We start from the raw sequence: 113,937 nt of genomic DNA on the forward strand, positions 1-113,937 counted from the left end.
CCTTCGTACAATGCAACTTCCCCATCTGTACCAAACAAGTTGACATTCGCATTGATTGCTTCGGAAATCTCAGTTCCAATATAATTGTAAGATTCTTCATCTTTCTGGGAAGGAAGCAACATGGGACTGGGCATCAATACAGGTCTATTGTTTTGTTTTATTTCTGAAGTGGTCCTGACAATATGATGACATTGTTAGGCACATGAGTCACAAGTCAAAAATTGCATCGAACGTCAGGACTATGTTGTCATGGCAACAATTTTTTCTAATGTCTTTGATTTGCTGCTCTGTGTAAAGCACACACCTTGGCATCTTACCTTAGTTTCTCACTTTGGAGAATTCCCCACTTTTTTTTTAATTCCCCAATTAGGTTCATTTTCAGTTATTCATCAAAATCTGAAGTGCTTTCTTTTACTGTGGTATGTCTATATATCTGCCTTGCATCTCGAGGAATTGAAGAATATGATTGAGTGTCAAGGCCACCATGCTTCTCATAGATACCAGTCATGATTTTGTGAGCTAAGGATGATTTACTACCTTTGATGTCTTCTATCAGCTCTTTCTTGGCTCGTATGTAGGGATGGTCTGAATGCCATGTGGACTGAGCAGCAACTCCATTCTTTCTCCCTTCCACTCATATCGAATAAGACAAAAAGGGTGTAGAGCTTTGTCACTTCGTATTTCATGAATAGTTCTCTGATAGTTTGGAGTACCTCTGCATGTGCTTGTAATATTTATGAATAAGACTTGCCCTTTGCACCTTTTACCTCGGCTGAAATTTTGTTGTGATCCAAAGTGACTCTGCATTTTGATCTACTGCATTTGGCATATTTTCTATTTTCATCACAAGTGACATCTTCTGCAAAACGCATCTTAGAGGTATCTACCATTTACCAGCGTGGGGCCTCGCATGCACTGCCCAGACTATCGGAAAGACAAATAGGCCTAGGCCCAAGTTTTAAAAGATAAAATTACACAAAAAAATATGGGGTGTTTTCCCTTGTTTCCTTCCTCAATTACACACATAAATGCATGCTCTCACATACTGAGACTTTTTTTTAATACTGTTTTTATTCTGATTTCATGAACAAATAGTTACATAACATTTCAATTAACATTTCAAATCACATATAATACATTACATTTCATATTTTCACTTTTTTCACTAACTTAATATAATCATGAATCATATATATCTTAAAAGAAAACAAGGAAATCAGTAATTATAAAAATGCTTAAACACCAAACATACACACTCACCCACACCACACACCCTCACCCCATTAAGCCTACATATCCTCACAAACTTTATACACAGACACAGAAATAAAAATCTGGTACAGGAGACTATACTCAGCACAGCCGTTCGTGAAAAGCTCCCCCCCCACGGTTTTCCGAAAGCGAAATGGTGTGTTAATTTTACTCCCCTCCCTCAACCCACCCTTTTGAGAAAGCCCCCCCTCCCCCACCCTTTTTTTTTAAAGGTTGGGGCCATCGCTGCTCCATCCCATGCCACTCTGCGAACGCAGACGATCGTCATAAGCCAGATGACTGAGATTGGGCAAGCCTTGAATGAAGAATATTGGGCTTAGATTGCTGATTTGAAACTTGGTGCTGCTACCAGCTAAATCAGATGACTAATAATTCAACGAGCCTAAAAGAAAGGATATTTGGCTTACATGGATTGCATCAGCACACGATAAGCACCTTTGGCACCACCTTGAGGGGGCCTTCGCCTTGCAGTGGGCTAGCTGAGCATGGCTGATATGATGATGATGATGATGATGATAATATGATGATGATACATGTATGTATATTGAATGTGGTACTTAATTTTTCCAGAAATTTCTTCAATAGTTTTACAGTTATGTATATCTTTGAAATGTTTCCTGAAGCAAACAGTGATATTTAATAAGCTAGTTCGTTCTGAGCCAAGCAGATTTTAGCATTATAATTATTGTATTTAATGGTAAAAAAAAGTAGCTGCAGCAAACAATTATTCCATCAGAAAGTCATTAAAACCAAGGTCAGTTGTCATAATATTATCATAGAGATAGATCTAGTACATTGAAGTAAACTGATCTTTGTGAAATCATGAATCTTTAGCTGAAACCTATAATTCTGATGATCACTGTAACACAAAAATGCAAATGGTGGACAGTTTGTTAATATTGCTTGGAAAAACACCAGACAATTGATGGAATTCCGTGCTTATTTTGCTGATTTCTCAGCAATTACACATTTTCTTCCAGAGGCATCTGGCACAATTTTTTATGACTTACGTTCAAACACTCGGTGGTTATTTGATTCTGTTTAAACTCATTTTGAGATCATTACTTTAACTGGTATTATAATAAATAATACATGTATGTCCATTTATATAGCGCAGTTACTATGTGCATATACTCAACTGTGCTTTGATACTGGGTATCAAATTATTACCCCGGCTGTAGATGAGCCGCCATATTAATAGGCGCTAAAGCGTTCAAGGAATAATCCTACCGGGTACCCATTCACCTCACCTGTGTTAAGTGCAGCACAATGTTGATAAGTTTCTTGCCGAAGGAAATTACACCATGGCTGGGATTCGATCCCAGGACTCTCTGTTTCAATGTCTGGAGACTAATCCACTGGGCCACAACGCTCCACGTATTTATCTTTAATCTATTTATTTCAGGAAATTCTTCCCTGAACACTCGTCATGTGGATGGCTGGCATAAAAAAATTTGCACATTTTCCGCTTTCTGGGGAGTATTACAGCAGTGTACATGTACATGAAATATTGTATCCTACAGGGTGCCTGTTTAACACCTGTGTGGAGGGTAGCAACTCTAGACAAATGCCTTTATATGTGTACAAGTGAAATGTTTGTATCTCGTATCAGAATGAAATAGTTTTATTTTCCAATGTTTTCAGGTGAAATCATTAAATGATTTATATTTTCTTATCAAAATCAAATCTTATCAAAATCAAATCATATCTAGTGTATGATTTTCATAATTTGTAGTTTTCTGATTAATGTGACCAGGGGGTCGTTTCATAAAGTTGTTCGTAAGTTAAGAATGACTGGTGAACCTTTCTTACATGCTAAACCATCGCTAATGAATATACCATGTACCACACAAAAGGATCACCCATCGTTCTTTAAAGTCGCTCTAAACTTACGAACAGCTTTATGAAACACCCACCAGGGCCTCATCTTACAAAGAGTTGCGATTGATCCGATCAATCACAAGTATGGACGGCCAGCAACGTCAACATCTATTTTTCATGTTTGTTCAAAATGTTTTTCAACTATGATGTATATTCATGCATTAATTGTTTTCATGAAAATTCACTGTGCTTCTCTTTGTTTACAAAGGACATTGTGCAAATTTCCTGTAGAAAAAAATCATGACACTGATGGATTTCCATAGAGTTACGATTGATTTGATCAATTGTAACTCTTTGTAGGACAGGGCCCAGGGATCCCTTGCAAGTATTGCAATCACACACAACCCAAAATATCAAACATAACTCAATTTTGAACCAGTATCAGAAGCAATATATTTATATATTTTTTTTTATTATGAAGTATTTTTGCAACAGGCCCCAGAAGGGTGTTTCAAAGGGGGTCAGTAAAAACTTATGAAGTCATTGCACTTTGTGTAGTATAGGATGCACCACGTTGAACACGTCATTGGTCAAAATTAATGCATGCAGTGTACGTCAGGCCCCATCTTACAAAGAGATCTACGATTGATCAATCAACGTCATTTATATGGAAATCCATCAATATCACATTTTTTTCCCCAGAAAATTTGCAGTGTGTCCATTAAACAAAGAGAAGCACACTGAATTGTCAAGAAAACATTGAATGTATGAAAATACATCATTTCTAGAAAATCTTTTGAACAAGACATTGATGTTGCTGGCTTTCCATAGTTGTGATCAATCACAACTCTTTGTAAGATAGGCTCCAGGGCACCGTCTTACAAACAGAGTTACAATTGATCAAATCAATCATAATTCTTTGGAAATCCATCAGTGTCATTATTTTTTCTTCAGGAAATTTGCAAAATGTCCTTTGTAAACAAAGGAGAACACACCAAATTCTCAAGAAATCAATGAATTTATGGATATACATTCATATCTAGAAAAAATGTTGAACAAACATGCATTTTATATGTTGACTTTGCTGGCTTTCCATAGTTGTGATCGATCAGATCAATCGCAACTCTTTGTAAGATAGGCCCCAAAACTAAAGGGTCTGCTGAACCATTTTGAAAGTGGGGGGGCTGACCATGTGAAAAAAAAATCAGATGGTCATTGTACCTGGTTTTTGTAAACGATTATTGAAAAAAAGTGAGGGGCTGAAGCACCCTAGTATTTCCACTCTTTTCGACGCCCCTTAACAGAGAAGAAATATCTATTTAATAATGCAAAATAGAATATACCTCTGATAATACCAATTCAATCAATTGAATTAATTTATTTAACTATCAAAATGTAAACAGAACAAGATAAATGATTAACAAAATAACAGACAACAAAACCAATAGATGGCTCGGAGAAGCGATGCTTCTAAAAAGGGGTCACCACGATACATTATTACATTACAAATAACAAGTGTTAAGAAAATAGAAATCACGTTATTTATAATGATAATTTACAAAATACAATATAATTTGGTTTGATCATGTACCTACTAGCAGTCCATGGTTCGATCAAATAATTATGAAATTAAATAAGAATGAAAATCTTAAATTAGAATTAAAGGATGAATGGAATCCGTCTAAATTCATAGACAACCTCGTAGTGCGTGTGACTCTTCGCGATGTCCGGTCCACCCATGAAAATATTGAAGATATCAATAAAGAGAAAAATCAAACAAGCATAACGCTGAGTATTTCATTCAAATCAGATGTAGAATCAGAAAAATTTGACATTTAGAATTTCGCTTATTTCTCACAAAAAAATGCACAACTCAGTGACATGCAAAGGAGACGGTCAATGATGTCCCCGACTCACTGGTTCTTTTGCTTCCTATTGTTTGAATTATACAATATTTCAATTTTTAAAGAATTGACAATAAGTACCGACTTGATCGAACCACAAAATGTTTAAAACGGTGGTAATTCCAAATGTTAATGAGAAATAAAACTTAAACAATGAGGAGAAAATATTTTTCATAATACGTTATATTATATTTTGATACAATACAAAAGAAAAGAGAGTTATCAGCCCTTCATTTACATACTGTCTGTTTAGCGAAATTAAGCGAAACTGTGAAATGTCATTAGCCTACTTTCCTATTTCATATCCTATTTAATTTTCAATTTTATATACTTGTTTTATTTTTTATTTCTATTAAAATAAACTTTTTGTTGGGCTGGACTTGCCCTTTAATAAGTCATTTGTGTAGATTAAGGTATATTGATGTATGCTGGATCTCTACGTTGACCCCATGTACTTTTCTTCCCGTTATTGCTACGTCGTTTGCAAAATAATTGCTCGTAGAATTATTATCTGCTCTTCTCACGAATTGGGTCAGTGAATACTAGACAGACCGTATAGTAAATGACACTAATGGTAAACTTCCCTTAGATAGTCTGTCAAATATGGTGATCCGCGGGCCCGAATCTAGGGCTTCCAATTTTAAGGGGCATTAAGACCTCCTTGTAATGAATAATGATAGGTGCCCTAGCCTCCAATCCCCCCCCCCCCCGCATCCCGAACTAACGATTAAATTGTTAAAAATTCAATTTAAAAGTTTATGAATTAATCCTGGCATTCAAGGGTTGCCATTAAAACAGAACAATAATTCAACATAAAGATTAATGATTTGGGAGGGAGTGTCTGTTTTCTGTTGTCAATTATGTCCTTTTTTGTGAAAGTGACACCGCCCCCACACCCACCCCCTCTAGCATTGACCCACCCCTGGAGATGCAGTTGACTAAAGATGTCATTCAAGTTTTTAAAGAACTACAAGTCATAACGAAATTTAAAGAAACCACAAACACTGAAACCAAAGGTTGAATGCCGCAGACGCTCTGAATATACAAAACAGATATTTAAATATTGCTCAAGATTCTGAGAGAGAGGGGGGAGCAGAGCAGAGGCGAATCAAGCCTTCGCCAATAGGGGGGCCCGGAATTTTTTTTCAGGAATATTTTCCCCGATCGGTCGCTCGATCGAAGATGATTTTTGGTTTCTTTGAAGGGGTAGTCCTAATAGTCACTTCTTAGCTTTGTTATGATGAATTAACATACATAATCCTTATTTATATAATGCGAGCGCGAAGCGCAAGCTAAAATATTTTTGGAAATATGTTTTTTTTTCTAAAATCTTAAACATTCTGGGCAATGTTTGTTATCCTGAAAAAAGATGTGTATGCAAATGAAAATATACTACGAACGTGAAGCTCGAGCAGAAACGAACTGATGGAAAAAGTACTGATAAAGACTGCTTGCAGTTAGCCATGAAGACGCTACATATTTTAAAAATCAAATAAATGCGAAGCGCGAGCTGAAATTTTTTGCCAATTTTACCTAAGGCATGGGAATTCAAAACACTTTTTGTTACTTAACAGAATAGGTGCATAATTAAACAATAATGATGCGAGCGCCAAGCGCGATCGGAAAAATTCGAGATTTAAACTTACTGAACGAGATATAGGTTTTGTAAATCATGAAAACGATGAGTAAGTGGGGATCTTCCTTACATTAATAATGCGAGCGCAGAGCGCGAGCAGAAAATTTTTATATACGTTTTGAACTGATGAAAAATGTACCTGTTAAGGATTGCTTGCACTTAGCCATGAAGACGTTACATATTTCAACAATCAAATAATGCGAGCGCGAAGCGCGAGCTGAAAAGTTTTGACTTTTCTGCATAAAGAATGTAAACTTTTAACCATTTTTCAAAACCGTGAATAGGATAGGTATGTAACTAAACAATTCATGCGAGCGCGAGACTTAGACCTAAAAATGGGACACTAGACCTAAAAACGGGACACTATTCATGTTTTGTAAATCATGAAAAGAATGAGTAATAGGGGGTCTACCTACATAAATAATGCGAGCACAAAGCGTGAGCGGAAAATTGTTGATATTATTGTGATCTGAAACTGCATGGATATTGATATAAATAGAGAACAAGTTGACTATCTGAATAAACATGCACGCGTGTCTATGATTTACACCTATAGAATCTAGGCATTCTTAATACATCTTTTATTATGAAAATCATAGCGAGTGAGAAGCACGAGTTTAAACTATTTGATATTCCGATCTTATTCATTGATGCCTGAGGGCGTGAAATCTGATGATATTATGGCCTGAAACTGGAGATTTCAAGCACTTTTGTAATTATGAATAGGATGCATTAAGTTAATATATTTAAACCATTAATGCGAGCGCAAATAGCGAGCCAAAACCTTTGATGAACTGTCATGAAAAGGAGAATTTAAGTAGTTTGTTGTATAATCAATATTGAGACATACATAACTCGCCAATCAAAAAGCTAGCATGCAGCGCTAGCTGATACGTTTTGACTTTCAGACCTGAAAAGGATATTTTGAAAATCTAATGGAATGCACAAAAATAATAGATACCTGATAAATCAAAGTTTGCGAGCGCGCAGCATGAGCAGAAAATGTTAATGTATTCAGATCATAAAACTGACATTTTACAAAGCACTTTAATAATTTGTTAATAATTTTCAGGCTGAGGATGAGGTGCGACACCTCGAAACATGTTCCGTTTATTAAAATGTTATGTTCTATTCTTTATTTTTGTCTTCAATTTAGTATCGTGTCGTTCTTTTGAAAGCACTTTAAAAAAAACAATTTGTAAATCACAGAAAATAATGAAAGTTCGATTTCCGGGGTGAAATATGTTTTGTATATTGACTTCAAAATTTGGTATTTAAACTCAATATTGAACAAGATACCAAAATCACCTAACAGGCAATGCGAGCGCGAAGCGCGAGCGATAATTTTATACAGTGACATGAAAGATTCTTTTCATTTTCCAAGTCTTCTCCTCATCTTATTTTATTCACTCATCTTCCTCCTCTTCTTTTTTTCTCTCTTTTCCCTCACTTTCCCCTTTTTTCTTTCTTTCCTCTTTTTCTTTTATTTTCGCTCCGCCAATAGGAGGAGCAGTGTGGGTATGTGCTGTCCTTACTCTATTCACGCCTTGTCAGCTTATTGATTTTTCACCCTTTTTCATTGACCAACCCATTCTCCCCCGTTCCTAAGCCCCGGTTTCAGCTAGGCATCATTCTCGGAGAGCACAATATCAGGTTAAATTCCAGTTCAAAAGCACCGTCATGACTTTCAGAGGGCTATCTATTTCTCAAGCCCCTCGTTTCATAGCAAACTCAGTTGCTAGGGTATGGTTTCAGATTTTGGGGCCACACACCCTTAAACTTTCGAGTGTTCCCCTCCCCTTCCCGGGATCCTAAGGTCAACCATACGTTCTGATTGTCAAAGGGAACATCTTTTTATGTTTCTCAGGTGTAAGAAATACAAGAAATTCTTCCTGTAATGAACATTGGCGCATGCATACAAGATGGGATTGACTGCAGAGTTTCCCCAGAGTATAAACGTCAATATCTGAGTGACCCCGTCGTTGGATTCACCGCCATTAATGAGGACATAGCAGTCGTAGATGTAGTAGGGCAACCAGCTGATGGTGAAGACGATGAGTAAGGCTGTTAAGAGCTTGGCAGCTTTTTGGTGAGGACATCCGCTCGATGATGATGAGATTCGATGGATGCGCACCATGGCGCAGGAAGATTTCCTCAAGGATTTTGCTTCCTGGACACCATCAGCACTCGCAGTTCCAGGTCTAAAGGCTCCGTCGTCGCTGTCTTCGGATGCGTCAACGACCTCGCCATCGGAGCCCGAAAGCATCCCGTCTGTCTTCGAATGTACCTCGGGACTTCTATAAAGAGTTGCCCTCTCATGTCTGGAGACAGCATCAGAGGCCACACCCTTTTTGCGTCTGCTGCGCATTCTCAACTTTACATTGCTTCCTCGCCTCTTAAGTTTGGCAAAGACTTTCCAGTTAAGCACAAACAAACACGTCACCGGCAACACGAACTCGATCAAGAACATCAAAACAACCAGCGTCTTGTCCCGCCTGTATTCTAAATTGCAAGTTTGGTTCTGGAGGTACTTGTAGTTGGTTCTTGCGGAATAGCAGAAGGCAAGACTGGTATGGACGAGGCTGCAGAGGAACCAGAGACAACAGAAGATCAGGACGATGCGTTTCCTAGACTGCCGAAGGTGATGTTGCATCGCATTCTTGACCATGAGGTACCGGTCGACGCTGATGGCGACGATGGTGATGACGGACATGTCCGTTGAGAGGTAGTCAATGGCCCAGACGATGATACAGAACTCCCTCCCGAAGAACCACTTCTCCGTGACATACATGGGAGCGTTGATGAGCATGACGACGCCGACGAGCAGGTCGGCGATGGCGAGGTTGAGGATGAAGGTGTTTGTCGTTTTGCATCGTATCCGTTTATCTCGTCTGTATGCGCCAAAGACCAAGAGATTTCCAAGAATAGTGATTCCCGCCAAAGGAAGGTATAAGAAACATACCAAGGAGATGCGTAGAGCAGACAACCGTCTATCGTTTTCATTTGATGGTAAAAGTCCAGTGGAGTTTGACGTTTCCATGGCGACTAGTTTAATGTCAAGCATCCAAGAAGCATATGGAAGAAGAGCAGACGATATTGTGCATGGCGCGAGAGACCATCGTATTCAGAATAAAAATAGGTGAGCAGAGGAATGGAGCAAGGTGATGCCGACATTCACTAGATGACACATACACTTCTCTATAAAAACGACCTGCTGATTTATATACAAAGAGGAAAGTGTGCTCTGAACTCAAGCAGTCAATCAAATCAAATTAATCCGCCTAAAATAAATTATGCAAATCATCCATGGTCCGTAGGGTTTGATAGTTTCATAGTTTACTTAATTCATTGTGCATATCCAATCGCTTTTACAGCCGCTCCATTGTCAAACTTCTATCATTAGCAAGTGATTAATTGATTTCCGCATTCTAATGAAAAATCTCCTTTTCTTTGCAAATAGGTTTTGTCTTGATTGCTCTTGAATAAATTAGTATACGGCAATATATATTAATTGATTTGCTCCTGACATTTTGGTAGTAGGATCCTCTTAACAGTTTTCGCACAGTAAGGTTGTAGTTGACTCTACATGCCTCTCCCCAAGACTCCCCCTTATTATATTATATACCCCAGTTATATACAAGATGATTTGTCGTCGTCGACGGGGGAAAACAAAAAAAAAAATCCAATAAATGTCATTTTTCGTCACTCAGTTTGCTTGATTAATGCAATCTTGACCATAGAGATTCTGCATGGGTGATCTCTCTCCCCTTGACCCACATGGGGTCCGTTACACAACACGTTGCAATCAAACGCAAGTTGATTTTTAACCATAAGGAACGCTTTCAGAACCTTTCTTTTGTCGGACTTCACACGCTTCTGCACCCCCCCCCCCCCCCCGCCCCGTCGATCGATCCCTGTCCATGCCTCGACTGGCCTTTTTTTAACATGTGATGGAATGTCTCAAGTAAAAAAAATCTTTGTTCTTCTTGCACACATCCACTTCAAGTTATCACTGATTTTCTTGCCCATGGTATACGTGGTCATTTTTTTCCATTTTTTGTGGGGTGGTTGGTTATATTTTTGTCAGTTATGCTATTTAGTAAATAATGGCTGTCTATAAAAGAGGGGTGGGTCTACTTTAGCATTTTCCAACAGGCATGATGTGGGAAAGGGCGGAAATATTTTAATATTTTCCAAATCATGCAGGAACTCAAAAGAGCTGAATGCAGTGTTGATTGTTTTGTTTTGGTTTGGTTCTTGTTTGCTGTGGGAGGAGGGAGTACATGGTCGGCGCCATGGTGGGGTGGGGACGACCAAATCGAATTATAGGGTTATTAGCCTCTTCCTTCTTTCTTTCTATCCATTCTCCCCCCCCCCCTCTTTCAGCCATTTTTACTACTTGATACATCGATCACCCCTGTCGCCCCACCCCCTTTGGAGCAGCCCCTGGAAGTGGTCCTAAAGAATAAATTAAAAGTAGGCTGCTGTCTCAGGAGCCTAATTTTTGCAATTAAGATTATGCATTAAAATTCCTAAGTATGCGAGCGCGAAATCATTATTTTAAATACTGGCCTAAAACCGGAACATGGCATGTATCCAATGAATTACTGTTTAGACTTATAATAGTGATATCCGAAGCCTTTTTTTAGTGTAATTGTGAATTTACTATTGTGTGCATACATTGTGTGCGTACAAAAGTAGGAAACAATTTAATATTTGCAATGATTACTACAATATTCAAGATAAAAAGGGAAATATTAATTACTGAGGAAAAAGGTATGTCTTAAGGAAGATGTGATGCCAAGAACACTGGAAGCATTTCTTATTGAAAGAGGGATAGCTTTCCAAGTCTTGGCAGCTGCTACAGCAAACCGTTTTTCGGCAGAGAAGAGTTTTGACAAGGGAATGCAAAGTCTAACGAAGATTACGAGAGGGTGTGTATAATTGATTTAGAGGTTTGAATACATATAAACAGACTTTAAACTGAATGCGTTGGAATAGAGGTAACCAGTGGAGTTCCTTAAGTAGGGGTGTGCACGTGGTATGAGTTCGGGATCCAAAGCCAAAAATTACAATACACTACCAAAGCCACACAAAAATACATGTAGTGTGCTAACGATTTCCGGAACATGGCCTCGGGAAGCGGGGGTGCTAGCTGCGTGTATCTTTATTTTCCATAGGCGTCACCCCTTGGAAATGTGGTAGGTATGGCAGAAATGTAAAAAACAAAATCACCTTTTTTGTATCTTGTCAAATTTAAACCAGCACCCCTTGTACAAAAGTCGTTCCCAGCTAGCTCCTGAGTAAGAATAAAATGAGCTGGTATAACCTCTTGTTATAACCTCTTGATCTTATAAAATTAACTCGACTCATAGGCCTAATTCGCTTTGCTAGTTATCCCTAGTTCGCTCTGCTCGGGATCATAATTGACAAAGAGCATTCGCCAGGGCCTCGACAAGAGTCTACTATGGTAAATTTTTTTTTCATTTAACTGATGGGTAATTGCCCCTCTCACTGCATCGTTACCATGGCGCAAAATCCTACCCTATAATTCAGGCGGAGTCTGTTTCTGGTTTTTTTTTATTCTTTACGATTTTGATGCTGTCAAAACGTCTGATGGGGGAAGACCACAACCAATGTACGTTCTCTCTCCCTCGCTATCCTTCTACTAGTAGACTTGTTAAGAGGTTGAACGCTGCATTTTTGAGTACAAATGTCCAACTTGGCACAAATGTTCCTTGAGTCAAAAGAAAAAGATTCATCCAAAGAGACACGCTGTATCTATGCAAATAAGCAACTAATTTGCATAAATTTGCATATTATGTCGATATAGGAAAAACAAGTAATTCAGAATAAATATTTCACCAGAACTGCCCTAAAATTGGAAATAAAGACTTAGGGTAAGACAGGGAAGAAAACTGTCATAAAATAATTGGGCTATCCTTGTTTATTATTACCTAATTTACATAAATTATGCAAATTATAATTTTAAAAAGAGTATTTTTTCAAGAATCCTGAACTGTTTTATAAATAACGGCAATTAATACGAAATGTCAACATTCTACATGAAAGAGAATATATTAGCGAAAACATCGATATGCTTCATGACAGTATTAGTGTCTTAATTTGCTTAGAAAGAGGGCAAATATGTCAAATGTATGACTTGATATTGCGCTAAAACGAGACCAAAACAACCTCTATGTCACAGTCACACTCACGAATCGGACAATAAAGCGATCAATGGTATGTCATTCGAGATAACACAATCTCAACACAATAGCTTCCATCGGCTTCTCGTATCGCTTTTGTTGGTGTGTCTGCTACACCGTAATCTGTGATACATACGGGCAAAATGCATTTCGGTATCGGTAAAACACTATTAATTTTGTTTTATTTGTTTCTCTTGGAAAATTTACAGGAGACATTGCTTTGCAGGTTACTGCTTAAATGAAGCTCTGGCACATGAATCATGACGAATGTACCCTACCTCAATCCTTATTTTAACTTTGTTAAAATATATATCTTTTGGAGACCCCAAAGTGGCAAAACTGCATCTCCCCGGCATTCCCGCTACTTTACAAAACCAGTTTGACTTGTATTATCTACTTGGAAAACACAGATGTATGAGACATCAGACAACATGATTCCTGAAAAAAAAAATATTTTTGTTTATTTAAGCCATCGGGAGCCTTTCGAATTTACCCCATCCCCTCTCCGTATTTCGACTTTGAATACAAAAAATATCTTGTTTTAAAGCCATCGGCAAGGCAAATTGCGTTTTTTTTTTGTTCTAATAAAGCAACTTTTATATCTATATCTTTATACTTACATTCATCATTATTGATATTATTATAATTATTATTAGTATTGTTATTATAATTATTATTAATATTATTATTGTTATTATTACTATCATTGTTCGGCCGTTTGTAATAGTTCTCTAGCACAGTAAAGGCTATTGTTCGGCCGTTTGTAATAGTGCTCTAGTACAGTAAAGGCTATAACCCAACAGGAGCATGCCTAGGATACCCTTTCCCTTTTTGGTTTTATGTATTAAAAATAGTTTATTGTCTTTAGAACTCTTAAAAGATTACTTTTGTTTGTATTGATACCTTGGAATAGATTGAGGAGAAAATACTCTTCAACTGACATGTAGAGGAGCTGTGGTAAATTGAAGAACAGCCACACTGCCCTTTATTGATTCCACTCTTTGTTGAATTTAAATATTCTGAGAGCCCAATCGGAAGAAAGATACATTTCTACTCAGTGGCGTACCGTGGGCCACGGCATTGGGGGGGGGGGCACCAGCAAAAAAATCGAGTCACTTAGGGAGCGCGCGAAGCGCGCTAAGTTTTTAGGTATACTGACCTAATAGAAACATTTTAAGGACATGCAGTGCTATAAAAAGGATATGTATCTCACTGATTGAATAATGCGAGCACGAAGCGCGAGCTGAAAATTTTTGATATTCAGACCTAAAAAGGGACATTATAAGCATTTTTTTTGTAATCATGATATGTACCTGCCTTGCTATACAATGCGAAGCGTGAGCTGAAATTTTTGTATATATTGACCCAAAATGGGGAATATATTTTAGGAATCCATTAAGATTATACATATCTCAGCAAAGTCATCTAATGCTAGTACCAACCTTTGCTGATTCTGTTAGAATTACATATAAACACATTAAGCATTTTTTGGAGACATGGTAATCATGATTATCATACGCATCTCACTAATCAAATACTGCGAGCGCGAAGCGCGAGCTGAAAATTTCGGAAATTCAGACCTAAAGGAGGCATTCTAAGTCTTAATTGTTTGCAGGAATTCACTAAGACTGTACGTATTTCATTAACCAAATGATGCGAGCGCGAAGCGCGAGCTGAAAATTTTTGATATTGAGAACAGAAAACTAGACATTTTAAGGACTGATTTTAGAAATTCATTGAAGAGTAGACATCTCACCAAACAACTAATGCGAACGTTAGCACGGACAGGAAATGTTTTATATTAGACCTTAAATAGGGCAATCAATTTAAGTAGTCATAAAAAAGAGAAAATGTCACTACATGAAAAAATTATGACTCGAATTGCGAGGTAATGTATTTGGTGTACAGTATTGATTTGAAAACAGAAGGTTTTAGTACATCAGGATTATTATCTCTTTAAATGGTCTATGCGAGCACCAGGAACAATAAAGTCATAGGCCCTGTGAGCAAATAATGTTTCAAAAGTTTGAAAAAATGCTTTTTCATGTAATATAACATAATTATAATATAACATTTATAATGAACATAATTTCTTCTTTCCCCACTACGTTTCTCTTCCTTTCTCCCGCTTTTTCGCCCTTTCCCCCTTTTTTTTTGGGGGGCAGCCGATTGGGGGGCACGTGCCCCCATGCCCCCCCCCCGTAGTTACGCCACTGTTTCTACTACACACAGTAAAGCCTCTTTGCGTTCTCCTCTTGAAAAAAAAAAAAAACATAGAAGGCATTGTTTTATTTCTCATAATAAAAGTTCGTGTACGTGACGGTGGCCTGTCGAAGTTGCCAAAAACCGTTTATTTTGTTTTGACAATATATATTTAGAATATCGTCTAAATGAAGCCCTCATCTGGAAAAGGGCACTTATTAAAGGCAGCATCTACATTATATATAGAGGAGGCCTTGGCACTTGGAAGAGGGGGCTGAAGCTTGTTTGATTTCTTGGGACCAAAATTTTACATTGAACCTTTTTCGTTTTTCAAATTAACATCAATAAATTTTACAGGAAATAAACAAAAAGGATTGCACTACAAAATGAATTTTTTTGGGTAACGTTTCTTTTTTTTTTTCGTTTTGTCACATCTGCCGGAATTCCAGGGGGGTGCTATCTATCGAGAATAACACACGCAGCACCCCCCTCGTCCGGAAAATCTTGCGTTGTGCTTCAGCCCCCGCTTCCAAGTACCAGGGCCTCCTCTATGTAATGTAGATGCTGCTTTTAATAAGTGCCCTTTTCCTGATGAGGGCTTCATTTAGACGATATTCTAAATATATATTGTCAAAACAAAATAAAGGGTTGGGCAACTTTGACAGGCCACCGTCATGTACACGAACTTATTTTATGAGATATAAAACAGTGCCTTCTATGTTTGTTTTTTCAAGAGGAGAAAGTAAAGAGGCTTTACTGTGTCTAGTAGAAACGTATCTTTCTCCCGAATGGGCTCTGAAAATATTTAAATTTAACATAGAGTGGAAGCAATAAAGGGGTTTGAGTATTTTAGAGCTTACGTGTGGCTTTTTTTCAATGTACTACAGCTCTTCTACATGTCAATTGTAGAGTATTTTCTCCTCAATCTATTCCAAGATATCAATACAAACCATGGGCGGAAATCCCAGGGGGGACAGGGGGGCGTGTCCCCCCTACTCAAAATAGTAGGGGGACACAATATCAAATGTCCCCCTACTTTTTTGGGTCTTTGGTGATGCTAAGAAATATATCACTCAAAATGGGAATAAAACGTACGTTTTGGGGCGAGATGACCTTTTTTTTATTAATTTTTTTTTGCTTGTCAAATTTATTTTCGTCAAAATGACCTTTAAAGGGGAATCCAGCCTTGGCCATAAAATGTTATGTTGGGAAGGAGAAAAATAAATTAAACAGAATGGTGAAAGTTTGAAAGAAATCGGACAAGCAATGAGAAAGTAATAGCTGCTTTAAAATTGAGATCACTAATACTATGTAGATTTCAAATTGGCAACTGTGTAAGTAAATTATGACAAGGGGCAAGGACAACTTTCCCATAGGCCATGGGTACTCCTAAGTACCCATTCCCCTGGGGCAGTAATCTAAATATAATCCAGGTAGTATATTGTAGTATGTCCTCATGAAAGAAAAATATAATTTGAAATAAAACATTTGGGAAAAATTACATTTTAGCCATAATATGTATTGGAGTACATGGAAGAGTAGTCCTTGCCTTACATCACTATGACATCCCATATGCGGCCAATTTGAAGTCTCCATGGGTATAGTGATTACCAATATTTACAACTTTTAAAAATTCATAACTTTCTTGTTGTTTGTCCAATATTGTTCAAACTTTCACCTATCAACTTGTCTGATTTTTCTTTTCCTTATAAAAACAAGTTTTTATTTGGGTTGGATTCCCCTTTAATTTTAGGTAATAGCGTTTTATTTTTTTTTGCTTGTAAAATTTTCCAGACCCTTGTCCCCCTACCTTTTGGGAGAAATTTCCGCCCCTGATACAAACAAAAGTAATCTTTTAAGGGTTCTAAAGACAATAAACTATTTTTGAATACATAAAACCAAAAGGGAAAAGGGTGTCCTAGGTATGCTCCTGTTGGGTTATAGCCTTTACTGTGCTAGAACATTATTACAAACTGCAGAACAATAATAATAATAATAACATTAATAATATTATTAATATAGATAAATATGAAATATAGATATAAAAGTTGCTTTATTATACCAAAAACGCAACTTGCCTTGCCGGTGGTTTTTAAACACGATGTTTTTTGTTATTTAGTGTCGAAATACAGAGAGAGGATGGAGTAAATTTGGAGGGCCTCCGTGGACGTATAGTCTTAAATAATAATAAAAAAAACTATCTTCAGGAAACATATTCACTGATGTCTCATACATCTGTCTTTTCCAAGTCGATAATACAAGTCGAACTGGTTTTGTAAAGTAGCGAGAATGCCGCGAGCCGGGGAATGCAGTTTTGCCACTTCGGGGTCTCCAAAAGACATATATTTTAACAAAGTTAAAATATGGATTGATGTGGGGTACATTCGTCATGATTCATGTGCCAGAGCTTCATTTAAGCAGTAACCCGCAAAGCAATGTCTCCTGTAAATTTTCCAAGAGAAACCAATTAGAAACAAATAAAACAAAATTAATAGTGTTTTACCGATACCGAAATGCATTTTGCCTGTATATATCACAGATTACGGTGTGGCAGACACACCAACAAAAGCGATACGAGAAGCCGATGGAATCTATTGTGTTGAGATTGTGTTATCTCGAATGACATACCATTGATCGCTTTATTGTCCGATTCGTGAGTGTGACTTGACATAGAGGTTGTTTTGGTCTCGTTTTAGCGCAATATCACGTCATACATTTTGACATATTTGCCCTCTTTCTAAGCAAATTAAGATACTAATACTGTCATGAAGCATATCGATGTTTTCGCTAATATATTCTCTTTCATGTAGAATGTTGACATTTTGTATTAATTACTGTTATTGATAAAAAACAGTTCAGGATTCTTGAAAGAATACTATGTTTTAAATTATAATTTGCATAATTTATGTAAATTAGGTAATAATAAACAAGGATATCCCAATTAGTTTATGACAGTTTTCTTCCCTGTCTTACCCTAAGTCTTTATTTCAAATTTTAGGGCAGTTCTGTTGAAATATTTATTCTGAATTACTTGTTTTTACTATATCGACATAATATGCAATTTTATGCAAATTAGTTGCTTATTTGCATAGATACAGCGTGTCTCTTTGGATGAATCTTTTTCTTTTGACTCAATGAACATTTGTGCCAAGTGGGACATTTGTACTAAAAAATGCAGCGGTAAGCCCCTTTTTTGCAGTTAACAAGTCTACTATACCGTCTCTTTTCAGGAGTCTCTCTCCATTCCATGTTCTCTTCCTCCCCCCCCCCCCTCTCTCTCTTTTTCAAACTACTCCTTTATCGTCTCCTCTCTCTTCCAGCCTCCTCATACCTCCCTTCCTTCTCTTCATGCTTCCTCTTTCCTGTGCCTCTTCTTTCCCTCTCTCAATTCTCTCGTTCTCACTTTGTGTTCAGAAAGGCTCCCGGATAGTCCGCAGACTAGCTCGGGTGCTGCATTGTTTCTTTACATTTTCTTAATTCCCATCCATATAGGTCGGGTATTCTGGAGTCGGGACCCCCCCCCAAAAAAAAAATCCCAAAAATTATAGTCAAACTTTTGTTTTGACTTGTTTTGAGGGAAAATATCTGAGTCATCATATAAAAACAGATAAAGATTTAGTGCTTGACATTTGCAATACTCTCACATATAATGTAGCTGTGAGGTGAATTTAAACGAGACTTTTTTTCATATCTTGGATGAAATTTTCATTGTTAAGCTTGATTTCTTTATGTTAGGATTCATATTAACCATGGCTGTCGACACAACCTGACCTTAGCAAGTTAGATGGGTACATTGCTACTTGGTTTACCCCTGCCCCTTTTATCTACTTTCCATTCATTTTGGTTCCATCCCACACGGTCTAATCCTAGTTCATCCACAACCAATTCATCTATTAACCTTTTGGTCTAATTGCCAGTAAGCCCACTTACAATTTCGTCCAATTCCCTGTTACACTTTATCCATTTGGTCTTATACCCCCGGGGGGCCACTTCCATTCACAAGTGGATAATATGCGCGACCATGGGGTCTCGAAAAGCACCCTACACACGTAATTTTCATATTCTGAAAATGCACCCCTTAACAGGTATTGGCGTGTGAAACCCTACCCTTAACAAGTATTGGAAACAAAACGATACTCTTGGCAAATATTCCCTGAAATGAACCCCTAAACAAGGAATTTTTTATTGTTGTATCACGGGTCCTTCGGTCGTAGGCTTTACCTTATTTGGAGTACGACCCCACCTTCTACATCTCGCGCAAATCGGACTCTAGAAGTGTTGGGGCAAAAAGGACATCCTTTATAAAACATTTGAATTTTGTTTTATCATCCCCGCAAATTCGACCCTAAACACGTAATTTTCCTAGCGAAATAGATACCCTTTTTTCATTATTTTTGTGTTTTTGAAACCCTTATCACGTTACGTATGTAACGTGCCCTATTGTGAAAAAGACATCCTTTTTACGTGTTTTTTTGGTCGCGCATGGTATCCACTCGTCAATGTAAGTGGCCCCTCCGGGCTTATACCATGAAGTCTGTATGATTATATGAACTATTTACACTGTAAAAAAAAAAACGCTGTTTAAATGTTATTTGTTTAAGCCTGTCACTCTAACAACTATTGTTTAAACTTAAAAAAACTGTTTAAACATTTTAAACCTTTGAAACAAATTGTTTAAAATGTTTAAACAATTTAGAAAAAGTTTGAACAACTTGTTAGAGTGACAGGCTTAAACAATGTGCTATTTTTTTTACTGTGTATAAATCAAATTTTCATTTGACAAAGTGCCAGATAATTGACAAAGTAGAAATTAAACCATCTCCAATTTATGATTAGACTATTTAAATAATAATTAGACCAAGTATATGGTGAGACCAAATGGGGATTGGACCAAATTGATATTTGAACAAATGGGTTTAGCCCATGTGGTGTTAGACTATATGGCCCGTATTCTGAAGTCGGGTTTAACTTAGACCATGGTCTAACTCTGTGCTAAAATTATGGGAAGCCAAAAGTGTCGTAATTTTTATGTTGTATGTTTCTATGTTTACTGTGCTCTTTCCTGATTCATCGATGGTGAAGACAATCATCTATTTATACTTCCTAGACAATTATGAATGATTTGAGAGCAAAATGAGCTGAAATATTATATCTCTACTGTAAGTGATTTATGTAACAATTGGATATCCAAACTTACATCACACACACAAAAAAGTTAAACCCAACTTCAGAATACAGGCATATGAGTGGACCAGCTGCTTGTTCACCAAATGAACATAAACCAGTTATTTGGGCAAGAATATGCAGTTTGAGATTTGCGACAAAATTGTGACAAAGTATAAAGGCAAGAAAACATTAGTAAGGACATGCAAAGGGAGAAGCTGTACTGTCCGGCGCAAGGGCATAAGAATATCATTTTGCAACATAATTGTCACACAAATTTTGACGCAAATGTAAACCAGCACATTTGCTCACAGGTGACTGCACGTAACAATATCAAGAACATCCATCAATCAAAAACGAGAGACTGCATGAGTATGGAGGAAAGAAAATTAGCTCAACATCTTAATTTATTTCTTTTTGTCTATATACAAGTTTACATAATCATCTGTACACATCAGTGGCTTAAGCTAAAGAATGTACGATTATAATCATTTGCACACTTTCTTGCTATAGAAAAAAAGAAGTAAAAGAAAATTTAAAAAGAAAACTGGTGAGACATGTACTGTCTAAAATATGGAGTTCGACACATAACATAGCTAAAGTGCTTGTAACTTTTTCTCTTTATTTTTTTATCATCAATTTTGCAGGCAATAATTCCTTTTTTTGCCATGACATGATGTTAAAGATACCATAACTCTTGGCGGAGACATATTTGGAGGGAAGTTCTACACGCATATAGTACAGTTTTGAAATGATAGAACAGCGTTAAAAAAAGAAAACAAGAACTGGGATTTAAAGAAAAACACATCAATATACACGAATATCATATCGAAAAATAGTCTTAAATGTCATAAATAAAGAATACACCATTGCTTTGCACTGGTTTTCAAAATTATTTCAAATGAGATTGACAATTTGTTTTTTCTCTGGTTACAATGTAATCATCAACACTTCAAACACTTAACTTCCCTAATACTTGGTAAACAAACGACACAGCCGGTTTGTTGTATATAGTCTATTCTCCTTTGTACATTATATACACGGTTAAATTTACACCCGATGGGCTTCAATACCCAAGCATATGTCAAAAAATACATTTTTTCCATCTTTTCTACACCAGTTGATATCAAAACACAAAAGTCATAAATACGGACCTACATATATATATCTCAAAAAACATTCCCCAAATCTATTGTTTGGTAATCAAGCCATTCAGATCCTATGTACAATAATGCCTCACCTACGCCAAATTTCAACATGAGAAGAACTAAAAAGCCATACATACAACCAAACAAATTCAATTTATACAATTCAATAGATATATATATTTATTTATATATATATTTTTTCTTATGCCACACAATAAATGGGCAAAAAAAAATAAATTTCTCACACCATTCTCATTTCATGGATGCACATTGTACGTCTTGCACATCAAACCATTTTTTTTAAATTAAATTAAGAACAAAATTGACAATTATGAAATCTGAATATTCAGTTCATTAACTAGTCTTTATATGATACAAACTTGAATTTTAGAATTAATACCCATTCTTGTACATGTACCTATAACTCCATATCTATTTTTTTTAAAAGAAACCTTATTTTTTAAACCAAATTTCTAATTTAGAGTATACTAATATTGATAGCAAGAGTTGTTTTAAGAACAAGAGTTTGCAAGAGCAATGCAATGTGATGATGAATTTAAAAAATGAAAGAACATTGAAATATAAAAGCTGTGATCAATAACTATTATTCGTCTGAAAGTAGCAAGTACTCATACAATATAAATCAACAGTTGGAGCACTCCTGAAATATGAACCGACTTCTCACAATCTGTCATTACTCAATCATTGTCAAATATGTAATACTGCATCGTTTTGGAATCAAACTTAAAGAGTGGGCATCAGCTTACAAGCGAACACTTTTCTAAACATATATTCTGTGTGTTTTAGGAAGTCGTCATGCATCAAAAAGGCAATCTACATTCCAAAAATGCCATTTCCAGCACAATTCAGATTTGATGGTTTTGGGAGTGGCACCGGTATATTTTGGTGATTGTTGCTGTTCTACAAAACCATTCAGTTTGTTTTTACTGATAACGAATCTGCCTAAATCGATTCTTTTCGGACTACAGAAAGTGACTTGGGAAAAACTTGACTAATGTGACGTCAATTACACGTTTTCCAACTCTGGTCTGTAAAAAAAATATATACCAAGACTTAAATGAATGACATATGTATGGTTTATGCAAGCAGTCTACTAACTATTCAAAGTTCATTGCTCAATACACAATAACACTGCTATATTTATTAAGAAAACCATTGGATTTTTAAGATAAGATACATGTTTGATGTATTCATAGAAAAAATACTCAATCAGTTTCAGTAGGGGGAAACCCCGGTGTAGTGGTTCACCTGCACTCTCCCCCCCCCCCAATCAATTATATCGGGAGGAGAGACCTGCAGGTCATAGTGATTCAGTTCGCTCTTCGCCTCCCAGGCACAGGAGACACCAAACAAATAATATCAATACCAAAATGATGCAGTATAATTTATATGATCATGATTGAGTGCCGGTGATAGTGAGAAAACTATTCACATTGCAGGTACACTCACGCCTCAGTCACAATCCACGAAACCACTCCAAACGGACCAACGGTATGCCATTGGTAATAATGTTATAGCTTTGATTGGTAAGCAGAAGGCTTCATTGGTGTGACAGTGGCATTACCCACAGAATGATTGTGCTTGGCAAGGCTATAAAAACAAAAGAATCAAATTAGAATAAATAAAATCACAATTATAAATAAAAACAACATTTAAATGCTTCAAAACAACTTCGAAATATCTAAAATATCCATTACTCTTGGGCTTTACTCTATCATTCCAGAATAAAAAAAGGAGGAAAAATAAGACAGACAAAATTATGAAAATGTGAAATAAATTGTGTCAATTATAGGGAAACTATGAATTTTTGAAATGTACATTCACTACATCCAAGTGAATTTCATATTTTGGTCCATGTTATTTGATGTACATCTATTAAAGCAACAAACTTCGCTGTCCAATCTTCTAAAGTGGTATATTTATGTTCCACCCTATTATAGACTAATAATATCATATCAAATGCAAGTCCAAACTGCTCAATTTTAATTGGTTGAAAACAAAATGTAGTTGTTATTGGGAATTGTAGTCGATTGCGACTCATTCTGATACAAGCCCAAGAAAAACATGACCATGTTGTATAGCCCTTTGAATGAAAAAAGCAGTACTGCATTTATATCTCACAACATGGAAAATGTAAAAAGTAGTATTTTGTAATTAACGAGAGATATTTCAAAAAGTAATGTGCATATTTGATTTTCTCAGTCACAGTGAAAAACTAGTCATTCAACGCCCCCTCCATTCTATACAAACAAATTATCGTTGAATTTCATGACATGGGTATTAATAGTCCAAAAGCAGCCAGATACCATATCTTGGCGCATTATAAATATCTGGATAATCATTGGGTGTTTTCAAGTTCAGTGTTGACCTTCTGGTGTTGGTGTTAGGTCAATTTTTACACGATTGTAACACCAAACATAAAATGAAGATGGTCCCGAAAAGTCACTCACTAGCTAATGAGATGTCAATAATGTGATCTGGATCAGTTTTACAAACTCTAGAGCTAGGGGGAAGCAATCAAAATTTCAACACCAGCACCAAGGCCAACACCAGACTTGAAATCACCCATTTTCTTCATTATCATTATCTGCAATCTCATGAAAGTGTTCTCCACCCAATGTTTCATACATTTATGCATCAGTATTTATACATTATTTGCAATGAATTGAAAATACAGTCAAAATTGAAATTGAAATAGAAATTAGGATTTAATTTGCTGGACCCCAGTTTTACAAAATGCGTTCTCTAAAAGAAATGCTAGAAGTACATGACAAATGTGTTATTACCTGATCAAATTAAAGGATTACAGTATCTTATAAATTTTAGGAGCATTAGAACTCTAAGCGAACAAGAAAACAAGAGACAAAACATTTCAGGAAAGTCCATACATGTATATAAAGGTCCGAATTCACAAAGGTGGTTTTGAAAACCCACGGTTGAGTCCATAGTTTATGCAGATTTCCTGTGTAGATTATGCTTATTTCACCGTGTATATTAAAAAATGCCCAATGCTGATGCGCGCTTTTGTCACAGTGCGCTAAATTGACACCTGTTGCCATGGTTATCCGCACTTTTAAATTAATGAGGCCACTCTTCAAACAGTGGACTCGTGAATAAAATAGCGCATCTAATCATGGTAACAGGCGTCAATTTGGCGCACTGTGACAAAAGCGCGCATCAGCATTGGACATTTTTTCACACGCGTGCCTGATCCATGCTAAATTAAGCATGATTTATACACAAAATCTGCATAAACCATGGATTCAACAGTGGGTTTTCATAACCACCTTTGTGAATTCGGGCCAAAGGGTCCGATGTACACACTAAGTCATTACACAGCGGCAACCGAGATCCAAAAATTGGAAACTTCATTTGCAATACGATTGATGGCCTTTTACCAATACAACAGTGTTGAAACTACACAAATACAAGAGACTACGCTGAACAGAAATCTTAATAGTGAATAAAATACAGATTCATGAACACTGATGATGATTGATATTAAACGTACGGAAATCACAGACAAATACACTTATCTTATGGATACCTGAGAAAAGCTATAATAGAATAACCAAACTTTGATACACTACTGAAAACAAAAGAAGTTGATTACTGGACTGTATATAAACATGTACAATGTGAGGGAGAACATTAAGTCCATTCAGTCTGTCAATGAAGTTTGTTGGGAAATTGTTATTATGCAGTTGAAAGGAGAGATTATTCTGGCGATGCCATACACATTCATGGTGACATTATGGATTCTTTCAAACATATCCCTTCAAAGGAAATATGAGAATTCCATAGAAAAAACATGGCACGCAGGTAGAATTTAAGTAATATTACAAAATGATCTTTTCCATTCTGCTCGCCCAAAAGTACGAGAAAAACTGCATGTATTAAAAATTTATCCTCACAAGCAGCGTAACAAGCAAGACTCTTCTGATTGCAAAAATGTAAGAAAAATAAAACACAGACTTCAATATCAATATGTCTCCACAGACAGTACGTCCCAGAAAAAAGGAAACCCGGATTACCTTGGCTTTCTTCTTCAAAGGCAAATTAATTTTTATATTTCATTTACATCATCATAATATTTAGTTATTTCTCCATGTTTTGACACCTAATATGAGATGGGCACTTGACAAAGAGTTTGTAATTTTAATGTCTCAACCAGGTTGCACAGAAAAATTGGACAAGAATGGCTCCTGATACGATGACCGTGCATATTAAACAATTCCTGATACAATGACTGTGCGTATTTAACAATTTATTTTCTTTTTTGAGTTTCTCTCACTGATCTTTCAAATCACAGTGGATTCAGAATTTCAGAGTCACATGAGTTTCAGCAGAAACCGTTTTGATATGCCTAAAAGTTTGTAATCTGCCATGCGTGAACGATTGGCTAAGCTGTTGGTCTCAAATTGAGATGAGATTCTACTCTTACCATAAGTGTCAAATCTATAGTAAAAGCATAATTATTACTTGTAAAATCTTTCCAGGAAATTGGTTTTCTTTTTTTGTGGGATGCACTGTACATGGAATTTCCTAGTAATTGAAGAGCATGTGTGACAGGGATTGAGTGAGATGAGCACAGAGAATTTCTTAATTGTGGTTTTAATTTCTGAAGAAAGTTAGAATGAAACATTGGTTAGTATCATCTTCTCATGACGGATTGGCTTCCCATGGACGGTTTCATGAAGCGAGGGTAGTTGGGATACATTCCGGACTGGTTGTGCTGCTGGCGAGCCATGTGAGCCATCTCCATTTGCATATGCATGCTTGGTTGTTCCATAAATCCCGGGGTGCCACTCGGATGGTAGCTGTTGGACATCATCCGTGCCTGCATGTAGCCATTCATCGGTCCAGAAGGGTGTCGGGGAGACGATGGGTACTGGCCAAAGTAATTGTAAGGACGCGTAGAATTGCAGTGCTGCTGGACGGCTGGCATCATATTTGGATGTGGGCTGGCCGGGTTGTGAGTCGGGTGGCCTTGGAAATGGCTGTAAGCTTTGTAATTGCTAGGATGCATGCTATGCATCGCTGCAGCAGCAGCCACAGCTGCAGAGGGTGGCTGGGCACTGCCAATCTGTTGCTGGAGATGATGAGGAAGGTGTTGACCGTAATGCTGTTGCTGCTGTTGTTGCTGCTGCTGTTGCTGCTGCTGATGGTGGAGAGAAATAGCTGGATTCATCTGATTAGGATGTGTCTGCTGTTGGGGCATCTGTGGTTGATGGAGCTGTTCCGCTGCGGCAGCTGCTGCAGCAGCTGCAGCCGCACGTTGTTGCTGTTGCATTGCACGTCTTTCATGCCTCAAGGATGATGATCCACTCTGGCCGTGCTGAACTATTGCTTCATGTCTTGACACAGATGTAGATTCTTGCCTACGAGGGGTCATGGTGTCTTGACGTTGCTGACCAAAGGTACCCTGACGATGAGGAGTTCTTGTGTCTTGCCTTGGTTGCGTTACAGTCTCTTGAAGATGTGGTGTCATTGAAGCCTGCCTTGTCATTGCATCATGTCTTTGTGACGCCATGTTGTCTATAATGTGAGGCGTCATGGCATCTTCCCGATGAGGAGTGGCGGTGTCTAATCTCTGGCCAGCCATCGGGTCTTGCAGATGTGGTGTCATTGCTTCCTGCATGTTATGAGCCATGGTATCTTGCCGATGGGGTGTGGCTGTATCTCTTCTCATTTCCTGAACTTGCATGTGCTGGGCCATAGCATCTGTTCCGTGTGGTGTGGAAGTGTCTCTCCGACTGTCAGCTATGTGAGGTCCTACACTCTCAGGTCTGCGAGTCGTCATCATGGGGTTATGCATGTGAGGGTTCATCATCTCTGGCCTCATGTTACTGGCCATGTTGTCCTGATGATGCTGTAACATAGGCTGTTCCTGCTGCATATGACTTGGCATGTTGGTGTCCTGCAAGTGAGAAGTCATGGAGTCATGCCTATGTCTGTGAGGAGTTGCTACATCTTGCCTCTGCTGAGAGTGTACACTTTGCCTCTGCTGTTGCATTATTTCTTGTCTGTGCTGCTGTTGTTGCTGCTGCTGTTGTTGTTGCTGCTGTTGTTGATGCTGCTGCTGTTGCTGATGATGTTGTTGCTGTTGATGATGTTGATGTTGCTGTTGTTGCTGCTGCTGATGCTGCTGTTGTTGCTGCTGCTGCTGATGTTGCTGCTGCTGTTGTTGTTGAACCACTTGATGCTGCATACCAGTTGAACCATGCATGGTGTCCATGCCATGCTGTTTCTGCATATCGGCTCTATGTTGATTCATAATTTCAGGTCCATGACGGGTAATGTGATCTGCTCCCTGCTGCGATAGTCTGCGATCAACTCCAGGCTGTGGGACACCTCCAGGCTTCATACCAGAGTGTTGTTGTTGTTGTTGTGACTGCTGCTGGTGCTGCTGTACATGATCCACAGCAGCCATAGAAACTCTACGTTGAGGAGTCTGTCTGTGTGATTGAGAAACTGGCGGAGTGACATTCCTTGGCATATGCACTTGAGCATTCTGAACTGGGGGTGTTGGCACTGGTGGTGGTGTTGGATTCTGTGGAGGTGTAAGATTAGCTGTAGGCTTGGGTGATCGTGGGACTGTTAGTGGCTTGTTTGGCAAAATTTCATTTGTCAGCTGCTGGAGTGCAGCAAGGCTGCTTGTAGAACCTCTCTTGTTCTGTGACTGCTGGCCTCCTGGTCCAAACATAACATTATTATTTGAATTGTTACCATTGTGTCCAGTGGGTGATCCAAGTGGGGGCTTCATAACACATCCTGCTCCAGGCTGTCCCATTGGAGAACACACCTGTGGACTGCGCATTTGAGGGCTGCACACAGGTGCGTTATGCATCTGCGGACTGCATGAAGTTGCGGAGGTAATCACTGGACTCTTGACCGGTGGATAAGTCATGGCAGGGCTACAGGCTGGACCGGTGCTACGAGCGGGACTGCATGACTGGGTGTAAACTGGGCTGCACACCTGATTATTATTGTTCAGTGCAGGGCTACATGCAGAAACATTCATAACTGGGCTGCATACCTGCGTGTTGTTTAAACTGGGACTGCAGAGTGGATTATTGTTGGTCATCGCTGGACTGCACATAGGTGCACCCATCGCTGGGCTGCAGACCTGCGGACTCTGCAGATTATTGATCTGGTGTGGACTATTCATTTTTCCAAGCTGAGGACTATTGAGGGAATTCATTTGTGGACTGATGCTTGGCACTGGCTGACCCATACCAGGTCTTCCTGGTGGACTAGATTGCTTGGGGCTGTAACCTTGTTGTGGCTGTTGCTGTTGTTGCTGCTGTGGAGGTGGTGCTTGCTGAGGACCAATGTTAGTACTGCAAATGTCTCCATGTGGACTATTGAGATTATGGTGCATCTGAGGGCTCCCTAGATTCCCCATTCCTCTTACCCCTGTCATACCAGGGTTGGGCATCATCTCTGCCTGGTCTAGACCATGATGATCAGCTATTTCCATACAGTTCCCGTACCTCCTCACAGGGTTGCTGCAAGACTGGTAACCCATCTGCATGCCATGTTGAGTCATCTCACCAGAACGTCCATATTCTGGCATGCCCATTGACTGCATATTCTCATGGGTGTTGCCACCCATAGAAGTCTGTAAATTATTTTGACAAGAAGAAATTCCGGAATGGTGCATTTGCTGCGGCATCTGTCCCTGAGGGCCCAACATCTGCGATTGCTGCTGGTCGGCCGGAGGTGCTTGTGGTGCATCTAGGTGCTGCTGTGTTTCAAGGTGAACATTTGTATCCATACACGGTTGGTGTACTACATGAGAGTCTATTTGGGGAGGGGTAGAATTGATAACAGATTGTGGTTGTTGCTCTACAGTGGGCGGTTGCACTGGCATCATCTGAGGCGCAGAGTCCATGATCCCAGGTACAGTGTCCATCATCTGTTGAGTACTTTCCATGCTTTGAGTGGTGTCTAAAGGTGGAATGGTATCTAATACAGGCACAGGTTCCATTGACTGTGGTGTAGGCATGGTGCTGGGGATATCCATCATGGGTCGCTCTACAACTTCCTGGTTCTCCACATTGTTGGATCCTTCTACAGAGGACAAACCAGTGTTCATGCACATTGGTGATGTGTCAAGTGATTGAGGGGTGTCCATCACAGAAGCCACATCAATAGCAGGCGCCTCTGCTGATGCTGGTGGCACCATTGGATGGTCATTCATCCCAAGCATATCCATGTCACTGCAGCTATTCCTGGACCTGATTTCCTGGGTATCACTGCCACTGAAATTCGGGAAATCCGATTCGGAATTGGGCTGGTATGTTTGCTCATGATCATCACTATCAGCCATGCACTCCGGAGACCTCCTTTCTTGAGGATCGATTTCCATGATGGATTCAATGGCCTCAGCAGTCTCCATATCCTCTGCCTCAGTTGGCTCAAGAATTTTTGGCTCTTGAAACTCTTCCATCTCTCTACCATCCTCCACAGGATGTCCTGTACTGTCAAACTGATCTTCTTCTGGCCTGTTCTCTTCAGAACCTTCAGTGCTATGATCACTGTGGCTACTGAAACTATGTTCTTTCAGTTCCTCTACGTTCTCCCTGCTTTGATCTGGAGTGTGTGGCGACAGAATATCATGTAACTGCTCTTCTTCATCATCATCCTCAAGAGTTTCTTTCCTGTCAGTGGACATCAAGTTCTCACCCTTGTCTTCTGTCAATAAACTGTCCTCATGTCTAGATGGACTGTCCTGTATTTTTTCATCATAGGGCTGTAAGAATGGACTTGAATGTACTTGAGGAATAATTACAGGAGATTCAACCTCTGCAAGGGTAGGAGGAGCATCACCTTCAGGCTCACTCTCCTGGTGATCGTGATCCTCTGCAGATAAACGCTCTCTCAGCTCCTCAACTCTCTCATTTCCTTCCTCCTTCTCATCTTCAGACGATGACGAAGATGAGGATGATGATGACGATGTGAATGAGAGTCTAGATCTGGTACAGCTGCTTTCTTCTGGTATTTTAGAAATGGGCCTGATGGTGCTTTCCACCTCTGGTTCCAATCTAATATCAGTACTGTGATTATCAAGAATTTCATCATTTTCAGTTTTTTCATCACTGTCATCGCTTGCAAGTTCACTAAGGGCATCCCCTGAGGGTCTTACATGTTCTATCTCCTTAGAAAGAGTCTGAGTATTGGTTTGATCAACAGATTTCATGCTAAGGTCTGTAGGAACGTCCTGTTGTATGGTGTTTTCAGCATTATCCTCACTATCCTCGTCATCACTATTTACGCATCGCTCATCATCACTGCTCAATTCTGTGTCTGCCTCCCTTCCTTTCTCAATTTCTTCCTCGTCCACTTCCATGTCGGCATCTGAATCTTCATCAATGTCTTTAGGCTTAACAGATTTCTCATCAATTTTGCTAACTGTAGTACCATTATTCCATTGTGTGTCACCAGTCTTTGTAGACTCCTCAGCAGTGGCTTTAGATATCACGTTGTCATCACTGTCACTACTGCTGTCAGAGCTACTACTGCTTGAGCAGTTAAGGCCATTTATACAAGCCTCACTACTTTGAGTTCTCTGTGGATTTGCTTCAGTAGCAGGAGCAACATCTTTGGCTGTCTTTGGACTAACACTTGCCACAGCTGGTTTTGCATTCTTTGCATTTGCGACAGAAAATTTCTTAGAGGCTATTCTCTCAAGGTCTTTGGTCCTGATTTCAAGATCGGTATCACTGTCACTGTCTGTGGTACTGGTGCTAAAATCTATTGCTACTGTCAATGGTTTAGTCTTGACCAGTTTAGGTGGCACTTTTTTCTTTGGTCTGACCACCGGCTTGGTGAGTCTAAGAAGCCTGGCAAAGTCTTCTTCATCCGACGATGAAGTGGTGTCGTCTGAATCGAGCACAGGCCCAAGGGGTAATGGTTTGGCACTCGGGGTGCTTGAAGGTGTTGCACTTTTTGGCACAGCTGCTTGGAGTGATAGTGGCGGTGGGCTCAGAGGCTTTGGCTTCGGTTTTGGCTTTGTCTTCTTTTTCCTCTCCCAAAGCGGAACACGTTTTCTCCTCCTCCTGCGCTTCTTCACTATTGGTGGCCCGTCTTCTTGTTGTTTCGCCCGCTGAAGCCCCCTAGGCCACCCTCGCCTTTGCTCTATGGGGGTAGCGGGCTCTCCGTTTTTTGGACGCCCTCTGGTAGTAGATGTGCCAGGAGTAGACCCGGTACTCTTGGCTGAAGCCTTGGTGGATGAGGTGACCGGTGGTTGGATGGGAGCTTTTACTTTAGGTGGCCGGCCAATCCTGGGTGGGGGCTTGGGTGGCTCAAAGTCACTGTCCGAGCTGCTGAAGTCACCATTTATAACAGGACCAAGCTTTGATTTCAGTGCAAGCTTGCCCTTTCCGCCCTTTCCTGTAAAGAAAAATACAGAAACAACAATTAGCTGTAATTTAAATCTATACTCCATAAAACTTGCACTTGCAACAATGATCTATGATTAATTCTTGAAAAACAGTGTCCAATTATTGAAAAGCTGACCATTGAGGAATCGATCATGAGCCTTTGGGATACAGGGCCCAAGTTCATGAAATCTGTTTTCAACACTCTTTCTGCCCCAGGTCTATCAACAAATCACTGCTGCTCTATTACCTAAACTATTATGAAGTACGACACTTGAGACACCATAGTCTCCTTGGTTTGAAGCTTGAACAATCTTAACATGCTTTAATAAATGTTTGTGGCACCATGTCAGCAGGCCTACCAACCTGTAAACATCAAAATAGGAGTGATTCATTTAAAAAAAATAGGAGTCACTGCATATTTCCCATAGATGACAACATCTGGACAAAAAAGGAAGTTTTCTTTATGCTTATAATGTATATAAAAAAATTCCCAAAAAGGAGTAACACCTTTTAAAATGGAGGAGTTGGCAGGCCTGTGCCTGGGGAGAATTACATGAATTAAATAGTGATTTTCACTCTTGTAATAAGCTACCAAGATCCTTGAATCTGATTGGCTCAGAAGAAAAATATGCTGACTGAACTGGTCAAATTACCTGATCCTTTCTTGGCTCCTTTGCCACTGACTGATGACAGTTTGCTCTTAGCTGCACCTTTGGACTTTAGACCCTTGCCCGTTAACTTCAGCTTGGATTTGGTCAGCTTCTTGTTACCATGTCCTGGACCTCGTTTGACCTGAAGGGCAAAACAAAATCAGTTATTGTTTCTTGTTTTGCATCACCTTTACCTGGGAGTCTAAAAGCGAACTGAATCACTGAGACCCTTTTGGAATAGCATAAGTGAATATAGAACTTCATTCTGCTCTGTGGAATGGATGACACCTGCGATGAGGTAACATTGTAATGGGATTAAATCATCCATAAAAACTGAAGAGAGTCTTGTCATACTACAGTCTTTTGTCTGGCCAAAAGTAACTTTACAAACAACTCTAAGTGGGTGTCTCATAAAGGTCTTCGTTATTTACGAGCGAGTTTATAAACGACTGGTGACCCTTTCTTAGAAACTAAATCAACATCAATGAAAATCTGGTGAGAACACAAGAAAGGGTGACCAGTCATTCGTAATGTTACTCGTAACTTACGAACAGCTTTACAAAACACCAACAGGAAACAGCCCCCGATCATTTCAATCATTCCTACCTTTGAATTCTTCTTGTTCTTCAAAGGTGACTTGAGTTTCTTCTTGGGTCCTGTCCTGACTGGCGTGGTCTTCACGTGACTGGGTTCCTCTGCGATGAAGAGCTTGGGTTGTCCACCGTCGGAATCAGAATCCGAGGCAGCAGGCGGTTTCTTCTTCTTCACCAGTGGTTCATCGGCCACCGACTGGAGGACCGGGATCTTCCGTCTCCGCTTCCGAACCTTCTTCTGTCTTGTGTGGACCTAGTGACATCACAAAAGAAAGGATATAGCCGTTAGCAAGGGGATACAGCTGTTAGCAAGGGTGTACAGATGTTGACCTTGTAAGATAAAGCTTAGGGATTGATAGTCTGATTTCTACGATTGATTGCAATGATTATTGTGAATGATCAATTGTAAAAATCAGCCCATGATCAAACGCTAACCTTTATGATACAGGCCCTAAGGCCCCGGTAGCACAAAAGTTAGCGATTAATTGCTAATCTAAAAGAGCGAATCAGATTGGTTCCATGTCAGTCTACTGAGCAAAATGCACATGCAACGATGATCATGACAGGCTGTTTCATTAACCGATTAATGACTAACCATTGTGTTACAGGCCCCTGGTCTGATTTTAAAAAGTACACTACTTCACTGGGTAAAACCCGTTGGTCACTTATCAACTTGATCAGATGACCTTGCTGCTCGACGATCATTTGTTCAACCAACATTTTTTATAATGATTAAATGGTCCAAGAGCAATTTTTTGTTTTTTGTATATTTTCTCTTTTCATCTCATTACCATTGTGGTCTAGCATCTGGGCTTCTCATACAAATGTTAGCAATCAATCAGAGGTTTTTTTTTACCAATTTCATCAGTTGGTACGAGCAATTGTTGGTACAAATCAACCGTTGATACTTTTTTGTTACAGTATGAAATATAATTTAATATGAAATATAAATTAAGAATGAGACAGAATGAAAATGTACCAAGTTGAACAAAGTTTTCTTTTTATAGATAGAATGATTTTTAAACAAAATATTGATTAAAACTATGAGGGGCAAAGAGGCATCAGACAAAGAAGTATTTGACCAAGTGGAAGTATCACATCAGGAAGGGTGGATGCTTCTGCTGGGCCCTGTCCTTTCAAGAATAGTGATTGATCCAATCAATCCTAACTTTATAGGAAGTGTAAGTGTACCCAATGTCCCGTTGGAAACAGAGGAGCACGCTACTCCAACACAAGGATCTACTAGGGACATACATTCTAGATGTTGCTAGGTGTTGCAGGCTATCTTAGCTGTGATTGATCAATCAATCACACCTCTTTGTGAGACCGCCCCGAGGAGTCTGTTTTCACTGCTTTTCTATTACTAAAACATCAACAAATATAACACTGTACAAAGCTGATGGAATAATTGCATTTGAATGGACGAGAAGATTCATCTTGGGGAAGCATTTCACAAAACAAGTTTCCCAAAGTTATTCACTGAAACTGTTATTATTGAAATCTTTACATCTCATTGGCTGGAATGAAATTTGCCCGAGGCAATCATGAAAAAGATGTTCCATGAAATGCAAATTGTATACTTTGTTCTTTTTTTTTGGAAGCAAGCTTGGATTTGCAAAATACTTCAGTTTCAAAAGTGGTATCAAATTATAATGATGAGCAAGCAAAAAGCGGAATTTGTCATGCTAATGAAGACCACCCTTAACACGGCTTTCGTACATTACAAGCCCACCAAAAAGCCCTCAGCAGCACACATGCATAAGGGCATTGTGTAAGGGCATTTCTGCAATGATGTGGTTCGCAAAAATATTTTGCTAAGGGCATTCTTGCACCAACAAAAAAGTTTTATTCATATACTATATATTTTTATCAATATTCAATACAGATTATTATAGTCATGTGAGCAAAAAATAAGATTCATTAAATTATAGTAGAAAAGTTAAAGCACATGTGCAGTGCCCCCCCCCCATTATTTTCTGAAGTGATAAAACTTTTTTTTAAGGAGAAAAGAAAAAGGTGTAAAAAATACTATGAAGAGAGGACAAGATGTAACCTTCAAGTCATATCTTGTCCCCACCTTATCCAAGAAAATTTGGTGCATTCAACATTTATCTTTATTAGGCTTGTGCAAATAAAAAGTCACCCCCCCCACACACACACGCTGTACAGCAGGTGTGGTTCCTTCTAAGGCAAGCTAATTGTTACAATGTTCACTGATGTAAATATAAGTTACTGAACACTAATAACACAAAAAGAGTGCATCTATTCAATAGGACTACATAAGCTACAGTGATATTGTAAAGTATAGATGATTTTTAAGCAAGCATAAGATGTTTGAGATTTGTCACATGGCAATCTACTACTGCATTAACTACTAGCAGAGAAAAGAAAAAGAGAGAGGAAATAGCAACTCAAATTTAGATTGCACAGGTTCTTTGAAGAGATCAACTACAGAAGCTTGGGTACATTACATGTTTTGACCAACCAACCATGGACTGATAAATAGCCTATTGCCTAAGGAAAATGGTGCTATGGCAGGATCAAATCTATAACCAATGCATCTACACATGTTCTCCCTGTATTGTCAACCTTGAAGTCAGTTTTAATCTTACTTACATGAGTGACTTCGTTAATGATTATGATGAAAACATTAAGAGGTGGGAGTTACTGCTACCCTGTTTGGCATTCAACGATTTAAGGGCTAGAGCAACGTCGATCTGGTGCTGCACAGTGGCTGCCAGGCCAACAATCACTTGGGCAAAATGAATTTTTGGAGTGTTTCTTATTTCAGATTATATTTCGAACAATGAAATATAGATTTTCATTTTTTTTCCAATGATTTATCGATTTCATATTGAAACAAGAAAAGAAGATGGAAACTCGGACATTTTCATAAAGCTGTTTGTTAGTGACGAATGATTATCATTTTACGTACAACTTTACTCTCATGACTGGAGACCCTTTCTTTTGCTAAGTGCTATATCCCCACGTAGCTGACCTAGCACCTAAGAACATGATCCAGTCGTGCGTAAAGTCATGCATAATTTTACGAAACACCATCCTGACAGGGTAATGGGTTTTTGCATAGGGCAATTGTTTTCTTTTCTTACAAAGCTAAAGATACAGGCCCGTGTTCTGAAGTCAGGGGGCCGTTTCATAAAGCTGTTCGTAAGTTAAGAGCGACTTTAAGAACGACTGGTGATCCTTTCTTACGCGCTAAACCATCGCCTATGGTGTATACCATTTACCAAAAGAAAGGTTCACCAGTCGTTCTTAAAGTCATTCTTATCTTACAAACAGCTTTATGAAACACCCACCAGGTTTAACTTTATAGACCATGTTCTAACTCTGTGCTAAAATTATGGAAAGCCAAAATTGTTAAAATTTTCCGTGCATTGTATGTTTCTTGCATTAACTGTGCTCTTTCCTAACTCGTGAATGGTGAAGAAAGCTATCTTATACATCCTTCAGAAAAAGTTAAGAATGATTTGAGAGATAAATGAGCTGAACAATTGAAATTTTACTGTTGGAGATTTATGCCACTGTTGGCTTTCCATAGTTAAACCACAACTTAAAACCAGAGTTAATATTAAACCCGACTTCAGAATACAGGCCATAGTGTTCAGGCAGCCAATACTGAATGATTTACAACACAAATCCATATCATACTCATTCAAATACCATACAATACTGACATCTCAAACTATTTACTATTGGATAGAAAATTACAAACAGCATGCATCTAAAACTAAAAAAAAACTACATACAAGTACAATTTGGGATATAATTGCTGGACCGCGTTCCTAAACTAAGCTCCTTTGTGTTATGGTGTAATAATTATTTCCTAAGCTGTGTATCAAATAATCAGGCTATGATCAAATCAAAGAGATTTGTAAACTAAGTCAAGGGAAACTGTACAGTAGTCTCTATAAGTGGATCTTTCATTAATACAATTGTCACCCAAAAGTCAAAGTATTTTACTTTTAAGACCAAGATATGGATAACTTGACATTGTTATTTATATCTTCTATGTCAAATTATGCCTAAGTGTAAGTTTTCCTCTGTGGGTCCCGAGAGATTCGAAATGCAGATTGTATTCTACAGATGCTTTTTACTGTGGAGGGGTGGTGGGGAGGTCTAATGCTACAAAATAAGTGAAAAGATTTAACTCATCTAATCTGCACTATGTATACAGTATTTCTGCTACCATAAAATGTATAGAAAAAGCCCTATGAAAGTTGTGTTTATTTTCTTTCTTTTACTAAATCCCTAGATTCATCAATGAATTTCTGTTTAACGAACTTCTTTCATGCCTTGGTTCTCATGTTTGGAATCCGCCATGTATGATAAGTCACAAAAGCATTTGGTCTCAAATCAAAATGAACATTTTACTCTCCACCAAAGGTATCAAACTTTTAATAAAATCCTTTCTATTACTTGTATATCCATCTCTGTATACAGATTCTTTTTTCTGGGATACACTGCATAATATATGAAATCAAGAAGAAAAAATTATACTAAGTTACAAAGATGAAGGAACAAGGGGAAAAAATCTAAAAATGATCTTTCTACTTGTATTGACTATCAAAGATGGCACAACAAACCTCAGTTACCAAGTTCAGCAACATTTTGTGTACAGTCAATGGGATGGATGGTCACTTTAATAATAAAGTGGATGCAACACTTGGCAGGGGATACATTTTTGTCTCACAGTCATAAACAGCTATGACCCAATTTAATTCTTATAAAGTAATCATTTCTTGAGAAGAAAATACTGCAATTCATTAGGTCATGTGATTTTCTTCCCAGCTTCAGTAAAAAACCATCTTTTTTCCCCAAGAGATGGCATATACATTGTATGTTGACTTCTTGATATAATTTGGGTGATTTGTTTCACCATACCTGAACAGTGAAATGTTCATTTCTAGCTAGCACCCAGTGAATAAAGATTGCATGTTTGATTACAAAAAACTAATTGAGAAGAATCTTGGAACCAGCAGGCTTTGAACCCGTCATCCACTGCTTGCCAGGTAGTGTTTAAAAAAAGTAAAAAGGTCAAAACGGTAGTTGAGTTTTGTTGCTGAACTCTGTTGCTGAACTCTGTTGATGAGCTTTGTCACACCAAGGTATAAAAGGTTCACTAAGTGTATTTACAAACAATAGTACTTAACATGCATGACATTCACACATCTACTAGGCTAATGAGAACAACCCTATACGACTACACAGACTTCAACATGGCAGTTATATGGTGTGTTTACACAATCCATGCACTCTCACCTCCTTCGTTAGGGCCGGAGGTAGACAATCAAACGAAGCCGCCTTGTCTCGTGAATGAACCTTGAACTGTGTAGCATATAAGAACATAAATTCTTTCATGTATACATGGATCCATTTGTCAAAGCAGAACCCCTTCAGACCAGAGGGGTACTTTATAAAACTGTAACATTACACATGACTCCGAGAGCAACAGCATATTTCTTCTCTCGTGTATGCATGGATTCACTTGTCATTGCATGACCCCTTTCAGACCTGAGGGATACTTAATAAAACTGTGTGTAACATTACACATGGCTTCTAAAATTGAGAAATTGTAATCAGATCTCAAAATGATTGATAATCACTTTGCTCATTCTTATATTCCTTAACCAGAGGAAGTTCCCAGACATGAACAATACACAATTTTTGCATTCCAACAGAGAAGAATGAACATTTTTCTCTTTTTATTCAAATCAATCAGCTTTCACACTGCAAGCATCTCATGATTGTGATTCCTGGTATAATTCAACAATTATATATTAACAGGCACTTCATTAAGAAAGAGGATGCAAATGCAAAGAAATTGTAGGTGAGCATCAATGGTTACAACTATGTGGAGATGGGTTATGTGAGTTTATTATAACTAACAAAGAGGCAGATTGTCTGGTTCATAGGCTAGAATGATCTTTATAAGATTTGATGACAGTAGTAGCAATTCGTCAAGATAAATGGACAACATTAAGGTAAAGAAAACACACACACTTAGAATGAAATAGAAAGAATTGAGATTTGTTTTCCCCCTTTTTTGTACATAAGGGGGTGTTTATTGTGACTGAAAATATGTTGAAAAAGGAGGAATCCCTCTTTGTTTGGAAAGTCGTGTCCTAGGAAAGGAAAATGGATTCCTCATAATCAGGATAAAACTTTGAAGAATGGCCATCATAATAAAGACAAGACAGTCAAAGAGTGATATGACAGGATTCCTTGTTATGTCAAGCTTTATTGTGAAATGATATGTTCAAAAGAAGGTTTCTATAGAGAATGGTACCAGAAGAAATATGAAATATGATTTGATAGCCTTGTCCACTACAGACTAAGAACTTGTGCTATAAAACAAATTTGAACTGATTCATAAACAAGATGCCGACTAACGAAGAGCTAAAGATAAAATGTCCTGGATTTATGAAGACTCTACAAATCCCCCTCCCATGAAGTATGGATCTTTCTTGAATCTTTACAAAAATGTCAAAATCTAAAAAAATATGTTTCAACCAACTTTTGGACACCCCCCCCCCTCAAACTTGTAAGAAGAACATGCAGAAACAAGCCCCAAACTGCATTGGTGCCAGTTAACTCATCATCTGTAAAATAAAAGCATATTTTACAATGGGGATATGGATCTCAATGTTATCAACATTATCAAACATATCACATATTAGTAGTAGGCATATCCAAAACAAACCATTGTTGGCTACCGAGCAAAGATGGATGCATGTCACAGCCCATTCATCCATCCATGTTATTGACATGAAAAAATGTCCACAGGGGTATTGCAACAAAATATTTGCAATCAACTACAAATTTCTATTGCTAATATCGTCGGCCTTATGCCAAAAGGGCCTTAACTGCTTTTGGCCATTCCGAGATAATGGCGTTTATAAAGGTTTTGGCCTCTCTAATAATCAAAAGTTTGTGGTCGTTTTTTTGCTTTTGAAGCCAATTTCGATAAACGTGTTAAGTTATTAAGTTTTACATGAAATGTGTTAAATTTATTATAAAATATTCAGAACCCCTAAAATCGGGTTAAGGCCCTTTTGGCATAAGGCCGACGATATTATGATTGATATATCAATAGTAACTTAGCAAAATTGATTTTTAATTCTTGTTACATGAAGCAAACCAGCAATCATGTGAAAGTTTGCAATTAATCGGCAGAGTCGTGATTGATTTTGGAACCCAAAAGTGACTTGCGATTAATTGCAAGTTCCTTGCAATGCCCCATTAGAAACCATTTAAGGTTGGGAAGCTACATTTCAAAAAATGGTTGAGACATTGAATGGATGGTGATTTATAGAATGATAATACCATGTCAACAACAAATATGATCCTCCTACTATTACTTTATAATTTGTAACCATATCATCATCTTCACAAACTGTCCCAAAGAGGGGGAGAGGGAATGAGATGTACTGTTTAGATTCACCTTTTACTTTGTGGCTACTTTTGATGCCTAAATGTATGCTATTTGTTGATACCACATCAGTACATTATCTAAGAATCAAGCATGACACTTTGAAAGAATATAGACATTCAGCAGTCTAGTTCAACACACACAAAAATGATATTGTGAATTTTCGTTGATTTGGGGGATAATTAATGGAAACAAAGATGCTAACAATACCTAGATTTGATTTTAGAAAACTAGGTGCTTGTGAAAGCTACTACACTGTTTGTGGTTAGAACTAATCTACCTTTTCTTGCATGGTGGATGGAACTCTTTTTTTTTAATAATTGATTAACGTGCGATGATCATACAGTATATAAAAAGCAGAGAGAAATATAAAGGAAAGACAGATGCATGCATGGGAACCTGGGAAAAATCATGCAAAAAAATAAAAGAGAATAATATCAGGTAGTTGTTTTTTTTTTACTGGACAATACTGGTTTATATTTACTTAAAGTATAAATAACTGCAATTATCTAGGGAGAGAAACAGGTCTTTGAAACTAGCAGTCTAGAACTTCAAATAAGTGATGAGAAAAATCAGGTGAAAAATATAAAAATTATAAATAAATGTGTGAATATGTAGTAGCATCTTATATGCATGGTATGAGAGTCGGATCATCAGAATTTAATTCAACGTCCAAAATACATCGGGGCATGGTTTCATGAAAGCTTTGTCAAGGACTATCACTGACCAGTTTGCTGTAAGCCAATCGTATGCAAGGATTTGCAGTAGCTTATAACAAGTCAATGGAAATCACCAACTATGTCTTAATTAAATGCTCCCCTGGGGGCCCCATGTCATAAAACTTGTTATGACAACAAATTTGCAATAGCAGTTTAAAGCTACTGAAATCATTTGATTGGCCGATAGTAAAGTTGTTATAGAAATTGTGCATTTGTTATTATAACAATTCTTCATGAAACGGGACCACTGGGGCCCGTAACACAAAGCTTAGCAATGATCATAAAACATTTTTCTACGACTGATTGCATTGACTACAATGTACAATCGATCGTGAAAGTCAAGCGTACAATCGCTAACCTTTGTGTTACGGGACCCTGGTTTTCAAAATTTCATTTTGATCAAAGATGCAGAAGTTTGATATCTATTAAAAGAGCATTTTCAGGTGGCAAGTCTAGAGAGTGTGAATTGGGGTGAAGGTAGACAGCAAGAAAGTATGGTTGCAAAGCTATAACTGAAGTTAGCCATTGAAAAAAAAGAGTGCAGAGACAGAAATTGCCAATTTGAGGAGTATCCTCTCACCTGGTTAGTAAGTCGAGGAGGACAATCGCATTCCTCCGAGTTGATAGGATTTGGATAAAGTAAGCAAGTAGTCTGTTGTTAGGGGGGAGGGGAGGATGGTTTAATGTGTAATGCAGGGAGGGATAAGGGGGGGTTAAAAATGAGAAATAAGCAGATGAGGAACAAATCGAGATAAAGAAAATACATCAAAAATAAAAATCAGCAAATTATATTCATGATCACAGACAAAATAAGCAAGGATAGGGGTAGGTTTGTGCATCTGGTTTAAGAACTTATTAACAACCATATTAAAGGATTTTGGGCTTACATCACAATAGTACAATATTAGGTCTATTCCAATGCAACCCTGATTCTATTAGCTATGACAAATTATTTGTGGTATTGGCGCAAAATGCCCCTACACCGCATTTTCTTGCATACCATAAAAACAGCTTCATGCATTAACCCTATCTAGGCCGGGGAGGGGGGTGGCCTCAGAGGCCCCCCCCCCCTTAACAAATCGTGCAATATTTTGGCTGCGCGAAATTTTTTGACCGCGCCGCTCTCTGACTTTTTACTTTCAAGTCTTGCGCAACTTATGAGACCAATTTTGCGTCACCCGGGTACGTGGTTCCGAAATTACGCATCATTATGTAAGTGCATGTCAGACCAAAAATTGCTCAAAAACGTGATTTTGTGTACAAAGTCAATGCAAATTGTGTTTTCAACCAAAATTCATAAATGCATGATTATTTTTAGTTTTGCTGGTCTAAATGTATTTATTTGATGCTTTTTATGATCACAGAAGAGTCCCCAACAAATTTCATTGAAAAAACAATAAAAAAAACAAAAGGTCAAAAAACAAAGATATACATAAGAAATTGCAAAAAACAATATAATACATAAGAAAATGATTTGATATCGCAATTCTTTCATGTACACTTGCTAAGAACACCACAAAGAAATTCTATACCAAGAATTAGTACATTTGGAGCTTTATTTAGGGAGTTAGAGGAAAAAGTATGATTTCGCATACTAATTAGGCATAAATTAGCATAATCACTTAATAGCAATTCACATGAAATAAATTACTATACAATCTTGTAGATTATGTCCCAGGCAACCCGCGTGCCAATTTTCGGCGCGATTGCGCATTCGACGGCTGAGATCTTGGGGGGGGGGCCTCGGAGGCCCCCCCTGGCCATATGATCTTCCAAAATACCCCGGCCTAGATAGGGTTAAGCGAATGCATTATCATTAATATTATTACTTTTTACTCATACTGTGCTTTTCTCATTAGGCTCATACAATATGCTTCAGGAGAATGAAATTGTGGAGCTATAGGAATTCTCAAACTGTCACAAAACATAATCCATATCATCCATGTCGTAAATAATGACCAGAATATATTTCTAAATCCAAATTACCAAGACTCATATTATCAATCTTTTTTTTTCACTTGAGCCATTATATCTTGCAAGCACGTCGCCTCTTCATATGGCAAACAAATCCAAGACATATTACGATACGCTGTTTTAAGAAGATCCTGATAATGCAAGGTTGAATGCACATATCAACAGAATTTCCCAAATTGTGATATGTGTCTTTTTCTGGCCAAAGATTAATTCTATGCTGTGAAACATCGTTAAACTTACACAAGATAATATGATTTTGAAGTAATACATGTACCCTTCGTGGTTGCGAAGATCTTAATAATAATAATGCCTCATGTGACTTATAAATCGCCAGATCCATTCTGTCAAGTGCTCAAGACTCATAATAAATTAGGAAGTGAATAGAAAGGTTTTAACATTTTTGAGGGATTCAACAGAGATACAATTTTGATGTCTTCGGAAAGTCTATTCCACTGTACGGGGAATGCATAAGCAAAGGGTCCCTCCACCCCTCCCCCAAAGTTTTTTTTTTCTTTCAATATTTTCCTTCAACATTTGTGAAAACCATTTCTTGTTTTTCCATTGATCAATGTAATTAATCATGAAGAAAAACCCCCTTATTTATACAATTCTACCGCACTGCACTTCTAACCTACCTTTTTCTTCTTCATCTTGGTTTTGACGGGGCTAGCATCGGCAGCATCCCGGGCAAAGACATCTCTGGTGACGGTGAGTTTGTTCGGGGATGAGATGCGCGGAGATAGGGACCCTTGCCGTCTCTCCCGCTCCAGGTCGCTCACCAGTGCACCCATCTTTTGGACCTTAACAGTTAATTGAATTTTGAATTTATTAATTTCCATTAGAATTTTACAAAATTAAGTAATAAATACAAACATAACAAAGCATGATTAAATATATCATTGTCAGAGTTAAAAAGGGTTCTGGTAAAAAGGAAAAAGCTGTATGCTTGCAATGTTCGGTCACCCTAGTTGGGTCACAGATGACACAACTCTATAATGTAAATGCATGAATGTTTGTAATGTACTTGGTGACATTCAGCAATGAACAAGTCATTAATCTACTTGAAAATTAGAGTTGTCACTATTAAAGGTGGTTGGTGCCTGTTTGAAATTTCAAAATTTCTCTTGAAATGTCTGTCTCTAGCATGTAAGCTTGTCTTCACTTTTATGTTTTTTGTTTTATTTGTTTTTTAATTTAATTTACTAGTTCACCATCAGAAGTGTTTTCAATAGTCTGAAGACATAGAACCTGATTGAAACTATTGATCAAGAAGTGGGTCTCGAAACAGGCTTAGCACAACGACAACTGGTTGCAGGCGTAAATATTCAAACTTGAACCCTAACCACCAACAACAGTGTTTCTATGCACAAGTCCCAGTCTGGACTATTTCCTCCAGCAAACAGTTTGCATCGCAAACAACATATTCAGTGTGCCCCAAGGTGGGTGTTTCGTAAAGATGTTCGTAAAGTTACGAGCGACTTTACACACGACTGGAACATGTTCTCAGGTCATACTCAATTGCATAGGGATATCACATAGCACAAGAAAGGATCTCCAGTCGTGCGTAAAGTCATTTGTATCTTACGAACAGCTTTATGAAACTCCCACCTAGACCTATAAGGAGGCGTTGTAAATTTGAGTTTGGAGTACAATACCCTTACCTCTCTCTTTGCCTCTCTTTCTTCCTCTAAGACCGCTAGACCAGTGACCGCTATGGGTGACCAACGGAGGGAGTCGTTGTCCAGTTCTAACCTCTTGTGTTTGCTCTGCTGAAGCTTGGTCAGGTGGCGGGATATCAGCTTCTTTCGTATCCTCAGTACGACCCTAACAAAAATAGTAATAATAATACTCACTTTTCATCCATCATAAGAAAGCACTGTAGATTGAGATTTAATAATTATTTCAATAGTAATTCAGGGTGCTTGCACTCTGAAGTCCAGTATGACGTAGGACATGGTCAAACCCAGTGCTAAATGTATAGGAAGCCAAAAATTACAGAATTTTGTTAACCTTTTCATGTTTTATTGTGTTCTTTCCTCAATGGCCCATACATTAATTAAGAAGTAAGAACTAAGAATCAATTAAGAATAATATTTGTATTTTCCCCAGACAAATGATTTGATTACCAAGTATTCTGATAAATTGAATGTCTCATTATATAGATAAGTGTAATAATTGCTTTTCCATAGGTATAAAACAACTTTTCTCAGAGTTTGAATTTAACATGGGATCAGAATAGAGCCAGACTACAGTCGTAGTGAGCAATAAGTCAAAAGAAAGTCTTCCAAATCAAAGGTGAATAGTTATCACATCATCCAAGATCTAGAATGAGTAAGTTTGATTATAATAGACATTTTTTTCATTTAGCACAAAAACATATACATCGTAAGGGTGCTCAAGATGCATACAAGTTTGAAATAATCTAAAGGAAGCAAATGGTATGAAAGAATGAACACTGAGTGTAAAATGTGTCCAGTAATGATCACCCAAATCCATAGCACATAGTTTGGGAAAAGACTTGTCAACTATTAAACAGAATGCTATGCTTTTTTGTACAGCTACGATAATTAAGCATGTAATTCTCTTTAATTCACACACACAAACGCTTCAGTGGTAGCTTGCTGATTCTCTGTAAATTTGTCATTTCCGCTACAACTGGATGAAGATGTCCCCTGGCTCATTTATCCATTATCATATTATCACTGACAGCGGTAGGAAATAAAACATTTAATTTAAAGGTACATGCCAGTTGTGGTAACAATTTCAAAATGAGCCTTCACATATTCTGTATCCATAAAAAATATGTGCCAAAGGAATTCTGGAAGAAATTGTGTCATTGCTTACAAATTAGCAAAACAAGCATGAAATTGTCTGGTCTTTTTCCAAGCTTTTACAGTGCACTGTCCCACATGTTCTCATCTGGGTTGGTGATCTTTAATGTGATCTGTTTTCAGCTTAGATATAATTATATCACAAAGTTCAGTTAATGCACTGTACCAGGTGTGAAACTACATTCCTCCATTTCAAAATATTTTGTCAGCTGGAGTGAAAATTAATGCAGAAGGATTGGAACTATAGGACAATCTGATTACAAGACAAGAGTCAGAAAGTACGCATTAACGAGGTATATCTTACTTGTCTCCTTGTCTTTTCATCATCCGTAAGCTGGTAAGGGTAGCCGCTATATCATGTGGACACATCCCCGTAGACCTGCTGATTGCTGCAAAGCACATAGGATCAATGATATTAAATAAAATTGAGTTAGTGCATGCAAATGGCAACCATCCCATGCATCCACTATTTCAAATAGTTTTAAATTATCATTCTAATATTATTCCGAACCGTTTCACATTTATTTACTAATCCCTACCCTTTGGAGATTATGTGAAGTGCTTCCTATTAGCATTCAATTATGGGAGAAACCATCTCCTACATGTAGTTATGAGAAAGGTGTGCTTATGACACACCGAAGAATTGATGTTTGCTATAAGTATCATGATCACAAGACTTAGTTATGCTGTCATTCACATGGAGTGCACACTAATATGCCTGTATAGGACTACACACAAACTGCTGGCCTGACCATTATAGTTAAGGTTGCTTTTTTTGTGTGTAAAATTTAAAAAAGAACAATTAAAAAAACTGTTTTCAGAGGATCATTTTTTAAAGATACCATTAAGAAAAACTGAAAATGCACAGAAGCTTCAATGGTTGTGTCTTTCTCACAATTCATATGACCTCTTAAAGGAAGTAGATTAGAAATTCAGTACTGCACTTTTCTAAACTCAGATTCTACTGCTTCTGTCACAATTGAATGTGGATGCCATATAACATATTATCTACAAGTTTTCTTAGATTTGGGGTGCATTGTAGATGGCTACGGCTACAATGAGGTCATCTCCGACTCCCCATGTTACAAAATTCAATGCAGGCTGCTGACATATAACAGTAATATCCTGCAGGCGCCACTGGGAGAGCAGTTTCAGAAATAATGGACTACCCTGGGTATATGTAGGTAAAATATCATCATTTATCATTATCAAAAATACAGAAAAGGAAACAATTTTCATTTTCAAGGGCTATTTCATCTTCAACTGGGGGGATTTGCTGCATTTTGGGGGCTATTTCTTTCATTTGGAATGTCCTTTTTGGCACAACCATCTTTCTGCCATATGTAAAATAAATATTGATTGACTACATATTCTTTAATATTGTTTGAGGAAGATCTTTGGGCAACTCCAGAAATGATGGTGCCCCATAGCATTCCAAGATTTGAGAGCTGATTTGGTCTGTATCGAGGGCATAATCAGCCTCAAGTAATGACAACGAACCTTTGATGGTGAGTTTCTTGGAGTCCCTGTTCCGATGAAGATACTCCAGGATGACGCTCCTCCAGTAAGCCGAGTAGCTGACCTTGCCAAGGTCTGAGAGGGGCTTCTCAGGGGTTCCCGTCTGCCCTTCTCTCCTAGACAACAGGTAACCTGGGAAAATCAAGAAGCAAGTGGTGGTACAATTTCATTATTTATTTCAAATTTGGCACTACCTGGCCACCAAGGACATTGATGGTATTGGATGCCTTGAAGATTGGCCTCAATGCCCACCTTAGTGGCCTTGAATAGTTGGGTGCCATTTTCATGTTTTGTCATTTGCACTGTAATAGAGAAATTTACCTGAAAACAACAGCCTCACCCTAAAATACTGCATAGAAAATTAGTACTGGATCATCTATCACCTATAGGAAGCCAAAGCAAATGGTGTCACTGTGACCCACTGGTCTCTCCTCCTGATATAACTGATTCAGGGTGTGGAGATGGACAATGACACTACGCTTTCTTATGTAGAAACAATGTAAAAACTTACCACTAGACCTTTATTTGCACATTTGCAAACATTTTACCAGTTTCAAAACCTTTCTCTCATACTTAGTGATCACTGCATTTACTGAAGATAAACCTTTTAGTTGATTATATACAAGACAAAACGGTTGGTCGACCCGTGACACCTGGGACCCATTTCATAAGAACTGAAAACTATGGTAACTTTGCCATTATGTTAGCTACGATGGAAACATTGATTGGCATTGGCTGTCAAGCCCTGTTAACATGGTAGTTGTCCATTGGCACGTCATCAAGGTTGTAGCTCTCTATGAAATGGGCAACTGGTAGGTGGGAATGGAAAGGAAAGAAGAAACCCAGACTTACTGAAGTCGATCAGAAACCTTCCGTAGCCTTTCCTTTGGTACATAGGTAACGTCATGATACAGGACACATTGTATCTTTGTTGACAGTGCTTTTCCTAGAGAGAAAGATAGAGACAGAAAAGAGTTGAAAAGAAATCATATGCTAGTAAAATAGTTTCCAAAATCATACATAAGTCTTGCAATTTTGCAAACATACAATTAATGAACATTACGTTTCTTGTAGCGACATGTAAAAAGAAAAATCCCTAGATCGTGTAAATTAATGATTGGAAATTTGGGCCAACTGCTATGATTCATCATACAAAAGTAATGCGATCAATTGTTGCATTAAACCAAACGATTAATCGCTATCAAAGCATTATGTTACGGGTCTAGAACTTCTATGAACTAATCTCAATAGTTAAATGAACTACCCCCCCATGCCAAACTAACCTAGGAAAATTAGCCATGAAGATGTCATTGTTATTGAGGGTAAATACCCCAGATCAATCTCCGGTGAAACAAAACTGATTTTTTTTTTTAATTAGATTGGCCTGAAGCTGCCACGAATTGACCGTATTTATTATTGAAATCATCCCTGGAAAATAGCTAACCTTGGAAAATAGCTAACAAGATGGCATCCTTTCTTGTAATTGAGTGTAAGGAGATGGTCATTGATATCTAAGACAAATCTCAGATGAGATAAAATCAATTTTCTAAGATTTGACTGGCCTACAGCTTCTTAGAATCGATCTGAATGGTTAGTGAATTACACCTAGGGAGTGTTAAATCAAAGATTTTCTATCTGACAACCTCCTATGGTTTTGATTGGCTAAGAAGAACTGTTCCTATGGTAACTATTAAATAAACCAGAATTTGTTTGATAAAAATCTAACCAAAGATGCCAAACTAACCTTGGAAAAGTAGCCAACAAGATGGCAGCCTTTCTTGTCATTGAGGGTGAGGACATAGAAGAGGAACGGCTCCACATCGTAGTACAAGGTTTTGTGGTCCAGGAACAGCTTGGCAAGGAGACAGAGATTCTGACAGTAGATCTTACTGATGTTCCCGTCCACCTCAAAGACAGAGAGGTCACCCTTGCGATAGATCTCGTTTGCTGGTGGGTGGTACCAACCGCATTTGGTCTGCATGGAGGAAAATAAAGAGTCAGGTCGATGCTTAATCTGCATTTTAATCACTTGCATGTAATGTGCTTTGCAGTTTCTTTGTGTATAAACCAAGTTTATTATACAGAGCACGACTTCTACTACATGTATTTGACCCCATTCAAGAACAATCAATATTGGGTATATCCAGCCCTCTCTCTATATGAGAGAGTCCGGAGACCTTCCTGAAAATATTTTATCTAAAAAAGTATTATAGTTTGTATGAAAGTTTCATTTTATGAAATTGCCAAAGTTCTTTTGGTGCATAATAATGAAAGCTCCCAAGAAATGGTGCTGAGGTTCCCTGGCTGAGTGTCTAAGATGCCCAACAAGGCGTATGAATGTCCGGGGTTTGATCCCTGGCCACAGCACCTACATGTATGCCTGTTACCAAGGCATTTAAAGGGGAAGTTCACCCTGAAGAAAACTTTGTTGTAAAAATAGCAGAAAAAAATAGTAAAAAATATTGGTGAAGGTTTGAGGAAAATCTGTTAAAGAGTAAGAAAGTTATTAGAGTTCAAAATTTTGAATTTGTGACGTCATAAACGATCAGCTGCCCCATGTGTTATGTAATATAAATTATGAATTTCAAATTTTGCATGGTTCCTGATGACATAATTTTGTTTTCTTTTCATGATCGGGTGTGAAATGATTTGTCTATTGATATACAAAAGTTACAGTGAAAACCATTTTCAATATTCTGAGAAAATGACATTTCCTTGATTTATTACCATTCGCTATGAAGGAATGCTGCTCGCATATGACGTCACAAATCAAATAATTGAAATTCTAATAACTTTTTAATTATTTGATGATTTTTTTCTCAAACCTTCGGCAATATTTTTTATTATTTTTTCTGCTATTTTTACAATAACCTTTTTGTCAGGGTGAACTTCCCCTTTAATTGACAGTGCTCCTTTACCCTGCATTCAAATAAATGGAAATGCTATATGCATTCTTGGTGACTAGGTGTGCACTTTTTCAACATGAAGCACAATATCCGACTCTCTAGCACGGCCTCATAGTTGGTACATCTGTAATCAGTTAAGAAGAAATGACTGGAAGAAAAAGAAACAGGATGACCTATTCTGTTTATTCCTTATGCTGATGCTTAATACCCATATATGCCTGGGTAACAAGTTACAGAAGAACATCAATGTATACCTACCAAATGCCTGACAAGGATGCTTTTGCTCTTCATGTACTTGAGACAAAACTCGCAGAGGTACAGCTTGGGAAGCCGGGCGTACTCCTGAGGATAGGGTGAGGTGTACCACGTCTGGATCTCGTACCTTCCAAACTCGATGATGCAAGGCGACTTCACGGGAGGCGGGGCACTGGGTCCTCCAGGTCCCGGAGCCTTCGCTGTCCCTGGTCCCGCGCTGGTGGATGGTCCCGCACTGGTGCTGGCGGTTGCCGTCGCCTCGGCGACAGCAGCTTGTTCAGCTTGCCTCGAATCCTATTGATGGGTAAATAAATCTCAAGTTAGGAGAACAGGGAAGCATCTCATGAAACAAATAGTGATTTCCACTGACAAAAGCTACTGAAATCGTTGCATCTGATTGGATCAGATGCAGTCGGGGACAAGATGTTTCGTGAAACATTCCCCAGGTGGCTGTTTAACAAAGTTATTCAAAAGACCAAAATATGAGGAGCCAAATTCCCTAATTTAGTCTTCCTGACAAATTATTAAGTGCTATATTTCCCATAATAAAAGAACGATATACTTATTAGTGACACCATTGTTTAAATAACAAAATTCTGTTACAAAACAAATGATACAACCAAACAAATTTCAGTATTTTGGAAGGAAGACAGGCCATGTTTTCTTGGGAACGGGTTTAATAGCTACAAAATTAATGTTGCAATTGGCTTGCCATAGTTCAGTCGGCTATAACTAAACCTATGCATTATGAAACGATCCTAAGAAGCACATTCCTTTTGCATATTGATTAACATTAATCGACATCATCAACAGTGACATCACTCATCAACAAAGAAATTCACAGCAACAAAAATCTCAATTCCAAACACTAACATGGAGCAGAACAAATGAGACGGAAAATGAACAGACCCTCGGTTAGTTATGGAGTATCAATGATATAAACCTCATGAAAAAGAAAAATGATTTAGTCTAATAACAATCTTGTTAGTGAATTGAAAATGTATCATAAACAGTTATTTTTTAAATGTTAATATTGAACATCAAAATTGGTTGAGTACTTGAGTAATATGAAGATGAGCAAGTGTAAAATCATTATGGATGCAATTTATTTCATTCTATGGGAATTCCTATTAAGAAAATCTGATCATTATTCTAAGGATAAAAAGCACAGGGGAAATCCCCCCAACACAGCAATCACTTACAATATTATATTCAGTATAAGGGCTCTTACGTGACCTACGTCAATTGAAATGCAAGGCTTCTGTCTATTCCAACACATTATTACAGCTCATAACTGAAGTAAAACTAAGAACTAATAGTCTTCTTGAAGTATGAACTGAAAAATAGTTCCGTGCTGATTTGAAAAAGCCATGTAAGTTTTCTTAGAAAATTTAATCAGGATGACATTACTCATAATGGAAACAACGAGGCCAAGAAATGTCAGGTCAATACAGGAGATTAATACAACATCTTAAGACATATCAGCCTTGTTCAATCATCAAAGTATAAAGTCAAAGTCCTTGGTTGAACGAAAAGGAAAAAAGACAGAACATGCACGGTGGCTCAAAAGGGCCTATATTTTTTTTCCAATAAGAACTTGATTTGAAAGAATAATTCCTATACCAGTCCATTTGTTTATGAAAGTACTGTATGGTTAGTTGGTGACCAATTGGTAGTATATTACACTAGGCAAAGCTTGAAGAGGAATTCCAAAAGGGAAACAAGTGGCTTTATGCGGTGCTGCACCAGCCCAAGTTTGCTCAATCTCGAGATCTTGGCCCGATCGGCCCTCTTTACGATAAATCTCGAGATTAAAGAAACCCCGTCTCCACCATTGCAAGAAGTGTGATTCCTGCTCGAGCAAGGCATAGATGCATTTATGATCTGACGCTGTGAATAAATAATCCTAAGTGCGTCTGCACCTGAAAAGTAGCGGGATTATTCGTAAAATAGTGCGCTATTTTGCAAATAATCCCAAATTGACTTGGGACTGCAATCTCGAGATTAATCCTACCAACTAGTGCGATAATTGCATCTCCATTACAAATAATCTCAACATTATTCAGATGGGGATAATTTGCCGGATCAGAAATAGCATGCTAATCTTAAAACTTGGGCTGGTGCAGACGGCCCTTATGGACCCTTGATTGGGCCGGATTGGCTGCTGAACTATGATCCCATGGTTGTTTCCATTTTGGGAAATTTCTGAGAGTTGACACTCTTTATGAAAAAGGTCTTTTATGTATTTTCTTCTGAAGAAACATGAAGACTTTATGAAATTTAGGAAATTGTCACAAATTAGCCCTTTCATAAACTGAGTGTTCCCTCTTGCTAAAAATATGAAAATTAGGAATTCCTAGTTGATGTCTGAAATGAAGTGGCATCTACGCAAATTTCACAAGAATTGCTTCGGCTGGTATACTGGGATTATCATGGACTGGTATACAAAAGGACCCAGGTTTGAAACAACATCACATGTAGCACAGCACGGTCAGTATGAACAAGGTCTTATTGATCAATGTTTAGAGGAAGAGGGGTCATAGTATAAATGCTCCCAAGTGAGGATTTTTCTAAGGAAGTGACCCGCAGATGGAGATCTTCCAGACAAAAGTGGGATTCCGTTTGAACAAACCTGTCCATCGGCAACCCATCCTTCCGTCTAGCACGCCACTTGCCCACAGGGTTGGGGAAGAAAAGCGTAGGATGGGTGAGTTTGCACTTCTACAGGACGCAGTGCCAGGAGCGACCAATAGTTTTGTCCTCTTCAAATATTGAGGCTCTGATATCATCCCTTCGGCAAATATCTGACGAAGCAAGGGTTTTAACAACTATGCCTTCTTTCAGATTTCGTTAAACAGTAGGATTCGATTTCCTAAACCCCTCATGAAATTTTAACAGAAAAAAAAAATTGTATTTAGACGCACGACTAATGACCCTTTTGTGTGCTTCATGATCCCTATGTAACGGACTTCAAGCGCCCGCTCAAAATCCATGTATGATCAATTTCATTCGCTTATCCCGACGGCAAGCCCATACATCACAACGATCTTGGAGCAGCGAACACAACTGCCACTGAGGGTGGGGTGGCATGTTTGGTTCATATTTTATCAGTCGAGTGCAAGCTGCACAGGCAAGAACACGCAAATCATACGTGCGCCTATCGCAAACAAGGGGATTCCCGACAGTTACCCGAGCCAGTCCAAGCTCCAAAGTACGGCGATTTGATAATTTACGCTCCCCTTAAGTCATGCGTTAAGTCGTGGGTTAAGTCTTGCATCATTACTTTACAAAGAAAACACCAACCAGTGGTCCATTTCACAAAGACTTACAATGACAGTAACTGCAATTATGGTAACTACCATGGAAACCATGATTGTGATTGGCTACTGAGCCTTGTTACCATGGTAAATACCATAATAGCAACATTACCATAGTTGTAACTGTGAATGAAACGGAGCCAGGCATAACACTGCCATTTCATTTGCTTTTCATAGTCCAGTGTCATCAAAATATCTACTTTCCCCTCTAAAGTCAAGACGGACAGAAAAACGCTTTCTATAAATTCATGAAGAATTACACGTATACTACTCTTTTGTTGATTCTAACTACATGATAAATAATTCCAATTTGTTTCAGGTTCAACGATTATGACGAGACAATGAAACTTGATCTGAATATGCAAACAATTCTTGGCATCACTGTTTGGACAATGTTTGGAGAAGAGACATAAATGTGTGTCATGTGGTCATATTTGATTAACAAAACTTTGCAAATAAAAAGTAGGCCTCAGCTTGATTACACTTGCCCTATCTGTAAAAAAAATGCCAGGCATTTGGCCGGTGTGGGAGCAAATTATTTGCCAAGCCCAATTATGAAATAATGACCCCAAAATTAGGGCCTAAAAGCTGGAAAAAATTATGGGTGTAACTCACACCAAGCCACGCTTTTTTGCTGTTGTTTGTGGCGCGGGGGGGGGGGGCGTGAAACAGAGCAAAGTCAGAGAAAAGGAATCACATGGTCAGACATGAATGGAAAGATTATTTAAAACTGAACTAAAGCAAAAAGGTTTTAAAAAGCAAATAGTGAATCAATACCATTTTCACTTGAGGCAATCTCTCAAGGAACTTTGATTTTCAATTGTTGTAAAGTAGAACTTCATCGCATGTGCCACAAAATATATGAAAAATTGTTTAACTAATCAAGGGCAAGAGTTTCATCCTCAGGTTCCTGTTTTTTTTTTTTTGGGGGGGGGCTTTCCTGTAGCCAAGGGGGGGGGAGGGGGTGAATCAAAACTCTCCCCCACCCCAGGATTTTTGCTGGGGGGTCATTCATTGCATTATGAATTCCCTGTGGAATCCTTGGGTTCTGCCTTAAAGAATTTAGGGATGACCATGGACAGAAAATGAAGAGGATGGCTACAAATTTAAGTGTTCATAACAGTGCAACATTATGAGTCACTTCAAAAGAATGGAACAAGGACAGAGATAAGGGAGACATACTTTAAGGAAAATGACTTGGCAACTGTGACATATTTACATGCATAAAAAATGACCAGACAGGAAGAATATTCACTAAATAAATAAAGTGGACATTTGGGTAAAAATAAGGAATGTGAGGCCAAGAAGAAAATATGATAAGACATTATCAAAGATTTATGGGAAGAATAAAAGAGAGGGGAAATAAAGGGTGAGAGTGACATAGAGCGAAAATTGAGGGGTAAGAGAGGGGGAGGAAGCAAACATAACGCAGAGGCATCGTTGGTAAAAAAAATAAGCATCTTTATCATGTCCTTTTCTAACTATTAGATAAGAAATTAAAGTTTTCTACAATATATTTCTTCATAAGGTCAATCTTTGACAAGTTCCTATCATTTATTCAAAATCTTAAATACTAAGAAAATTCATATATTTGCCCCCCCCCCCTTTATTTATTTATTTTTTTACATAATAAGGTTACATTTATACATATACATATATACATGTATATATATATATACAGTGCGTCCCAGAATAAACGAAACCGAGATTTAGCGATCATTTTTCATAACTTAATCATAAATAGAATAGACAAATGACCTACCAATTTAAAGCTGAGAATCTCCTCTTTCATCTGATATTACTTAGGTTATTTCTTATTCACGCATGAGTGAGCAAAAACAATTTGAAGAAAGGATACCAAAAAACTCATTTGGCGGGGGGTATCTGGGTTTCAAAAAGAAAACCACATTTCTGAAAAGTTTAATATCTGCTCTTTAGTTTGGTGCCTAAATTACAGAAAATGGTCAAGAAATAAAAAGTTCTGGTCATTTGAAATAAGGCTTGTATTTCCATAATTTCATGAGATAAACGTGTTTTCACCGGTTTCCCACAGAAGCTTTCGCATGGTGAACAAAAGATTTAATGCATGGCTGATCGTCAACAAAACAGAGTGTCGAGTGAGTTTGAAAGCCAGCCTGGAGAACCTCTTCATTTTATGAAATTATTGAAATTCAAGCCTTATTTCAAATGGCCAGAACTTTGTTATTTCTTGACCATTTTCCGTAATTTAGGTATCAAATTAAAGAGGAGATATTAAACTTTTCAAAAATGTGGGTTTCTTTTTGAAACCCAGATACCCCCTGCCAAATGAGTCTTTGGTATCTTTTTTCAAATTGTTTTTGCTCCCTCATGCGTGAATGAGAAATAATCTAAGTAATATCAGATGAAAGAGGAGATTCTAAGCTTTAAATTGGTAGGTCATTTGTCTATTTTATTTCTGATTAAGTAATGATAAATGATCGCTAAATCTCGGTTTCGTTTTTTCTGGGACGCACTGTATATATATATATATATGAAAATTTTCAAATAGTAGGCATATCTGTTTAAATCCCCTCACCCCAAATAATTCTGCTCAAATCACCAATATGAAAAGGTGCTACCGTGGAATTAGAAGTTTTACTGTTATAATGAATTAAGGTTTTTGCAGTGCTTTTCTTCCAAACAATATGTTTGAATCCACCATCCCCCCCAAAAAAAGAAAAAAAAACACAAGAAAATGAAATCATTAATAAATCACCAATGCGACCAGGTGACAAGGAGGAATTGAAAGTTTTCGAGATCGAAACTCAAATTTCCTCTATTAAAGATGGAAGGCTTCTTCCACGCACACATGACTTGGAACCAAGTGGAGATTCCTCATTTCATTTTGTCATTTTTTGTCGGCCGACTGTTGTTATCGTAAGACAATACGACATGCTGGAGTCAAGACGTTAGTCGCATCCACCCAGAATCGTCCTTGCCTACCATATACACACAAATGCCATGCAATGCTCCAAGGAGAGTGACTTAATACTTGCTTCGACTCGGGTGGGGATTGTATGGTACATTTAAGAGGTTGCTTGAGGCAGATTGGAATTGATCGCTACGAATTCCAGTTCCAGTTATCCACCATGACCACAAAGAAAGCTTCAAAAGAGGGAGATATTACCTTTTGAGGCCAAGAAATGGATATTATCTTTTTAGGACAAGTGAAGGTTGTAACTGATTTCACAAATTAGCACACATGCCTCTTGCGACAAGCTGTAAAGTTATGAAGTTTTATAAGAGCAGGCATATTTATGAAACCATGCCCCCATTGCATATTACCATCCAAATGGTAATTTTCATGAAACCCTTAAATTGGCTATTAAACATTGTTATACCATTTGATAGTAAAATTACTGTAATACTTGATAAAAGGGTGATTTTTTTTTAGTATTTGGGGGAAAATACTAAAACTATGATTTATAAAAAAAAAAAACAAGAAAAAGATAAATACAAATGGAAACATGCAGAAATCATCTTAATTCTTTTATACTTTTTTTTTCTTAAACAGTTTATCATCATGGTTTACTTCCCCTAAAAGCCCCGTCTATGGATTTTTTATACATTTATTTTCAGGGGGGGGGGGCTGATCATTGGTCACCATACTGACACATGTAGGACTTTATTAATTCTAGATTTTAAACATTGCTAAAACCTGCCCTTTGATCTGAAATATCAATAGCTAGTAAAAATAAAACAGCAAACATTCTATAATTCGTTCATTCCTCGTTATAAGTGCTCATTCGTCCTATAAAGTAGTTTAAAAAGTATCTACAGCAGTTTTAAAGCAAATTTTGAACATCATTCACTGTTCATAACTACATGTAAAATATGATAAAGAAATTAGTATGAAAACCACATCAAATGTCAAACATCAAAACACAAACAACATCCTCTAATTTCACAAAATACAAGGACAAAATCAAACACAACTGGTTATTTGGGGACCGTGATAGATTCATGTGATAATAACACTTGAATATTCCCCCACCTTTAGAGGCTCTGTTGACAGAAAATACAAAATAAACTTCATTTTCACATCAATCATATACTAGTATATGACTTTTGTCAAGATTATTTTAATAACAAGCCAGTGGCTTTGTCAAAAGGCATGAATGAATATCATGTTCCACTCATAAACTTAAATTTCAAAACAAATTTCATGTTATGATGCTTGTTGTGATAACCCAAACATATGTATATACTGTACAGTTGGGACGTGAATGTCTGAAATGGGGTACTTTCTCCCTGAAGGAAAAGGGTTCCCCAATGCACCAGCCAAAGACAGTGTGTTACAGCTAAAAAGACCTCAATTCTTGTCAACTCCTTTCCTTTGTTGCTCCTAACATATTTTTAGCTCGTAGAAAACGTGTGTTGCTAAAAATATCACATGAATCTAGCACTGGTATGAGTGGATCATTGGTAAACAAGATGAATCTAGCAAATTACATGTACATCAAATAGCTTGATTAAAATATGTCATCTGACTATGGGTAGCCGTGTGTGTAACAATTCTAGACTTAATTTTAAGAGTGGATTCATGATGTAACAGTAGCCTGATTATGGGGAGCCACTCCTGAAACATTTCTAGACTTTTCCAAGAGAGAATTTCATGGTCCCTCACGATATGGTCACAATGTCTTGATTATGGAAAGCAAAATGCAAAAAATTAATATCTAATTGATTTTCAAGAGCACTGATACCGAAAATACTTTGAGAATGTCTAAAAATGAGTTGATGGCATGTTATTACTTTTTTTTTAATTGCTGAAAAATGAAAACCAGAAGGTGAAAATTTGTTATATTTGGCTTTTTATAATCAAACCACACTTCTATCTCATGGCTTAACTTAACTGGTACAGTCTTCTGTCTATGGGAAAATTCTATAAAAATTATTGCTATATTTATCTTCCTCCATAAAGATCAAATTTGATGACCCATCCTTGCTGTAGACTTATTTTTTTTTCTTAACTCTCAATATTCATTGTCAATTCTTCATCTTCAAGTGACCTTTCAGCTGCCCCCTTTAATCAAAATCTAGGTAATTGCAAATAGGAGGGCCTTTCTGGTAAGGCATTGAGCCAAGTTGAACCATGTGATAATGACTCCCCCTTTATCGGTAGCATCTCAGAACTAGATCTTGGCACTCGAGGCAGGCATTTTGAGACAGTGTGCAGAATATGCTTTGATATTTGTAAGTTATTTGAAATTATTTTTTTTAATATTTAAAGTATCTGGATTATATTTATGCATGAATCATTCTGATCCTACAACAAAAAAGACTTGTCGCGAAATTTTTTAGTAATTTCTTTTTCTCTTCATGCCAAGCATGTATGTGCTTTTGTTTCAATTTAAAAAAAAATCATCGCATAACACTCGAGACTGCAAATTACAAAAATTACAAAAAAAGGTTATGTGCTCTTGCATTCCATTTATATCTTAACCCAGCAACATCCAAATTCAATTGCATTTTCTAAGATGAAATTGTTGCACATATCTAGAATGTACATCAAATCTAAATTGATCATAATATGATGAATATGATCAATATTATTGGCGGCGACATGTATAGCTTCATGTCAGTTAAATTACCATTCTTCATCCACAGAATTCTAAGTCAAAACAGAACACCAAGACCGTTTTGCCATGGCAATGAAATTGAAAGCAAATTTCAAAACATCAATATATACACTTCAAAACACGGTGTTACTTTGAGCTTGCTAGATTCAGAATACCAATGTCCCTCACACACCTTTAATGTCCCAACACAAAAGGAAATGGAAATCCTGAGAGCATGTGACTCTAAAATGGGACTCCCCCACTTAAAAATATTCCCTTCTCAACTTTTATACCAAATTTCCCGGGGAAGAGAGGGGGAGGGGGGTGGGCACAGGGACTCAAGACTAATTCACCCCTAAAATGTCCCCAAGAGCGCTAGAAAACTATTAAAAAAGAAAAATGGAGCCCCTGAAAGTCCCATAGGATCCAATAATGTAATTTGTAATACAATGTTGCAAATTTTAGCTTTTGAGCTAAAAACAAGTAAAATAAAATTTGATACTTAAGAGAGCATTTAGCATATAATTGAGGTAAGCATGTGACGAAAGCTTGACTTTTGCCTGAAAATAGAAAGTCTTTTAATGTTTTAGAGAGCACCACCTGTCTTGAAGACACCTACGCGTTAATAACGATCCCCTACCCTACCCCCCCCCCCCCTCTATTGATACTTTCAACACCATCATTTTCTTGTAAACATGAAATGCTCCTGTGACATTTAGATTTCCTGACAGCTAAAGTAGCTTGGATGATGGATAAAGAAGTGTAAGAAATGAAGGATCACGATCATCTTATTCAAAATGCATTGATTCTGTAATACCTTGCTTCGAAAATCAGCCAAAGTGGGCAGGAATGCGTGGTGTATCAGTTGCCTTTGCTGTTATGTTTAATTGAAGGCAGGATAAAAGGTTTGATTTTGCTATTTGCTTTGGCTTCATTATTCATAGAAACATCCCCTCCATAATGTAATAAAGCAAGTTTTCATGAAATGGTAAATGTGAAATTAAGAGCTAATAAGACCCAAAGTAAAGGATGTTTTGATTTCTTTTTCGTTACCATTTCAGTCAGTTAGGGAAATGTTTCATGAAAGCATTTTGATGGTTATTTTCGCTGACGAGTTTGCTCTGAGACAATCCATCACAAGGAATTTGGTAGTTTATATAACAATAGTCATTACCAAATACTGTAGTACACACTGATGATTTCCAGAGCTCATCTCAAGCTTGAGAGGGAATTCGTGCTAGGTATTTGACCAAACAGATGCGTGACAAAAGTGAAATGGGACAAAGTTTATCTGAACCTGCCACTCTTCACCCAGGTGAAGATGAGCAGTAACTTTATGTATCATTTGACTGGGGCAAAAATATATATGCACCATGGTTGTCAGATATGAATGATGTATATTCCTATCATATCTCCTTCCCCTGTTTCCCCTTCCTGCTCTATAAAGTATATGTGTACCTCTACACTGCCATCCCCCCCAAACAATGCTAGTGCAAAGGTATATTACCCCTCCCCCCCCTTTGCCTCCCCAGTAACCTATACATCTCCTTCCCCTTCCCTACAGTGTCACGGTATTATTACCCCCTTATCCTTCTGTAAAATCAGCCTTTGTCGACAAGGAATGTTTTCAAATGTATCAATACAGACTATTATTAAGCCCATACACTTTACTTTTACCCCCTAATCCAATTACTCAGCCCCCCCCCCCCCCTCCAAAGAAAAAAAGAAGGGAGTCACATGCTCTCAAGCTGTCCACAGTGAGGGTCTGGGAGATACAGATATAGAAAGAAAGGTGGGGACTTACGCCCTCTTGAGGTGATTTTGGCGGCATAATTACCAACATGGCCTGTTCCTGGACGATGCGAAACAGCTCCATGTCTTTCTCCGTCACACCGCTGGGCAGCTTGGGCCTCTGCGTCGCGACCGGTGAATCTGGAAGAGAGAAAAAGTGATGGGGGTCGGTCAGGAATGGGCATGATCAAATATTCACACCTAGGCCCTGAATAAAAGTTGCCATCACGGGTAGCTTTGCCATTCAATGGTAACTTGCATGGAATCCTTGATTCTGATTGGCTGTTGATCAGCGTTACCATGGTAGTAACCATTGGATGGCAAAGTTACCATTATAGCATTTTCTATGCAAAGGGGGCCCTAGAAGCTTTCTAATACATGAGAACAATTTTGGGTGCACTTATAAACTATACTGATTTGAAATTATATTTCATCATTTGACCAAATGGCAATTGATGTGAGCTCTTCAGCACCTTAGTTTTTCTTTACATTCATGGGGCAAATTATCATTTTCTTTGTGATTTCCTTGATTTTTTTTGTGATGTAGTTGCTGTTTCTTTCTTCATCCTATGTTCCTTGTGAAAATTAGAATTCTGACATCTCTAGCTTATGATTCATTTTAAAAAGGGGCCCTTTGAGCAGCCTTCATATAAATCTAGTGATTGCTTATCAGTATCAGTATGTGGAGCATTGTGGCCCAGTGGATTAGTCTCCGCACTTTAAAACAGAGGGTCGTGGGTTCGAATCCCAGCCATGGCGTAATTTCCTTCGGCAAGAAATTTATCCACATTGTGCTGCACTCAACCCAGGTGAGGTGAATGGGTACCTGGCAGGAATTTATTCTTTGAAATGTGTGTGCGATGTAATCTTAGTAATTACAGCTGCCAAGCTACAGCTGGGGTAATAATATCCAAGTCCTTTGGAAGTGCATAGAGACATTATTTATAATTGTGATATGCGCTATACAAGAACTGTTTATTATTATTATCGAAGGTACAAAAAATATTATCTTCCTGATGCGTTCAGTCCATTCCATGCTCGAGAATTTTTTCTATATATCAAGAAAAATATGCACCTGGCAAAAATAATTTTTCAAACTACATCATTCATCCAATGAAAAAACTCCAAATACATGTATATGTCCACATCATAAAGCCAATGTTGAGTGAAAGATGCAAGCTGACATCTAATATTCATGGCTAAAACTTAAAATTAAATTGTCTGTGTTAAAAATTCAATTTTTGTTAAATTACATTTACTTTTTGCTTTCCACTTCTCAGCCATGGTATGGATTGATAATTACTAATACTATGCAATCACTATATTTGTAAGATAGTGTTCAAGAGGTCCCTTTTTGATAAAATTTTCAACAAATAACAAATAGTTGGCACTAAATATGAATACTGGCACGCCAGCACGCCAGGGGAAAAAATACAAATTTTCAAAAAGAATTAGTCCCTGAAAGTTAATGTATCTGTCATTAGACATTTGTAATATTGGAAAGGTACATTCTGATATAATTCATTATATTGAAACTTTCCCGAAGCTTTACCCAGACTTAAATCAATATATAAAGATTGTGACTGGCAATTTTTTTTTCGTGAAAGTGAGTAAACATATTATCATTGCATGGTCATGCAAATGAAGGGATAAAAACGCCCCCAAAAATCACTTCTGCAAATCATGAACAAAATAATTTACCAAACCCAAAGGAAAAATTCCACGAGTATTACCAACTAAATTGAGAGGAAACAGCCGATATAATGATTCTATTCGACCATATTCAATAACAAGTGCAACGAAAACGAGAGCGAGCGACAGGAAGCACAGAGCCCCAAACATCTTCAACCGAAAAAATAATTCTGCAAGGATGGAGTGGGTGAATAGGGTGGAATTAAAAGAGGGAGATCTAAAGGGAAGAGTTTCCTATGGCAACGGCTGAGTCAACAGTAGGCATTCAAAGAAGCAACTCCTGATTTGATAAGAACACGGCAGGAAAGATTCACTGACATTTACTGATTCAACACAAAAAAGAAAGTGGAGAAAATGATGGAGAGATTAAAGGTAATTTAGAGATCTCGGGCCCTGCGATATAGGGATTGGCGACTGATCGCGGGTCGGTGTCAATGACTAATCGCATTGATTGTGTATGATCGATCGTAATTCAGTCCCGGGATCAATCGCTGTGCTACGTCTTTCAGGGCCCCCCCTGATGACTGCTCAAATGGATAGAGATCGGAGAGAAGTTGCAGAAAGGTTCTGAGATGGTATTGAAGCAAATGAAATAGTGTGTGGACGCTAGTCAGGTGGCCAGGGGGATGTATCATAAAGAGATATGGGTAACATTTACAAGTGATCGCGTCTTTGAGTAAAACGGTTTGCCACTGACTTTCAATTACACTTGATTGGACAATCAATTGTATCTTTTTATGTCATAGGGTTTAGAAGACATGCAACTAAATTGAAAAAGAGAATGGTATCTCACCAAAAAGTGCAAACAATTAACATGACTACATCTTAAAATATTTCAAATATCTTTCATCTTCATTATAATTGTATGAATCAGACTACTTAAAATAGTTATTAAAATGTAAAGACTGATAATCTTACTCTGTACAAAATTTAGGATTTAGCAGTCAAATTTCTGAATGAACCATTGAAAACAAAGAACACTTAAACGATTATTTCCCCTAATGTAATCTGTAACGACACATGCATTCGTTCAACTTGAAGACTCAATTGATCTGGTAATGTGCTATCAGAATGCCATTGGCATGGCTGCTCGTTTCTGTCATAAAACGGGAAACTGGGGATGGGGTTAATGTTCTCTCCAGGCTCAAATGGTGCAAATGAATGATTTTGTAAACAAGGTTTTCTCCAAAGAGAAAAAAATAGAAAGTCCCACTTAGAGGTAGTTAAATGAATTTCAAACGAGCGAAGTAATAACCCCCTCCAGCACAGCCCTCATTAGCATGAGAAGTACGCAAGAAACCATGGAAGCAGCTCACCCAACTCTACGACACTCGTAAAGCCTAAATAGCGGATGATGCGATCTTCATCCCCAAAGCTTGTTGAAAGGTTCCACGCAAACAGACATACTTGACTCATATTCCCATATGAATGGCAAATGTCTTGGCATTTTGCGAGTGCCTTTTGACCTTGTCGTGGCATTAGGATGATGAGTTGGTGTACTCCATTCAAAAGCCTCGATCATTTGGCTGATTAGGTTGATTCTCGTCTTGAAATGAATTCCTCCTCTGATTTTGATGAATTTGGTTTCTTAAGGTTTCTTCATCATTCCGTTCGTTTCCGCCTGCACATAATTCTAATTGTCCTTGTTTAACATTTTCTTCATTCATTCTTTCTTAGACCCCATTCACACCAGTTAAGATTTTGCCCTCATAGTCCGATGAGGCGATCTGTGTCTGAAAAGGGTCTAAATAATCCTGTCACGTCTGGCCGAGGGGTAGAAGGAATTTGAGCAAGACCTCCCCCTGCACTATATTTCTTACCAATCGTCATTTAGTTAAACGACAATAAAGCAAACAATATGCCTGAAATTTCTTGAATCTTGCCGAATCAAACTAGTAATGCCAACATTCCTATTCCAGCTTGTTTACGAACATAACACCAGCTTTCAACTTTTTAAAGGGATAAATTCACAATCTCAAAAGTAGACAAGTTTGCTTCTGATCGTATGACTGGTAGAATTCTCCATATCTTTAAAATGAATTCATTTATTTATCAAATTAAAGAGTTCTTGACGCTAATGTCCTCATCAAATTTTATCTTTGGCTACTTTTAAATTCTTACACAATGCAAAAACAAAATTTCACTTACCGGTATACCTTGGTTACATTTGTTCTACGGCAGTCGTAGGGCGAGACGAAAAGTCGTTTTATTCATTTTTATTCAAACCATAGCTGGTTAAAAAAAATGTTAAAATGGCTGTTTTTGACTCACCATTCAGCCACCGTACAACAAATGTGACCAAGGTATTACTCACAAATTATTAACTTTACTACCTGGCCATAGAGAATTTGTGCATTTTCCCCATTTGCTTTTCAAACAAAATCATACTTAAGAAAAAAAGAATTCAGCTGAAAAAAAATCATGTGGCTAAAAATAAACACGCCAATTCATGTTTAGAATAATAGTAACCTTTTATCTTGCAAAGTATGGAGAGCCAAGTCTCCTGCTCTAGTTTCAACATTTGAATGCCCAAGGAATTCTCCTTGGTATGCCTAATGGACATTGGAAAGACAAATCCAACAAACCCTGTGTTCAGACTGACAGAGAAATGCCAGTAGTTGCAGTAAACGCTGATTTCATGAGAAAGTCCTTAAAACCAGGCTTAATTGTCAGTATATCATCGAGGATCTAGATCTGGTACAGTTACATAAACTGAACTTTGTGAAATCTTGAAATCTACGCTGAAAAATGTTCACACTGATGATCACCAACACAAATAAGCGCACGTGGGACAGTGTATTATTATTGCTTTGAATGTCAGCCTGACGCTTGACCCGAATCCTGTGCTTATTTGCTGATTTCTCAGCAATTACACAATTTCTTCCAGAGTCCTTTGGCACATATTTTTCATAAATACAAACAGACACTTTGGTGGTCATTTCATTGGATTCTGAACGAACTCATTTTGATATTGTTACCACAACTGGCATTTACCTTTAATGGAAACAGCTGTGCTCTTATCAATTCACATTCATGATTGCTCTCCCCTCCAAGTTTTGTCTCTGTCTCTCTGAACCCTTCCATTATGCCTATTCAGACCATGGACCTACTTGGTCCATGTCCTGACTTACTCGATCACCAGAATACCTCTTATGGAAACTTGTTCAGGATACAAAATACCCAATATTTTACATAAAAACATTCACATGGACACAAGCAGACCCTTTTCCGGCTAAGTTATAAGCATGGGCAGTTTGGTCAGTTTGGCAAGCGATTCAAAACCACTGGGTCAGCAGCCCTATGGCGCCCCCGCCTAACTACTCATTGGGTTTAGAACGGTCTCATCATTTTCTTTCACACTGACAAACTACCTGTGACCTTGGAAAAATCCCAGCAAAAGTTCCTGTAATTTTGACAAGTACCTACAAATTAGCAGGTATTTTCTTGCGGGGATATTGCAAGTGTTTGCTTTCATATCAATAGCAAAAAAATACCTGATATTTTATGATCGGGGTATATCAGGGAAAATTTCCCAATCACAGAATACTTGGTAATCTCCAACTTTGAGGCAGTCTGAACATGCCAATCTAGAAGGGAGGCAGTTCTCTGCTAGTCTCCAAGCACAGACTCAAATTTGACACTTTAGCCAAAACCGTGTCTAGAGTGAAGACTAGGCTCCAATCTGTGTCTGTGTATGGTGAATCTAGTCTTATTACTTCAGACTCTGCAACATGCACTATAAAAATTGGGATAACCAAGAGTCTGCCCTGCCTGCAGACTAGTTCTATGCAACCACTCAGATAACACCAAAGAATTCTCTGAGGCCAAGGAACTTCCTTCCCCTCAAGTAATAGTCTGAACAGGGGGAAAAGGGGCACACTGTTTACACTAGAAATATGGTTCTGTTTCCATATGATCAATTTTCTTGAGCTCCAAACTTTGGATTGGTATGACAATTTTTAGGGTATGAATGTAATATCCAAATGGTAAATGCGATCATCTGAGAAATAATAAGTCAGTTCTTGTATAGCGCATAGCACATTATAAATAACATTTCTATGCGCTTCCAAAGGACATGGAAAAGAACAGAAGATCTTTATTAGGTTGACACTGGTAAGTATCAATATCTGTGCAGACAGATCTCAAGACTTAAAGGAATATTCTATTAGATGTTGCAATTAAGTTTCTTCCACACTGGCAAAATATCTGGTATCTTTTCCCCTGATCATTCTAGCAATCTGGTGACAAGATTTATGTAGGTTTCTCCAACAGCTTCACCAGGTAAATGTACATGTAGTTACTAATCGAGGCCAGTGTACTATGCAGGGAAATCTGACCCACTTTTTGGTGGGGTAGGGAGAAAGTTCAACTGTAGACATATTTCACACCTGCCCAGGGCTGGAAAATATCTGGTATTTTTCCGAATGGGTAAGTTTATAAACCTGATCAGAAAATAACATACTGGGTGCTTCATCTGAGTGAAAGCAAATCAATCATAATACTCTGAAAAAAAAACAGGAAACTTTAATAGTGTGTATCTTTCTAAATTATTAAATTGTGAAATTTTCTTTCACAGAAATGAATTTCTTTTAATACACATGCAGGAAGTATTGTGGTGTTAAAGCAAATTCCAAGATCTTTTTTCAATGCAATGTCAGGTAAGGATATTGCGCATTCTTGACTCTTAGAAGCATGCATTTATGAGAGGAATTTTAAATTCAACTGCTGATCCCTACATAAACTTCAGAGAGTCGATCCGATTCTATAATGAGGTCTACTTTTAATATAACTGGGAAAACAGAATACTCTTCACATATTTTTCAAGGCCTGAACGGTTGATTGAGACTTTAAGCCTGAGTCGAATCAATTTTAAAATCGGTGTTCGATCGATGACATCGAACACCGATGCAGATTTTGCAAAATCGGTGCATCGAAAAAAAAAAAAATAAGTCGGCCGGCCGATTCGTTTGGTTTACAGTTTACACAATCAATCATCAAAATATCAGTAATGTCCAACTTTACTACTACTTACTTGATTTCTATTGCCCCCAAAATGAAACTGATTGAGTAATTATGATGCTATTCACCATTATTTTGAAGTTTATTTTGATCATAGTTCGAGTCTTACTCGTCTGCTCGTGCCGAGATAATTTATGCACGATGAATTCATGAATGGAAGTCATGGCCATCGATCGTGCATGCGCAGTACTGTTCTTTAATCAAACCAGAAAATGGCCGGAAATTGACGCGATCAACGTAAAATAAAGCTTGCTTTCATGAACAATATTAATATCATGACCATAGAATATTATTTAATCGTAATATTTAACAATAATTTGCATATGATAATCATTAATATGAATTTAGAGCTTGATGTGAAACGTTTGTATTTCGTTTCAATTTTCAATGGCGGACATCTCATGACGATCGACTTGACTTCTTGAGTCGAGCTATAGTGCACTTGTCTAAAAAAAATAATCATCACGTCAGGATTGATTCTCGAACATTGTCTACATGTACATGCAAAAACTCTGTTCAAGTTCGTAATATCACCATATACATGTAATAACATCTTACATGACAAAACATAGAAAATTGCGTCGATTTTTTTTTCCCATCAATTTGAAGCTAGTTTGTGCCCAACTTTGGGCTCTGATTTCATGAATGGGAAAATATGTCATACGTCATCGAACACGCATGCGCATTGTGCTTATTTTCTCGGAGCTTGGAGGAGACGTCCAGAGATGGAATAACAACAGAAATAATCCCAGTATTAATTCTTCCATATGAACATAACATACTTTGCTGACATCGTCAATATTCTTAGTATGACCATAAAATCTTGTTAAATCGTAATAATTTAGATGAATTTAGGGCTCGATTCGAAACATTCGTATTTATTTTGATCGCATGCTCAATTGCGTCTAAAAAACTGGATTGTCATTATCAGGATTAATTCTCGAACATCGTCATAACTCATATTCCACAATCTTTCCTCACAATCGTTATATCAGCATTGAATAGCAATTCAAATGACCATCCAGAGAAAATTACGTATTTATTCCCATAAATTTATTTGGAGCTCATTTTGGATCCAACTACACAATCTTAGGCAAGTTACAGCGCTCTCTGTTGATTGCACTTGTTTGCTGGCGCTGACGTCAAGCACGCCTGTCGTTTCGGCAGAGTGAGTGTACGGAGCTGCGGACGGGGCTGGTGAATGGACTGCGAATGCTAGTTGACCGAAAATCATTCGGATCGACTCTGCGTGATTCATGTCTTTATTATTGTTTCATTTTGAACTTATATGTTGTCATCTGCAAATATCATTGTTGAAGATATTTTGGGAAGAATTCTGCTTTGGTCCCCGGCCTTTTTTTGTGTTTTGTGATTATGGAAAATACAAACGAACTTTGCTCTGTCATCTGCTTGTGCTACGCTCACCTGGCCAACGCCAGCGCATACCGTCAGTGCGTAGTGCATATGCAAAGCGCATCGCATCGACGCAAAAACAAAAGACTACATTTTCCCCGCCTTCAATATTCGATGCATCGATGTTCGATCGAATTAGAGCTGTCGAACACCGGTTTTCAAAATAATCGATATGACTCAGGCTTAATTGAGACTATATTTGCATAGGATCAGCAGATTTAAAGAAAAATGCCAAAATGAGTTTGTACAGAATCCAGTTAAATGACCACCAAAGTGTCTGTTTGTATAAATAAAAAACATGTGCCAAATAAGACAGTGTTTATGCTTCCACTTTTCAGGCCAGAATCAGCGTTTCCAAACGTGATTAGTCCCAAACACGGTTGCATCCATGTTTACTTTCATTTAAACACTGTGAGACTGCCTCATGAATAACAATGGTCCTGCCGAATCCAAGCCAGAAGAGCCTCAACCAATAATATCGCATAATTTCAGGTATTTTTTAGCAGGGACAGGTGTGAATGTACCTCATCTAAACATATATATGTTTCTAACAGATGACAAGGAATACCACCGCTATATTTAGTTTCAATTGAAAGGAGTTGATTTCCTGTGAACCTGCTATAAGAAGCAGAATGTTTACACCAACGGATTAAAAGGATTAGTCTACACATTACCTACACAGGGATGTCAGCCTTGGAATCAGGGGGGGGGTATGGCTCACTCTCTGAAGACCCATGACTACTTATGCCTCTTTATTTGGTCCACGACCGAATTTGTAAGTGACCCATAGAAAATCAGATCTTATGGGGCGTTACAAGAAACTTGCAATGAATTGCAAGTCTATTTTCAGTCCATAAATCAATCGATTGTAACTATATGATTAATTGCAGGGCCCCGTCTTACAGAGTTGCGTTTGATCCAATCAATCGCAACTTTGGAAAGCCAGCAAAGTCCACATACAAACTGCATGTTTGTTCAAAAATTTTCAGATATGAATTCATTGATTTCTTAACAATTTGGTGTGTTTTCCTTTGTTTTCAAAGGACATTTTGCAAATTTCCTTTTAATGATGGATTTCCATAGAGATACAATTGATTGGATCAACCGCAACTCTTCGTAAGAGATCAGCTTATTGCATCAAGGAGTGTTACCTGATGCTACAACTAAAATTGATCTATTGAATTGTAAAATTGCAACAGAATGTTTGCAATCGATTGGAAATATTTTCTAGAAACACACTCTCAGACTTCAAGTAATTCAATTAAGATAGACAATTGAATGATATGCAAGGAAAAGGATGTCAATTAGAGGCCTTGTTTTATCGAGAATGGTATACATTTTGTTCTATTTCCATTGTATATATTGTTATTGGTTAATATGATTATCACGTTATTTAGCGTTTACCATAAACATTTATTTACTTTTCTTGTGTAGTCATATTGCTTTCAATGTATATTCATTTGTATTGATTTGTATGGTTATCATTTTATAACTGTGTAATTATTTCCTATACTGTATCACTGAGTTGAGAAACGAAAATAAACTTGAACTTAAAGGTCAAGTTTTGATCACGTGAAGTAAAAAAGATTTAAAATTTTTTTTAAAGAATTGGCAGATACGCAAAAAAAATCAACTTTAAATGAAAATCAGCAATGTGGAGAAAGGGAAAGGAAAATTGAAAAGAACAGGCCTACATGTAGATGTACATAAGAATGAAATGGAAAAAGCAAACAAACAGGGGAAAAAAATTATCAAAGAAATAAGAGGAAAAGAGAGGAATTTTAGAATCTGGTATCCTAAACTTGACAGCAAACTGCAATGAAGAATGACTATTCCTTTTAAGTTACACACAAACAGTATCCCGGAGATTGAAGGTGTATTGGAAAATTGACAAATGATGAAATTTCAGTGAGTGACCTTTACTGGCATTTACGACAACTTTTCTGGGATTATTTTTCGGTTGTTGCAGCAGCAGTAGGTAATGCAATGCGGAGGAAGTTTTACGAGCAAAGGCCCTTTCCAATCAATTCCAAGAAGTCATCAAATACAAATCCCATTGAGATAGTAGTTCTATGTACGTCGTCCGTCCAATTGAGAAATTGCCATAATTAAATGGGGAAAGGAAATGCAAATCATTCACTTGCAATTTAAAAATTCCGAGTTTTCTTTCTATTTCTAAATGGTGAATAATCTAGACTCCTTTTAAACTGCCAGAGTATGTATAGCAATAATCATGAAATATACAGATAACATTCAATTCACATGACCCCTCCCCCTTGAATCTTCTCTAAATAGATGTCTGAATGACAAAGACTATACTTGACTGCATTCTATCTTTTCAAGCAGAGAGTCAGTTTTAAAGTCAAGTTCACATTACACCATTTCTTGGCAGTTACAATTCTTTCTGGTGTGAAAGGGGAAGGTAAACCCTAATAAAAACTTTATTGTAAAAATAGCAGGAAAAATAATTAAAAATATTGGTGAAGGTTTGAGAAAAATCCAGTAAAAATTAAGAAAGTTATTAGAATTTCAAGTTTTTGATTTACATGTATGACATCCTTGAGGAGCAGCTACCCATATGTTATGTAATACAAAATGCATATTTTTTTTTTAATGGCTCATGATGACTTATTTTTAATTTTCTTTTTAGGATAGGGTATGAAATCACTTGTGTATTGATATATTGAAGGTACACCATTTCCATTTTCTGAGAAAATAAAATTTCATTAATTTTTTTTACCATCAATTATGTAAAAAAGCTGCTCGGATATGACATCACAAATCAAACAATCAAACTTCTAATAAGTTGTTTGTTTTTTAATGGATTTTCCTCAACCTTTGCCAATATGTTTTATTTTTTCTTCATCTTTTACGCTTAATCTTTTGTCAGGATGAACTTCCCCTTTAAATGGTGTATGAGAACAATTCCACACTCCTCGTTTTTTAACAGTTTTTATTCATTATCAGTACAAAGCCTTCGATCTAGACAAATTTTGAAAATTTGTTCTTGTTTGATTGGTTCAGAAACGACACTCTCACCCTACAATCCTTAATTCTCTGAATATCTTTATACAAATTTCTTCCAAATTTACATCAAACGTTCTATGCAAAAATTCACGACTACTCCAATATTTGGTGGAATATTCAACTGCTTAATAATATTCCTCTAATGTGGCAAGCTGTTGTTCCACACTTTCATATAAATTTCCATAGAGAAAAGGGGGTGTGGGGAGTGGGGGTAGTAATAATACTACATGTTACGCATATTAAAGCTATAAATGCACCAAGTTACCAACCAATAGTGAAAATTCATTCACAGCCCACAAACCACTTTAACAAAATACATCCCAAAGGACTTTGAGGACGAAACCAATGAAATGCAATCAATAGGTGTGGGAGGAGATGCGGTGTGTTACGATGCGGTACAAGAATGAGGTTCAAATTTACTGTTGTACACATTAAAATTGAAGAGTACTCACATAGGCCTATAAAGATGATAGACATACATGTACATTATTCACACCTGCTTTTCATAGTATTAAAAAAAACAATATCTTCTAATCTCACAATATGGAGAAAAAAAATACAAAGGGACTCAGGTGATATCACCCCCCAAAAAGATCAAAGGAACCTTGGAAAATAAAAGATTGCCCCATTCACTAGTAGGTTAAAGGGGCAGTTCACCCCGAAGAAAAGTTTGTTGTAAAAATAGAAGAAAAAATAATAAAAAATATTGGTGAAGGTTCGAGAAAAATCTGTTACAGGTTAAGAAATTAGAATTTTAAAGTTTGGATTTCCTGATGACTTACTTTTGTTTTCTTTTCATGATCGGGTGTGTAATGATTTGAAGATTGATATACATGTACTACAGGTACATTAATGATAGACCATTTTCAATTTTCTGAGAAAATGACATTTCATTGATTGATTACCATTCGCTATGCAGGAATGCTGCTTGCATGTGACGTCACAAATCAAATGAATTAAAGTTCCAATAACTTTTTAATGCTTTGATGGATTTTTCTCAAACCTTCGGCAATACTTTTCATTATTTTTTCTGCTATTTTTAGAATAAAATTTTTGTCTGGGTAAACTTCACCTTTAAAGCTTGTTGAAGATTTAGGCATTAGGATGTGAAAAGGAACCCTCCAGAATTAAAATAATTAATACGGTATGAATATAAAGGAGGAACCCCAAGTGAAGCTGGATATTTTGTTCATTTAAAGAGAAATTCCAGTAGTTGCAGTAAGCACTAATTTCATGAGAAAGTCTGTAAAACCAGGCTTAATTGTCAGAATATCATCGAGGATGAAGATCTGGTACAGTTATATAAACTGAACTTTGTGAAATCTTGAAATCTATGCTGAAAAATGTTCACACTGAAGATCACCAACACAGATAGGCACACGTGGGACAGTGTATTATTATTGCTGGAATAAAGACCCGACGGAAGTGACCGAATCCGCACTTATTTTGCTGATTTCTCAGCAATTACACAATTTCTTCCAGAATCCTTTGACACATATTTTTTATTCATACAAACAGACACTTGGGTGGTCATTATATTAGATTCTGTAAAAAGTCATTTTGAGATCGTTACCAATACCTGGAATTTATCTTTAACTACCCAAAACGCCACCAAATGAACACTTATGCTATCTACCAACCTTGTCAATGTCAAATCAATTAGTAGTATTCTTGGAAAACTGCAACACCTAAATTCTTATGAAAATGTGTTTTTAGTGTTTTTTTTTTTAAACTTAGATGATGGAAGCATTTGAAAATGTGGCATCCCTGCAAGTGTGAAATAGTATTCCTTTAATACACTGATCGTCATGAGCAACTTTTCTCTGGCGATAAATATTCCCTCTCTCTATCTCTCCATATTTTTTCCTATCTCCCTCTAATTCTAAATCCATTCAGCTTTCAAATATTATCCATCATCAATCTTCAGTTGAAATAGATACTATAAAGCAATCCAAGATGAAAGCAAATGTTCTCTGAGGCAGTTCATGATCAGGTGGAGAAAAAAAGCTTTTATGTTTCCCACTACAACCCACCCCCCCCCAAAAAAAAAAAAATATTTGGTACAGGGTCCAACAAAAAAATGTCAGTGTTCGTGCTGCAGCAAATATTTGTTGCTATTTGAAGCACTCAACGGGAGCAATTCATTGAAGAAACAAATAATCATTTTTGCTGGCTATTTTGTTCTCAGCCAATCAGAAACAAGGATTTCAGTAGCTTATAACAAATATTTGGTGAAAATCACTATTTGTTTCATGAAGCACTCCTGAGATGAAAATAAAAAGAGATACTTTGTTACCGACTTGATGAACCCCTCCCCATATATTCAATGGATGTAAATGATATTTATTTAAAGTGTCTAAGCTGCAGTAAAGATCTCTAGCTGAGACACTGGGCAACTAATGTTAGATTGTTCAAAATAAATCATTACCATTTCATTCAAGAACAAGTAGTGATTCTCATTAACTATGTATTTTGCTCTTAGCCAATCAGATATAAGGATTTCAGTGACTTATAACAAATTGACAGTGAAAATTACTATTTTTTTCACGAGATGCTCCATGGGCCACAACCTGTAGACAATGTACGAGTGATACTGCTCTAAATACTGATTCTTGAATCATGAATGTACATGTAGAAAACCAAAGCATACAAGCACCAAAGCAATATTTATTCACATGTGTAAAATTTGAGGTGCCATGTTAAAAAAAAACATGCACTAGATTATATACTAGTGATATAATAATAAAATGTTAGTAATTGATTAGAAAAGACCACTGTCAAAGTCAGGGTTTGAATAATTGACAAAATGATATAAAGAGAGGGTGGCCCATCAAATATACAACAAAATGTAATGATCATCTTGCTCATTTCAATACAGTTTTTAATAAGCTAATTAATGACATTCAGTCATTCACATACAATGTAGTGATGATCATGTTGATTGTTTCAACAATGTTTTCTGTTTAAGTCGTTGACTTTCTCTTGAAATTGTTGACTCATGTCTGTCTGATTGCCCTTTTCCTCCTTCATTTTACCACAAATGTAAAATGTCTTCCGGCATCACAACAACAGGATTAACAAAATTCTCAGAATGGCTAAGGGAAAACTTCTGACAGGAAGATGTGGTCGGAAAAAAACAGACAAGATAAAAGAATCAAAGGAAAAGATCATGAAAAGAATTTTGAATTCAATGCGTGAATAAATTGAGCGATGCAGAAATGGTGAAGCAAAGAGTATATTGTGTTTCATTAGTCGTCTTGTTAGGCACTGCAAGCTATTTGTAGTGGAAGGATCTACTGTGTGGATGGTGATAGGTCTGCAGAGTGGTGGCATAGGTAGGAGTTTCTTGAGAGTGAAGAAGGAACATGCAAGGTGAAATGAAAGGTGAAGGATGGAGGGAGGGATGGAGGGAGGGTAGGAAGGTTGATCTAAATAAGAAGCACTGCAAGCAAGCTATCACCAAAGAGGAAGAGTTCTTACCACCGGATTTGACAGCCTTCTTTGTTTTGACACCCTTTCCCAGCTTGGGCATTGCGGGAACTTCTGGACTAGCTTCAGTGTTAACTTCCGTACTGACTGGATCTTGCAACAACTTTTTCTTGAGCTTTCCGGGCTTCTTGTTCTTCATGACCGCCCACCTTTTCGAAAGTGCCACTCCTTTCTTTTCTTTCTTCGATCCCATCGCCCGAGCCTTTTTCACAATCTTCGAAGCACTGGCTGTCAAGCCTCCTTTCATTTTTTTCAACTTCCTATTCTTTGGTGTGAGTTGTCCCTTCACAGGGGTGGTGTCCGTTGAAAGAGGTGGGGACGGGGAGACAGAGGGCGATACAGAGGGCGATTCAGAGGCCTTGGACAAAGCAGGACTCTCCTCCGCAGCCGGAACTTTGAACATATCATCATCATTGCCAAACATATCCAAATGCATCTTACGGACCCTCTTGGGCGCGGCATACACCGGTGGTAAGCCGCGTTTCCGGGGTGATGCAGGCGCAACGTACAAGTGCGATAGCCCGTCAAACAAACCTTTCAACTGCATGTTACCCGTTCTCATCATCTGCGAGTGCGGTGAGGAGGAGTTTGAATGTGACCTGGTGTCCTCAGACGCTTGAGTAGCCAACTTTTTCAAAGACGGCGACAACGACGGAGGTGACTCTTTGGCATCTTTGGCATGTTTAACATCATCTTTTGCGGTCCTTACAACTTTGTCGTCCTTCTCAACCTTCACCTCGACAACGGGGGTGTCCCCAACCTTATCTCCCTCATTATCTTTCTTCTCCTTATCCTTGTTCAACAAATCACTTCGCGATTTCACAGCTGCTGAAAACACGGCGTCCCTGTCGCTTTCGCTCTTGTGCTTCACCTTCGGTCGGAATGGCCGGATGGCATAGAATGCCGACGACTGTGACGAGCTGCGCGATTTCCGACGGTTGGTCGGGGTGAAAAACCTACTGAGGCCATCGATAAGCCCCTTTGGCTTGAGCCTATCATAAATGTCTGCAGGGGGTATGCCTGTCAAGGCTGGTGAGACGATCCCTCTCTCTAGCGAGAGCAGGTCCGTCTCACTTGGAGTCCTATCTCTTGAGGATAGGGAGGGCAGGTCGCCCTCCCGCGTGTGGTGTGTGTGGGGGTGGTGATTTGTTGTTGATGATGTTGTGGTTGTGTTGTTGGTGTTGGTGGTAGTGATGGTGGCCGTACCGGTGCCATCTGATGAACCCTGAATCTCCTGTTTCCCTTGTTGCTTCCTTGGACCTCGTTGTCCTTTCCTTGAAGCAGCCAGCTTCTTGGTGGCAAACGATCTGAAACGAACAAGAGGTATATGCTAGAAACATTACATTCTAAACCAACCATAGGGCAGTCACCTTTTCAAAAGTTTCAATTCCAAACAGATTCATTTATTTTCACAAGAGGTACAAAGGTACAAAACAGGTAAGATTTGTTTGACCTACACAAACTTAATGCGGGTTAGTTGATGTCACTGCATCTCATATATCTCATATAGAAGTGAAAAAATAAAAATGAATAATAAGAGCAATTTTAATCACAGCACCAAAATGAAATAATCTAAACCTCTCATTCTTATAATTCCATGCGTGCCTAAATTTTCAGGGAAAAATATTGTGGTTCACAAGACCAATATAAAAGGAATGAGGAAATGGTAATATCTGCTATCATCTTATTTACAAAAACAGTTGATTCAACTGACCAAACCCCCTCTACTATGACAGTTTTCCAGATAATATTTCACTCTAGAGTGGGATTAACATGCAGAATCTACTTCATCAAACAGCTAGAATATGAGCAATTGTATAATGTTGCCTGTACTCTCATGAACAAAATGCAGGATTCCACATGTATTTCCTCAATTACTTAAATAAAAGCATCATAGAGCCACGAACCCTTAAGATGGTTTGCTCAAATAAGTTCAGTGATTAGTTAGTAATTTTAATTACAAATGATTTCATGATCGAAACAAGGTATTTTTGTCCACCATCAAACCAAACAATCCCACCCCAACATCCGCTTTGCCATCTCCTTTCTTCTTCTTTCACTCGACACACACACGGAATAATCATGGAGGAATTGATCTCTTGCGCACAGCACGCAAAACAGTAAACAAAATTGCCCTGTAATGATATGGTGATCCCCCAGTGAAACCAAAGAGACATCAGGTCTTCGGTGACACACACACAAATGTAGCTTTCAATTCCATCTTCATCTACCCATTGAGCTGCTGTGTTGCATTAGCAGGGTCAGGATGCAAAAGAGGGAAAGATAGGACACACACACTGTATTGAGCAGGACACACGGGGGTGACTTCACACCAGGAGTAAATATCCTGAATTGGACTTCATCTGTGCTTCGTTAAAGGACAACTCCACCCCAACAAAAACTTGATTTGAATAAAAAGAGAAAAATTTAACAAGCATAACACTGAAAATTTCATCAAAATCGGATGTACAACAAGATTTCAAAGTTTCGCATCATTTCACAAAACAGTGATAATGCACATCTCAGTTGGTATGCAAATAAGGAACTGATGACATCACTCACTCACTAATTCTTTTGTATTTTATTATATAAAATATGAAATATTTCTATTTTCTCGTCATTGTCATGTGAAATAAAGTTACATTCCTCCCTGAACACGTGGAATTCCATTATTTTAACATTTTGTGTTTCAGGCAAGGAGGTCCTGAACTTCAAATTCGTAAAAATTGAAATATTGTATAATTCAAACAATAAAAAACAAAAGAAATAGTGAGTGATATCATCGACTCTCTCATTTGGCTGTAACTGGCTCGTTCATATAACTATATTGTTAAAAATAAGCTAAACTTTGAAATGTCATAACTTTCTTATTTTACATCAGATTTTCATGAAATTTTCAGCATTGTGCTTGTCTGATTTTTCTCTATTGATTCAAATCAACATTCTTCTGAAGTGGACTTGACCTTTAAGCATTGTTCCAAATATTTGATCTACACATTTAGAAATACTGTTCCCCAAAAAAATTCATTGTTACAAACAAGTTTAAATTTGACAGGTATCGCTGTTGAATGGACAGTTGATAATGTAATTCTATCAATAAAACAAAAATGGGGGAGAAAATAATAGCATGTTTTTTAGCCTAATTTAAGTTGAAGCTTTTTTATTATTAAAGATTTGTATGAACACAGACTGATAAAAGGAATCTGTGCCTTTTCAATTTAAAAAAAAGAAGAGTTAATGCACACTTGGTTCAGTCCATTTGGTCTAATTTCAAGATGGGCTTTTCTGACTAAAAACCCTTTTGGTCTAAATTTCATTTGGTTTGGCTGAAAACAACCTAAAATCTTGTTAAAAGAAAAAAAACACACTTGGGCTAATTAGCATAGTCTAAATTCTATATAACTCATCCCCAAAAAAACCACATAGCCAAAGTAATTTACATTTACACTAAACGGGGTAAGCCAAACTGGTTTTATTTACAAAGTGAAAATTAGATGAACTGGTAACAAAAATATAAACTTGAACGAATGTGGAGTTTGACTACTGAGAGTGAACTGAATAGATACACATAGAGAGCCTAACTGCCCACTTTGCAAGGTCTGCGAGGAAGGCTATCAGCTCATAAATCAGCATTAGCCCGATATCTATATTTATATCACCGCTCTTCGTTTACGTGCGATTCATGGCAGTGCAAAGTCAACAGGAGCTATCTTCCATTCATATAATGAACACTTCAGCTTCTGCATAATAAACCTGATGCTTTTATCGCTCTCAATAGATCTTCTTATTCATTAAAAGGGGGAAATAGCTGTTAATTATACATGGGTCTCTTTATCAATGTATCTACAGAGGTCACGTTTTCGAGGGAATATGAATTGAAATCAAGACCAATGCTTTGTGTGTTCTTTTTAATGATAACTGCATGAATGGCAAGGCAAATTAAAATAAAGCCAGTTGGGGCAGAAAAAATGCTCTAAAGAATCATAAAATTAAAAGACAGGTAGAGCTGTTTTATCAATTATGGAGAATAAAGGAGATTCCTTTTTAGCGAAGCTCAGTATATCATGTCTAATTTCATATAGGGCCTGATGTAATGTGACCATGTTTTAGAAGAAATTCTCTGATACCATAAATTGGGGGTGGGGGATTCAGTCCCTTGATTTGAATCTACACCTACATGTAAAACAAACAAATTACTTGTGTAGTGATTTGACACCATCACATGATTTTTTTAACATTAAAAATAGAAATGTTGTTGGGGGAAACTCGAAGAAATTCCCTGTTCTGAAACCATTAATAGGTCCATGCTGAAACCAAATTTATGACTCACTAGGCGTTTTCGCACTACCCCATGAAAGAAAAATGTTTTCCAACTGATGTAAAGAACTTGTAATGTCCAAAAAAGAAATATTGTACCAATTTATAATACTGTATGAAGATGATGTTGAAACTTACTAGATCTTCAGTTAACATTATTTCAACCTTTCTTTTTTAAGGATGTCTTTCGAAGCCTCTCTCTTTAAAAAGCTATTATAAGAGTTCACTATATTGGTCAAGTCCACCCCCCCCCCACAAAAATATGTTGATTTGAATTGACATTTTTTAAATATAACTGAAAATTTCATTAAGAGCAGATGCAAAACAAGAAAGTATGACATTTCAAGGTTTTGCTTATTTTTCACAAAACAGTTATTTTCACAACTCAGTGATATGCAAATGAGAGAGTCAGTAACATCCCTCACTATTTCTTTTGTTTTTTATTGTTTGAATTATACAACAGTTCATTTTTTTTACAGATTTGACAATATGAAAGAATTTTCAGTTGAATTCAAAGTTGGCCATTAATTCAAATAGGTCATCCTCTCTCAGCAATATCCAATATTTACCCCCTTTATTTAACCAAATGCACTTCAAAGACTTATAAGCCTTTACATATATTTTAAAGGACAAGTCCACCACAAGAAAAAGTTGATTTGAATAACACAAGGTTTTATACCAAAAAATCAATAATATGAAAAAATAACCAGTATATTAACCAGAATGGAATAATGACTTTAAGGGGCATTTTCACCTGATGAAAAGTTTGTTGCAAAAATAACAGAAATAGAACATATTGGCGAAGGTTTAAGGAAAATCCATCAAAGATTAAGAATTTAAAGATGAATAGAATTTAGAGTTTATTTGTCTGGTCATGTTCGAGCAGCTTCCCCATATGATATGTAATATAAAATGCATTAATTTCAATTCTTATAGTTCTTGATGACTCTTTTTTTTCCTTTCAGGTGTGGGTGTGAAATGATTTGACTTTTGATATACTGAAGGTACAATTTATAACATATTCAGCTTTCTGAGAAAATGACATCTTATATATTTTTTTACCATATGATATGTTGGAAAGCTGCTCGCATATGACTTCACAAATCAAGAACTTCAAATTTTAGTAAATTTCTTAATTTTTGACAGATTTTCTTTGAACCTTCACAAACATTTTTTACTAATCATTTTTTTCCTGGAATTTTTACAAATCTTTTCCTTATGGTGAACTTCCCCTTTAATTTTACAGCAGAGCAGGAGGGGGGGGGGGAGAGGGAGGTCTTGGGCTTCTGTATTTTTGAACAGTTTCCTGGGGGTTAATTACTGCTCAGGATGTGGAGGCCCGAGCCTCACCCACCTCCCACTAGTCAATTGCTTCCTCTGTTCAACAAAGACCCCATTCCCATTACAGTCTTAAAACTAGTTTAGTGGAGACCAGTTTAGTGGAAACTAGTTTAACGTAGAATGGGACACTCAAAGCAGTCTTTGTTTCGTCAAACTAGTTTAAGCGTAGGCGAAGACATAACCGTTCTTCGGGAAGCGATCTTCGCACATGTGGCCCGCGCTCCTCCACAAACTGAACATCTACGCGTGATACACAGTCACATCGATGAGAGCCTTCCGTTAGTAGTTGGGAACGCTGGTCAGTGAGAGCTCATGCAAAGCGAAGTCACTGAAAATGAGCGACCTTTGACCATGGAAATTGGACACGATCTTTTATACCTCTTCATGTCTGATCTGCACTCGATGCTCCTAATAGCAGTGCTGAAATGGTCCTGACTATTTCAGCCCGAGCAATTTAGTTATTTGAAATTTTCTGATTTAAATTAATGAAAGGGATAGTGAAGGTCTTGTTAATAAAAGGAAAACCTTTCAGCCGAGAATAAATTTTGAATAAATTGGAATATTTTGTTTACACACATTCCCCTTAAAATATCTGGTGCTTGCATGGGGGGATAAATCAAAGCAACAATGTAAACACCAAAAGAGAGCACCCTACGTCATATGAGTCTGCAAGCTCAGACTGATATTTGACATTTTAACCAATTACACTATGTCTAGGGTGACACTAGGTCTAGATGCTGAACTCTGTGTCACAGTGCATAGTGAATCTAGTCTCACTACTTCAGACTGCATCAATATGCATTACGCGAACGGCGAATCCAAGGGTCTGTGCGTGCAGACTAAACATCAGTCATACGGTCAACCGCAAGTACATTGTGCAAGAGCGAATCTACATTAGATATGGGAACTATCAGTCAATGGAAATATGCATAAACATTATTTTTTGCCACAGAAATGGCCTAACAAAGTGGAAAACACTGAAGTGATGCCCAATAACTAACTCCCTCTGACATTCATTATAACATCCAATCCCTCTGATAAAAAAATTCCCACAGGTGGGCAGTCGTACCCGTGGATTGTATTGTGGTTTAGATGACGTCAAAAAGAGGATGTCTGACGTTTAAAGTTTGGTATCTCCCACAAACCCACTTCACCGGACTGACCGATAGCGGTCTTACTACAAGATGAAATCCCGTTTCACAATTTCCTTGTGTGGTTGAAATGACGTGTTAGGTGACACTCTGACTTGTATTGATAGATTTGTGTAAACTCTAATCCCTTATCAACTATCAATATATTCTCCTCTCCATCCAAAAGAGTTGTGTTCATACTGAATTCTGACCATATAGAAAGCTTGTGTTCATACTGGGATTTTTCTCAAGAGCATTTGTAACTGAGTAACATGTAACTAAACCTTGTGAATAAGTTCTTGATTTCAATGCATTACGGGAAGGAATCTTAGTTTGCCGAGAAGCAAGCGCAACAATTATTATGTGTCCTGTAGGAGGTTGTCTCACACTTTGCGTATTATTGCTCTCTTAATATCAACCAAAATCCCAATAAATATATAAGATACCAAACAAAGTAAATAATTTGATCAGAGAAAAAATTTCACAGAATTAAAAAATGGGGGTAAGTTTATCAAGTCAATAAAAATGTGTGGTTTGCTGAATCGGTTTAGTGGGAACCAAATCAGAAACATGACTATGAACAGGGTCTTACATACAAGTCAAGAGCTGATCGCTCAACAGATAGGACTGCCTTTGAACATTCTCTGGAGTGATGATGCTCGCCCTTTTTCTACTTCGACTCTTAAAGTGAGATTGTGAACGCAAACAAGGCGATCTTTTAAACTGGATCACTGATTCTGTTCAGGAGGAACCAATTCAGGGACATGACTTTGAACAGGGTCTCACACACAAGTCAAGACTCCGCGAATAGGACTGCCTTTGAACAGTCTCTAGAGCAATGATGCCTGCCTCTTTTCTGCTTCGACTCTAATGGTGTGACTGTGAACTTAAGCGATCTTCAAAACTGGTTCAATGGTTCCGTTTAGTAGGAACCGATTCAGGAACACGAATATGATGGGGTCTTACATACATGTCAAGAACTAATCACTCTTGCAGATAGGGCTGCCTTTGAACAGTCTCTATAGAGTGACGAATCTTACCCCTTTTCTGCTTCGACTCTAAGATTGTGACTGTGAACACTTGAACACTGATAAAGCGATCTTCTAAACTGGTTCACTGGTTCCGTTCAGGAGGAACCGATTCAGGGACACGACTGTGAACAGGGTCTAACATACAAGTCAAGAACTGATCACTCCGCAGATAGGATTGCCTTTGAACAGTCTCTTGAGCGACGATGCTCGCCCCCTTTCTGCTATGACTCTTGAGCTCTATTTTTAAACAAGCTCCGTAAACGCATTAAGCTTGTTGGTACAGCACCTGTCCCAGGCTGTGTGGGAATTAAAGGAAGATACTACACCACCGGAGCTTACATTATAATTCTCTTCAATTGTTATGTTATTGTTGTTTATACCTAGCTCTTGCCCATGTACATAATTTTCTTTTGATGATACCAATTACAAGGATATTTACTTACACAATATTACATGTAAAGGTGCAGCACAAAACTTTTCAACCTTTCACACACTACATATAAATGTATAAATGTACACAATGTTTTGTTCCTTTTTAGAAGGTTCAAATTCACTTAGTACCGAGGGGGTGGGGGGGGCACTCGACTATAATGTCCTACAAACCCATGGCCACACGATATTAGAAACATACATTCTTTCTTTTTTTAATTGTGAAACATGCTTTATCAACATATCTCCACATGTTTCATATGAATCAAATGCTAATAAGTTTGATATCTACACCAAAGTCCAGACAAAGTCACATTTTTTTTTTGGGGGGGGGCGGAGCACGATTCAACAAACTAAGAATGTACCCCTTTCAGAATCATTTTGCTTTCGCATTCCAGAAAAAATCAAAATATTGACCTTTTACCAAACCTTTAGGCTGGCTTTAACTTAAATGTGAATGATCTTTCAAAGGTTACAGAGCGAGCCATATTGTGAATACAAACTGGGACAAAGTTCCAAGCGTTGATTAATGCAGGACTTCTGTTTATTCATCGAGACTGGCAACACATGGAATATGATTACTCCATTCAAGCTTGACGAGCTCAAAGACACAGGCCCAAGGGAGGGGATACGGAGTTCGTCAAACGGAAGCAACAATTACACATCGATGTTGAAAACATATGTGCCGACCAGTAATGTGTCAACTTGAATCTGCTTACAGAAATTCACATTGGAGGATTTGCCGAAAAATGGATATGACACGCTGTTTAGGGTGTGTAGTAAATTAGCTGGGGTGTTCCCCCTCTTTAGGTAAACAAGTAGGTCATTATTCTACAAGCACATTTTTAAAAAAAATGGACTGCCTCCTACTCAATGCTCACTTCAAACTACCTTCCTAATTGTTTCTTCTCTACATAAATTTAAATTCGGGAACTCTTGCTGGAATGCTCCACAGGGAGCGGAAAATGTGCATGACTGTATACGGGCAAGCTAGCATACAATGACCGTGGTAATAATATAAATTTGCTATTGAGTGCATAGACATTGTTCTGATGTTCTTAATAGTACTATATAACAGCAGAATATTATTATTAAATTTTCTCTAAATGCTTCTCTTTTGTGTGTGTGCTCTAATTGCATTCTAGATTTCTGTGATATAGTGAAGAACACCTAGAACAGCTACAGTGTGGCTCTCTTAGCTGATACTAGGTCATAGGTATTTCAATTTGGTAGCATCTTCAAGGCGATCCAACTTTGAAATGAGGGCTATAACTGACACCCCATCTCTTCCATCAAAAGTTGATAAAAAATCTCAACCTAAACCAGTTTTATCCCAGAACATTATAACTGTTTAATATGTTAGCCACGAGCAAAAAGATATATTATGTGAGCCCGGTTGGACATCATTTGACAATTGCCTGAGAAGTACCATATAAGGCAATATACATCTCCATGCAATATGCATCTACATGAGGTCACACATCCATGCCAAAGTTCTGAATGAAAGATGGGGGAGGCAAGTTGAGAATGTCAACTAGCATAAAAGGTAGCTACACCTAATAATTATTGATAAACAGTGTTGTATGTCAATGACGCTGTATTGTAAGAAAAATTGAAGAATACTTACGACGTTGAGCCATTCTTCATAGCCCTCATCTTGAGTTTGTTGGCCTTGTTGAGTTTGGCCTGGTACTGCTTGCCCCGGAACAACCTGTTGTTGCCTGGCCTGCCAGGACCTCTGCGCCCCATCCCGGGCACCTTGCCCGTCCTGCATGGCTTACAGCGCCAACAACCTGCCAATCAGTGAAGTCAGGATGAGATCGGGATCAAGGGAGGGGGAGGGGGGCAGCAGGGAGGGGAAGATGTGGGAGAGGTAGGAAAGGGAGGTTGGAAGGGGAATTATGGAAATCGGTGGGAGGAAGAAGGAAATATAGAAAAGTGGTTGGAGGGAAGGAGGAGAGCAAGAAGGAAAGTAAAGAAAGGGTGGCAAAGGGGGCGGGGAAAAGGGAAAGGAGCAGAAAGGGTAGGGCAAAAGATAGGAGGGTGGGGAAAGATGGAAGGGGAAGAGAATGGTGACAGGAGAAAGAAGGGGGATGGGAAGGGGATGTAAAGGAATAAACGGGAAGGGGGAAAGGGAAAAGGGGAAAGGGAAGGAGAAACAGGGGACAGGAGAAGGAGAGAGGGGAAAAGAGGAAAGTGGAGGAATATGGACAGCGGAAGGTAGCAGGTGAAGGAATAGAGATGGAAGATAGTGTGAAGGAAAGAAGGGAGGGAAAGGGGTGAATGTGAGGTAAATGTGGTAAAAGAGATGATATCAGATTGGTGAATCAATGAGGATGGATAAGAGAGTAAAAGAAAGTGACAAAAGAAAAGGCGAGATTCAAACATCAATACACACTACAGGTATTGCATTATTTAAAATACACACTCAAACTGATGTTGATGCAAGACGATGCAGAAATAAGCCATTCTATGGCGTACCCTTTATATCCATTTATGACCAAATCATATCAATCAAACTTCAGTTATTAAAACTTGGAATCATTATAACATGCAAGGATGACTTGCAATTTCAACCCTTTCATAGAGTCAATATCAATTATACTATAAAATTGTGGTTGTTGGCAATAAAATTGAAGGATTTCAGGTGCAAATAACGGAGCCCTTTAGCTTGCCGTTAACAAATCTTCTGAAGGCTCCAAGGCACTACCTTATATCCAAATCAATTCATAATCAATCAATAAGAGCTACTAGCAATTTGCTCTTGGATTGATCAAACTGCAAGATTTCAGTAGCTCTTCTCACAGGAGCTGGAAACTATAGGTTGCAATCAACAAACAACTTCAGCTTCTTTTCAATACAAAATATTTGGATTCTATGACTTACTTGCCATTAGCCAATCAAATTGCAAGTATTCAGTAGCTAATCACAGGATCCTGTAACGTGGTAACTTGCAATCAATGACTCTTCATTGTTCCCTGTGTGGCAGAGCTTCTAAAAATCTCAATACATTCTACTTGATTTCAATGACTTTTTAGCCATTGGCCAATCAAATTGCAGGATTTCAGTAGGTTATAACAAGAACCTGTACCTTGCTAGTGATTTAAAAAAAAAGGTTGTAGAACAAGGTACATGAAAAGTTCATGAAACAGGTTCCCTGTTTTCCCCGTGTTGTAAAACTCTTCTCAAGACGAAATGCTTGATTTCTGTGACTCATTTGCCATTGGCCAATCAAATTGCAGGATTATAGTAGCTTATTACAGAAGCCTTAAACTTACAATAAACAAACAGGTATCTTCATATTGTGAAGGTTGGTATAAGTTAAAACATAATTTAATTTATCATTCCTAACAGATGATAGTTTTCTATATCATATTCAAACCCCGTTTCATAAAACAATACGGAAGAAGTATACAAACCTTTGGGGATGCGTTTCAAGGGCGGCTTCAGACAACTGGCGTGGTACCCTTGATTGCAGGCATCGCACACAAGTAATTCCTGGAAAATAATTTTTTTTAAATAAGATAAAAACGTTTAACACAGATTGCAGAGGTTATGATATACATAAAGAGTGAAAAGCCCATCTATCATGACCACCAAAGGGAAACACAACCTGTGGGCCTCTATGGACAGGGGCCTGTTGCAGAAAGAGTTGCAAACCATCGCAACTCTAAAAGTCATGCGCAACTTGATTTTCAACCAATCAACAGCGCGCATTCAGGACTTGCAATTGATTTTTGACTTGCGTTTAAACACAACTCTCTCTGCAACGGACCCCTGGTGGCTGCTATAGACAGGTTCTTATACACAGGATCTGCCTCCCTCGCAAGCAGAGCCGCACCTTACAAAGAGTTATGATTGATCCGATCAATCGTAACTCTATGGAAATCCATTAATGTCTTAATATTTTCTAAGAAAAATTTGCACAATGTCCTTCGTATGCAAAGAGAAGCAAAGTGAATTTTCAAGAAAACAATGAACGCATGAATATACATCATAGCTAGAAAATATTTTGAACATGCAAAATAGATGTTGACGTTGCTGGCCATCCATAGTTGTGATTGGTCACTGTAGACAGGTAGCTGCTATAGAGAGGTGGCCACTAACACAGGTTGGAATGTACATTATAAATGTAGATAAGTGGAGTATTGTGTTGTGTGACAACAAATCTTTGTTGCATTGCCAATAGGAGGATGTGCATAACATTAGTGATCTCAACATTCAGATGCTCATAACTTTCATATTGTTTGCCTAATCGTTCAAAAAAAAATCATGGGTTTTATTTTTCAATTTTTTTGCACAAGCTTTAATACTTGTTCCAAGGATTTCATTCACCTTGTATCTATCAAAATATATGAAAATTTTGAGGACATATCAAAAAAGGCTTTCTTTATACATTTTAGACAAATATTAAAAGTCGAAACCTTCTTTTACCATGAAAGTGTTCTCTACAGGAATCAGGAGACAATTTTCAGATAAAATGAAGTTGCCGCCAACATTGCAATATTTCTAAATACAGTTGTTGTTTTCTGAGCTATACTCGATTCATTTCATTCTTGGGAAAAGGGTTTTACTATCCACCGACAATTCTACACATTAAAGGGGTACTCCAAGCTGGAAAAGGGTTCAAACAAAGAAAGTTAAAAACATAAATATTTTCCGAATTTGAAAACTGTTTGACAATTAGAAAAGATATACATGTACTGTAGGGCATTTCATGGATGTAAGGATGCAAAATATGAAATTTCAGCAAGTTTGGGGGAGGTTTTTTTAAGCTATTATTTTACCCTACTAGTTCACACTAACTGCCCATCTATTAAATAGCGTTTAAATGTTTTTCAAAGTAGGGGCCTAAATGTAATGACTCAGGCCTAGCATTGTATGAATACATTTTTAAAAAAGTAAAATTCAAAGGAATTCATCCATCAGAGTATGAATGTTATATAGAATCTTCAATTAGCTTACCTTGGTGCCTTGACTACAGATTGCACATGTTTTACATTCGGCACACTGCCATCGACTGAGTCTAATACGCTCTGTCAGAGCTGATGAATACTTAAGACATGACGGGTGAGCTGAAATCAAAGATAATAAGAATGAAAATAATACCATTTTTCCACAAAGCACTTAAAGGGGAAGTTCACCCTGAAGAAAACTTTGTTGCAAAAATAGCAGAAAAAATAGTAAAAAATATTGGTGAAGGTTTGAGGAAAATCCGTTAAAGAGTAAGAAAGTTATTAGAGCTCAAAGTTTTGGATTTGTGACGTCATAAACGAGCAGCTGCCCCATGTGTTATGTAATATAAAATGCATGAATTTCAAATTTTGCATGGTTCCTGATGATTTAATTTTGTTTTCTGTTCATGATTGGATGTGAAATGATTTGTCTATTGACAATACAAAAGGTACAGTGAAAACCATTTTCAATTTTCTTAGAAAATGACATTTCATTGATTTTTTACCATTCGCTATGTAGGAATGCTGCTCGCATATGACGTCACAAATCAAATAATTGAAATTCTAATAACTTTTTAATTACTTGATGATTTTTTCTCAAACCTTCGGCAATATTTTTTATTATTTTTCTGCTATTTTTACAATAAAGTTTTTGTCAGGGTGAACTTCCCCTTTAAAAATATCAGAGTTGATTCAGTATGAATCACAAATAGGGCACATCTTTTATCTACATCCCAAGGTGGAGTTTCAAAAAGCTTGTGATTCCTATTAAAGGGACGGTCCAGGCTGAAAGTATTTATAGCTTATTAAATAGAGTAGAATTCACTGAGCCGAATACCGAAAATTTCATCAAAATCGGATGACAAATAACAAACTTATTGAATTTTAAAGTTTAGCAATATTTTGTGAAAATAGTCGTCATGAATACTCATTCATGAAATTAGGTTGATTCAATTTTTGTCCTCCAAGAACTAGAAAAATTGGATTGACAACCAATTTAGTGCATTAGATATTTATTGCTGCAATTTCATTATAGGGGAGACATATTATTCACACAAGTATGAAATAATAAAAAAAATTATGATTTTATGTAATAACAGAAAACGGAAAGTGGAGATATGACATTATCACCCCACCTAATGAATATTCATGACGATTGTTTTCACGAAATATTGCTTAATTTTAAACTTCAATAACTTTATTATAATTTGTTATCCGATTTTGATAAAATTTTCTACATTTTGCTCAGTGAATTCTACTCTATGTATTAAGGTATAAATATTTTCAGCCCGGACCATCCCTTTAAAGTCACACTGAGGTGATTACATGTGTGACATGCCAAGTGAGCAAAAGGTTTGGGCCATCATTCAAAAAAAATTATAGTATGACCATATTTTGTTGAATCATATTAAAAATGCAGCGATGGTTTTGAGGCAAAAAGGACACTTTGCCTTTAAATATTTTCAACAATTGACAATATTCAGAGTCAACATTTGATCAGATTTAAAATTAAATAAAACTAGAGATGCTCGGCGTGTCACGCAGCAGAGCACATATATAAAATTGATAAATAATTCACACACTCTTTGGCTTGCCATACATTCCTGCCATTCATAGAATGTTCAGACTTCAGAGTGAACACAATGCATGACCGAACTCTAAACAAAGTTATAAACTCATGAATGCTCCCTTGCGTTCAAGTGATTAAACACGGTTCCGCATGATCAGGCGACAAAATGCACCTATTCAGCAGTTTATGTAAATGTTTTGAAAAACAATTACTATATTTTTCAACCAATGGAAATATCTCTTGAACGCAGGCATGTATTGAATTGAATCTCTTGGGGGGAATACGATTCAAGAATATGAAATTGCCATTTCAATCTAGCCTAAATCCAAAATTCCACACATCACACACTCACAGATGACAGGGAACATACTATGTATTAAAGGTATATTATGTACGTCTGTATTGAAACCTGTTCCAAATAAAGGCAGACAAATAACCTTGGTCTACAGGGTGTAATCTGGAAAACCTGAATTACTCCTCACGTGGCATACAAAATGATGCAAGATCTACAGGTATACAATAACAATTACTCCAATTACTTGTGGGCATGAACCAACATGAAATAAATATCTCAGGGTGTAGTACATGTAGGTAAATGGCACAATAAAGGTGATATATTTTACAAAATAAAAGCCCTAAATGCCTGTTTAAGTTTTCTTTTCTCTTCTTATTCAATTCAAGATTTTCGTGGGTGGATATAGCCTTTAAAGATAAATTCCAGTTCTGGTAACGATCTCAAAATGACTTTTTACAGAATCTAATATAATGACCATCCAAGTGTCTGTTTGTATAAATAAAAATATGTGCCAAAGGATTCTGGAAGAAATTGTGTAATTGCTGAGAAATAAGCACAGATTCTGTCACTTCCGTCGGGTCTTTATTCCAGCAGTAATGATACACTGTCCCACGTGCGCCTATCTGTGTTGCCGATCTTCAGTGTGATCGTATTTCAGCTTTAGATTTTATGATTTCACAAAGTTCAGTTTATGTAACTGTTCCAGATCTAGATCCACGATAATATAATCATACTAAACCTTGGTTTGACAGACATTTTCACGAAATTAGTATTTTACTGCAACTACTATCATTTAGCTTTAACTGTATTCAAGGTAGATATACTAAGACATCATTCTCATTACATTTTTCAAAACTAATTTACTGGCAACCGAATCAGGAAACCAGTTTAGAAGATCACTTTGCTAGGATTCCCATTTGATCAGCCGAAAGTGATTTTCAAAACCAAAAAAAATCAAAACTCAAAATGAGCGAAGATCGCTTCCCGAAGAACGGCTGTGTCCTCACTTACGCTAAAACCAGTCTTACAAGGCAAAGCGATCTTGAAAACTACATCGCGAGGTGGTTTTCCAATCTGGTTTGGAAGATCGCTTCCAAGACCGCTTCGACCGTTCTCATTGCGCGTTAAACTAGTTTCCACTAAACTAGTTTCCACTAAACTAGTTTTAAGACAGTAGTGAGAACGGTGTCTAAGGGTATTGATCTCCAAAGCTATCATCGCTCTCTTGCCCGACTGAGAAGTGAAGGAGGGGAGGAGTGTGAATTGGTCTTGTGGCATTACGCTCAAATAAACTTTTCATTGGAAGGTCACAGTCTAGACTATATCATGACAGAGTGATTCTTTCCTCATACAACCGAAAGAACGCACTGTACTTTCAAATGACAATCGCTTTTTCTTAGGAAATCTTCATTCAGTCAAAAGAAGTAGAATAGAAATACGACATAAATTAGGTCAAGAAATATGAAGAGACCTACTTTGAGAATTTTTAAATAAAGGGGTATGTATCACTAAATCCTCAGAAATGGGATCAGTGGCTTGACAAGGGCAACCCTATATTTTGTAAATTGTTAAAAGAGATTATAAATTCATGCTTTTCTCCTTGTGGATTTCTCATGGAGGCACTTCTTCTTGTAGGATACCAATGTATAAATAGTAGCTGTAATGATAGATGTGCTACAAAGTTATTTAGGCCGTGTTTATGCTTCCACTTTTCAGGCCAGAATCAGCGTTTCCAAACGTGATTAGTCCAAAACACGGTTGCGTCCATGCTTACTTTCATTTACATGTAAACGCTGTTTCAAAATGGCGATCGTAATCTCACAAAAAGGTGCGTTTGTAAATGTCGTTTGACCAGAATCAGGCTTTCTGGGGAAGTATAAACAGAACCACGATCGTAAACGTGTTTAAATGACGTCATTTGGTACATGCTTCCGGTGAGATGAAAATCCGCGGGCAATACAGTCGTATTGCTCCATGCTTATCTCCCCGTAATAACAACAATCGGAAAAAAAACTTTCGAAAATAAGGCGCAACCAATTTGACCTCGCTTTACGATGCGAAGCCAGCTGGAGATCATGATTTGCTCTGAAAAGTTAGGCATAAACAGCACTCCCAGAACCACGTTTACGATCGGCGTTTTGAATCGACGTTTGAAGTCGCTGATTCTGTCCTCGCAATGGAAGCATAAACACACCCTTACTAGGACATCGCTTTTCAAATTTTCATTTAGAATTTCTAGATCAAGCCTGGATACAATAATCATTGCAAATGTAGTCTGGATTCAATAGACTATAGTGTAGGACTAAAAGGTGTGGTGATTTATACCAAGGCCAAAGTCTAAAAATAATATGCAAATATTGATATGATTCATTCTCCATAACAATAGGGAACTAAAACTAACAGGCCTTCATGTACAGCTCATATGAAACTAGAAAATAACAATCATGTCACAACAGAATCCAATACTTTATTCTTCTTCACTTTCATTCATATCTATAAAGCAGTGACATTCTTAAATCTGGGAATTTTTAGTAAGTTTCAACACAGTGGGGAATTTTATTCTTCTTTGGTTTTGATGTTTTGTAATGTAGACCAAATGCCTCACAACATTCTAGTCTGTTAAAAGCCGGTAGATATTTCTGCCTGCTCACTAGGGCCTGCAACAAGCATGGTTGTCAGTTGTCATGCAATTTGTGAAGAAAAAGGAAATGTAAACAAGAGATTAAAGAATAATGCTTGTGGTGTATGTAAATAGATCATGTCAACTGAGTATGAACGCTCTTCTTGAAGCATAAGGTGGTTTCAAACTGCCTCGATCATAAGAATCCCTGTTAAATTACGAGAACTTTTTTAGGCTAATAATACCCATTAATTTATTCCTGCATTCACACCGCCCTGAAACATACCATTCCGGATAAGTTCCTGAAGTTACGAGCATGTGCAGTATATGGTCTGATAAGCAGGCAAGGTGCGAGATTCAAAATCACTAGCCCAGCAGCCACCCATGGCGCCCGCGAACAACGGCACGCTGGGCTATAAAAGTTCCTGTAAATTGCTTTCACATTGCCAAAATACCTGCGACATTGGAAAAATCCCCGCGAAAGTTCTCGTAATTTCGCCAAGTACCTACTATTTAGCGGGTATTTTCTTTCAGGGAAATTACGCAGTTTGCTTTCACATTACCAAAATACCTGGTATTTTCTGATCGGGGTAAATTTCCCGATCAGAGAATACCTGGAACTGAAGAACTTCGAGGCGGTCTGAAACCACTTATAGTGAGTAGCACAGAGTAAACAAGGAGAGTAAATGTTTGATGGAATAACTGTCAAAATGATAGCATGACACCATTATCTGCAAGCAAGATACATACCGTGTTTACACATTGACTCGGCTCGGGTGTTGAATCCGCGAGCCGGGTTGAACACTGCGAAGAAGGGATCAGAGATCGCGTTTATACGTACATATAAAAAGGCGAGTTCAACACGGCTCGCGGATCTCGAACGGAAGAATTATGACGTCGCAAATTAAAAGCGGGAAATTCACCGCCGGAATCGAATCTTGTCCGCGAACAACAACAATGCCAAAAGTGAAAGCGCGCGCAGTGACCTGGTCAAGAGAGTTCGACACGGCTTTCTGTTTACACACGAAAAAATTGCCGAGTCTGACTCGGCTCGCGGGTTGAAACCTACGATTTTGGCGGATCAAAAAAGCCGTGTTCGACACGGCTCGCGGATCACACTGATCGCGTTTACACAGCATAAAATTGCCGTGTTGAGCACGGCTCGCGTGTCGAACCCCCGAGCCGTGTCACTGTGTAAACACGGTCACAATGACATGCCATACCAATTGATGATACTGGTGATTACATGATAAGAATGCTGATCGCTCCTTGCCCCTGGTATTCTATGAAATTTAATACCAGTATGTCAAGCCAATATTAGATGGTTTCAAACCGCCCCGATCACAAGGATACTCATTATGGGTCTAGTCCACCCCAGAAAATGTTGATTTGAATATTGAGAGAAAAATCAAAGGAGCATAACACTGAAGATTTCATCAAATCAGAATCAAAATAATTAAGTTATGGCATTGTAAAGTTTCGCTTTAATATTTTTCACAAAACAGTGATATGCACAACTCGGTGGTATACAAATGAGTCAGTAGAGATCACTCACTATTTCTTTTGTTTTCTATTGTTTGAATTATTACAATAATTCAATTTTTACAGATTTGACAATGAAGAGCAAATTGACTGAACCATTAAACAATGCTAATTCCACCATGTTCAGAGACGATTCCCGGACGAATTATCGTTGTTTCACTTGACAATGACAAACAAATTAGAATATTTCATATTTCACTTAATAAAATACAAAAGAAATAGTGCGTGGATGACGTCAGTTTCCTCAGGATGTTCATATTGTGAAATTAAGTTAAACTTTAAAATGTCATAACTTTATTATTTTACATCTGATTTTGATGAAATTTTCAGCGTTATTCTAGTTGGATTTTTCTCTTTTTTTTATTCAAATCAACTTGTTGTTGGGGTGGACTTTTCCTATAAAGTTGAGAAATTTATCAGGCAAAAGAATACCTGAAAATTATTTTTGTATATACACCACCCCAAAACAAAGCCCTCGGGATGAGTTCCTGACTAGGAACTAATCAGAACTGTTCTTTCAAATTAGCGATTAATCACTAGATCCTAATTGTACCCAGATCCCATTTTAAAAATGCCATTTTGAGATTAGGAATTCTACCAGCATACAGGTATACGTGTACATGTAGGCCAACAGGGCTGTTAAATGCAGTTATGTGAATACAACAAAATACATAATTTTGCTGGGAATCAACCCTCTTCTGTCTTGTTCTTTGGCTTGCACTTGGACCTCATCTGTCATCGCTTTACCTTCGGAGAGACTAATCTCTTCTGCATGTGGTCCCCTTCAATTTTTCTCCCTCTTGTGGCCCGTTCACATCAGCCCAAATTGTGAAAATATCCTGCAAAATCTGTTCCTCTTCTAGTTTTGTCTTTTTGAGACCCACACCAGCCCAAATTGTCAAAAATATCCCCCAATATCTGTTCCCCTATGTAGTTTTCTTCTCTTGAGGCCCGTTCACATCAGCCCATATTTTCAAATTACTTTCCGCACTCAAGCAAGAATCTCTAATTGACTCCATTGGATTTTATTTAATAGTTTGCTGTGTGACTCCTTCTTTACTCAAGGAAGAGGTCTCAGTGTGCAGCCTATAAAAGATCCTGACATTGACTTGTGTGCAGAAAATATCCAAGTTGTGTGCTATCAAATTAGTCTTGTGTAAAGACCTACTTGTTGCTTGAAGTATCACTTGGGTTCTGTGTCTGCAGACTAATACATGTAGCTATCTGGAGGTAGGGTTCTTTAATTTCAATATTAAACAAGAGGGATCATCTGGCAAGAATGTTTAGATCGAGCAAACTCGGGCTGATGTAGACCCACCTTGAGTTGTTCAAGTTCATGTACATCTAGCTTTTACCCCATTCTTCCCAGGGGTAAGAAATTTTTAAAGTCAATTTGGATTGTATGTTTGAAACCTTTTATTTCCCGTTCCTGACACTATTTCTGGGCCAGGCTGAAGGAGGATAAATCTAGCTACTGCTTACTGAGCAAAAGGGAGGGTTTTCATGGGAAATACTAGTATACTGGATACTATAATCAAAACAGTTTGTCAGGACTTCCGGGGAGAAAACAAACAAGGCAGAATAAAACAAATGAATCTATTATAGTATCAATAAATTTAACTGATGTTAGAAAGGATTCAGATTTGAAGACTAAAATATTTGATAAGAAAACTTCTTTTTTTTACTTTTAGCTTATAAGATTACAGGGTGAAATGGGAATCCATGAAAAGGTACAAGGTTCAATGATTGCACGTCTTGATAAGAAGCTACATGTATAAACCCAATTTACAAAGAGAGTTATGAATTTGCAAAGGACATCAGATGGGCATCTTGACAACAATAAATTTACAGTTCTGCTGATATAGGGACTATATTTGACCAGTGGCCGACTTGTGTTTATTCAAATAAAATAGCATTTTCGCCATCATTTTAATTTTCAATTTACCAGTACAAAAAAGTTGTAACTAGTATACATGCAGATTCCAGTATTTCCCTTCAATGCAGATTATAAAATGGAATTCCAATGATCATTTTTTTCCACTCTAAACTTTCTCTTTTTTCTAAATTCTCAGTACCATATGCCACCAACTCTAAACAGTGGGTTGTTAGAATTGATATCCATGATGGCCATGTCAGCCAGAATAGTGTCAATGGGAAGGTTATCAAAATGTCATCAGTAGCATTGATACAAATTGAATTGTAACAACAGGTACAGTCAAATGTATTTTGCAAATAGTTACAGACTGATGTTATGATAATGCACCGATGGGAGGGTTTCATGAAATAAATAGCAATTTTCACCGACTAAATTATAAGCTACTGAAATTCTTGGATCTGGTTGGCTGAGAGCAACGGTCAGTGAAAATCATTGGGGAAATTCCCCATGAAATGTTCCCCTGTCTGACTGCTGGAAAAGGAGGAATCATTTGAACGAGACCGCCAATGTTGGTTAAACATTTTGCAAATCATGGTATTTCCAGAAGTTTCCAGAATAATATTTACTCAAAGCAAATTAAAAGATCCACAACCAAAGAGAGAAAATATTTTGATTCAAGACAGCATACAAAAGGGCAATATGCCTCACAAATGAGCTACATGTACTACATGTAGAAGAAAATTCAGAGTCGAGGGGCATCATCATAAACAAAACATAATCATCAAACAAATGACAATTCTTGATGTGAAAAAAAATTGATTTCAATTCCATGGGATAAAACGGCTAACCATATTTCTGCGGCACACATTGGCTAAATTGGCCAGTTGTGACAATTCCAAATACCACATACATGTAGGCCTCTATTCAGAAGTCCATTTTTAACTATAACAAGTAGGTCATGGTCTAACTTTGTGCTAAATTTACAAGTACATGTACTTTGCATATGGAAAGCCAAAAGTGTCAAAAATGTATTAACAATGAATGTTGCTTTTGGTTCATTGAGCTATTTCGTTATATTATCATGGTGAAGAAACTTCTATTACTTTCCTCAGAAAGTAATGAATGATTTGTGTGACAAGATGAGCTGATAAATTGCACCTGTATTGCTGGAAATTTGTGTCACAACTGGCTATATTTAAACCTCAACTTTTATACATGTAGACTCAATTCTAAATTAAATGTAGACCTTGCTCGAGTTCAGAAAATGAGCCTAATAGAGGCTAATGATTCCTAACATAAAATACTCACCACTGTTGCCACACTCGGCGCAAGAGATTAGATCCTCTGGCTTGCCTTCTCTGTTGCATTCAGCTGTCCCATGACATGACCTACAAACCAGTATAGGTTCAGCAATGGGCCTCTCATCCTGTTATCAAAAATACAAAAAAAAATAATAACAATTTGTGTGGAGTCTAATTTCCCAACAGCCAAAGTTTAATACACTAGCTCAGTGAAAAGATTATAACCTTTTATATAGTAGCCCATATTATTCAAAGATTCAAGAAACCATTTCTTCATCATCCAGAGGGAAGAAATTCTCACTCGAGAGTGGAATACATCTACTGTTTGGCCAGTATTCAGGTTTAACTTACACCATGGTCTAACTCTGTGCTAAAATTATGGGAAGCCAAAAGTGTCAAAATTGTTATCAAGTTGTTTGTTTATGTTTACTGTGCTCTTTCCTGATTCATCGATGGTGAAGACAATCATCCTTCCTAGACAATTATGAATGATTTGAGAGCCAAATGAGCTGAAATATGATATCTCTCCTGTTAGTGATTTATGTAACAATTTGCTGTCCATACTTAAACCACAACTTTAAACCCGAGTTTAAAGGGATGGTCCGGGCTGAAAATATTTATATCTTAATACATAGAGCAGAATTCACTGAGCAAAATGCCGAACATTTCATCAAAGTCGGATAACAAATAATAAAGTTATTGAAGTTTAAAGTTTAGCAATATTTCGTGAAAACAGTCGTCATAAATATTCATTAGGTGGGCTGATGATGTCACATCCCCACTTTCCGTTTTCTTATGTTATTACATAAAATCATAATTTTTTTCATTATTTCATACTTGTGTGAATAATATGTCTCCCTTGTAATGAAGCTGCAGCAATAAATATCTAATGCACTAAATGAAATGTCAATCCCAATTTTTCTAGTTCTTGGAGGAAAAAATTTGAATAAACCTAATTTCATGTAATAAAATACAAAAGAAAAAGTGGCGATGTGACACCATCAGCCCACCTAATGAATATTCATGACGACTGTTTTCACAAAATATTGCTTAACTTTAAAATTCAATAACTTTGTTACTTGTTATCTGACAATCCCGACTTCAGAACCCGGCCTATGAGTTCAGGCAAAAAATACATGGAGGACAAGGAACAATTCACTCTTATCCCCCCTAAATGTACAAAAATACTTTTCAAAATATCAAAATAGATTAAAGTACAAAAATAAATGAATGAACAAACTATCAACTGACTAAACAAACAATCAAACATATAACATGATAAAAACATTTATAACAAATTTAAGAAGTGGTACACTTCTGGCACTGGCAGTCAATCATATGGAATTTCACTTGAAATGTACGTATCAAACAAACATTTACACTGTACATGTACATGCACATGTATGCTATCATACATGTATTGCATATGTTATTTGAACAAAAACAAGCATAACCTCTAGTTGACATCAATTGAAATAATTTGGCATGGACATGGTTTTTCCTGGCACTAAAGGAAAAATAATCGTTTGGGAGCCAAAAGATATGATAAAGTATATGATAGAATCCCTTTTGCATGCCCAACTGACACCATCAGCATTCTGGTTTCTTGCCAAACAATAATTCTTTAAAAAACTAAAGAAATAAAAAAGCTGTCTCCATACATACATGTATTTTTGGGATACAATATTTACCACACAATGTACAAATCCTTTTTGAACTAGAATTTAATTCGTCATGCGGACGAATTAGGTGGTCTGTCATGATTTTTCATTCAGAGTCGGCTAATGTATAAAATGAATAATTTAGATATGATTGATAATCTTGATTCTAGACATCCTAAGAATAAATTTTGACCATTGCTCAATGTGATTATTAATGTTTCCCATAGACTTTACACGTAAGCAATTTTGAGAATTACAATTCCAATATTGCAAGTGAAAAACGGGCATGATCCCGGCATCTGATCAAAAAGTGGAGGGCACATTTCCGAAAGCCCAGAATCTCAGCTATAACATATTAAAAGCTCAGGCAAAACTGACGAGAAGAAATGGAGATATGGCTCACGAAATAGAGGAATGTCGAATCTAGTTTTGAGAAAAAGTCATGTCCCATAGAGATTACACGCAAAATACATGTGATATGAAAAAAGCAATTATAATCTGTTTTATCTTGCTAACTTTTAACTTTCATACCTTTTAATTATCATAAATGATCATGTAAGAGGTGGCAAAAAGAAAAAAAATAATCTTTTCTACCCCAGGAATCGAACCTCCGCCCTCGAGAAAGCAAGTCAAATGCGTTATCCATTGAGCCACGATATTCCCCATAGAGATTACACGTAAGCAATTTTGAGAATTACAATTCCAATTTTGCAAGTGAAATACGGGCATGATCCCGGCATCTGATCAAAAAATGAAGGGCACACTTCCGATAGCCCAGAATCTCAGCTACAACATGTTAGAAGCTCAAGGAAAGCTGACAAGAAAAAATGGAGATATGGCTCACGAAATAGAGGAATGTCGAATCTAGTTTTGGGAAAAAGTCATGTCCCATAGAGATTACACGCAAAAAGAGGAAAAATGACATGCCTCTTTTCATCGCTGTTTTACGCAATGATGCGTTTATCAAAACGAATATTCATGTTAACTTAGGAGAAAGAGTACATTATAAACTACAACATATGGAAATCTGGGCGAAAAATGATCTATATTCGAGAAGTTACAGCCAAATTTGCATAAATTTGATGACGTCATTTTGAAAAAAATGAAATTTTTAGATTGGGCGCCTATTTGATGACGTCACGATATAATTTAGGGACAATGGTGACATGAAATCAAATCTACAACTCATACTCTATTGATATATGAAAAAAAAATTGGGGGTCAACGGACTTTTAAAAGAGCTACAGTGAATTTACAATAGGCATGTTTTTGCCCATATATGGCCTATAGTGAGAGCTCGCGCGCACACGTGCTGCAAACTTTAATGGGTGTTAATTTCTATATTAATGGTTGTAGAAGGTTGATCAAGGTATCAAATTGCTCAGAATTTTATTAGCAATGCAATGATATTAATAGAAACGGTTTTTCTGCGTTGTGTTAAGGTGTAACGCGCGGAAACGCGCGCGCATACGTGCGCGCGCGCAAATTTTTGAAATGCTTAAAATGACCTGAAACGTACCCAAAAAAATTTATAGGTCAATTGGACGATTTTTTTACCTTTGACGCGCGCGTACGCGCGCGTCATGACCTCTACATGACCTTTGATGACATTGACAGTTGACCCTTGACATGAAGTTGATGTCATGTAAATATTGTTAATTTTTGACAATTGATAATGAAGATATGATCAAATGAAGAATTTTACAAAATGGCGCGTAGATGACGTCATCATGACCATATGACCTTGAAAAGCTTATTTTGCCGTCTCTATGATAGATTCTATATATGACGAAAAAATCAGCAAAATTGATTCAGCCAATTTCGAGAAAAGTTGGCGACAAAAAATAGGTACAATGAATAAAGAAAGGAAGAAAGAAATAAAGAAAATTCTGACGAAATCAATAGGTGATCTGTCGTAGACAGACCACCTAAAAAGTAGTATACTAATATATACATGTACATGTACGTGTAGTTGGTACCCCCTAATAGGGCAATCAAATGCAAATTCACACAATTTGATATCTTTGGGGTTTTCCCCAACCTGACATAAATGGTAGGTAATTAATCATTTTTAGTATTGTTCATTCTTTTATTAAAAAAAACACATTTTTATCATTAAAAATCCTCACATATTAAACTTACAACCAAAGGAATCAGAAAATATGTTGCTCTATAGATGAAAGATATAAGGCAAAGTGGGATTCAATTATTCCAATCAATTCACTATACAAGTTATCAGGTGAATACATGTACATAGATGATATTGTTTTGTTTTCTTTATATAAAGAAATAACAATACATTATATTTTTTGTCAGATGTATCAATTAAAGGTACATGTACATGTACATGTATACTAACAATACATTATATTTTTTGTCAGATGTATCAATTAAAGGTGCATGTACATGTATACTAATCTACATCTACATGTACATGCAAAGTATATAAAAGTTAAAAACTCATTGAAAAAAAAATGAAGAAAAAAAATTTATGTCATGATCCAACTACAATATTGTACTGATCAAAATAGTATACATGAACATTCATGTACGTACATGTACAGTGTACTTTCTTCACTCTTTATAAACAATATCCAACCTCTTTTGTCAAGTACATGACATGTACATGTATTGAAAACTGTGTGAAAACCCATCATCTCACACCTAAAGAAGGCCCTAAAGGCAATTTATGATATGATTTGATGTCATGAAGATAAAGGTATTTTTACGAGGTGTTGATACCCTGTCTGGCAGTGTATCTAACTTATCTACACAATGGATCTCTAATTTCCCTCTCAATTGACTTGATTCGTACAAAATGGCAGGAATTGGAGCGTTTACACGCAAGACAACCCCCACATCATCTAATTCACATTTCCGTTCAATTACAGAGGGAAATTGAATGTGCAGGGGGCGAACCGTATTATGTGCAATGTATTTGTCTTTTGAGTACCGTATACAGTGCATTGAGAAAAGTACTCAGGCATCACCCATCCACCCTGCACAGTATAAATTTGTTGCTAACATGACAGACTGATTTTCAAATATATCTCAGCTATAAAGTTCAATTTGGAAACATATACATGAAAACATTCTTTTGTACAAGTTCACTGATGTGTAACAAAAATTTAGAATGTGTTGGTAGTTATTCATGCATTGTACAATGTAAATACATGAATTTCAAGTTTTTGATATGTGATCTCAAACGAGCAGCTACCCCATATTAAAAATGCATTTCATTTCATTTTACAATGTTTCATGATGACATACCAGTATTTTTCATTTTCTTTTTAGGAGCGTGTGTGAAATGATTTGTGTATTGATCTAGACTGCAGGTACAATAGAAATTGTAACTTTTCTGAGAAAGTGACATTTTACCATACAATACATACATGTAGAAAAGCTGCTTGCATATGACATCACAAATCAAATAATTAAAATTCTAATAACTTTTTAATTCTTTGGATTTTCCTCAAACCTCTGATCTGCCAATGTGATTTTTTTCTGCTGTTTTTACAATAAATTTTTTGTCAGGGTGAACTTTCCATTTCATGTTTAGAGGTGGATTTCGCTCTTATTGGCATAAAATCTTTCCCTACATTTAAAATTTCAGATACCGGTAATATATACCAACCCCCCTTCCCCTGGTGCATTCAAAATGAAGTTAGTCCTGCTTGCTTCACCTGTGCATACCTGTACATGTTATTGGTACCCATTTGTATAAAAGACTGTACCCTATACAATCACAATGTTCATGTCAATTTGCAATTGTATCACAAGTGCTACAAACTGAATGGAAGTAGACTGTGTCACTGTGCTCTACTTTGCGGCAGACAGAAATGAAGGTCATCCCTCCAGTTGCCCCCTTTCTTTATTCTTTCATTGTGAAATCTTGAAAGAATAGAAGGATCTTTAATGCACAGTGATTGTGTTCATAATACAGTCCCATTCAACACATTTCTGAGTGTGCGATGCATAGTGACTCTCAGCAGAGCTGGGTCAATATCATGTCGTTATGGTGACTTCTAAATCTTAATGCAGCAAACATACACTAAATATTTGACAGTACATGTACGCCAGCTGTTTATATGATAATTAACAGTAGGCCCTACATAAAAGTAGCAAAACCCTTCCTGGATCATTATGACAATATGATTTCTTCAAAGTTTAAATCATTATGAGTCTATAAAATGAGGGTGACATCCATTTCAATAGCAGAAACTACATTTTTCAAGACAAGCCTGAAAGAGCAATGGTAAAGAGTAACTTCCCTATTATATGCATCACTGGGGAAATTCCCTGTCAAAGAAATGGGTTGACAATCACAGGGAATTCTCAATAGGTGGTTTCAAACCGCCTCGATCACAAGAATCCCTGCTAAATTTTACAAGGCTAAAAAATACACATTACATGTAATTTTTCCCGCATTCCCATTTGCACTGAAACAAACCCTTCAGGATTAAAGTTCCTGAAGTTACTAGCATGTGCAGTATGGTCTGATAAGCAAGGCGCCAGATTCAAATTTGCTAGCTCAGCAGCCACCCACAGCACCCGTGCCCAACTACATGTACAACTGTGCATGCTGGGCTAAAAAAGTTCCCATAATTTGCTTTCACACTAACCTTAAAAAAATTCCTACGGTACTGTAGTTCTCGTAATTTTGACCAGGGGCCAGTTGTACAAAGAGTTGCATTTGATCCGATCAATCTTAACTCTATGGAAATCCATCAGTGTCATAACTTTTTCTATAGGAAATTTGCAAAATGTCCTTTGTAATCAAAGGAGAACACCCCAAATTGACAAGAAATCAATGAATTCATGGATATGGATTCTGCATTTCATATGTTGACTTTGCTGGCTTTCCATAGTTACTATTGATTGGATCAATCGCAACTCTTTGTACAACGGGGCCCATTACCTTATATTTGGTGGATATGTTTTCTTTCAGGGAGATTACCGAGTACGCATAATTTGCTTTAATAACACTGCCAAAATTTATACCTGGTATTTTCTGATGGGTTCAATTTCCCGATGAGAAAATACCTGGAACTGACAAATTTTCGGCGGTCTGAAACCACTAAATAATAATATGGTGGATTCCCCACTCGGGAATTCCCCCATGTTGGATATTTCCTGCCCATACAATTGTACCCCCCACATACCCAAATATTGATCTGCAATGCACACATGATGCATGGAAGGAAGTGGGTGCTAATGACGTTATTGAAGCACTGCTGAAGAACAAGAAATTATTATGATTGGGGAAGAATCAGTCATGACAACATGGAATGTGTATGACCATTCAGCTTTCTTCATATTTCACTTTATACATGTACTGCCATTATCTTTTGTATTTTGTATGCAATCAAATGTATTTCTTGTATTATGTTATTATTTTGCTATCTTGTGAAGTATGAAAATAAATTCAATTCAATTCTTTGACTCTGTTTTAAAATGTACCAGTTGTGGTAACGATCTCAAAATGAGAATCCAATAAAATTACCACTAAGTGTTTGTATAATAACAAGAAATATGTGCCTATATAAATTGCTCTCTAGAAAAATGTGAAATAGCTGAAAAATGAGCAAAAGAATTCCATCAAATGTCGGGTATTTTCGGGTATTTTTTCAAGCAATATTACATGTAATACATTCTCCTGCATATGCTTTTCTATGTTAGTGATTAGTGATCATCAGAATTGTCAGTTTTGAGCTAAGACTTCATGATTCACAAAGATAAGTTTATCTTTAGTTAATCTACTAGATCTAAATAAGGTGACAATTATCCTTTGATTTAAAAGACTGTATCATGAAATAATTGTTTGCTGCAACTTTTTTTCTTTTAAAGGTCAAGTCCACCTCAGAAAAATTTTGATTTGAATCAATAGAGAAAAACCAGACAAGCACAATGCTGAAGATTTCATTAAAATCAGATGTAAAATAAGAAAGTTATGACATTTCAAAGTTTCGCTTATTTTTAACAAAATAGTTACATGAACGAGCCAGTTACATCCAAATGAGAGGTTGATGATGTCACTCACTCACTATTTCTTTTGTTTTTTATTGTTTGAATTATACAATATTTCAATTTTTACGAATTTGACGATTAGGACCTCCTTGCCTGAAGCACAGATTGGTAGAATAATGGAATTCCACGTGTTCAGGGAGGAATGAAACTTCATTTCACATGACAATGACGAAAAAATAAAAATATTTCATATTTCAAACAATAAAAAACAAAAGAAATAATGAGTGAATGACATCATCAACTCTCTCATTTGGATGTAGCTGGCTCGTTCATATAACTGTTTTTGTGAAATGAAGCGAAATTTTGAAATGTCATAACTTTCTTATTTTACATCCGATTTTGATGAAATTTTCAGTGTTATGCTTGTTGAATTTTTATCTTTTTATTCAAATCAAGTTTTTGTTGGGGTGGACTTGTCCTTTAACTTTAAACACTGAAAGAGAAAATCCAAAACAATAGGATCAGTGAGCATATCTGGAAAGTGTTTCATGAAGCACCTTGTCAGTGATTTTCACTGTCTAATCTGTTCTGAGCCAATCAGATGCAAGGATTTCAGTAGCTTTTAATCAATGGTTGTCAGTGAAAATCACTACATGTTTCAATGCTCCCCAGGACTTCAGAGTGTGGTAAAAAGACAGTATCAGTTCAGATACTCAAGCTTCAGCAGAAATGCATATTAAACCACGGACATCCACAAAACTCAAACACATATCAGTGCGGTTCAGATTTTATTGGATAAAAAAAGTATGAAATTGAACACAGGCATAAACCACATTGACACCATATTAATTTCCAAAATGCCTACCACAAATGTACATTGTAAACCTACGCAGTAGTAACAATGTGAAAGAGACGTTATAAACCTAAACAAATGGAAGTACTAAAAGCCATCTTCTTCTCCATGCCAAGGATAAATCATGGGGGTTGTTTCGAGCAAGGTGTAAATCAATTTAACAGATATATCGTGACAATTTCTGGCTAAGTGCCAGAGGGGATGCTGATGGTTGGGAATTTGTTTTAGTGCATAAATCATCGTGAAGAGTTAAACGAGTGGGGATGACAAATATTGAAGTTGATTGCGGCAGAGAAAAATAGTACAGTAGGGAATGAATGCTCGATCATCAGGTACTTGAATACACAACGCACAGAGTGCGAGAATGCATGTTTCTACATGCCTCTGAAAGAATGTACCGGTACATATGTACATAGCACGTGACCTCCACATACATGTATGACTTTATAATGGTGAAACGCCATTTTGAAAGTGCATGATATTTGAACACAATCAATCATTATAGACAAGACTAACCGTAAAACATGTACATTGTATGGACGAAGCTGACACCAGACAGAAAGACACCTTTTTACTTTTGGCAATAAACTATAATGGCAATCATCATTCTTAGAAAAAATCCAAGGCACATGAACTTGAACAGAAGAATTAGAAAATGTAAATCCAACTTCCGTAATTTCACTATAAACACAAACTTATAATTTCAATGTCAACATTATGAAAAAGCTGAAAAAAACCTGAACTTCACACAAGCTCTCTGAAAGATTCAATCTTTGTTTTTTTGTATTGAGTATTAAATTTTGCTCCAAGGACTTGAAGCTTTTTGGGTGGGATATGGACATCTACATACATGGGTAGTCCATTGTAACCATGGACCCTACTAGACATACATGTAGCAACTTCATATTAAATGCATACATACAAGACATTAGGCCTATACACATGCATTGTAAGACAAATATCTGTATTGAGAGTAAGCCTGTTGAGAGCAATGATGTCCACGCAAATCTTATATTCAGCCTACTGTTAAAAAACCATACTTCAAATAATGATCAATTACCCTACAGTACATAATTAACACCATGTACATGTACATGTAGGATGCTTGCCTTAAAATAGCATTTGGGGATTTTCCCTAAACCAGAAGCTAGAAGGGAGTCACAAAGTAATTGCTCACTGTTGCTCATAAAACAGGAATACCTAATGAAATTACCAAACTTTCAGTGGATAATCATCTTTAGCCTTCGTGAATTATATATATGCTTTTCACACTGCACTTTTTTTCCTTAACCCCAGGAAATTGGTGGGGCTAAGGGGAGGGGGGGTCTTAGCCCCACCAATTTCCCGGGGCTAAGCTTAGCCCACTTCGTTTTCACACTACATTTCAGCAAAGTGGACTAGCACAGTAAATAGTACGGTACTATCTGGCCCTGCAAACAAGCAGGGTTGGCCGGCTTATTGCTGTGCTAAGAGACGCAGTGTGAAACGAAACTGGGCTAAGGAAAAGTGGGGCTAAGCATTAGCCAATCACAGAATCAAAATTGTAATGAATGATGAAAAATAAATAAACAAATAAATAAATTAACAAACAAATGAACAAAGAAACAAATAAATAAATAAATGAAATTTAAAAAATGATAATCAAATAATTATACTTAACACTAATCAATCAAAACAATAATTCTAAAAATCTTAATAATACGATGCAAGCAGACTAAAAAGTCCATTTCAGCTTAAAACAGTTTTTACAAAAAAGGATATGTTCACCCTTGATTTACATACATGTATTAGGATAAAAAGAAAAACCAGAGGCAAAAAAATCCCACCATAGCTAGCAATTCCTCTGCCAAGAACTACCTGTAGGGAACGCAAAAGGGGAAAGTATAGATCTTGAACCAGACTTGAGAGCGGAAGTCTCAACATCCGTGTTTGTCAGGTTCAATTTGACGAGGTTGGAGATGCCTCGCAATACAATTCCCTCTCCACATTCACATGCCACACTCTGACATGGTTTGAGAACATTTATGACTGATGTGAATATGAGAAGATATCTCTTTCCAAGGAAGTTGGGAAATGAATAGATGATATTTTTATCCCAATCATCTATTTTAGCTTACTGTATGTAACAAAGCAACCCTAACATGTATGTATGTCAACGTAAAACTCATGCCATGAGACCATGAACACATTCATGTAGGCCTACAATGCATGAAATTTGGTATTAGACACCGTTCTCATTACGCTTTGTAAAACTAGTTTTACTGGAAACAGGTTCAGGAAACCAGTTCGGAATATCGCTTTGCTAGCGTTCCCACTTGATCACAGGAAATTGGTTTTCAAAATCACTTCACGTAAAGCGATCTTGTTACTATGGAAACGCTCTCAGTGGGGTGACACGTTTCGCACGAAATTTGAAACCGCAGCATACGTATTCTACACCTGCCGTGTGGGGTAGCGCGCCCAAAATGTGCGAAGATCGCTTCCCTAAGAACAGTGGTGTCCTCACTTAAATATGCTAAAATCAGTTTAACGAGGCTGTAGTGACCAAACTAATTTCTTAATTTTTCTGTTTGATTTATCTATTTTTTACCACCCTACGACCAATTCAGGTCGTAGGGTGCAGGCTACATACTTCTAACAAATTGCAGTAGATTGTTTAAGAGTTGCTCTTTAATATAAAAAGTCTTCTTGCCCTAAATTCAAATCCAAGATAGTCTATGTTCAAAATGTTCATATTTATTGAAATGAATTACGAAAATTTAGGGAAATCGTAAAATGACCATAACTTTGTTTTTATTCATTTCGGTCTCACTAATGGTATCATCCTTCACAATTCAATGAATTTCTATGAATAAGTGACTATAAAATATACAAATACATGTAGCGCCCTCTATTGCAAAGTCAACAAATAATAAAAGGACAATAACTTTGTAGGGATCAGTGATTTTCCGCGATCGCGAAAAACGGACGGAATTCACGGAATCGGCCGTTTGAAACGGAAAGTGGCTTTTCAAACGGAAAATCACGGAAAACACGTTTTTTCTCAAAATGCACAAAAAAGCAACAGAAATTAATCCCAAATCCTCAACAAAATACTAATATCAACTGAAAAAACACGATCTCACTTTGCAACAACAATCATGACAATCAACACATCGTAACTACACTCGAGCCTCTCCATCAGTCACTCGATCGTATCCAAATTAGTTTACACTTAGGTCCGCATAGAAGGCAGAATCCGGCCGTGTGTTGCTGCCCTCTGCGTTCGGTCATAATATAATGATCACGGTGATTCATCAAATCCAAAATGGCGGATATTCGGAAGTCGTCGACTGCTCAAAACGATGTCCGAAAAGTCCCCAAATCAGCGATAAAATCCCATTTAACAATAAAATAATGCTAATAATATGAAAGGTGAGAATATATTAATGTTGATTATGTTTCCCTAATTTTTTTTTAGCTCGAATCTCTTCGATTAAAATGGATTTTAAAGCGATGTTAGTACATTGGTAGATGCAAATTTTGAGCAGCGCTATCATTTTGACATCGCTACTCGTTGCGTATTGGTTTTCTATGTAAACGGAATTGTCAATTTTTCTTGTACACAAAGTCTATGGGGAAACGGAATTTCCGTTTCCAGACATGCTGAAACGGAATTTGAGATTTTCTGAAACGGAAAAGGCAATTTTTAGAAACGGAAAATCACTGTCCCTAAGTCTTTGTTGTTATGGGCAATTCCACAGGTTGGTGGACATGAGCTTAAAAATTCAAATTCAATATTTTCTTGAATTTTTTAATACTTTAAGTCCTTCATACATGATAGTTTCAGGAACAAGAAATAAAAAGTTTATTTTCATATGTATACTTTGGAAAAAAATGGTCAAAAGTTGTGTCTTCCATTGTGTACCAAAATACAAGAAAAATAGTGAAAAATGAAATATGCCTTATTACCATTTTGTTGTTGCAACAACATACCACTTTATATATTTCTGAAGTTTAGAAGAGTCAAATTACTTAAAATACACAACCGCTTTTCAAGTAAATTTGTAGTACTCATTCAAAAATAAATATTGCAACCTGCTCAGGTGATGTAACGTGAGTAACCGAAAAAAATGACTTTGTTTTCTGAGAGAAAAGAAAAATTCTTCACAGTTAATTGGTGGGATTTTAAATTCTCTTCCTTCAAACAATCTTTGACACAGTGATGACTATCAAAATCATTAAAAAGTACAATTTTTTATAAAATTGATGAAGAAAAACTGTAACGTGAGTAACCATCATGTAATGTGAGTAACCAGTAAAAATTATTCAGTTCGGTAACATTTTCTGTGGGATGTCAAGTTTTAAGTCTCATGGTGAGTTGTGAAGTTATTTTTGATTAATTAAAAGCAAAATGAGGGTACATGTACATCTCTTTGATGCGACTCTTTGTTCATCAAAATATCAGTGGTCATACAATCACACAAAAAAATTGAATATTAGTAGAAGTATTCACAATGCGAGAGTGCATTAGTAAGACTTGGTTTTGATTAACCAAACTTTAAAGAGTGTTTGAACAACACATTGAATGCCCTTACCTGTAACCCTATCTAGGCCGGGGTATTTTGGGAGTTGATATGGCCCGGGGGATGGGGGAGAGGGGGGGGGCTCCCAGGCCCCCCTTGAGATCTCGGCCATTGGCCGCACGATCACGCCGAAAATTTGTGTGCAGGTTGTCTTGGACATAATCTACAATACTATACAGTAATTTATTTCATGCAAATTGGTATTAAGCGATTATGCTAATTAATGCATAATTAGTAAGCAAAATCATACTTTTCCCTCCTACTCCCTAATAAAGCTCCAATTGTTCCAATTTTTGGTATAAAATCTCTTTTAGATGTTCCTAGCAATGAATTTTACACACATTATTGAATTTTTAATGACATGTTTGTTGTTAACCATTCATAGACAAAATGTAACGTGAGTAACCGTAACGTGAGTAACCATATTATCTGCACCCCAAGTAAAAACCATGTGTTCTTTATTTTTTTAATTATATACAAAGTTTGTCTCCCTAATACACTTCTTTGAAATGGATATAATCAACTTTCATAAAAGCCTTGTATGAGGAGACTTTTCACTTATGTACAATTTTAATTTTATGCATGTCCAAATCATGTAACGTGAGAAACCGACACATTCCAAAGATTTGCCAGGAGCATAATAGAATTTCCCAAGTTTTGCTTTTATATGAAGGATAGTCAGACTGTGTACTTTGTTGTGATAAGGAGATGTTTAGTTCCTATCAATAATAATGGAGTTACAGCTCCAAGTATGAGTCAAGGTATCTCCAAATGTAACGTGAGTAACCGTGGAATAGCCCTTATCATTCATTTCAGTCTTATATTTTCAGGGCTGGCTTATATCATCCTTCATCATCTGTATTCTTTTTACGCATCAGTGACCAATACATTTAGAAATAGCGCCCTCTATTGCAAACTAAAGAAATATAAAAATGGTCATAAGTTCCTTGTTTTCATTCATTTTGGTCTAATATTTTCAGCAAGGCTCGACATTAGCGGTGGCCCGGTGGCCCGGGGCCACCAAAAATTCATCTCGGGCAACCATTATTGAAAAATGTTAAGTTTTGGTGGCCCGAATCGGGCAACCAATAATTTTCAAAGTAGCGCAATTTTTCTCCCGATTTTGCATGCATTTATCAACTTTCTCCAGTTCAAATTGCAAGTCAATTCGTAATGCGCCTTTTTTGTTAATCTACACACAAATACACACACACACAGATTGCACAGTCATGACAGTATGTAGGCCTACCGCTAGCATACAGTAACTATTATTCAGCCGGCCGTGCCGGCTGTCTGGCTGAGCTTTGCATGCGTGAAACCACTGCAGCTGCTGTGCACTAGCAGACTATTCAGACTCAGAGAGCTGCGATGCGAAATGTTACTGCTAAGAAATCTTCCCCAGAACTTTGAAAATCTAAGTCAAAGTCACATTTTACACCAATGAAATGCCCTTCTACTGTCCATATTACTGAAACCTGATAATTTGCAAGCATTAAAAGGAGGAATTATGACCTCTCTTTTGACTCAAAAAGACCGATTTCCAAATGCATTAATACACATAGGTGAGTACATCACAGTCCCACATGTGCATTTGTACATGTATGTATGTTGATACTTGGTTTATTTTCGAAGCTGTCTTGAATAGACAGCTTCTTTCTTTCTTGTTTATAAATGACTTCTTAAACCACTCTTAAGGAAGTAAATACTTTGGGAAGGCATTTTATTGATATGAAATGTGAATTTTTTCCATCATTTTGTCAAATATAGGGAAGGAATATTCTCACTGTTTTTTCCAGATAACTTGCCGTTTTCTTATTTTTTTCTGTCATTTTTTTTACAGTGATTAAACCATTTATACCCCTTCCCATTGAATATGCCTGATTAAAGAACATGTTTCTACTGAATAATAATAATTTTCCCTATCTTTTCTGATAATTTTGTCTTATTCATTTTTCTTACATTTTCTTTTTTTTTCTCAATTTTTTTTCCTGTTCTTTGTTTATTCTTACTTTATTTTTTTGTCTTATTTCACTTATCCATTTTTACAATTTTTTGCTTTTTTTTTCAATATACTATTCTAAAAATTATTTTTGTTCATTTCCCCCTTTTATACATTGTTGTAATTCTGCAGCATATTTTCTGTGATTTTCTCCTGCTATAATATGCTGGAAAAAAGAAAATAAACTGGATTTGGTGCCTGCATAATCTAGGTTTTATGATCAAAAAGGAAGGAAAAATCATTGTTTTGTAAATCAATCTGAGTTTGCTATATGCACTATTTATTTACTTTACCATTATGAGTGTGTGTCTATACGGAGATTAAAAGTCCACACAACCTGGGAGCAACACAATTCTTTTATTCTCTTTCAATCATTTCATATTCACAATGATACATTGTAGAACAATTTATATATTACCACAAAATAAGCAAAGTAAAATAACAGCAAGCACGATTTACATACAAGATGTACAAAGAATAGTGGTACGTTGTAGT

The 113,937-nt window shown here is 37.2% G+C and overlaps 2 protein-coding genes and 1 long non-coding RNA gene across 8 annotated transcripts; 1 reads left to right on the plus strand and 2 right to left on the minus strand.

Annotated features, from left to right (window-relative positions):
• Positions 1-8,114: 8,114 nt before the first annotated feature.
• LOC121432109 (D(1B) dopamine receptor-like) lies at positions 8,115-10,088 on the minus strand. Its single transcript, XM_041629967.1, has one exon. The coding sequence runs from the start codon at positions 9,695-9,697 to the stop codon at positions 8,471-8,473; it is 1,227 nt and encodes a 408-aa protein (XP_041485901.1). The 5' UTR covers positions 9,698-10,088; the 3' UTR covers positions 8,115-8,470.
• A 12,578-nt stretch (positions 10,089-22,666) lies between these two features.
• On the plus strand, positions 22,667-24,918 carry LOC121405564. Its single transcript, XR_005968649.1, has 2 exons — positions 22,667-24,292; positions 24,685-24,918. It is a non-coding gene; the product is annotated as an uncharacterized LOC121405564 (long non-coding RNA).
• Positions 24,919-25,904: 986 nt separating this feature from the next.
• On the minus strand, positions 25,905-98,541 carry LOC121405563 (histone acetyltransferase KAT6A-like). 6 transcript variants are annotated; one of them, XM_041596494.1, is made up of 18 exons: positions 98,405-98,541; positions 89,204-89,313; positions 87,658-87,736; positions 85,866-86,031; positions 77,197-77,297; positions 61,364-61,491; positions 50,664-50,954; positions 49,244-49,474; positions 48,352-48,445; positions 47,482-47,631; positions 46,286-46,370; positions 44,812-44,974; positions 43,786-43,950; positions 41,757-41,828; positions 38,288-38,353; positions 33,021-33,260; positions 32,418-32,556; positions 25,905-31,774 (listed from the first exon to the last, which is right to left on the minus strand). In XM_041596494.1, exons 4-18 carry the CDS (start codon positions 85,985-85,987, stop codon positions 26,031-26,033), a joined length of 7,791 nt encoding a protein of 2,596 aa, XP_041452428.1. In that variant the 5' UTR covers positions 85,988-86,031; positions 87,658-87,736; positions 89,204-89,313; positions 98,405-98,541; the 3' UTR covers positions 25,905-26,030. The 6 variants fall into 6 exon arrangements, with proteins under 6 accessions (XP_041452428.1, XP_041452424.1, XP_041452423.1 ...); XM_041596490.1 differs by having other exon boundaries at positions 61,397-61,491; positions 75,982-77,297; XM_041596489.1 differs by having other exon boundaries at positions 75,982-77,297.
• Between the last annotated feature and the right edge of the window lie 15,396 nt (positions 98,542-113,937).

The sequence above is a fragment of the Lytechinus variegatus genome, chromosome 18 (genome assembly GCF_018143015.1).
Source record: "Lytechinus variegatus isolate NC3 chromosome 18, Lvar_3.0, whole genome shotgun sequence".
In the NCBI taxonomy this organism is placed as follows: Eukaryota; Metazoa; Echinodermata; class Echinoidea; order Temnopleuroida; family Toxopneustidae; genus Lytechinus; species Lytechinus variegatus.

Excerpts from the sequence above, each read along its gene's own strand:
- LOC121432109 (XM_041629967.1), bottom strand. The coding sequence starts at position 9,697 with ATGCTTGACATTAAACTAGTCGCCATGGAAACGTCAAACTCCACTGGA.
- LOC121405563 (XM_041596489.1), bottom strand. The coding sequence starts at position 85,987 with ATGGGGCGCAGAGGTCCTGGCAGGCCAGGCAACAACAGGTTGTTCCGG. Across the intron at positions 41,829-43,785 it reads CCAAGATGAAGAAGAAAAAG|ACTACTTGCTTACTTTATCC; the intron begins GTAGGTTAGAAG and ends CCCTAACAACAG. Across the intron at positions 38,354-41,756 it reads CTCCTCGACTTACTAACCAG|TTCAAGGTTCATTCACGAGA; the intron begins GTGAGAGGATAC and ends TATGCTACACAG.